We start from the raw sequence: 144,179 nt of genomic DNA, 5'->3' as shown, positions 1-144,179 counted from the left end.
AGTCAAAGTGGAAGTCCTGACTTCCCCTTCCCTCAACACAAAGGAGGTAGCTGCAATTGAGAATGTGCAAGAAACGTGGATGACACCGATCATAAAGTTCCTCAGAGACGGAACATTGCCCGAGGGAGACTGGGCAGCTAGGAAAATAAGGGTAAAGGCCTTGCAATATAAAGGTTCAAAATCTGGGATATGCAATTCTTCAAGAAGAAAATTATAATTATTCTCGGGAAATCTTTAAAGATTTGGTTAATAATGTTGAAACCAAATCATTCTTACTGTTTCCAAGGTTTTTAAGTTACTATTTTGAAAAGAAATTCAGTAAGGATGATTTAGCTTTAATAAACCAAGGTGAAATAACTGTAATAAACTGCCTAACATCTGAAACTTTTTCACGAATGTTAGCACCTTGCAAAACACAAGCAGGGGTACCTGAGCAGAATTTAGCAGCTACCACTGCTCCTCAGGTATCTGCTGTTGAGCCTACTGCTCTAGGTGATCAAAGCAGCAGACCAACTGTTTTGAAACCCACACCTACAAAACCCAAAAAACTTTACAAAAAGAAAAATCAAAAACCCCCCAAACCAATCAAAACGGCAACTCTGGAGGATGAGATACCAGAGTTAATGCCTGTGACAACACAAATGTCACAAGAAACTACTGCTGCTTCTTCCTCACAGCAGTTGGTACAAATATCTCAACCCATAACCATAACTCCTCCTGCTTCTTCACAAAAAGAACAGGTTGTACACAAAGGGCCACCACATTATGATGCTCTGGATACACTCGTTTCCATCATCCATAGCTCAATGCCCGGAGCAAATCCACTTTCTACACCCACCATCACATCCTCAATTCCACCAAAAACACAACTGCTGTTGGATGCAATTAATTTGAACCAGGCATTACTCAGTCCTTCTCAATCACCTGTCAATGAGAATATACCTCAACAAATGACTGATCTTGATGTATCATTCTTTGCTAACCCACCAACACAACCTGAGGAGGTTACACCCATTGAGTTACAAGTAACTCTTTGTGGTAATCCAAGTGAAGCAGCCACTACAACTGTTGAACCCACTGGTTTACAGTTGGACAGTGGTTACATCAATAAGACTTCCTTGGAGGCAATTCCTTTTATAGCACCTCTGCCAACCACCAGTGGATTTATTTATCCTACTGGCAACATCAAAAGGTTGTCAAGTGTTGAAGGAAGAAGACCCCAGTACCAAGAAAAAGGGGCATCAGTGGTTAATGTTTGGAGTAAACTCCCTACTTCAACCACTGATAAAACCACTGTTAGTGGGAAATCAGATGATCCCATTAAATTGGGTGATGATTTAAAGTACCAGAAATTGACGGCTCGTGTTGAAAAACTTGATAACTCTGTGGCTGAGCTCAAAGACATGCTCCAACAGTTGTTACAGGTACAAACGGTACAATCCACTGCTGTTCCACCTCAAGCACCTGCTCTCCAACAGGCACCTGCTACAAATGAGCTCTGGAATCTTTTTCAACCTTTTCTCCATCATCAAGCATAAGTAGCAGATCAGCAACATGAAAAACATGTTCAAGAGTTGAGAAATGCTATGGAGTCTAGGTTCAAAGACACTCAGGCTGATCTAAAGGCTCTCAAAACTCAGATCCTGCACAACTCTGGCACTGCTCCTCCACCAGTATTCTTCATTGATCAACTCCCCGAAGATAATGCCAAAAAGGGGGAGAAAATTCAGGAGTGGAGAAGGAAAGGAATAACAGATGGTCTCTACCTTGCACCAGAAAATTCAAATATGACCAAAAAGATTCCTTTGCCAGATGGGAGTAAGAAAATTGATGTGACCACAAATGCACTTGCAGAAGCACTTGCATATGTGAAAAGGGATAGAGAGGCCAAAAAGAAAGCCAGGGTGGATTATCCGGATCAGGGTACTTCAGGGTCAAGAGATGATGAAAATCTTATTGATGAAAAGAAGAAGCCTACTAGAAAAGTAAGGCTACCCAAATCCATTCCGATCAGATGTTCAAAGTCTGCTAAAAAACCACCACCTAAAACAGCTGTTGTAACTCCTGTTGTATCAGCAGCTGCTGGTACTTCAGTAGTTTCAACATCTGCTCCCACTTCAACACACACCACCTCAACACACACTACATCCACTGCTTTACCACCATCACCACCAAAAACAAAATCACCTCCTGCCAAAAGGCAGAAGACAGCAGCTGTTATAACATCTGCTGTAAAGACAACAGTGGTTGGAACACCAGTTGTTTCAACAGCTGTTAGTCTATCACAAACCACTGCCACTACAACCACCTTTCCATCCAAAACATCATCAGTCCCTCCTCAAATAAAGAGGAGAAGGCTAATTCCTAAAGATGATGTCACTACACCATCCCAAACATCTTCAAAACCTTTAGCTCTTGTCAATATACCAAAACCAGTCCCACTCTCTTCTGTTCCAATGCACAAGCCCTTACCTCCTGCAGATGTTCAATTTCCTCTTGAACTAGAAGCTGTTAGAGAAGAAATAAAATCTTTCTATACTGAGGATGACCCTGCCAAAAGGAGTTTGCCTTCAATCAAATGATATCCCTGGCCCAAAAATATTGAAGAATATTTGAAGATAAAGGCCAAGCAAGCAGAGGATATCTCGAAAAGAAACACACAAGGGAAATCTGACAAAGAAGTATCAAGATACTACCAATATCTGCTCACACAAGTCAGTTCCCTAGAACGTTTTGCAAAGAATGTCAGTCAACAGATTTCAGAAAGAGTAGCTGAAACCTTGAAGAAAGACTACATTGAAAGCATTATGTTTTACAAAAGATACAAAGGAAAGAGACACATGTACAAAGAGTGGACTGTTCCTGAACTTGAAATTGAAGCTGCAAGAATTCAAGACATGATAAAAAGGAAAGTCACTCACACTCCTCCTGATTGGGCAAAGTTCAGAAAAAATGTACCTGATAAGCAAATGGAACTGAAGAGAATGAAAGAAGAACTGGTTGCTGCTGATTTTGGTACAAAAAGACAAATTGCTAGATGGAAAGAAGATGTGGTCAGGTCAACCTACAAAAGGTTAGAGGAATTAAGAAAGAAAGATCCAAAAATTCCTCAAAAACCTGACTATCCTGAAGCAGCGGTTTCAAAAGGACCATCAAAGCTGCAAATCAGGAGAGCCACTGCTCCAACTGGTACTGCCATCTACAAAAGAAGGAGACAAAGCCAGTTAGGTGCTGAAACAGTTCAAGAAATTCTTACTGGAAATGCCGTTGTAAAAGAAGGCTTGTTGAGAACGTTTAAAGAAGAATTTGAACTGGAAAACTCTGCTACCACTGCTCAGCCAGTGATGAACAGGCCAGCCTCACCAAATACTTCTGCAAATAAGCATCTCCCAAGAAACCCACCAGGCTTAAAAATACAAAAGTGGGCAACTGACAAACAGACCTGCATATTGACTTTGCTCAGGTCTGGTGGAGAAGTGGAGAAAATATCAAGGGAACATGCTCTTGGCCTGAGACTTGAAGATTTGCAGGATCTCCTTGATCTTCCACTTAGCAGGGATGATGAAGATACAGATGCCCTTGACTTTGAATTACAATTTAAAGGTCAGATAAGGGAGCTGTTAATGAGGCAATAAAATGTCCACAAATAATGAAGGGTTTTGGCATTATCTGTTCCAGGGGGAGATTGTTGGGATTGAACCCTATCAAAGGAACAGATAATTAAAGCCAAAACTGGATCAGAGCAGTGGATTCTGAATAAGCAGATGCTGATATACAAATCTCTCCCCTTGAAAGTGATTACAACTACTGATGACCTCCTATCTGCTGATCTTGCTAAACTGCTGACCCATAACTGCTGCTCAACTAAAGATCTGATGGAAGACTAAAGTTCTGCTGATTCAATCTACTGCCTTGAGTCAAGCACTGCTGATCCGGACAAGTGCTGCTGGGTTCACAGCAGTAGAAGGTTGCAGCAGCTGTTCTAAAGTCTGTTTTGTAATAGAATGTATTAGCAGTAGTTAACACAAGCAGTGTTTGTATAGATCAGAGGTTAGAGTTTGTTAGGAGGTTAGATGTCACTTTCATGGTGACGTCAGCAAAGATGCTCAGTAGTTTGCAAGTGCCTATAAATAGTTCAGTACTTGGTACTGTTCTATTAGCTCTTTGCATCATTCGTCTTCTTTGCACGAACAAACTACTAAGCTCTGGCTGAGGGGGAGTTTGCATTCTTACATCAATCATTGTAATCGTAGTTGAAATAAATTTAATCTTTCGGTTCTTTGTGTAAAGATGTTTGATGAAAGTATTACTCTCGTTTGATTGTATGCAAAGTTTGTTTTCATTATAATTTCCGCTGCACACTCATCCATCTTCATCTTATTTTCAAACATAAAATACAATAAAAAACAAACTCAGATCCAACAAGGACATTAAGTTGTACTTGATTTAACTTTCGTACTAGTTGATGAAAGAACAAGGTGATGAATAAATCCCGTGTGTGAATTAAACAAAACTTATTTTCCGGAAAAACCATTTTGATTAAAACAAACTTAAGTGTTTTGAAATCATAATGGGAAAATAGTTTATTTGTCAGGGGAAGTTCTGATTGAATATGCCGAAACCCTCACGGCGGAACAAACATGATTAATTTCACAAGAATGAAAAACGGTTTTCAAACTGTAAAAGATCAATGTGTTGTAAATCATGGGGGTATGTTAAATTTTCTGCAAATCAGTGCATGAGAAGCAGAAAATGGATGGCGAGACAAAGCTATCAGTATCAGGTTGTAAATTTTTCTTTAAATGGTTTTGAATTTTAGGGGGAGTAAGAGTTATATTGTTAGAAAATCCAAAAACATTAGAAAATTTGAAAAAGCCAAAAACATGATAAAATTATAAAATTGAGTTTTTGTGTAAAAAGAGGAAATGATAGTACATCAGTAGACAATCACAGTACGCTAAAGAATTGTAATGCTATAATGTGATAAACGGTCTCACTGATGATATGCCAGTAGATTTTTACACGCTTAGTAGATTGTTTTCGAGATATAAACCTAAATTTCAAACTTACTTATTTCGTGGGGAACACTACTTAGATATGTAGGTAACCCCTGAAATCTCGTTTGAAAGGTCCCTCTTTCTGAGATACTAGGTCTTTATACTCAGTGATATCTGGGGTATTATTCCGGGACTTCTGCTGAATGGAAGTTCTGACCTAGTCCCCGAATAATACTTTCCGTATTGCTTGAAACATAGCGCAGCCCTCAGCACAAATGATTAAACAATAAAATTGATAATCATTGCTGTTGTAAAAAAGATCCTCTAAAGGGGACACACCAAAAGTCGAAGCCGTCATCTCTCTGCGTATATGGAAGTATCGACCTGAGCTCTCACGGCCCTCGCATCTAACCGCTTACAGATATCATCTGTGGTATACTCACCTGTAAGACTGAATATTGGGATCTGGATACGGGAGTATATTCTGAGGTAGGACACGCGAATAAGTTTAAGTTCTTAAAACACTAATCTCGTATCTCGAATCAATTGAAGTTTGTGTGAAAATTTAAGTGGATCAGTATACTGACAATCTAAATGAATCATTTAGAACTTAAAGTGTTTAAAGCTCAACGGTACTTGTGCTTTGTCATAAACTGATATGATCCTCTGACACGAACTCAAACAAAAATATTATCTGTAAATATGTTTGTACATATTTCTTTACTGCTTTATATTTTCAGAAAAATACAAAAAGATTTTTGATTCTGTTTTATTTTCGACAACCGATGTCTGAATGCTAAGTTTCAAAATCTAAGTATGCTAATCGTGTTTCTGAAAATAAAACAAGTTCATTAACTTGAAACTTGAACTTTTATTAAAAAAAATATACAATAAAAATTCAAAAACAGTTTGTGATATCTCCAAGGTCATTGATTTGGACTTGGATGATTAACCATGAAGGATTTGGATGATCATATTGTTAAAATCTGTAAAAGAGTCAGTTTTCGTCTTTGGATGCTTCAATACTGCCAAATCTATGAAGGTTTTTGATAGGGGGAGAGAGTCAAGATAATCCTGGATATATTCATATTATTATATCTTAAAATCACGATCTTGATTTAGAAAATTTAAAATAGCCAGATTATGATTTCTGGACAATTTCAAAATGTTTGAAATGTTTTACTTATAAATGTTTGAGAAATTGCAGATACCAGACTACGATCCCGACAGCCGAGTCTAAGGGGGAGTCTGAAGACGAGCTCAACGCAAACGGAAGCGTGTAAGGAGCCAGGTATCGTTCCTGGAAGAGCTTGTAATCGGAAAGCCAGGTGTCGATCCCAAAACACGGAAGTTTGACGAAAGGGGGAGCCTGAAGAGTTTACCGAAATGGGGAGCTAAAGCTGAAGATAGATCCACGGGGATTCTGTTTGAGCAAGAGGGAGTCTGTATTTGCTGAAAACGTGATAAATCTTCAAGAAGACTCAGAAAGAAAAAGAAAGACAAGTCGCTACTAGCTTGACCACGGATTGACTGCGGCAATATCCAAGGGGGAGTCTGTTAGTGCATTAATGTCTATCGCCTCCGTCAATTCAAAACCGTAGCTGAAACTGTTTAATTCTAGGCTTTATGTTGTAATATTAGTTAGAATAGCAAGGTGGCATTTATGTAATTAATGAGAAATCTCATTAAGCCCCTTGGCCTATAAATAGGAGGCTTATGCCTTAGTTTTAGAACTTTTGCAACTTTTGCCATTTGGAGCTTTGGAACTTAGAGATTAGAGAGAGAAGCTAGAGAGAGAAAGTAGAGAGAGAAAGGCAAAAGGTGATTCGTGGTGCTTTGTACGATTTCATATGTTTCTATAGAATCACAGATTGAGTACCTCTCGTGTGTTCGGTCATTCACGTTCACGGATTCCGCACGTCGAACGTGTTATACGCAATTGTTTCGGAGTCAAAACCGGTCCTAACAGACTTTAATTTCAACCAAATGTTATGTTATCGTTTCTTTTGTTGAACAATTGTTTCCTTTTGAGTATTGTATGACGATTCAAATTTCAATGATTAATATACTTCAATTTAGTGCTTTGATATTTTTGAACAATCTACTCCGTCCCACTCTGTCTCAACATTTTTAATGAATGCTTTGTCATCTATGATTATGAGACGTGATATTTATTTATGTTAACTATGTTAGCATTTTGGTATGATGTTCGTTTTCGAGCCGAGGGTCTCTCTGGAAGCAGCCTCTCTATCCCTATGGATAGATGCAAAGTCTGTCTACATCCCATCCTCCCCAGACCCTATAAGTAACTTTGCTATTTGTGGGATTTACAGGGTATGATTGTTGTTGTTTATTTTGTTATCTCATATGCATCCTATATGTTAGTTACTTGTATTTCCTTTTTGTTATTGACTCACTCAACATTGTTTTTGTATGAAGTGACCAGTTATAATCACAACCAGAGAACTAATCAGATGAACTATATATGCATTGATTTCGCGGAATGGTTATAGTAAGGAATCAAGCAATACAAAAGATAGCTCGATAGAAGACAAAACCGATTTCTAATATCAATAAGAAAGGGGATGAGAATACTAAAGAGATGATTGGATGAGGAGAATAACACTGAATTCGCTAAACATTCTTTTTCATTACCCAATTGTTCTTCGTCTCCTTGCTTATATCCAACAATGGTAATTTGCCGTTCTCACTGTGCTATTCAATTTGTTGGGGCACTGGTCCAAGCCGGTTAGTTGGGCCTAGTTCATAACATCGTACACGTTAGGTAATTAAGACTGTTGAGCCAATGTGGGGCTAGTCTACTTGGTAGAGGTGCATGTCTTTTAGATGGAAAGTCTTGGATTCAAACCACCTGAGCTAGAAAAGAAATTTATAATATTCAGTGTAAAGTAAAATATAGTAATATTTGCCGTTAAAAAAACTAGGACTTTTGAAAAGACATGATAACGTAGCATCAATAAATGTACAAGATATTCCTTGAAACAATTCAATATATTTGAAATGAAGTTTGATTCAGATACCTATAAATAATCATAAATGAGATGGTAGGAAGTTTGATTGAGATATCTATAAATAATCATAAATGAGATGGTTGGAGGAGTGGAACTTATAATAGTGACACATAGAATGTTAGGCAGATTTTACCCCAATAGTTTAAAAATAATTATTTTCCTTCTTAACTTTTCTAACTTATCGTCATTTTGATCCCTGTCTTTCCAACTATTCTTTCTATCGGCCACCACCATCTACAACCATCCATCACCACCTGCCAACCACGACTACCTCGACTTTTAACTAAACGTTTTAATTGAGTTATAGTCAGGGAGTAAACTACCGAAATACCCCTACTTTTAATTGAACGTTTTATCTGAGTTAGAGTCAAGGAACAATCTGGCGACAAACTTGAAAGATCAGAGAGAAAAATAATTATTTTTAAATTATTAGAGTAAAACCGTTAAAATAACCAGCAAAAACGAAAGTTAAGTCTATTTAAATTAAGTTTACAACGAGCATTCAAAGAGAAAATCACAAATCTACTACAAAAAAAGGAAAAGAAAAAAGGAATATTCTAGACCCGATAAACCCTCACCACGTAAGCTTCCTCGCGGTGACCATTTTCTTCACGATATTTACTCTTTTCAATCGCTGGCAACCAACCATCATTCGATCGCAACTAAAACAGTCTCAGATCTTCTTCACATACAGCACACAATAACTTTTCATTCAAATCCATAGGTAATTTCGATTTCTGTCTCTAACTAGACTTTATTTATTTCAACTATGTTTCTTACTTAATTGCAGTCGAATTGTATTTGTTTCTCTTCGGATCTAGGGTTTTACTTAAATCTAGAATTAGGTTTTCGGATCCGTATACGACTGCTCGATATGTGTGATTCTTGTTTATATGTTGTTTGTATGCAAAGAGGAAAGCTAGAGGTGGAAAAAATGTGATTAAGTAACAAGGAACTCTTTGCAGCTGAAATTCGTTTTTGTTTCTCTAAATGCGTGCTTAATTGAAACAGTAAATCTATGAAATACATGAATTGCAAAGTTGTTTTGCATTTTAGTGTGTTCATAAAGTACTTCTAAGATCTTCCTCAATTGAAGCAGTTTAGGTTATTATGTTAGCGTATATATGATATTTATTTAGAAGCCTAAACATGTTTCATTTTAAGCTTTTGACTCACACGGAGTTGATTAAAAAGTTAGCAGACTCGTGCTTGGACCAACTAGACAGGGGAAAATATGATAGAAAAGTCCGAACATAATAAAAAAAATCATAACTTAGGCCGTGACAGAAGTTACAGGTCCCATAAGCAGTGGACGGAAATGTGGTTTGTCCCCGCTGTCAGACATTGTTACTGAAGATTTTGCCCAAATTTTAGCCAATTCTAAATCTTTTTTTTTTAGTTTTACGTGCCTATTTAGGCTATGCGTAATGGGCATTATAGGGGCGTGAAAGGGTTTGATAAAGCCCCCACACCATTCCCCATGGGCATGAAAAGGGAGGGTCATTTCTAGAATAATGTCCAATGAGGAAGAAAAACATGGAAAGTAATGAATGGAAGGGCATTAAGGGGCCTTAACCATTACATGGGGCGTTATGATGCTGATGTGGCGAGAAGTGCCCCTAAAGAGGCATTAACCATCATGGATGGTCTTATGTCTTTAATTCCAGTATTCAATTTTTTTGCTTCTGTTCTGTATCAATTTCAATGTTGAGTCTAAATTGTTCATAGTTTTCCTCTTTTTGTTCCTTAACTTTTCAGGATCTCCATCTGCAAACATGTTGATATTTTCAGCATAATCTTGTTAATATCTCAAACAGAGGCTAGGGAATGCTGAAAAATGTGGGTAAAGGACCCGAAGCCCGTTTCTGAAGTCGACTGTGATTCTGCCTCTTTACGACTCACCGTCTTTATTCTAGATGAGACTGGCTGCATCTTGTCCAGCTCATCAGACCCACGTGCCACAACCCAAATGGGTGCTTCTTTGGTGCATGATCTGTGTGAAGATGGTTAAGCTATTTCATTAGGTAAAATCTTTCTACACTAATAAGATCAAGATTAATTTTTTATTAGTTTCGTGTGTTAAGAACTTAAGATACAGTATATGACAAGTATGGATAGTAAACCGAGCGTGTTGATGGAAAGATACGAGTTAGGGCGATTACTAGGCCAAGGAACCTTTGCGAAAGTGTACTACGGTAGAAATACGCATACGGGACAAGGTGTCGCGATTAAAGTAATCGACAAAGAAAAGGTTTTACGCGTCGGGCTTACGAATCAAATCAAGCGGGAGATATCCATTATGAGATTAGTTAAACACCCTAATATTCTCGAGCTTTACGAAGTCATGGCCACGAAAACCAAGATATATTTCGCGTTGGAGTACGCGAAAGGGGGTGAGCTTTTCGACAAAGTGTCGAAAGGGCGGTTGAAAGAACAAATCGCGCGTAAATATTTCCAACAGTTGATCAATGCGGTTGACTTTTGCCATAGCAGAGGGGTGTATCATCGAGATTTGAAACCAGAGAACTTACTTTTGGATGAAAACGATAACTTGAAGGTTTCGGATTTCGGGTTGAGTGCGCTTGCGGAATGTAAACATCAGGACGGGTTACTTCACACCACTTGTGGGACCCCCGCGTATGTGGCGCCTGAAGTGATTCACCGAAAAGGGTATGAAGGGGACAAAGCGGATATCTGGTCGTGTGGGGTGATCTTATACGTTTTATTAACGGGTCATCTTCCGTTTCATGATTCAAATCTGATGGAAATGTATAGAAAGATCGGTAAGGCGCAATTCAAATGTCCGAACTGGTTTCCACCAGAAGTAAAGCGGTTGCTCACAAGAATGTTGGATCCGATCCCGGCGTATCGAATCACCATTGCGAAAATCAAAGAAAACGCATGGTTTAAAAAGGGAACAATTGCCCGAAAACCAAGAAACGAGACTGAAAACACGGGTTCTGAAACTTCTGATAGAGCTTCTGGTTCATCTGATAACAAGCAGGAAGAAATACGGCCTCCAAACTTAAACGCATTTGACATTATTGCCCTTTCTCCAGGGTTTGACTTGACCGCGTTGTTTGAAGAATGTCGTCAAAAGAAAGAAGCAAGATTTACATCATCGAAACCTGCGTCTGTTATCATCTCGAAACTGGAAGAAGTCGCTAAATTTCTGAAGATGAAGATTTGTAAACGCGAAGCGGGATTGTTGAAACTGGAAGGAACAAAGGAGGGTAGAAAAGGAATTTTGTCGATCGATGCTGAGATATTCGAGCTCACTCACTCTTTTCACATGGTGGAGGTGAAGAAATCTAATGGCGATACATTGGAATATCAGAAGGTGTTAAACGAGGGTTTGCGGCCGGGCCTACAAGATATTGTCTGGACATGGCAACCCGAGGAAGAACCGCCGCCTGAGCAAAGAGTAGAACCGGAGCAGCTCGGGCCACTGCCACCTCAGCAGGAACAGTTGCCTTGACCTGCATTTTTAATTATTCAAGTATCTGATTCTGTTACATATTCATATGTTAATTTCATTTTTGCTTGTGTGGTTGTATTATAGGTTTTGTATGAAATACTTTCATTTTACATATTCATTCATATAGAATGATTTCTTACTTTTCAGAAGTACATGTATTAGTTTGAGTTTATGTGCGATGATGACACGTAAACCATTTTTTTTACATGATACCCGATTTTCTAATATTATTTTGGAAACATTTTATATTATAAAATATAATAATTTATCGTTCGTAATATGTTGATATGAGGCCCTTTTAATTATTGTAAAATTTATTCTAGAGTAAATTGCCAAAATCGTTCCTCAGGTTTGGGCTTGTTTGCCAGTTTCATCTAAAACAACTTTTTTTGTATCATATTGTTCTTCACTTTTGTGATTTTTGCTAAAAAAATCCCAAAAGTGAAGGACAATATAGTACAAAAAGGTTGTTTTTGATGAAACTGACAAATATGGCCAAATCTTAGGAACAATTTTGGCAATTTACTCTTTATTCTAATACTTCGGATACATGGAATTTTGGACCAAAACCTGAATCAAAATTCCGGAATAGGACCTGAGCCTAAGTGCAAAAGTTGGAAACGATTGAATTTACTATTAAATCCTATATGTTCCTCATTTAATAATTACTTTACTATTAAATTTAAGGATTAATTTCACATATATCCTTATAAACTTGAAAAATGTCATATATACCCAAACAAAACTAAAAATATCATATATGCTCTTACAAACAGTTAAAATATCAAATATACACAATTTATTAAAAACAATCTAATAAATAACTATTTTACTCTTATTTTTTTTAACTTCTAAGTTTTGATATATGCTCATCTTCTAACTTCATATTTTTATATTACATATTTTAAGCTTAAATTTATTGTTACCCATTTTTATTTTTATTTTTATTTTCTATATATTTCCTAGAGTAAATTACTTTTTCAGTCCCTGTATTTTAATAGTTTTAACCATACGGTTTGAGTACCTAGATTTTCATTTATAATCCATTGAGTCCAAATTTGTAACTCTGTTAGATTTTCTTAGTTAATTTTTATGAAATTACCAAAGTAACCTCACACATGTCCGCACCACATTCTCTCCCAACCCTTGACTCTCTCTCTAACACCACCACTAAACACCATTACCCCCAAACACCACCACCATCAAACATCATCAATCCAACACCATAGATCTGCAATCCATAAGTAAAGAACCATAAAACCCCCTAAAATCACTAAATTACCTGCTAAAAAGATTGCTTAACATTTGAATCAACATCAACTTCAAACTCAATGCAACTTAAAACCTATTTCCATTGCAACTCTTTTTACCCAATCTAACAACGGCAAATAAGATTGTCTTCTTTTTTCTAATCGATTCTTTCTCGGTTTCGATCAAACTAAACGTAAACACAGCTGGATACGGTTGTTTAGATCTGGTGTTTCATGAAACAATGATGGAAAGGTTTGTTTCAGACCCGCTTGTTTGCAGTTATTCAGATCTGGTTTGGAATGGTGGTGATCAGTGACATCACCGTCGACGGTTGTTCAGGTTGTTTATGGGTTAGGGTTTCGGGAGCGGAGATAGATAAAAGGGGTACAAAGGTGGTGGTACACAGGTGCGATGGTGTTGGTGATGTAGAGGTGGTGATGTCGTGGTTGTGATGGTGATGCAGAGATGCGGTGGGGTCTGGGGTGGTGTCATGGTGGTGATGCGGTGGGGTGGTGGTGCCATAAACATGTTCCTGTGGTTTACACTCTTGTATGTTTATATTAGTCCAACTGTAAAACGTCATAAATTTGCTTTCACTTTACAAAATGTGCATGTTTTATGTTATAATCCCCAATATATTTTTAATGTTTCAAAATGCCATTTTATGTATATTAGTTTGTTAAAACTCCATGTTTACCATGTTCTTTTGGTTTACACTCTTGTATGTTTATATTAATACCAACTATAATACGCCATGAATTTGCTTTCACTTTACAAAATGTACATGTTTGATGTTAAAAAATACCTTGTATATTTTAAATGTTTCAAAACGACACGATATATAGATTAGTTTATTAAAAAGCCATGTTTTCCATGTTCTTTTGGTTTACACTCTTGTGTATTTATTAGTACGAACTATAAAATGCCATAAAATTTGCATTCACTTTACCAAATGTGCATCTTTGATGTTAAAAATCCCTTGAATATTTTTAGTGTTTCAAAACGCCATGTTATTGTTTTAGATTACACTGTGCATGTTGTATATTTTTTTTTATATTTCAAATAGTCATAATTATATATCACAATATAGGTTCGTATCATACATGACATGCCAAAAAAGAACATACATTAAAGGCCAAAAAATGTTAGATACATCATATCTCAAAAAAATCCTTTTTAGTGTATGTATACCTACAGCCTATTAATAAATAAACATTCAGAAAGCTCTGTTTGCAAAGAAAGTATTATTGTTTTGGCCCCAAAATAATATAACTAATCTATATCGCTCCAAAAACCATTAATTTAAGTGAAAAACAACCAATATAAAAAAGTATATCGCTATAGCAAACATACACGCCACAAAAAGTGTGTAAACGCCATACAAGTTAAACTAAGATGGCTCAAGTTATTGCATGGAGTTACAATAGATTAGATAACCGTTTCGTTCTAAAGTTCGCAGACATGAGAAGGGTGAAAGTCAAGACTGTCAACGCCATACTTCGCATGGATGAGGTGGATATTCTTGCCCTAGGTGTTCCAATGGCAAACCTGTGTGAAAGATCTGAAACAGTAATAAGAAGGTTGAAGAGAAAAAATCAAGAGGATGATGATGATGATTTTGAGCTACCAACCAGTTGGAGTTTCAATGAGCAATTGAGGATGGTAAGAGCGACTTATAGCAACGGAGATGAAGATTCCTTCACAATGGACGAAGTGCTAAACATAGAGAACATCCGCCTTCTTCAACAACTCTTAACTTTAACACCTTCACCCATTATCACAAATAGAATCATGATTATGTTTAAATCTAGGATGTGTTTTAGGCTGAACCAGTTGATGGCGTTAAACGTTAATGTAGTTAATGATGATGAATATGAGGAAAGTGACGAGCAAAGCGATGTGTACGTCTCTGATATAATCCCATCCAATGAAGAGTTTTGATTTCGTTTTTTTAGTTTTTATTTTCATGATTGAGTAATTTTATAATTTGAATTGTAATGAATGTAAGAACGTCGTGAACACCAATCAATTTATTTGAGATACTTTCTTTATTAGGGGCAAAACTTTATATAAGAAAACTGAACACCATAGATTGAGTTTCTAACTAAACTCCAAAAAGCTTTCAACGCCATAACTTAACGCGGTGCGTGGGATAAAATGAATAAAAACCGGTAAAAAGACAAAAACATCCCCCCCTGAATTGTAGCGCACGCCATGTGCCGCACTAGGATCCGTTCTCACCTTTTTCTCATTAGGGGAGGGTTCATTAGTGAAAACTAAAAAAGTGGGGAACCGGGAACACTTTAAAAATTATACTTAACATGTTAAAAATTAGTTTTTTCTAAATTTTTTTCGACGGTTTTTCTTATAAATACATGTAGAATCATTTTTAATAAAAAGTCAAAAACTAAAAATATAAAAAAATGTTTAAAAACAGTAAAAATATATATCTTATAAAATTAACTTAACATGTTAAAAATTATTTTTTTCAAAAAGATTTTCACCGCTTTCCTTTATAAAAATGGGTAGAAACTATTTGAATAAAAAAATATTTTTTCGTAAATTATTTTTAGTATTTTTTAACTGTATTTTTATATTTTTATTTTTTGATTTTTTATTAAAAATGTTTCTACAAGTATTTATAAGAAGAAGCGCTAAAATTTAAAAAAAATGATTTTTAACATGTTAAGTTAAATTCTTAAGAGTGTTCTCCGGTTCCCCACTTTTTTGTTAGTCCCCAATGAACCTTACACTATATATATATATATATATATATATATATATATATATATATATATAGGGGAGCACTAAAATAGGAACCACCCCTAGTTGTAAGAACCGCGAGAACCACTCTCAACCAATCAGATTGTGCAAACATAAATGGTATATTGGTCATTTACCCCAAATGTCAAATCTGCCCTTTCTCTCTCCATTTATTGCAACCAGATTATAATATCTCTCAGTTTTCTCTCTCTTCAATATATTAACCCCTCATCTCTTGAAAAGTTGCAAAGACCTCATCTGTTTGAAATTCAAACCCCATCTCTCATCATATCTCTCTCTCTTGAACCTCTCCTCCTTGCTCGATGATGACCAGCCGGCCACCACTATGGGTGGCGGCGCTGGACGGTGACGACGCGACGGAGCACCAGCTGCCTAGGAATGGCAATGGGCCGGGTTTGGGACGGGTTTAGGTAATCCCAAACCCAAACCCGGTTAGATAAGCTTGTCCCAAACCCGTCCCAAAACCCGTCGGGTTTCTAGCGGGTAAATACCCATCGGGTATCGGGTATACCCACGGGTTTCGGGTAAACCCGTTAATTTAAAAAGATTACCCGTTGGTATACTCATCTCAAAACCCATTGCGTATCTATTGGGTAACTACTAAGCTGTTACATTTTGTATTGTCATTATAAAAACAGGGTAAAGTTCTTGTACAAATAATCTTAACATACAAATTGAAGGAAAACTCAAAAAGACAAGGTGACATTTTTGTAATTATCAATAACTATCAAAGTTACTCTACAAATATACCTAAAACAACTAACCCCCTCCCCCCCCCCCACCCAAAAACCTAAACCCCCCCCACCCCACTCAAGCTAACATGCTAAAAACTAAACCCTCAAAAAACCTAAAAAAATCTATAAAAAAAAACACACACACACACAAATTATTTTATTTTATTTTATTAACATTTTTTACTAAAAAATCGCTACTTTTAGTAGCAGCAAAAAAATATTATTATTATTTTTTTTTTTGCTAACAAAATGTAGCGATTTTTTAATAAAAAATGTTAATAAAATTGTGTTTTTAGGTATTTTTGGTTGAGTTCACATTTGTATAGTAACTTTGAAAGTTGGTGGTAATTACAAAAATGTCACCTTGTCTTTTTGAGTTTTCCTTCAATTTGTATGTTTAGTATGTTAAGATTATTTGTATTTGATCTTTTGCCTATAAAAATATATATCAAATAACTACAATGAATACGAAATAGAATGCCTATATGTGTAAAAAATGGATGTATCATATATATACATATTTAATAATATAAAAGAAATTATATCGGGTAAACGGGTAGACATTATCGGGTAATTTGGGCCGGGTAAACGGGTATATTACTAATTCCCAAACCCATCCCAAACCCGCAAAAAAAAAAAAATAAATAAAAACTATTCCCAAACCCGATTAACCGACCCCAAACCCGTCCCAAATGTGTCGGGTTTCAGGTTTACCCAGCGGGTTCGGGTTTGATTGCCATCCCTACAGCTGCCGGCGACGAATATAGCCGACAAAGCACGCCCCTCACCCCCTCGTCGCTCTTTGTTCCGACAGAGAAAACAATGAGCCACCACCCCCTGGTGGTGGTACACGGCGGCTAAAATCATAGCGGAAGAGAGGCAGATGAGAGAGATACTTGTTGGAGAGAGAAGAGTTATGAGGAGAGAAAGGTGAACGGAAGAGGAAGACGGTGGTGGTAGGGGCGACGTCGGCGGTCTGAGTCTCGGTCTGCCGGTATTCATCGGACTTGTGAGTTTCAGTTGGGATTCTTGATTTTGTTTGATGGGGTTTCTTGATTTTTGATGGGGTTTCAATATTTTTTGATGGGGTTTCTTGATTTTTCTCTGATGAACTCTGTGGCTTTGTTCTTGTTGATTTTTTATCAATGATTTTTGATTTTTTGGTGATTTTTGTTTTATCAGTGAACTATGTTCTTGTGTTCTTAATTTTCTGTTGATTTTTGATTAGCGGACTATGTGGGTTTGATATGTTGGATGGGGTGGCGATGATGCAAAAAAAAAAAAACCTAGATTTTGATGACGATGGCGCGACAAGGATGGTGGAGGGTAGGTTTTTGAACCTGCAACCCCACTTTGCAGTCTTTTGATTATCGGAAAATCTGAGCCATATCCCGTTTTTTTTTCGAGATACACTTTGTTTTGATGTTGTTTTTTTATTTTTTCCCTAGTCGATAACGATAACAATCTATCGAAGACACCTACCGAGTTTGCGATTTCTGGGTGCGTTTGTTTTGGGTAAAAAAGTTTTTGTAAAAAAAAAAGTTAAACCGTAAATTTTTTAACGTAAATCGTAAAAACGCAAAACGTAAAAATTTTAACGTAAAAAGTATAACGTAAAAACGTAAAAAGTTTAACGTAAAATGTAAAACGTAAAAAGTTTAACGTAAAACGTAAAACGTAAAAAGGTTAACGTAAAACGTAAAAATTTTAACGTAAAACGTAAAAATTTTAACGTAAAACGTAAAAACGCAAAACGTAAAAAAACAAAACGTAAAATTTTAACGTAAAACGTAAAAAGTTTAACGTAAAATGTAAAAAGTTTAACGTAAAACGTAAAAAGGTTAACGTAAAAACGTAAAACGTAAAAATGTAAAACATAAAAAGTTTAACGTAAAACGTAAAAAGTGTAACGTAAAATGTAAAAAGCAAAAAGGTTAACGTAAAAACGTAAAACGTAAAAAGTTTAACGTAAAATGTAAAACGTAAAAAGTTTAACATAAAACGTAAAATGTAAAGTTTTTAACGTAAAACATAAAAAAGTTTAACGTAAAAACGTAAAAAGGTTAACGTAAAATCGTAAAACGTTTAACATAAAACGTAAAATGTAAAAAGTATAAAAAAATCTTTTAAAAGATATGAATTTAAAAATGTTTTTAATAAAAAAATTATGTTTAAAAAAATAAAACTAATATAATAATACAAAAAAGTAATAAAAAACAATAAAGACAAAATAGAGTATTCTACTAAACTACCCTTTTGGATTAAAATATTAAAGACATAATGAGACAAAAAGTATTTAATATTAATTTTAGTTACTTTTAATGTCATCCATCCATCTTGTTGTTCTAATGGCTAGAAATTGGTTCTCTCGGTTCTTACAACTGGAGGTGGTTTTCATTTTAGCGTTCCCCTATATATATATATATATATATATATATATATATATATATATATATATATAGAGAGAGAGAGAGAGAGAGAGAGAGAGAGAAAGTGTAATGTACATTACGGCTTAACGTACATTACGTACGACAACATGCGTAATTTTACAATCTAACGTGCGTGATTTTGTTCTTTTTCAATTAACCTAGGTTTGATCAATTTCGTCCGATTTTTTTTCAATTTTCTTTTCCTTTCACTTCAAATTTGCAATTGTTCTGTCAATTTTATCGATTTGGGTTCAAACTTATCTTTGATTTTGAAAAGTTTCATCAAATTATCGACCATCGAAATCTAATCGTAGAATAGAGGATGAAGGGATATGACGAAACTTTGATTCCGACCGTCTGAAACATGAGGAAGTGTTATACGTTGGAAACGGAATCGAAGAAGGAGCTGGAATGATGATGCTGAACCCAGGTTTGGAGGTTGAAGAAGATAATGAGATAATCACGCATGTGTATTTAAATAATAACGCATGTTGGTTTGTTTGAGATTATAACGTGCGTGATTTTCCGATGAACGTGCTAATTTCGTGACGTACTGGTCGTACGTTAAGCTGTAATGTATATTAACCGCTCTCTCTCTCTCTCTCTATATATATATATATATATAAAGTGTAGAATACAAATCCCCTAATCCTACATTACATACGCGACAGTAGTGGCCGTACACGTGTCCTGATTCGTTTTTCTTTGATAAGGTTAAATCAGACAATGAATTCAATCATCTGAGGGCAAATTCGTCTCTTCATTCAATCAACGAGAAGTTCGTTACACTAATATCCCGGTAATTATCATTCGAATCTGTTAGGATCCGAGGCTCTCATGATTGTGCTTGTTTGTATGAATTGAACATTCAGAGAATATTTAAACAGTGAAAAGTGCAGCGGAAATGGATACAAACTTTGTAAACACAATCAAAGAAGAAAATAGTTTGATAAACACATGCTTTTCATTAAGTTGAATGATTAAACAATACAAAGCAAATGATTACAGCATGTTTACAGAACTAAGCTCCCCCTCAGCCTGATACCCCAAGGTTGGTTGCACAAGATGAAAGGATTGGACTGAAGAAGAAGAATCCACTCAGTCAATCAAATGTAACAGTACAGGGTACCGTTACATTTATAGGCAGTCCAAAGCACTGATGCATCACAGCTGACGTCACCATGATAGTGATATCTAACAAACTAACAAACCCTATCTACTGTTCTATAACTACTGACCATGCAGACACTGATTACTTTCTAAACACTGATGTATAAACACTGATTCTTCATTCCACTGTTGCAGTCGACCACTGATGTTGAGCATCAGTGCTTTCTTCAAAGGGTGATCAGGCCTTGAAGGAGCAGTACTTTGGTTTTTCACCAGTGCTTGGAATTCATCAGTAGATTGAGCTTCAGCCTTTAAACTTCATCAGTGCTTTGGCTTACATTACACAAAGATCATCAAAACTGCTGCTACATCCTTCCACTGCTGTGAACCCAGCAGTACTTGTCATGATCAGCAGTGCTTGACTCAAGGCAGTAGATTGGGCAGCAGGGCTTTAGTTCTTCATCAGTCTTTGACTTGATCAGTAGCTTCCAGGATTAGCAGTTGTTGATAAGGGCAGTACTTGGAGCATATCAGATGTTAGGATCACTTTCAAGGGGAAAGTTTAGTGCAAACTGCTTCTTATGATGAATCCACTGTTCTGAACCAGTTTTGGCTTTACATCATCTGTTCCTTTGGTAGGGTTCAATCCCAACAATCTTCCCCTGGAATAGATGATGCCAAAACACTTCATTATTCAGGATCTTTATTGTCTCATCAAGAGTTCCCTTACTTGACCTTTGAATTGTAATTCAAGGTTCATGGATTTCTTATCACCCTTATCCCTGCACAGTGTAAGCTCAAGGAGATCTTGTAAATCTTCTACACCTAGGCCAAGTGCATTTTCCCTTGATATATGCTTCACCTCACCATTGGATCTGAGCAAAGTCAATACGTGGGTCTTTTGATCAGACATCCACTTTAGTATTTTTGAATCCAATGGGTTTCTTGGGAGAGGTTTATTTGATAGACAAGTTTGGAGATTGTGGCCTGGTAATGACAACTTTGAGCAGTGTCTTGAGATTCTGCTGTTTCTTGTTGTTCTGCTCTAAGTGTCTGAAGAACCATCTTTATGATATATTTCTCTGAAGCTTGGTCTTCTTTTGGTATTTCTGCATCCATCTGCTTTGTTTCCTTCTTTGATAAAGGATGGCAGCAAATGGTGTTTGTGGTGGTGGTGATGTGGCAGTGGTTGATTTAGTGGGGATGGCAGTGGTTGTGGTGTGTGTTGATGTGGTATTGGTGGCAGTTGTTTGGGTGATAAGTGTTAATGGTGGAGGTGTAAGTGATTTTGTGGGAACAGAAGTTGTGGTTGAAGTAGTAACTGGCTTAGTTTTAGAAGCTGTGGTGGTTGATTACCTTGTTTTTCTAACAGGACTCTTCTTTAATGAAGTACCAACCTCTTCTTTTTCTTTTTGCAGAACTATCTTTTTCTCAACCAGAGTTCTGCTCTCATCCCTTACCCTTTTAATATCAGCAGTGGTTTTGAGACCAGCTGAATTGACTTGACTTTGAACGATCCTCATTTGTGTATCTTCATCATCTGCTTGAATTTTCAGGGTTTCATCACCTCCCTTTTCCTTTTCTTTGACAGATGTTTCAGCAGAAGTTACTGAAAGATTTTCCTCAGAGTCATTTTCTCCCCCTTTTTGGCTTCATCAACTCTTTCGAAGATAGGTGCAAGGGTTGAAATAAATTCCATAACTCATTTGCAGCAGGTGCTTGAGTTGGAACTTTGAACTTTCAACAACTGATGCAGTATTTCTTTGATTTCTGCAACAGAGGTATCCGGTTTCTTAATTCTATCCGTCAATTCTAGGTACCTTAAACCATCACCCAATTTAATGGGATCATCTGATTTCCCATTAGCAGTGGTTGTAACAGTGGTTGATTGAGGAAGTGCATCCCTAAAATCATCCACTGTTGCCCCTTTGTCTTGGTACTGGGGACTTCTTTCTTCATAATGAGAAACACTTTTTAGTGAACCAGTGAAGACTGGATACACACGAGTTCCCAGTGAAGAAATTGCCTTCAAGGAAGTCTTATTGATGAAACTACTGTCCAAATGCAAACCAGTGGGTTCAGCATTTGTAGTAGCTGCTTTACTTGAACTACCACCAAGAGTTACTCGTAACTCAAGGGGTGTAACCTCCTCAGATGTTGCTGGGATAGCAAAGGTATAAGCATCAGACTCAGTCACTTATTGGAGTGTACTCTCAGTGATAGGTGGTTGAGAGGAACTGATTTATGTCTGAGTTATATCCAAAGCATGCAACAAGGTCATTATTGATGGTGGTATTTGTGAAATGATGATGGGAGTTGAAAGTGAATTTGCCCCGGGCAGTGGGCTATGGATGATGGAATCAAGTGATTCCAGAGCATCATAATTTGGTGTCCCTGTTCTTACAACCTGTTCTTTTTGAGAAGAAGCAGGAGGAGTTTGAAGCATGGGTTGAGACCTTTCTACCATCTGCTGTGATGAAGTAGCAGCAGTGGTTTCTAGTGACTTTTGTGTTGTCACTGGCAGTTGCTCTGGGATCTCATCTTCCAGAGTTGCCTTTATTGTAGGTTTGGGGGGCTTTTGAATTTTCTTTAGTTTTGGTCTTTTGGCGGATTAGGTGTGGGTTTCACAGCAGTTGTTTTGCTGTTGTGATCACCTTGAGCAGTGGGCTCGGCAGCAGATACCTGAGGAGCAGTGGTTGCTGCTAAATTCTGCTCAGGCACCTCTGCTTGTGTTTTGGAAACAGACTTTGAGGATTTATTGAAAAATTCAATTTTAAACTATTTTTAAGGTTATTTTTGATTTTTCTAAAAACATTTTTATGCTATTTACACATGGAATCACAAGAAAGCTTGCTTTAATCCATGTTTAGCATTCCAATCATAGGGATCAAGTTTTTCAACAGTAGATGAATCCAATTCTTAAGTTTGTACATCTACCAACTGATCTTTAGGATGGACATGTTAAAATGAAATCAAACCTTTTTATAGTAATCCCCCACAAAGTGGTGTCTGATGACAAGTGATGATGGATGAATGAGATACTGGATTTTTGATGATATATTTCAGCTACTTGACATTCCTGCATAAAGGAGTCTTTTGAGCAACTTATATCAAAATCCAATAACATATTTTGATGATACAATCAGTTGGACTTTTCAGCAACCACAATAGCATCATAATATTCTTCAATCAGTGGTTGTTGAAACATCTGCTGCATGTGTACAGTCAAAACACTAAGCTTATTGCCTAGGAATTGATATCCCTCTGATGTAATCTTTTCACACTCTTGGTGTCTGTACTTGTTTGAGTATGATGAATCTTGACAACCATGCTTCTAGCATATGCATTGTTCTTTGAGGACCCACTTTTTGCCAAATAGATTCTCATCCTTTGGCTGTGGCACAAGATTTTCAAACTTGTTGTCACAGAACTGCTGAAGCTCCTCTTAAATGACAGCTACCCAACTTTCTGTCTTTCAGTGCTATAAGGCACATGACTTGTTGATGGAATGGTAGAAGGCCACCAAGAGAACAAGTGTTTCAGGATTGACTTTTTTGAAAGAATCCTTTTTCATTGATGTTGTCAAGAGAATGGAAACATGAATGAATTTTAAAATGGTATTGGTGTTCAAAAGGTGAGGCTGCAGATGTGAGTCATCTGAGCTAACCACTGCTGGTGACTTTGATGATCCAGCAGTGGCTTGAAATGGATGTGAAAGGATTTGAAGGAGGGGTTTGGCACACTGATAATTTTTTTATCCATTTTTTATGAATATTTATCAACAGTGGTTAAAGACAATAATGAGGATCATTAGTATAACAACTGTTTGTGCTGCAGTGTTTTGACTTTTGACAAATAATTTTAGCAACTGCTTGTTCAGATGTAGGAATTGATTTTGTCTCGTGAAAGCACAATATCTTATCTATCATCTGTTGAGCACCAGAAATGCTATTCTTAACAAAATACATTTTAGATGTACATTATCAAGATTAAATTGCCAGCAGTTATCTATAGAAATTTTTGTTCAAGGTTTTGCCAAATGTCCATTATTCCAGACAGTGGTTCAGCATCCCAGATGATGAAGACTATTCTACTAAAGCTGCTCATTTTGTGTCTAATTACTTGAACTAGAACATGAGTATCTTAGTAGTTCAAAATCAATTTGCAATCAATTTTTGATCTGTGACAACCAAACTTGAGCTTAACATGATCTTGATATGTGTGCCATTTCCTTTTGATCAGATTTAAGGATAGTAATTTCACACAAAAATAAGGAAATTGCATCCTGACCAGAGATGAACTTTTACTATAAAAAATGAGTAAAAGTACAAAATATATTTTATAAAAAGTGATATATATCTGGTTTTATAAAGAGAAAAACACCAAAAAAAAAATTAAAGGAAGTTTTGAAAATCATCAAAAGGATCTGACAGCTTATCAAATAAGTTCATGATCATATCATTCTCAAGTTATTTTGACCATTGTTTGGGGTCATTTTCTTGTCAGTTGATTGTAAATTCTTCTTTTAAGGTTAATCACTGGGGATGCCATTGATACCTGAACAATTCCTGTATTGATGAATGCACACAGTTGCATGATTCCATTGTTTTACCCAACTTTAACCTCAAGAGTGTTTTATGCTTATACTCTTTTCTTTTGATTTCAAAAGTTTTGAGATAACCACACTTTGAGATTTGTTCATTTTCTTTTTCCCTTTTTACCCTTCCCATTCACAAGTACAGAAATACTCACTGGGAGATGTTATTTTGAAGAAGTTTAGTCCAGAATCATTTTGAGGTAATGTTTTGAGAGATCTAGCCACATTTGTACATGTTTTATTACCAGATCTCACATTACGTATGATTTGGACTGTTTTGACACCTTATTTTCTTAATGTGTTTTGACAAAGTTGATTTGGTCCTTTTGAGGATTCTCAACCTGCCTTTGAGCACATAAGAAGTTTTGACTAAAGCTTTATTTCCCTCTTTCTATGTCAGCAGAACACTAGTGTTTAAATGAACATAGGTTTTGCTGATCTGAGGTGCATACTTTAGTGTAAAATATGAAAACATCACAAATTTCATAACAACAGTTGAAATCAATTTTGAATGAAGATGAACACACCATAGTTACCAGATAAGTTTCCAGATCTGGGAATTATGAGTGATTTGTGCATGACATCACCAGTCGTATGAGATTTGTGAATTTTATGACATCTTGGTTGTTTTACAGAGCTTTTGAGTCATCATTTTGAACATGATTTCTCGTTACTCTGTTTTTCAACTGAAATACGACCAACCTTAGTATCAATGAATTGTGAGCTGAACTGTTATGTAAAATTGATGATTAGATCGAATTTGACTGTCCAGGCTCTGATACCAATTGTTAGGATCCGAGGCTCTCATGATTGTGCTTGTTTGTATGAATTGAACATTCAGAGAATATTTAAACAGTGAAAAGTGCAGCGGAAATGGATAAAAACTTTGTAAACACAATCAAAGAAGAAAATAGTTTGATAAACACATGCTTTTCATTAAGTTGAATGATTAAACAATACAAAGCAAATGATTACAGCATGTTTACAGAACTAAGCTCCCCCTCAGCCTGATACCCCAAGGTTGGTTGCACAAGATGAAAGGAATGGACTGAAGAAGAAGAATCCACTCAGTCAATCAAATGTAACAGTACAGGGTACCGTTACATTTATAGGCAGTCCAAAGCACTGATGCATCACAGCTGACGTCACCATGGTAGTGACATCTAACAAACTAATATACCCTATCTACTGTTCTATAACTACTGACCATGCAGACACTGATTACTTTCTAAACACTGATGTATAAACACTGATTCTTCATTCCACTGTTGCAGTCGACCACTGATGTTGAGCATCGGTGCTTTCTTCAAAGGGTGATCAGGCCTTGAAGGAGCAGTACTTTGGTTTTTCACCAGTGCTTGGAATTCATCAGTAGATTGAGCTTCAGCCTTTAAACTTCATCAGTGCTTTGGCTTACATTACACAAAGAGAATCAAAATTGCTGCTACATCCTTCCACTGCTATGAACCCAGCAGTACTTGTCATGATCAGCAGTGCTTGACTCAAGGCAGTAGATTGGGCAGCAGGGCTTTAGTTCTTCATCAGTCTTTGACTTGATCAGTAGCTTCCAGGATTAGCAGTTGTTGATAAGGGCAGTACTTGGAGCATATCAGATGTTAGGATCACTTTCAAGGGGAAAATTTAGTGCAAACTGCTTCTTATGATGAATCCACTGTTCTGAACCAGTTTTGGCTTTACATCATTTGTTCCTTTGGTAGGGTTCAATCCCAACAGAATCAGTTTCAAATTTTTCATAATTCTCAATTGCAGTTTTCGTTCTTCTGCGTTAGGGTTTCATTCAATTGTTTTTTTCGATGGATCCACAGAGCAGCACTGGACGAACATATATTGATTTTGAAGAAACTCGACCGATCGGTGATAATGCTCAATTATCTGCATATCAGAGAGTTTCGATTGAGGATGTTTTAAATCCCAACCTGCAAATCCAAATCCAAATGCAAGTACAAGTGCTGTAAACGAAGAGACGAATGGTAATTATGTTAATGCTGATCTTTAAATTGTTCATATACTTGTTTTTGTTTAATCGTAGCAATGATTTTGCATTGTTGTAGCTGTTTTTGAAGTTTGATTGTTGAGTATATTTTGATTTGAAAGCAACATGTATAAGTTCGCATGTTATGAGTTTTTCAATTCGCATGTGATGTTTAATCTGTTACGGATTTTCGCATATTTTGATATAATAAATCGCATGTGTAAATCATATTCATCAGAATCATCATTTCGCATGTTATGGCTCATACAATTCGCACGTGTTGTTTGTCGTACGATGAAATTATGCATTTATTAATATATCGCATGTAGGGAGTATGATAATTCGCATGTGTTTTTTTATTTGATTTATGTGGATGAAAGGATTTACACTCCGGAGGTTGAAGCATCAGCCACACCAGTGGTTGGAATGCAATTTACCTTTATTGAACAAGCATATGCGTTTTACAAATCATATGCTAAGTTATGTGGTTTTTCTACTTGGAAGGGTGGTGAAGTACACAGTGGTGGTATAACCAAAACTAAGTATTTTGTTTGTTCTAAAGAGGGTCATAAGGCAGTGTGTATTGAAGATCGTTATTCGAAGTCAAAAAAGCCATACAAATCAAGGAACAGAGGGGGACCATTAGAACAAGATGCAAAGCTCATCTTATGATTTGCACGGTGGATGGTAGATTATATACAGTAAAGAGAATTGTTGATGGCCATAATCATAAGTTTGTATGTCAACATGATATTCATATGCTGCCAGCTTACAGACAATTGTCAGATGTCCAGGAGGAGATGGTATGGGAACTAGGCACTTTAAACCTTGGTCCTGTCAAAGCTTTCCATATAATGAGGAAACACTATGGTGGTTTCGAGAACGTTGGTGCCACGGTTGATGATTGTAAAAATTTTAGGAATCGAATTAACATCTATATAGGAGAATATGACGCTGACATGGTGATTAATAGGATGACCGATAAAAAACAGTATTTAGCTGATTATTCGTTTGAATATTCTGTTGATGATGACAAACGGTTAACTGGTTTGTTTTGGGCTGATGGGTTATGCAAGTTGAACTTTATGGAGTTTGGGGATGTGATATCATTCGATGCAACTTTCAAAACAAACAGGTAAGTGTTTCAAGACAAACATGTTTTTTATTTATTTTCGCATGTTATATGATTTCCTACACTTGGAATATCGCATGTGTAGACATTGAAGAGTTGGTGTTGAATATATCGCATGTTATACTGTATATTTTCGCATGTGATATCTGTCTATTTCACATGTTTCAATGTGTATTTCGCATGTGTTTGTTCAGGTACAAGATGGTGTTTGTTCCGTTCACTGGCATTGACAACCACTGTCGAAATGTAACCCTTGGAGCTGGGTTGTTGTCATCGGAGAGCATTGAATCCTATAAATGGCTTCTGAATTCATTCGTAAAGTCATTTGGTCGGCAGCCAAAGGTTGTAGTGACGGACCAAGACCCTGCTATGAAACAGGCTATTGAGGAGGTTTTTTCTACCAGCAGACACCGATTGTGCATGTGGCACATAATGAAAAAAAGTGGCAGATAAGGTATAGGATGCTATATTGTCTTTTGTTAGCGTTTTTTTATAATATAGATTTTATAATAGGCTGACATAAAAAGCATTTATCGGTATAGGTTGGATACGAGTTGTGCAATAACGATGAGTTTAAAAGGAGGATGTGCGACATTGTATCGACTGATTCCATTCAGCCTGAAGAGTTCGAGAGACAGTGGAAGTTGGTGATGATTGAGTTCGGACTCACTGAAAACAAATGGAATGATGATATGTTTTCGATGAGAAACATGTGGATTCCGGCTTTTTACCGGCATGAGCCCATGTCTGGTCTCATGCGAACAACTTCGAGATCAGAGAGCGAGAATCATTTTTTTTTCCAGGTGTCAAATTCACAACTCACTCTTGTAGAGTTTATGAACCATTTTGACGGTGCAATGGATGTCCAAAGGTTCAATCATAGAAAGAATGATCGTATTTCAAGATATACTGAGCCTGCTGATTGGACCGAAACTACTTTGGAAAAAGATGCTGCTAAGATATACACCAGGTCTATATTCTTTGATCAGCAAATAGAGATTCATGGAACAATTTTCGAATGTCTGCCGATGGACACCAAAATCGAGGGTCAACAGATCAGGATATTGTTGAAAGACTTTAAAGCCCATGGAGATGGTTTTTTGGAGGTATTATAGCATATATAGTTCAAACATGCGATTTTGAAAACCTATATGCGAATTTAAATTTCAGAACATGATTTTGCAATATGCGATTTTGATGTACGTATGCGATTTTAAATTTATACAATTAAATGATTTTTAGACATGCGAAATTGTTAATTTACACATGCGATTTTAGTTTTTAATATATATTTTTTCTTTTGGTTTTCTTAGGTGTGGTTTAAGAATCTTGAAAATGATGTAACTGCACAGTGTAGCTGTTTGCGTTTTGAGCAGTATGGGCTGCTATGTAAACACATCTATTTTCTTTTCAAGATGTTTGGTGTTAAAGAAATACCAAACAAATATGTTATGAAGAGATGGACAAAGGATGTGGTGCCGAATGAATTAAATGTAAAGTACAATTTAAGGGTGGGTGACAAGGATGTGCAACACAAGGCTAAATGGATTGCTCGTGAAATCATCTACACAGGGGAGTATTTGGTTAGCAATTTGATAACCAAGCAACTTGATCCAAAATTTGACCGATTTTCAAAGTTGATTGGTTATCAATAACCAGTAACTAATGCTCCTCCTACTGTCCGTGTGCCGGCTGGTATAAGAAACAAAGGTCGTGGCTCGTATAAAAAGATTAAATCCAAGAAGGAACAAATGATCAGCCGCAAAGGAAAAAGGTCAAGGACATGTAGTGTATGCAATGAAAAAGGTCATGATATTCGGACTTGCGAGATACTGAAAGGCAAAAAACAAGGCAAACAGCAAAAGAAGAAGATGAAGGGCGTCCAGATTGGAAAAGATCCCAGAGACAACGAGGCCGAAGACGATGAAGAGGGAGATGAGTTTGAAGATTACAGTGGTAGTAGTGATGATGGATCTGAAGATGAAGATCAGTGGGAGGAGGTTTCAGAAGATGATGAGGAAGATTAATTTTTTTTAATGTAAATGTGATTTTATACGAAACACATGCGCTTTTATATTCATTTGTTTATATCATTTTTCATGCGATTTAGTATATACACATGCGATTTTATATGCATCAGTTTATAATTAGTCTTACATGCGATTTCTCTTTTAGTACATGCGATTTTGAGTTATCTTGTTTTTTTTTTGTGGCAAAGATGTCTAAATCATTCATGCGATTTTATATTATAATCAAGCACAAGATGTGTTCAAAACATGTACCCAAAATATAAAATAGTTGTTATTGTCTAACACAGTTACAACCATAAAACGATTAAACGGAAATTTAGTTACTTGAAGCAAAGATTTTGTCATGTTCAGCAGAGCTGAACTCCATCTTCTCCTTCACAGTGTTTAGAGCATCTTTCAGGAAAGAGAAGGCTAAGTCATCAGCTCGAGATTGCTCCTTTATGTGATTCAAAGCTGCGTCTCTGAAGCTTGATGGTGGTTCTTCAAGTAGTCTCTCCCACATCTCTTGATTTTTCTTGATTTCTTCAAGAATTTTTCCCTGCACATCAAGAATCAAATGAGAAGAGCTGACATCGGTGCCTATTTCTGTCAACGTGCGAGTTGACAATAACTCTTTTATTGCAATGTTTTTTATTTTTTCTGAATCTTCAGATGCCATTTTTTGTGGGTGTGGTGTGTGTGTTTTTGTGTTGTGTCTTAATATGGAAGGTAGTTACTTGGGTATTTTATATTAAAATAGTAAATGTATTATGTAGGTAGGGTGGTAAGTTCAGTAGTATTTATTGTAAAATTTATCATTACATGTCAAATTACAGTCACATTGGTAATAAATTAAGTTTTTTATATAAAATAGTTAATTTTGTAGGACCGGTTTTGACTCCGAAACGATTGCGAAACGTACGTATAACGTGCGGAATCCGTACACGAACGCGACCTAACACACGTGACGTAATATAAACGTGATTCTATTGATCAAATCTGAAAACGTACAAGAACCTGAATCACGATGTCACTTTCTCTCTCTAGCTCTAGAAAGCTCCAAATGACAAATGTAGCAAAAGTTCTAATCTAAACATAAAGTCTCCTATTTATAGTCCAAGGCATTTAATGAGATTTCTCATTAATTACAATTATGCCACCTTGCCTTTTGTCTAGTTATCACTAATATAACGACTTGTTTTCTTCTGTTTCTCGCTACGGCTCGGATTGACGAAGGCTATAGACATGAATATACTAACAAATTTTTATTTATTTTAGTTATTAATTCGTAATTTTTTTTTTGCATTTTTTAGGACAAAGTAATTTGAAAGTATTAGCAGCATTTTATTCAAATTCGCATTTGATTCGAAAACGAATTCGCAAACTTTAAGAAATCTCAAAGATAATTAACTTTTTTTTTGAAATCGCGTGTGTAAAAGCATGAATTCGCAAACTATATGAAATTTCAAAGATTATTAACTTTTTATGAAATCGCATGTGTAAAATCATGAATTCGCACATCATAAGACATCTTAAACATATTACCTTTTTTTTTGTAATCGCATGTAATGTTACATGATTTCGCAAACTTTACAAAAAACACAACCTTTCTTTTTGTCTGAAATGTTTTTCGTACGTTTGATATGTATTTTGCATTTTTTATATGATTTTCATCCTGCATCATCTTCTTCGATAGATGGTCTATCGATTTGTTTCAGTTCTGAACTTCCAAATTCAGCAGAAGTTTAATTCGCAGAAGGAGTTGGTGAATAAGAATCGATCGATTTTTGATTACTTTTTGGATTTTCAAATACGATATTGAACAAGAATCTTACGGTATGATTTTGAGGTTTTGTTTGCTGATTATCAGGGGTTTTTAATTTCGTAATGGACGATTTTAACCTTGGCGGTTTCATATATATATTTTAATTTTATTAATTTAATAGTAAAGCACGGGGTTTAATTGAGATATCTGACGGTTGTGGTTATAGCGTACGTAATGTACGATTAGGCATATTGTATGATAACCAGCCTCTCTCTCTCTCTCTCTATATATATATATATATATATATATATATATATATATATATATATATATATATAAAATCTAAAATGAGTCAATATGAAAATTTATAATTTCTAAAACAGTGTATTATTTACTAGTATTTAGTACCTGCATTTTGCGGCGAGACCATTAAACCAAACAAAAAGTAAGCGTAAAAACGTTGAATCACGCACACACGTTGCGATATGTTAACTCACAAAAAATAGCACGACAGGAAAAGAATAACCAAGTCGGTTAAGGACCCGCGAGTTATGACGATTCTGTCAAACTGATAAAAAATAGACGTAAAAACGTTGACCCTCACATGCGTGTTGTAGCTTGTTTACTCGTAAGATTTAGAAAGAAATGTAAAACGACAATTTGTAACAGATAAAAAGTACAGAGATTAAAGCTAAAAGTGGAAAAGTGTTCGGGTTAAAAATGAAAACTTTTTAAGTTAAAAGATGAAAAGTAAAGGGTTTGAAAGTGAAAAAACGACCAGTGATTTTGTGAGTGGAATTATAAGTTTTTATACAGAATTACCTATATATAAAAATCAAATAGAATGAACAGTAACTCAGTAAGTAATGAGCAAATAGTATCAGGTACTAGTACTGGTATCAAATTTACTAATTCGGGTGTATTTTTGGTACCGGTTCGGCACCGGTATTCACCGGTTTTACCCTCAAATATCGGTGTCGTACCAGTACCGACTGGTACCAAACCGTATCATACCAGTTATATTGGGTACCGATACCCACTTTTGGGGATTTCAGTAACGGTATTTTCGGTACCGGTTGGTACCGAGCTCATCAAATGTAGCAACGTAGCAATGCAAGTAATTGCACCGTTTAGATTATTTTTCATACACACAGTAAGTAAATTGTATTCGTTTGAATGAGGTTTTATATACACAACAACTTATGTTGCCTTCTTTTTTGTCTTTTTGTGTAATGAATGAATATGTAGCATGTAAAATTAAATTGGATATTTAGATTATTGATGAGCAAATCGTGTCAAATCCTGTAATCAAACTGGTACCGTATGGGTACCAAATTTACTATACCAAATCATTTTCGGTACCAATTTGGTACCCACCTTTTGGCATTTTCAGAATCGTTACTTTCGGCTCGACACCGGTCTAGCACCATACATGCATTTATTGATTTTACCTTCAAATACCATACCGTATTGTTCAGAGTATTTTCGTTGCCGGTGCCTAATTTCGATGATTTTCCGGATCGGTACTTTCGGTGCTGTTACAGGTACCGAGCTCATCCATATTTTAATGCGTTAGCATCGTAATAATTGAATTGAAAACAACCGAATTTCTAACGTTTAGGACGTGTGACTCCTATTATTATATATTAGGTTATTTAAAATCGTTTTTAGGATGGAATGACTATCTTTACCACGTAATTTTTATTTATGTTTTGATATTCTGAATCCACTTGCCGTTACTGACACACGTTTTACAGTCATTGAGTCTCCGCCGCAACGCACGGGTGAAAAATCAACTAGTTTGTGAATAAAAGTAAAAGGTTGTGAATAAAAGCAAAAGGTTCTCCCCCTCTATACCTACAAATGAACCAACACACTCTAAAACATACATAGATAGAGTGAGAGGTGTTAATGGGAAATCACAGATTTAAATTATCAAATATGATCCCAAATGCATGGTTTTACAAGCTCAAAGACATGAGCAAGACCACCACCAACCACCACAACAAACCACCGTCTGCTTCTTATCACTCTTCTTCAACCACCACAGCGCAACCACCGGATCTTTCCCAATTCCACAATTCACCTAAATTTCCACATTTCCATGACCCAACAAGAAAATCTTCAAAAAGATCAACACCCAACAGAAAAACCATATATAAACCTTCTCCTAAACACACTGAGTCAACTCATATCATTCAAGAGTTCTTGCATTCTCCGGAGACAACCCAATATCCATCCTCCGAGTCAACTCAGTCAAGACTGAGTTCTTCCATCTCCGACTTCATAATCGATGTAAAGGGAACTAAAAAGATCGATTTGTACCCGGAAATAGAGCTTCAACCCCCTCCGATCATAACAAAACCTGCAAACCGAACCTCAAGAAACCGGCGATATATCACTTTCCGGCAGGAAAGCCAAAGAAAGCAACCAAATTCTGAAGGCGGTACGTCGGAAACAAGAACTTGGGATGATTTTCCAACAGTTGTCGGTAATCTGTTGGTAAAGTCCACCGTCGGTAATCTACCGCAAATGAGAATATCCACTCACAAGAATCCAACGGCTGTTTGCGACAGTAATCCGTCTGTAACAACCATTACCGACTTACCAATGAATATGGGACCGTCACTACAGTTGGCTGCAGGTGATCCGTCCGTAACATCCGTCAGTAATCTGTCGCAAATGAGATTACCCACTGACAAAAATCCAACTCATTTTTTCGTCGGTAATCCGTCAGTGACATCCATCATTGACAAATTACCAACGGATATAGCCGTTAATGATACTCCTTTATTTTGTAGTGCATCACCTTCTGGCAAGAAAGCAAAAGAAATTAATCAAATTCCGGCAAGAAAATCAATCTCCGGTGTTAAACTGAGATCGAATTCGCCGAAACTAGGAATGACTAAAAGAATTGGTCACAAATCCTTTCAGAACAAAAACTTGTCTAAGAGTTTTGCAGTTGTGAAATCATCATTTAATCCAACAAAAGATTTCATGCAATCAATGATGGAGATGATAACTGAAAACAAGATGACATCATCTAATGATTTAGAAGAGCTTCTTGCTTGTTATCTTGCTTTGAATTCAGATGAGTATCATGATGTAATTGTTAAAGCATTTGAGCAAATCTGGTTCAGTTTGCCAGATGTTTGACTTTTTGTAGGTCAACAAAGTGGTAAAACTATGTGAAATTTGATGTAAAAAGTTGTCAGATTTTATGTTTTTGAGTGTTGACAGAAGGTCAGAAGTTTGATCACATTCTTAAAAAGTAAAATTCTGACGGATTCGGAACGGGCTGAAGTTGTTTTTGATTGAAAAAGATGACAAGATTTATAACATCACAATTTGTTTTATGTAACAGTCAGCAGATAGGTGTCAATTTAAGGTGGTATGTATATAAATTGTGTTTTTATTTGTTTCCTCTATGTTTAAAACCTGTTTAGATTATGCGTGTAAATGTTAAGATTGATGTGTTTTTGTAAAAAACAATAATCAAACTAATTGTTAACATTAACCTTATGGCACTTTCGTAATTAACTGGAAATTTATAAATACTCAGAAGTTAAAAGTGGGAATTCTGTCTAATTTGTTGACCTTTTCATTGGTAGTTAATTTCATATGTTATCTTTTAACGCATAGATAACCACTATCTTTTTCTCTCTCTTTTTAAACAGGCTTGTTAAAGTGATTCTTATGATTTTTTACTTGAAGTTGATTTTATTTTGAACGAGTCACTGTCTTTTAGATGTACAACAATGTGGTTTCTTAGATGTTGATATTTCTTTTTGATATATGATATATGACAATGTCGTTTCTAAGATCTTAATATTCTAGTTTCTTGAAACATAGAATGTGGAATATTATTTTTATTTAGAGTTAAATGCCATTTTAGTTTATGGTTTGACTCATTTTACTAGTTTAGTCCAAATATTTTATTTTCGTCTATGGCTTCAAAAAGTTTTATCTTTGTCATTTTAATCTACTGGGTTAACTTTATCCTTTTTTCTATTAATGAGAAGGGCAATTCGGTCATTTTATATGTAATTCTGTTAACTAGAAGGGCAATACAGCTATATAAAATGACCGAATTGCCCTTCTCGTTAACAGAAAAAATAGATGAAGTTAACCCAGTGGACTAAAATGACAACGGTGAAACATTTTTAGACCCACATGTGAAAAATGAAACTTTTAGACTAAACTGTCAAAATGACCTAAACTACAAGGACTAAAATGACATTTAACTCTTTTATTTTATATATATATTTTTAATTTGGACGAAGGGTGTAAAAGGGTCCATTATGCTAAGAAGGAATGAGGCAAGATGTAGTGTAAAGCAACTTTTGGCTTTCATTGCTTTGCATAAAGTTAAAGACCCCTTTTTATCTGGTGTTTGCATAATTAAATGAAACTCAACTTTTTTTCTCCACAAGAAATGATTAAAATTTTTTACTAAAATATATTATTAACAAATAGTGTGTTTATATATTCGAAGTTATATTTAACATGTAATCATAAAAAAACAGTTTTTCTTAATAACATTTTTAGGTTTCTATAATTTTAACTAGTAGGGTGCCCGCACGATGCTGCGGGGGTGACATTTTACATTGTGGCACTCGTTTCTAGTAGTTTTTTTATTGTGGTGGATATATGTTATAAGTGTTACACATATGTAAAGTTTTTGTTTTTTTATAAAAATTAATAATCAAAAGACAAAAAATAAAAGATGTTATAATTGTAAAGTATGTTTATTTTATTGGTTAAATTATAAAGTATAATTTTATTTTTTAAAGTTCATAATTTTTTTTTAAATATCCACATAGTACTCATCCAATAAATTTTAAGTTTAAAATTTTCGTTTTTATAGAAATAAAAAAAATAGTATTTGTCTTGTAAGTACGTTTTAGACCTTTAACTTAAATTGTTAAATTTTATTTTTACAGATATAAAAAATTTATATTTTTATAAAATTTCTAGAACTGTTTTTATAAAAAAAAGGATATTAAGTGTTTATATCTTTATTAACTTTATATCATACTAAGTTCAGATTTTTAGTTACTAAGTAATTTTATCTATATGAGTCTACTTTTAACTTATAATCCCTAAAAATATGCAATACAATCTACTATGTATCTAGTCAAGTTGGTAAAGAATTCTTTTGAAACTGACTAATATTATCTATAACAATATAGTTGAACTTATAATTCCTAAAAGTTTGCAACACAATTTAGTATTTATCTTGTAAAGATTGCCAATTTCTAGAGTATTTTATTTATATTACTTGTTACAAAAAAATGTTATAAAAGAATTATTTTTTTATAAAAACAAAATGTTTTGTTTATAAATAGATTAAAAAATTGTTTTACACATGTAAAGTTTTGTTTTTTTAATAAAAAATAATAATCAAATGACAAAAAATAAAAGATAAGTTGTTATAGTTGTAAAGTAAGTTTATTTTTTTGGTTAAATGATAAAGTTTATAATTTTATTCGTTAAAGTTAATAACTTTTTTTGAATATGCACATGGTATTCATCCAATAAACTTTAAGTTTAAAATTTTTGTTTTTATAAAAATAAAAAATAGTAGTTGACTCGTATGTACGTTTTACACCTTTAACTTTAATTGTTAAATTTAGTTTTCATATATATATATGTATATATATATAAATTATATTTTCATAAAATTTTAAAGAGAGTTTTTATAAAAAAAATAGGATATTAAGAGTTCATATTTTTTTTTTTTACTTTACATCATAGTAAGTTCAGTTTTTTAGATTAGCTTTAAAGTTTATTATTTTATTATTTTTAATTAAAAAATATAAATTATTAGATTAATATCCAAGAATATCTGAAACATTTTATAATTTCAGCTTGACTTTATCTATTTATTGCAACTTTAAGATATTAACTTATATAAGTTCAGTTGACTTGTAAATTTAGGATACTAACTTTATTTTGAACTTTATTAATATGGACAATAACTGCATTATATTAACACCAAAAATAAATTTTAAATATAAAATAAACTTTATTCATATGTCTAGATCAAACATAACAACTGAAAATGAAAAAAAAAACATAAAAACACTTGATAGATTTCATATGAGACTGCATGAAATATGTTTCGCTTCTGAATTGACACTCGGGGTATTTTTAATCGGGTTTTCTGGTTTGTGCTTGAATCGGCAGTATCTTATAATTCCTCTTCTTTGTCATTGTCCTCAAAACCGTTTAAATTAATAACCTCACTCCATTTCCATTCGAAGAGTCTCTTGGATATCTTCCTTTGAGTCTCAAACTTCTGATCATTAAAAAGGACAAAAATTGAATACAAAAGTAAAAAAAAAGATTAAATAAACTTTAAAATTACCTCTTCACTAAATTCATGTTGAAGATTAGACTTGTATGGACTAAACATTGCACCATAAGAAATAATATTAACAGTTTTATCACCATCATCCTGCAATAAAACACACATATAATAACATAACGAACATGTTAATATGAACGATATACGCAAAAATAATACTTAAAAACCAGCAAAATCTGAAAAATTGTCATGTTCATCATGCAACTGAATCTGAAAAATCAAATAAGTTAACATTCACATAAAAGTATATAAAAGAAAACAATTATTCACTGCTACGATATAACTGAACTGACATTTGAATTTTCAGTCTCGCATGCTTGGTTTTTCACAACAATTGAATTCAGAACTGGATCCATTTTTTAACTATGTTTAGTAATAGATATAGGGGTGTCCTGCTATGTATTTATAGTAGTAACTATAGAAGTGCATTAGGGTTTTATTTTGGATGTGTTACCCCTTTATTTAGGAAGTTTGTTGTGGTTAGTTTTAAGTTTTCATAAGATATATCTAAGTATAGATATTAGGCAGTTTTAATAAAATAAAATGTGACACATTATATCTTCATTTTATGTTATGTTACTTTTAATTATTTTTGTTTTTGTTTGCATAGACAGAGCCCACCTTTGTAGATTAGGCGTATTAGATATGAATTACTTATACATTAAGCATTATCAACTTGTACCTTTTAATACGTACGTCGATATTGAACAAGACAACTACCAGAATGTCGACAAAAATGTGTAGATCGTCATGCTATCTTTGGATTTTTTTAAACAATATAGTTTATAAGAAATGTCAAGAATACATAAAAAAATATAAGTTTGTCGTGGAGGGGTGAATTATAACTAATTATCTATAATTTTGATAAAAACTCAAGGATTTAAGTGTAATAAGTTTAGGGGCTAAAAAACAAATAGGGTTTATGTCGCAACCCGCGTCCCCTTGTACAAACCCGGGAACGGGCGGCCGCTGTGACAACCCTCACAAATCCAGGTATCCGTACAAATTAATTAATATTTAATTAATGCTTAATTACTGTGCTTAATTACAATTATGACTAAACTGCTTTCTGTTTTCTGATATATACATACTCATGCATCATACTTTATTACTGTCACTTCATTTATTACACACAAAACAATAGTGACAAACTTGATGCACAAAGGCACAGTTAGCACAGTGAGCGGGTAACCCAGTAAACATGCTGACATTGCCAGCACTAGACAAACATTGTTTCTGAGTCCAGTATGAGCCGGGAGTAGATTACTACACTAGTAGGGAGTGTAGGGAGGTGAGGATCATAAAACTGCATCACTAGGTGATAGTTATAGTGACCGGAAGTGCCTAAAACATACTTTAAATGCAGAATTCTGCACTAAACACCAAAATTCAGCTTTGAACAAAGCTAGTAAGGTGCAAAAACTTGGTAAAATAGTCCTAGACATTTTCCAAAGTGTCGGGAATTTATTGTATCACTAAAAACAATATAAAAGATACTTAAAAGCTTTACTTAGCACTTTAACGGATCAATATCCAACCGAACAGCCGGACTTTACCCGGAACATAAAAATATTACCAAAAACATTGTTTCTACTTTTTCGAGCTAGTTAGGGTCCCTGAACACCCTAACACCCTTTATATTAAATAACACACTTAATCTACTAACTAGAACCTTTAGATTTCAACTTAATCTTAACCATATCAACACAACCCAATCATACCCCCCTCATGCGACGGTCACCTTAGGGTGACCCACACCTCCATTTTCTTGATTATTTTATTATTGTTGTTGGTTATCTAGAGAACATAATGTATGTTGGGTAATATGAAGAATAGGATTATAAATAAGACTTAGGGGTAATCACCTTCTCTCATCAACACTTCAACTTCAAACAACTTCCTCTCCCTCTACACCCCTCACGGCCGAACATCACCACCATCATACACCCACCATCAAGCTTGGTTCTTACATAAACAACAACTATCAAATATACAACCAAAGGAGATACTAACCGGCTAGACTCAAGATGAGAGAATATGATGAGTAAGCTTCCGAGAGAGAATATTGAGCTAGAATTCCGAGAGCCTTGATGTTACGGTTGGATCCGAGAGAGGGAAGAGGGTGATGTTGGAGGGTGATGTTGTTAGGGTTTTAGAAAGAGTGTAGTGAGGGTGAAATGAGGGAGAGTGTAAAGGAGAGTGTGTGGGGGTTTTGGGTTTTTATACCCGTTTCAAGGCCGGTACACCCCTAGTGGGTTTGGTTCCGAGTGGTATGGCCCAACTGGCCCAAATGTTCATTGTTCACTCGAGACCAGGAGTGGTCTCGAGTCGGATCCTTGGGGTCTCGGCTCACTTGTAACACACACATATATATATAATATACATACATACAACACGTAACAACAGATAATTCATAGTTTTCATTTAATAATATACGTACACGCAATGTTACATCAAGAAAGTTGCCCGGGAAAACCCGAAGTGTCACATTATCCCCAAGTTTTAAGAACTTTCGTCCCAAAAGTTAAGGCAGCCACTGACAAGCTAGTGTAAATGAGAACGTTTCAACGGGGTGTCACATCATCCCCCCGTTAGTTTGGAATTTCGTCCCGAAATTCGGTTGTAGCTTCAGTGCTGGGGTTTTCGTTTGGGAACAACTGGGGATACTTGTGCTTCATCTGGTCTTCCCGCTCCCAGGTAAACTCTGGGCCACGTCGCGAGTTCCAACGGACTCGTACGAGAGGTATCTGGCTACGTTTGAGGGTTTTGATCTCTCGATCCGTGATCTCAATCGGTTCCTCAGTAAAGTGTAGCTGTTCGTCAATAGTGAGTTCCTTGAAAGGAATTACAAGCGTTTCGTCTGACAAGCACTTCTTCAGATTAGATATGTGAAATACGTTGTGTACCACACTCAGTTCTTCAGGCAGATTCAATCTGTAAGCAACCTTACCGATTCTCTCGGTAATTTCGAATGGTCCGATATATCGCGGATTAAGCTTGCCCCGTTTACCAAAGCGAACCACACCCTTCCAGGGTGAGACTTTAAGTAGAACCCGGTGACCGACCTGGAATTCTAGTGGTTTCCTACGCTTATCAGCGTAACTCTTCTGGCGGTCACGAGCTGCCGCCATGCGCTGTCGGATCTGGGCAATCTTTTCCGTTGTATCTACCACCATCTCTGGGCCCGTGATTTGACTATCACCGACTTCCGCCCAACAAAGAGGTGACCGGCATTTACGACTGTACAATGCCTCAAAAGGTGCTGCCTGAATGCTAGTGTGGTAGCTGTTATTATACGAGAACTCTACTAGCGGTAGATGCTTCTCCCAATTCTTGCCAAAATCGATCACACATGCTCTGAGCATGTCTTCTAGGGTTTGGATGGTGCGTTCGGACTGTCCATCCGTTTGCGGGTGATAAGCGGTGCTCATATCTCTACGTGAGCCAAAGGATTTGTGCATAGCTTGCCACAATTCCGAAGTAAAACGAGCGTCTCGGTCGGAAATAATGGATGTTGGCACTCCGTGCCTTGAAACCACTTCCTTTAAGTAAACCTCCGCCAGGGTAGAAAACTTGTCTGTCTCCTTAATAGCCAAAAAGTGTGCGGACTTAGTCAATCGATCTACTATTACCCAAATAGTGTCATTTCCGCGTTGAGACCTAGGAAATTTGCTCCCATTTCCATTTCGGGATTTCTGGCTGTTGGAGTAGGCCTGCTGGTTTCTGGTACTCTGTCTTGACTCTTGCGCAAGTCAAACATTTGCTGACATATGTTGCTATGTGGGCCTTCATGCCAGGCCACCAATATGTAGTCCTTAAGTCATGGTACATCTTATCCGAGCCAGGATGTACTGAGTAACGGGACTTATGGGCTTCGTCCATCACGAGTTCACGTAAACCTCCATAGAGTGGAACCCAAATGCGCCCTGTTACATAGTAAGCGCCGTCTTCCTTCTATTCTAGTCGCTGTCTTGACCCTCGCAGGGACTCAGCCCTGATGTTTTCCGGTTTCAATGCTTCAACCTGGGCATTTCGGATCTGAGTAGGGAGGTTAGACTGGATGGTAAGTTGTAATGCTCGCACGCGCTTTGGTATAGTGTCCTTTCGGCTGAGGGCGTCTGCCACGACATTAGCTTTGCCCGGATGGTACTTGATGGCGCATTCGTAATCATTCAAGAGTTCGACCCATCGACGTTGTCGCATGTTTAGTTCCTTTTGCCTAAAGATATGCTCGAGACTCCTGTGATCGGTGTAAATAGTGCACTTGGTACCGTACAGGTAATGTCTCCATATCTTAAGAGCAAAGACCACTGCTCCCAGTTCCAAGTCATGCGTGGTGTAGTTTCTTTCATGCGTCTTAAGTTGTCGAGAAGCGTAGGCAATAACTTTCTCGCGTTGCATCAACACGCAACCGAGCCCATGGATAGACGCATCACAGTAAACCACAAAGTCGTCAGTGCCTTCGGGCAGCGAGAGAATAGGAGCACTATAGAGGTTATCCTTTAGCCTTCGAAAGGCCGACTCCTGAGCTTCATTCCACTTGTAAGCAATGCCTTTCTGAGTGAGAGTCGTGAGGGGTTGAGCAATCTTTGAGAATCCCTTGATGAATCTGCGGTAGTATCCTGCCAATCCCAAGAATTGGCGAACTTCGGTTGGAGTCTTGGGCGTAGGCCAATTCTTTATCGAGTCGATCTTAGCAGGGTCGACGTTAATTCCGTCCTTATTGACCACGTGCCCAAGGAAATGGACCTCTCGAAGCCAGAAGTCACACTTCGAGAATTTGGCGTACAATTGCTCATTGCATAAGAGTTCGAGGATAAGGCGTAGGTGTCGTTCATGCTCTTCTTGACTTTTCGAGTAGATCAGGATGTCGTCGATAAACACAATCACGAATTTGTCGAGGTAAGGCTTACACACTCGGTTCATGAGATCCATAAAAACCGCAGGCGCGTTAGTCATTCCGAAAGGCATGACGAGGAACTCGTAATGACCGTAACGAGTTCTGAACGCAGTCTTGGAGATGTCTTCATTACGAACTCTCAACTGATGATAGCCTGATCGCAGGTCAATCTTAGAATAGTAGCTCGATCCTTGCAACTGATCGAATAGGTCGTCAATGCGCGGGAGAGGGTAAAGATTCTTGATGGTAACCTTGTTCAGCTCACGATAGTCGATGCACATTCGGAATGTGCCATCCTTCTTCCTAACAAAGAGTACTGGTGCTCCCCAGGGTGATGAACTAGGACGGATAAATCCTTTATCCAATAGTTCCTGTAATTGCGTAGAGAGTTCCTTCAGTTCTGCAGGGGCTAGTCGATAAGGCGCACGAGCTATAGGTGCTGCTCCAGGAGCTAGCTCGATTTGGAATTCGACCTGACGGTGGGGAGGGAGTCCAGGTAGTTCTTCAGGAAATACCTCGGGGTAGTCACGTACTACAGGAAAATCTTCAATCCTCCTTTCCTTTTCGTGGGTGTCGGTGACAAGTGCTAGGATAGCGGTGTGCCCTTTTTGTAAACACTTCTGGGCTTTTAGAAGCGAGATAACGCCTGTGACTTCTCCGCCTTTGTTACCTTGAACGATGAGGGTTTTGCCAGAACGGCGAGGAATACGAACCGCTTTCTCTTGACAGAGGATCTCAGCGCGATGCTTGGATAACCAATCCATACCGATGACGACGTCGAAGCTTCCAAGTTTGACAGGGAAAAGGTCGATACTAAACGTTTGACCAGACAGTTCTAGTTTGCAGTCGTGGATCACGTGCGAGGCCTCGATGTTCCTACCATTGGCTATCTCGACGACGTGCTTAGAACTTAATAATGCAGGCGGGTGCTTAAGTTTCTTACTAATACGAAGGGATACATAACTAGCATCGGCTCCAGAATCAAATAACACAGAAACATAACGATCATCAAGTAGGAACTTACCCGCCACGACGTTGGGGTCATTCCTTGCTTCTCTAGCTCCAATCACAAAAGCTCTTCCCCTTGCACCATTCCCAACATTGTTGTTTTGTTCATTGTTCCCAGCTCCCTGGTTGTTGTTGCGATTCTGATTCAGTTCAGGGCAATCCTTCCGCATGTGCCCTGTTGCCCCACATTTAAAACATCCGCGGTTGTTTCTCTGCTGCTGTTGCTGTTGAGGTTGTTGCTGATTCTGCCTTGCCGGGAACTGACTTCTACAATCCTTGGCTTCGTGCCCCATCTTGTTGCATCGCTGGCACTGACCTTTGTTACATGCCCCATTGTGGTGCCTGTTACACTTGTTGCACTTAGGGTAGCTTCCCCGGTAGCCACCCTGTTGCTGAGGGCCTTTGTTGTTCTCAGTTTTCCTTTGCTGGGCTGGGGCCTGAGTAGGGTTAGCATCCTTGCCCTGATTTCCATCCCACTTTCGTTTGCCATCACTAGAAGTTCCTTCCGCAGCACTGATCCTTTTGGGCAACTTGCCCTCTTCCACAGCCTGGTTGGTGAGTTTGTGGGCAAGACGAACCACAGGCTGTATGGTAGTGAGGTTGGCCGAGGTCACATGGCTCCTGGTTTCTGGGACTAAGCCCTTGATGTACAATTCGATCCTTCGATACATGGGTCGGGACATGTTTGGGCAAAGTGCAGCATAGTCGTTGGACAGCTTGGTGTAGGTCTCAATCTCTGACCCAACCATCTTGAGACCATAGTACTCGTCTTCGAGTTTGTGGATGTCATCCCTGTGACAATACTCTTCCTTGATCATATCCTTGAAATCTTCCCATGCAGTAGCATTAGCAGTCTCCAAACCAAGCATTTGAATTTGCGCTTTCCACCACGAAAGCGCGCTTCCCTCAAGGGTACCAGTGGCAAACTTCACCCAATTAGCAGGGGGACATTCGCAGACAGCAAAGACAGCTTCCACCTTCTCGATCCAGTGCAGAAGCCCTATGGCACCCTCAGTGCCATTGAAAGGAAGAGGCTTGCAATCCATGAAGGTCTTGAAAGTACAAACACGTGGTTGCACAGGTGCATGCTGACCTGTTGTGAAGAGTGAAGCGAAATGGGTTCAGAGGTGAAAAGACGATGCGGCGGTAGGATCTAAACATCCTAAAACAACGAGCTTACCTCCAGGGTGAGCTGCGAAAGCTGTAGCCACCGTGTTGATCTGGTTAGTGAACTGAGCCTGAGTCATGTTGACGTTTCCTCGTCCGCGTCCACTCATTGTCTTCATAGCCAGAAAACATAGTATGAGTGTGATGTCGTAACATAGCGAGAATGAGATAGAAGAGGGGAGGTGTATCTATCTAATTAGGCAAACTAGTACGTATAGCAGTGCAGAAAGCATAAGACAAACAAGCAAGTAAACATGGGTCCGAGCTATGAGGTCAGATAAGTCGAGCCTTGCACTTGGAGTGTAGTGTCGTCACGAGTCACGGGTTATAGTCTGGTTTTTTTTTTCTCAAAAAGATTTTTCCCCTTTTTAAAACCAAGTTCACTATAACCAATGGCTCTGATACCAATCTGTCACACCCCCAAATTCCACCTACGGAGTACCGTCCGCTTGAGGGCGTGACTGACCAGGATCCAGCCACCAATTATATTGAATAATTGAATTAATAACCATAGTAATACTTACCAACCATACGATTAGCAAATATTATGTTCAGAGCTTAAAGTTTTAAGTTCAAATAGTAGTAAGTAGCGGAAGCATAAGTAAAGCAGTTTTAAACAAGGTTCATAGTTCATGTTCATTTAACGCCCAACACAGGGGTAGACGAACACTACACATCCCCAAGCAGCAAGCTCCTCAGTCACTGGTTACCTGCAAAGCATGCAGTAAGGTGTCAACAATAATGTTGAGCGAGTTCACTAGTTGCCCAGTTTTAATTACCAAAAACTTGTTTCACCAGTTAATTTATCCGTTTATACATGCCATGGGGAGCTACCCCGAAAGTTAGCGACTAAACTGTTTTTCCAATACCGAACACTAGGTAACCGTTTGCGTTTCCGCAGGATGCCCCGATGTCAATGTTCTATCATCATTGACGGATGCCTGAGTACATTAGTTCACGACCGATCCCATACCATGGCACGGTGTGAGGTTGGTAAGACCTAAATAGCGCTATCAACTAATAACCCGTTCGCCTGGCCCCGGCGACTAATCGGTATTATGTAGTAGGGACTTGAGTGATAGAGTTTCGTTTAGTGCCGTTTGTTGCAATCCGTATAAACAGTAATTAACTAAAGGTTCCCAATAACAAGGGAAGAAAAGTAAGTTGTATCCCTCATAGGAGATAGTGTTGTTTTTAGTTCCGTTTCCCAAACCACCGGGAACGCATGCTTTAAGTTGTGAACTCACCTTGGGTTGCTCGGTAGATTAAATACCCGGTCAATCACGTTGGTCACCACGTCCTAGCATGGTTACCAAATATAGGTCAAGTTGGGGTACAAGTAATCACGTATAGCAAACACGTATAGACACACTTAGCATGCATACATTCCAACAGTTGGGTTATTGGGCCTGCCCTAACATTTTCACAAACAAACAGTAACAGAAACACATGCAGCCCAGTCAACAGATAGCCCAACAAGTCGTGGCCCAATAACACGAAGGCAGCCCAGTCGAGACAAGGGTGGTCTCGACTCGAGGATACACGGTCTCGAGTCGCAACCGGGAGATCTCGAAGAATCACGTTTTGGTCTCGAGTGTGCTGTTTGCGAGTCGCAATCTCAGGAGTCTCGAGCCCAGTCTCGAGTCGAGATCATGTCGTTTCGAGTCGAGACTTAGTCGATCTCGAGTCCCTGAAGCCCGTCTCGGTTCATCATGCTTTGGTCTCGAGTCGCAACCAAGGGTTCCGACTCGCAACCATGATTACGTGCATATAAATCTTCTAGAACCTGTCACATGTACTATCCAATAGAAATGCATTTTCATGATATTGTGTACTATCCAACCACAATGCAAAAACATGTTTTCTTGTCTGATTTCCAAACAAAACGGATCAAACATGGAAATTTGAAATATTCATATCATATTCAACATGTTCTTCAAGTATTCATGCCATATTCAAATAGTTCATCATATTAGGGTTTTTATCATAGTTAACAAAACATTTTTGAAGACAATCCATACTAGTATATGATATCTAATCGGTGTATCATTTATGCATAATCCTTGGTTCCTAACAACTAGCATACAATCCTTGGTTCCAAGCACACCCACACTTACACATTGTTGAACATCATAACAATCTTGCATATTATCCATACACTTATGCATCTTCATATTACCTAGCACACTTCTATTCATCAACCTAAATCTTACAAGGCACATTATTCAAGTTGTTCATCATCATGGCAAGGAATTTCCAAAGCATCATGGTTTACATCTCATGTTTACACATTCATAACCAATCAATCACTCATCAAGCAACATGCTTATATAACCATCTTACATAAACAACAACTATCAAATATACAACCAAAGGAGATACTAACCGGCTAGACTCAAGATGAGAGAATATGATGAATAAGCTTCCGAGAGAGAATATTGAGCTAGAATTCCGAGAGCCTTGATGTTACGGTTGGATCCGAGAGAGGGAAGAGGGTGATGTTGGAGGGTGATGTTGTTAGGGTTTTAGAAAGAGTGTAGTGAGGGTGAAATGAGGGAGAGTGTAAAGGAGAGTGTGTGGGGGTTTTGGGTTTTTATACCCGTTTCAAGGCCGGTACACCCCTAGTGGGTTTGGTTCCGAGTGGTATGGCCCAACTGGCCCAAATGTTCATTGTTCACTCGAGACCAGGAGTGGTCTCGAGTCGGATCCTTGGGGTCTCGGCTCACTTGTAACACACACATATATATATAATATACATACATACAACACGTAACAACAGATAATTCATAGTTTTCATTTAATAATATACGTACACGCAATGTTACATCAAGAAAGTTGCCCGGGAAAACCCGAAGTGTCACATAGATCATGTGAGGGGTGGGTACAACACTCGAGGCCATTAATCCTCTTTGTTAGGACCAAGGGACACAAGAGTGATAGATCTATTTGGGTGTAGCGAGCCCACACCCGTGAGGCCGGGGAGGCCTATAGAGGTGACTGTGTCTTACAGCCGGAAGCCCGGTACAAATTTGCTAGGTTTGAGTTTCCCTGCACTTTCTCACACATACTGGTGGCTTTGCAACCCATTGGTGATCTCTTTTTCCTTATTGCTACATACCAGGGACTTTTATGTATACTTTAAAGGTTTATTCATACTCACTTTTACATGAACTCGCTCAACTTTTGTTGATTTTTCAAATTACATGTATTTCAGGAAATTAGGGATCTGGCAAGGTATGCTATGTCGTCAAGCTGCGTAGGAGAAATGATGTCATTCGATTTTAGGGATTGTGACTTTTGCCTGGACGAGTCACAAGTCTTAAACTGTGTTTTTAATTCATGTCTTATGGTTGTGTCGTATGAACAAGATTCTTATTATGTTGTGTTGTAAACTCGTTGCATGTGTCGACTTTTGAAAACAATGTTGTCATATTTTATTTTTAAAACTTGAATTAATGGATAACCATCATGGTTTTACTTTCATATAGCTTTGTTGTGATTAAGCTATGGTATTAAGAAGTCATACCAAATAAAACCCACGCTTCCGCAAAGCCAGGGTGTGACAGCCGCGGCCAGTTTCGGTGGTATCTGGTGTTTGTCTAATTTGGCAGCGGAAATTACATCAGGATCGTAGTTAGGGAATATTTTATCAGAGTAAAATACCACACTTTTACAATATTAAACACATGGGTAAAACTCAAGTTTTAAGTATACATAATTTTCATAGGAATAAATCCTATTTTTATTTAATAAAAACATCTATTTCTTTTAGGTAACTTTATTGCCACTTTTCCAAGCCTTCAGTGTTGTCCAGCTGGCTTCTATTTGGCTTTCATATGTTGTTACCTGAAACGCGTTTAAAAATATTTTGTCAGTGGGAAATACTGGTGAGTGAATCCCAGTTCAATCAAGTTTTAATAAAACCATTGTACAGTATTGAGGGCGGTCTCGCAATTACATTTGTTTCCAAGTCATACCAATTACCACCCACGGTACTGTCAAACCCGACTTGTGGAAAAGTTACTCCTCGCAAGGCAGTAACTAATTTTGTATACAAAACCCCAACATACCGACGATAATTGTATCCTTACAAATACTCAATAACTGTTTAATATATAATTAATCGTGTGAGGTTTTGTAAAAACAGTTTACAAAAAGGAGATTACTCACATTGCTGTCTTAGGTTTTCAGTAAGGATTTCCGGGGAATAATCTATACATTACACAAATGCACACTTGTTAGTATAATAACCCATTTTAACATTAGTAATACCCTCCCCGAGACGGCATTCCAATGACTACGTCGGGCAGAACCCCGACAGCTGTTACGAAACCCTAGATCAATCAGGCAGAGTATCTAATACGTGTCCAGGGGTTATGATACTTACAACAGAGCAGAACCTTGTTATTTAGGGGGTATTATACCCGTGTAAAATATTAAATCTTTAGAATTTTGAGAGAGAAAGAGTTCGTGAGCGATTTTCGACTGAAGGCCGATGCCCTCTACTTATAGGGCCTGGTTTGGTTTTCCTCGCGGCCCGCGTAAGAGTAGGCTAAGGCCTGCGCGGCCCGCGTAGTAGGTCGGGTAGGGTTTAGCTTATCCGGGTCATCGACTAGCTTCTCCACGACGATGACACGTGTCATCACCGGGTATTGCCGCGTTTTTGATCGCTCGCGGCCCGCGTAAGCTTAAGGGGTGGCTTACGCGCCCCGCGGCAACCCCAAAATTTCATTTTTAATTAATTTTATTAAAATTAAGGGTATTAGGGGTCTGTTTTCACGTATGGGGGGGGGTATTTTAGGACATATTGGGATATTTTAAAATATCTTAGGGTATCGAAAATATTTCAAGGGTGTCGGTTTAGGGTTGTTATATCCTGCCCACCTTGTTTTAGAGCTCGTCCTCGAGGTCTACTGGAACAGGTGTGGATATTTCTTTTACATTTCTGATTCAAGTTCCCATGTGTATTTTGGTCCTCTTTTGGAGTCCCACTTCACTTTGACCATAACTAATCTCTTGTGATTGAGATTCTTAACTTTCCTATCTTCAATTTGTAGAGGCCTTTCTACAAATTTGAGTTGTTCATTTATCTCTATATCCTTAAGAGGTACCACTAGTGATTCATCAGCTAAGCATTTCTTGAGATTAGATACACGAAATATATCATGTATTCCTACCATTTCCTTTGGCAGTTGTAGCTGATAGGCTACAAGTCCTATTCTTCTAATAATCTCAAAAGGTCCAACATACCTGGGACTTAGCTTTCTGTAAGGACCACTTTTTCGTCTTTATAAAATAACTTACAAGGGTGATTTAAAGACTTCAAAGTAACAACATTTATATATATACTTTTAACAAAATTTGGGCATGACCCGTCCGTAAAACGGACATACCCCTGTTTTAACCATAAGTAAGACAAATACCATTCTACAATTCGTTCGACATGACACTACTAAAAACCAAGATATCAAGTGTTAAAATGTATGTCTACTAACAAGTTGTACAAAATAGGAATTTTGACCGAAAACATTAGTGCAAACTAGCGGAAGCACTTGGTATGACATATCATGAACACGTGCTCGCTCCAATTCTCCAAGTTGCCTAAATTGAGGATTTACCTACACTCAACAACAAAACTTTAAAAAGTTAGTCATAATACTTGTTTCGCTTACAATACCATCATTTTAGTTACATTCGTTTATGTACTTTCATTTCTCTTACGCATTCGATTACCCAATTAAATGGGTATGGCATGTACTCTCATAATGAGATTCAAGCATACACTTACGACCCGATAACATCGGGTTAATTGCTTTCAACATAATTCCTTCATTCAATCCATATAACGGATCGAACTTCCTACATTCGTTTTTGCATTCATGACCACCCATTCTAAACGGATGGTACCTTATTCATACTCGACTTGTTCAACTCGAACCGGTCGACTAGCATAGCTTATTATAACCTTCGTTAACATAACCAAATCCGCAAGGGATTTGCTATCTACTTACTAACCACCATAATCATTATAACAAGGGTTGTTTTTCATGATTAATAACAAAATTTAAGTAAGGTTTTGTATGCAACGGAACATACCTCGATCTTGCACGCCTTCCGTTTTCTTGGTGCTTGTACCTTCTTCCTTTACGCCTACATCACAACATTCATTCATTCATTTAGTCTATCAATTCATTCTACCATTTTCCATGTTACATACACATTCATCTTTTAAGCATTTCATCAAATACTTGGTAGGCGTCATAATTAAGGTACAGATACAAGTCTATAAAGCATATCTCTACTAGTTCATGATCACACAACAATCACATTTATTCGAATTTACATAACTATTTCGTCCTACATCAATTTCTTTCATCATTCATGTATCACAACAAGCTTACACACCAAACTTTCTAGTTATATGATTTCACTCAATCATCCTACTCTTACATACTTCTTAACAAGTGGGTTTTTGCTATAATCACATCAATCCATCAAAATCGAGCATGATTTCTGCCTTATTTTACTATCTTAGCCCTCAATTACATAAAACCTCTCATAAACTCATGATTGGGTTAAAACCCATTTTTCTAAAATTCACAAAGTCAGGAAATTTAACTTACCACTTCACTAATGTGTGTTTGGATGATCGAATTTTGTATCATGCAATCGATTATCTTTGAAATCCTTTACCAATTTGCTGAATTTAGCAAGAACTAGGGTTCTTCCTTGTTGCCCCTGTGTAGTTCGATCCCAGCGCACACCAGGAAGGTGTTTTTGGGGTTTTTATTTCTTTTAATACCCATAATTTACAATTATTCATGTTTATCCCTCATAGAAACTTATTTCTTTAATTAAACACTTCTCATCCTTTTACTAGCTTTTGTAACATTTTACTAACTAAGTTAATTCTTCTAATTATTTAAACTTAGTTTCATGTTGTCCTATTTTGGGGTGTTACAAGTCTACCCCCCTTAAAAGAGGTTTCGTCCCCGAAACCTGGGCACATAACAAATTTAAACATTTACATACCGAAAAGAAAAGGGTAGTGCTTCCTCATTTCATCTTCTGATTCCCATGTAAGTTCCGACCCCTTCCGGTGTTGCCATTGAACCAACACTTGTCTAATAGCTTTGTTGCGAAGATTCTTCAAACATCTTTAATGGCTACTGGTCTTTCAACATAGTTTAACCCATCGTCCAACTCAATATCATCAAGAGGCACAAACGCCGCTTCATCCGCAAGGCACTTTCTTAATTGCGATACGTGGAAGGTATTGTGAATCCCGTCTAGAGCAGGCGGTAATTCTAATCGATATGCAACCCTTCCAACTCGAGCCAAGATTTTGAATGGTCCAATATACCGAGGGCCTAACTTACCCCGTTTGCGGAAACGGATTATACCCTTCCATGGAGATGCTTTTAGAAGAACGTAGTCTCCGACTTGAAATTCGATAGGACGTCTTCTCTTGTCTGCATAAGCTTTCTGCCGATCCTGGGCTGCTTTTAGTCGAGCTCTAATCAATTCAATCTTTTCATTTGTTACTGCTATTAATTCACTTGGTGCGAGCTCCCTTTGCCCCACTTCACCCCAGCATACGGGAGTTCTACACTTTCTCCCGTACAGTAATTCATAAGGAGCCATTTGAATGCCACTATGGTAACTATTATTATAAGAGAATTCCACTAGTGGTAAATGGTCATCCCAACTTCCCCCAAAGTCTAGGGCACACGCTCTTAACATATCGATAAGTGTTTGGATGGTTCTTTCTAACTGGCCGTCAGTCTGAGGGTGGTAGGCAGTGCTTATGTGTAACTTCGTGCCCACACTCTCATGAAACTTTTGCCAGTAGCGAGAAGTAAATCTAGTGTCCCGGTCCGAGACGATTGACACGGGCACCCCGTGTCGAGATATGATCTCGTTCATATAAATTTCTGCCATTCTCTCGGAAGAGTAAGCTTCTTTGATGGGTAGAAAATGAGCGCTTTCGTAAGTCGGTCCACGATTACCCATATTGTATCATGCCCCTTTTTCGTTCTAGGAAGCTTGGTTACCAAATCCATCGTTAGTTCCTCCCATTTCCATACCGGTATTTCCAAGGGTTGTAATTCTCCGTATGGCTTTTGATGTTCTGCTTTCACTTGGGAGCATGTTAAGCATTTCACGACATACTTAACAATATCGCGTTTCATACCCGGCCACCAATAATTGGCCTTCACGTCCCGATACATCTTTGTAGCCTCGGGATGGACCGAATATCGTGAATTATGAGCTTTTTCAAGTAACGCAGCCTTGACTTCACAGAAACGAGGTATCCAAATTCGGCCGAATCTCGTCTTGAGTCCGGTCGAATTTTCTTCTAGCTTATCAACCACACCTTTTAATCTTTCTTTCTTTAAATCTTCCGCTCCAAGCGACTTTATCTGGGAATCCCGTATCATATCGAGCAAACGTGGTGTAGCTACCATCTTCATGGATCTCACCCGAATCGAAGGTGGAGACTCTAACGTTCGCTTTTCCTGGGTGGTAAAGGATGTCGCAATCATAATCTTTAATCAGTTCTAACCATCTTCGTTGCCTCATATTCAAGTCTTTCTGTTCAAAGAAATATTTGAGGCTTTTATGATCCGAGTAAATTGTACATCTCGTACCATATAGGTAGTGTCTCCAGATCTTTAAGGCGAACACTACCGTTGCCAATTCCAGATCGTGTGTTGGGTAGTTTACCTCATGGGGCTTTAATTGTCGTGAAGCATACGCAATAACCCTTCCCCTTTGCATCAAAACACAACCTAAACCCTGCTGTGAAGCGTCTGAATAAACAACCAGATCTTCAGTCCCATCTGGCAGAGTCAAGACCGGAGGACTCGACTGTTTCTCCTTTAATATTCGAAAGGCTTCCTCCTGTTCTTTACCCCATACAAACTTTTCTTTCTTTCTTGTTAGTTTGGTTAAGGGTAAGGCTATCTTCGAGAAATCTTGTATGAACCTTCGGTAGTACCCCACGAGGCCTAGAAAACTTCTTATTTCAGTTGGATTTTTCGGGGAAACCCATTTCATTACGGCATCAATCTTTGACGGATCCACCAAAACACCTTCCGAATTGATTATATGACCCAGAAACTGCACCTCTCTGAGCCAGAAGGCGCACTTTGAGAATTTTGCATAAATTTTTTCTTTACGGAGAATTTCAAGTACTTCACGCAAGTGTCTTGCATGCTCGGCCTTGCTTCGCGAGTAGACTAGAATATCATCTATGAACACGATCACAGATTTATCTAGCATGGGTCGGCATACCGGGTTCATAAGATCCATGAACGCAGCCGGCACATTCGTCAATCCGAAGGACATGACTAAAAATTCATAATGCCCATATCAGGTTCTGAACGCGGTCTTTGGAATATCTTCTCCCCGTACTCTAACTTGATGGTACCCCGAACGCAGATCTATCTTGGAGAACCAACTCGCCCCTTGCAGTTGATCAAAAAGATCGTCAATTCTAGGTAGAGGGTAGCGGTTCTTTACGGTCAGCTTATTTAATTCTCTGTAGTCGATGCACATGCGCATCGACCCGTCTTTCTTCTTAACAAATAAGACAGGCGCTCCCCAAGGTGACACACTCGGACGTATAAAGCCCTTATCTAGCAAATCTTGTAATTGTGTCATTAGCTCCCGCATCTCGGTGGGAGCCAGTCTATAGGGAGCCTTCGCAACCGGCTTCGCACCCGGATTCAATTCGATGCGAAACTCTATTTTCTCTTTCGGGGGGAAGTCCCGGCAATTCCTTCGGAAATACATCCGGAAATTCATTCACGATCTCCACGTCTTCAAGCTTCGGGAAACCTTGTTGAGCATCTACCACGTAAGCTAGGTATGCCCTACTCCCGTTAAGTGTACACTTAGCGGCTTGAACGAGGGTACAAAGTTTCGCTTCCACCCTTCTCTCGCGTTGTATAGTTAATAGTTTTCCACTTGGGGACTGTACATGTATTGTTTTAGTTTCACAATTAATTTCCGCTTGGTGTCGGGTCATCCAATCCATACCCACTATCATTTTGAATTCCCCCAAAACCATAGGTATGAGGTCGATATCGAATTCTTCATCTTCTATAGTGAATTTGCAATTTCTACAAATCTCATTTAACATATAGGTCTTACTATCGGCTATTTCTACTTCTAAAGGCATTGGCATTTGTTCAATCTTAAATGAAGGTTGTAGTACGATTTCATTGGAAATAAACGACACAGTGGCTCCGGTATCAAACAAAACATGAACCAACATAGAATTTAATAAGAATATACCTGAAACAACATTCGGATGAACCTTAGCCTCCTCGGATGTGATTTGGAACATCCTTCCTTTAGCCCTAGAACCCTCTTGCTTCTTGTCTTCCTTTTTCGACTCTTGCTGAAGTTTTGGGCATTCCGATTTAATGTGCCCCTTTTCGAAACAATTGAAATAAGTCTTCGGGCTATTTGGACATTGATAAGACGAATGTCCTTCCTTACCACATTTGTAGCACCCCTTCTTGCCTAACAAACACTCTCCAGTATGAAGTTTTCCACAAGTCTTGCAAGGAGTAATACCACCCTTCGACTTATCTTTCCTTCCTTGCTCTTGATACGTTCCCTTTTTAGATGGACTCGAACTTGCACCTTTTTCACTTGGTCTCTTTTCACCACGTTCTTCTTGCCTCTTAATATCAATTTCCCTGTCCCTTGCCAGATTGATAAGCTCATCAAGGGTCTCACATTTCGAGGGAGTGATGAACTCCCTAAATTCCGCCTTTAATACCCCGTAAAAGCGATTGATCTTCATTGTTTTAGTATTCACAAAATCCCCACAGAACTTCATCTTATCCATGAAAGTATTTGATATTTCATTTATTGACTCGTTTCTCTGTCGGAGGTGCAAGAAATCCTCCTGAATCTTATCAATAGCCGACTGAGGGCAATGGTATCTCATAAAGGGCTCCTTAAATTCTTGCCAAGTCATCATCTGGAGTCTATCTTCCCCTATTTCCTTGCTATGCGCATCCCACCAATCTTTCGCTTGGAGAGTGAGTTGGCCAGTAGCAAACATCACCTGATCTTCTTTATTGCACCGACTTTGTATAAATAGCGCTTCTATATTTGAAATCCATCTTTGGCATGCGATCGGGTCAATTTTACCATCATACGTTGCGGGATTGCACGCCATGAAGTCTTTATACGTGCACCGTCGTTCTTTGCTTTTGCTTTTAGATCCCTCAATCAATTCTTTCAACTCTTCGATTTTGCTAGTCATCATGGCATCCACAACTCCCAACACTCGACCTTCTACTTCTTGAGCTAATCGTGGAAGATTAGCTTGCATAACTCCTTCCGCCACCTCCGTGACCCTACTGTTAAATGCTTCTTGAGGATCCGTGTCATTATCCTCATTAACGTTTCTTGCATCAGCCATCTACACATTGTCATGTTTAGTTTAATACGAATCATAAGCTTCCAATACAATATGGTTCATTAGTCTGTATTTACTCCATTCACATTTTTACATTTTTCAGCTTTACTCCCCTTTTTAAACTTTCGTCATTCGTTCGTGTCATTCGACACGTTACTTTCGAACTTTTTTATGATCCTGTCTATCTTACCCACTAATCGTGGTCACATATATCTTACTAGGCCTTATATAGACCCTACACGAACATTCGTTAGGCTTTTGAACAACTTAGAAACTCACAATACGAAAACAAGACAAAACAAAAACTTTTCAGCGGATTTGAATTCGGCTAGCCGTCGGCGACGGCTTCACACCCCGTCGGCGACGGGCTCTGTAAACGTGCGTCGCCCACAAAAGTCCGTAGACAGTCAACTAAGCCGTCGGCAAACATGAGGGCGTCGGCGACGGCATCATAGCCCGTCGGCGATGGCCCTTCCTTTGCTGAAACGCTGAAAAACCATTTTGGGGTGTTCCGACTATTTCCCGGGTCCGTTTCCAGCTACACGGGTTCCGGGACTTCTTATTTTACCCTCCTTATCACCCATAGCCTACTTGACTCTTAAAACTTATACCGTAACACGCTATGCATACTCATATTAAACGAATATTTAAAATTTTACCTCATAGGCGATCTCGGAGCGAGCACATTTTTGCACGAGCCATCGGTTTGAGTTCAAGCACTATTACTCTTGCTCGGATCTCTCAAACCTAGGCTCTGATACCAACTTGTAAGGACCGCTTTTTCGTCTTTATAAAATAACTTACAAGGGTGATTTAAAGACTTCAAAGTAACAACATTTGTATATTTACTTTTAACAAAATTTGGGCATGACCCATCCGTAAAACGGACATACCCCTATTTTAACCATAAGTAAGACAAATACCATTCTACAATTCGTTAGACTTGACACTACTAAAAACCAAGACATCAAGTGTTAAAATGTATGTCTACTAACAAGTTGTACAAAATAGGAATTTTGACCCAAAACATTAGTGCAAACTAGCGGAAGCGCTTGGTATGACATATCATGAACACGTGCTCGCTCCAATTCTCCAAGTCGCCTAAATTGAGGATTTACCTACACTCAACAACAAAAATTTAAAAAGTTAGTCATAATACTTGTTTCGCTTACAATACCATCATTTTAGTTACATTCGTTTATGTACTTTCATTTCTGTTACGCATTCGATTACCCAATTAAATGGGTATGGCATATACTCTCATAATGAGATTCAAGCATACACTTACAACCCGGTAACATCGGGTTAATTGCTTTCAACATAATTCCTTCGTTCAATCCGTATAACGGATCGAACTTCCTACATTCTTTTTTGCATTCATGACCACCCATTCTAAACGGATGGTACCTTATTCATACTCGACTTGTTCAACTCGAACCGGTCGACTAGCATAGCTTATTATAAACTTCGTTAACATAACCAAATCCGCAAGGGATTTGCTATCTACTTACTAACCACCATAATCATTATAACAAGGGTTGTTTTTCATGATTAATAACAAAATTTAAGTAAGGTTTTGTATGCAACGGAACATACCTCGATCTTGCACGCCTTCCGTTTTCTTGGTGCTTGTACCTTCTTCCTTTACGCCTACATCACAACATTCATTCATTCATTTAGTCTATCAATTCATTCTACCATTTTCCATGTTACATACACATTATATTTTAAGCATTTCATCAAATACTTGGTAGGCGTCATAATTAAGGTACAAGATACAAGTCTATAAAGCATATCTCTACTAGTTCATGATCACACAACAATCACATTTATTCAAATTTGCATAACTATTTCGTCCTACATCAATTTCTTTCATCATTCAAGTATTACAACAAGCTTACACACCAAACTTTCTAGTTATATGATTTCACTCAATCATCCTACTCTTACATACTTCTTAACAAGTGGGTTTTTGCTATAATCACATCAATCCATCAAAATCGAGCATGATTTCTGCCTTATTTTACTATCTTAGCCCTCAATTACACAAAACCTCTCATAAACTCATGATTGGGTTAAAACCCATTTTTCTAAAATTCACAAAGTCAGGAAATTTAACTTACCACTTCACTAATGTGTGTTTGGATGATCGAATTCTGTATCATGCAATCGATTATCTTTGAAATCCTTTACCAATTTGCTGAATTTAGCAAGAACTAGGGTTCTTCTTTGTTTCCCCTGTGTAGTTCGATCCCAGCGCACACCAGGAAGGTGTTTTTGGGGTTTTTATTTCTTTTAATACCCATAATTTACAAAAATTCATGTTTACCCCTCATAGAAACTTATTTCTTTAATTAAACACTTCTCATCCTTTAACTAGCTTTTGTAACATTTTTACTAACTAAGTGAATTCTTCTAATTATTTAAACTTAGTTTCATGGTGTCCTATTTTGGGGTGTTACACTTTCCCCGTTTGATGAATCTTACCACTCCTTTCCAAGGAGAGACTTTTAACAATACTTTATCTCCTACTTGAAATTCCAATGGCTTGTGTCTGTTATCAGCATAGCTCTTTTGTCGATCACGTGCTGCTTTCAGTCGTTCCTTGACTTGAAGGATCTTGTCGGTTGTTTCCTGCACTATCTCAGGTCTAGATAGTTGCTTTTCCCCAATTTCTGCCCAACAGACTGGGGTTCGGCACTTTCGTCCATAAAGTGCTTCGAAGGGTGCGGCATTGATACTTGTGTGATAACTGTTATTATGAGAAAATTCTATTAAAGGTAAGTGATCGTCCCAATTACCTCCGAAATCAATTACACAAGCTCTAAGCATATCTTCCATTGTCTAAATTGTCCTTTCGCTTTGTCAGTCTGTTTGAGGATGGTAAGTTGTGCTTAGATTCAACTTGGTTCCCATTGCCTTTTGGAAACTTGCCCAAAAATAAGAGGTAAAACGGCTATCCCTATCAGAAACAATTGATAAAGGAATTCCATGTAATGAAACGATTTCATTTACATACAATTTGGCTAATTGTTCCATACTGAAAGTTTTTTTCATTGGTAGGAAATGAGCTGATTTAGTTAGCCTATCTACAATCACCCAGATTGTATCATTACCTTTTATTGTTTTGGGTAATTTGGTAATCCATTGTTATCATTTCCTATTTCCACACTAGCATTTCTAATTGTTGTAACAAACCTGAGGGTTTCTGATGTTCAGCTTTGACTTGTGAACAAGTTAAACACTTAGAAACGTAAGCTGCTATATCTTTTTTCATTCCAATCCACCAGAAATTCTTTCTTAAATTCTGATACATTTTATCACTTCCAGGATGCATCGTATATTTGGACTTATGGGCTTCTTCTAATATACGGTGGCGTTGGTTTCCTAATTTAGGTATCCATATTCTCTTTTTATGGAATCTCCAAATTCCATCTGTTCCTTGTTCTAATTCCTTAATCATTCCTTTTAATTTTTCAGTATCCTCCTTGATTACTGATTCTTGTGCTTTTCTAATTTGATCATTTAAATCTACTTGTAGATTTAATTTAAGAGAACGTACCCATTTTGGCTTTTCGTGATACTTTCGGCTTAAAGCATCAGCGACTACATCGGCTTTTCCTGCGTGATACTGGATATTACAATCATAATCACTAAGTATCTCCATCCAGCGTCTTTGTCTCATATTCAGCTCTTTTTGCCCGAAAACATACCTTAAACTTTTATGATCAGTGAATATGGTAAACTTACTACCATAAAGGTAATGTGTCCAAATCTTAAGGGCAAAAATTATGGCTCCTAATTCCAAATCATGGGTTGAATAATTTTATTCATGATTCTTAAGTTGTCTAGAGGCGTAAGCTATAACCTTTTGACGTTGCATCAACACACATCCATAACCTAACTTAGAAGCGTCACAATAGGCTACGAAGTCTTCAGTTCCTTCTGGTAACGCTAATATGGGTGCATGGCTTAGTCTTTGCTTAAGGATTCTAAAGGCTTCTTCTTGTTTTGGTCCCCATTCAAACTTAACAGATTTACAGGTTAGCTTGGTTAAGGGAATGGCTATTCTAGAAAATCTCGAATAAATATTCTATAATAACCGGCCAATCCTAATAAACTTCTAACCTCGGTTGGTGATTCAGGGGTTTTCCATTTGGTAATCGCCTCGATTTTTGTTGGATCCACATGAATTCCTTCATAGTTAACTAAGTGTCCAAGAAACTGTACCTGCTCTAACCAAAACTCGCATTTTGAAAATTTAGCGTAAAGCTTTTCCTTTCTTAATAGACTTAGAAGTACGTGCAAATACTTTGCATGTTCCTCTTTACTCTTAGAGTAAATTAGAATATCATCTATGAAGACAAATATGAATTTATCCAAATATGGCTTACATATTCGGTTCATCATGTCCATAAATGCAGCTGGGGCATTGGTTAAACCAAATGGCATGACAGTAAATTCATAATGGCCATACCTTGTTCTGAATGTGGTTTTAGGAATGTCATCTTCCTGTACCTTTAATTGATGATATCCTGATCTTAAATCAATTTTAGAGAAAAATTGAGCTCCTTGAAGTTGATCGAACAGATCATCGATTCTCGGTAATGGGTACCGGTTCTTAATCGTGACCTTGTTTAATTCACGGTAGTCAATGCACATACGCATTGATCGTCCTTCTTTTTGACGAATAAAATAGGTGCTCCCCATGGCGATGAGCTTGGCTGTATGAATCCTTTCTCTAATAATTCGTCTAACTGTTTCTTCAGTTCCTGCATTTCGGCGGGTGCCAAACGGTAAGGTACTTTGGCAATTGGTGATGTTCCGGGTAGCAGATGGATTCTGAATTCGACTTCTCTATCTGGTGGTAGCCCTGGAAACTCTTCCGGAAATACATCTGAAAACTGAGACACTACTGGAATGTCTTTTAGTTCTTTTACTTTAGTGTTAGTGATTATGGAAATCAAATACACTATAGATCCTTTTCTTATATAACTTGCAGTTTTCATCACAGAGATTAATTTTGTGGGTCTAGATGGCTTATCTCCTTTAATTGTGATCTTTTCACCTCTTGGTGAATTTACTTGAATTGACTTTTGATCACATAAAATACTGGCTTTATTGGCTATTAACCAGTCCATTCCTAATACAATATCAAATCCTGCCAGATTCATTGGGTAAAGGTTTGCAATAAACTTTTGATTTAAAAATTCTATTCTTGCTCCCTGCAAGATTTCAGAAATCCTAACCGTTTCTCCATTCTCTTTCTCAACTAGACATTCTTGTGAGAGTTTAGTTAATGGTTGATTGAGAAGTTTGCAAAATGAAGTATTAATAAAACTTTGGTTTGCACCAGAGTCAAATAATACTTTAGCAAAACCATCATTAACTAAAAACGTACCGGCTATTATGTCCGGAATCATCTTGGCTTCATCTGCAGTCAGAACAAATGCTCTAGCATTTTTAGTGTTCTTGTTGTTCGCGGCTGGAGCTAGTTTCGGACAGTTCGGCTTGATGTGACCTTTTTCTCCACAGTTGAAGCACAGTCCATTACTGGATTTTCTCCTGCACTCTTCTTCCATGTGTCCTGGTGCCTTGCAGAAATTGCAGTGAGTGGAGCATTTTCCCGAATGCTTCTTCTTACAAGCTTTGCAGTATGGTGCAGAGGTAGAACCTGCATTCCTATGGTCATAATTCCCAGAACGGAATTCTTGAGTAAGCCTTTGAGCTAGGTTTCTCCTCTGGTCTTCTTCTCTAGTACGGATTAATTCATCTGTCAAGGTATTTGCTAGTTCTACAGCTTCTTCTATGGTTTGGGGTCTAGCTGCCTTGACTACATGCCTAATCTCTCCAATTAATCGCCAGATGTATCGGGAGATTAATACTGGTTCAGGTGATGCACGGGTTGGTACTATTCTAGCATATTCAAAGAATGTTGTAGTATAACCCTTACTATCTACCCCGGTCATCCTAAGGTTTAGGAACTTATTTGCTATCTGTTCCTTTTCATTGGGAGGGCAGAATTTCCTTTCTACCATATTTTTAAACTCCTCCCATTCTATGTTGTATACCCTATCACTTCCTCTTGACTGGAGGATAGTGTTCCACCATTCTAAGGCTGAGTTTTTAAACAGATTAGAAGCAAACATTATCTTGTCTTCTTCAACACACTTGCTTATTTTTAAAACTGGCTTAGTCTTTTCTATCCAGCATAGAGCTGCAATGGGTCCTTCATTGCCCGAGAATTCTATTGGTTTGCAGGACCAGAATTCTTTATAAGAACAACCATACGACATGGTCCTTTTTCTTTTGGGAATGGGCACTTGAAGTACGGGTCCATTGTTTACGCTGTGTTCGGGTTCAGTTGGTCGCTTACTGCTATGCTTACTTTTATTATTAGCTTCTTTAACAGTTTGAATAATAAAAGGCATTGCATCTATGATTCCTTGTGCCACTATGTGTTGGATGGAACTATTATCCACTTGATTTCCATTGTTATTGTTGTTAGGATTCTCATTATTCAGATTATCGTTATTCGGGTGGTTATCACTCTGGTTTTCCTGGTTCACTTCGTTGTCCATCTGAATTTTAAACATTTACCACGCATTAATATCACAAATATTATTTGAATATAGCCAATCACATGTCACGCACTTTGGTCAAAAGCGTCGATCATTGCGACTTCACTCTATTCATATAATATGCATCTATTACACACCAGTACTGAAATTAAAATTACAATACCGACTGAAATTTAAAGTTACACTACTAGTAGTAGGCATCCGTAGTTTTTTTTCATACACATACACACATATTTTATTATTATATTATATTATTATTATTATTATTATTATTATTATTATTATTATTATTATTATTATAACCTTCTCCATCATTACTTCTATGGATATGGATTCATCCAGAAATCCATATTGCGCTCGTCGTATTTCCAGACGAGTCGCTCTCCCACCTGTCTCATCCTTTCACTATTCTCTAAAATTTCCTCACCAAATGTCCTAAGTTCTTGTACGTTTGCATAGACGGAGCCCACCTTTGTAGATTAGGTGTATTAGATCATAAGTATGAATTACTTATACATTAAGCATTATCAACTTGTACCTTTTAATACGTACGTCGATATTGAACAAGACAACTACCAGAACGTCGACAAAAATGTGTAGATCGTCATGCTATCTTTGGATTTTTTTAAACAATATAGTTTATAAAAAATGTCAAGAATACGTAAAAAAATTATAAGTTTGTTCTGGAGGGGTGAATCATAACTAATTATCTATAATTTTGTTAAAAACTCATGGATTTAAGTGTAATAAGTTTAGGGGCTAAAAAACAAATAGGGTTTATGTCGCAACCCCCGTCCCCTTGTACAAACCCGGGAACGGGCAGCCGCGGCCAGTTTCGGTGGTATCTGGTGTTTGTCTAATTTGGCAGCGGAAATTACATCAGGATCGTAGTTGGGAAATACTTTAGCAGAGTAAAATACCATACTTTTATAATATTAAACACATGGGCAAAACTCAAGTTTTAAGTACACATAATTTTCATAGGAATAAATCCTATTTTTATTTAATAAAAACATCTATTTCTTTTAGGTAACTTTATTGCCACTTTTCCAAGCTTTCAGTGCTGTCCAACTGGCTTCTATTTGGCTTTCATATGTTGTTACCTGAAACGCGTTTAAAAATATTTTGTCAGTGGGAGATACTGGTGAGTGAATCCCAGTTCAATCAAGTTTTAATAAAACCATTGTACAGTATTGAGGGCGGTCTCGCAATTACATTTGTTTCTAAGTCATACTAATTACCACCCATGTTACTGTCAAGCCCGACTTGTGGAAAAGTTACTCCTCGCAAGGCAGTAACTAATTTTGTATACAAAACCCCAACATACCGACGATAATTGTATCCTTACAAATACTCAATAACTGTTTAATATATAATTAACCGTGTGAGGTTTTGTAAAAACAGTTTACAAAAAGTAGATTACTCACATTGTTGTCTTAGGTTTTCAGTAAGGATTTCCTGGGAATAATCTATACATTACACAAATGCACACGTGTTAGTATAATAACCCATTTTAACATTAGTAATACCCTCCCCGAGACGGCATTCTAAGACTACGTCGGGCAGAACCCCGACAGCCGTTACGGAACCCTAGATCAATCAGGCAGAGTATCTAATACGTATCCAGGGGTTATGATACTTACAACGGAGCAGAACCTCGTTATTTAGGGGGGTATTATACCCGTGTATAATATTAAATCTTCAGAATTTTGAGAGAGAAAGAGTTCGTGAGCGATTTTTGACTGAAGGCCGACGCCCTCTACTTATAGGGCCTGATTTGGCTTTTCTCTCGGCCCGAGTAAGAGTAGGCTAAGGCCTGCGCGGCCCGCGTAGTAGGTCGGGTAGGGTTTAGCTTATCCGGGTCATCGACTAGCTTCGCCACGATGATGACACGTGTCATCATCGGGTATTGTCGCGTTTTTGATCGCTCGCGGCCCGCGTAAGCTTAAGGGGTGGCTTTCGCGCCCCGCGACAGTCCCAAAATTTCATTTTTAATTAATTTTATTAATATTAAGGGTATTAGGGGTCCGTTTTCACGTATGGGGGGGTTGGTATTTTAGGACATATTGGGATATTTTAAAATATCTTAGGGTATCGAAAATATTTCGAGGGTTTCGGTTTAGGGTTGTTATAGTTTAAAAGACCAAACTACCCTCATTTTAGGGGTCTTTCTATAAATAAAGGGGGGCAAAAGTTTTTAATTTTTTGGTATCTTAAAATACATCCCCCCCCTCATGCATTATAATATAGTATAGATAATAGGTTTTAGAAAATATTAATTTTAGAGTAAACTACCATTTTAGTCCCTGAGGTTTGATCACTTTTGCCACTTTAGTCCAAAACTCAAACCTTTTAAATCTGGGTCCTGTGGTTTCATTTTTATTGTCATTTTGGTCCAAAAATGAAATCAGCTCATATTTGGCTAATAAAATCCTGTTATTTTGTCCTTTTCCTCAGGGGCAAAACGGTCAATAAAATTTTATTATAACACATTATTAATTAAATTAATGAAATCAGCTGATATTTGGCCATTTTGCCCGTGAGGAAAAGGACAAAATAACAGGATTTTATTAGCCAAATATGAGCTGATTTCATTTTTGGACCAAAATGACAATAAAAGTGAAACCACAGGGACCCAGATTTTAAAGGTTTGAGTTTTGGACTAAAGTGACAAAAATAACCAAACCTCGGGGATCAAAATGGCAGTTTACTCTTAATTTTGTTAATATTTAGCTAGAGTATTATTTACTTTCTAGATCATCTACCGAAACAAAAGTTTTACTAACAAACTACATGTAACATTCTCCAGTTTTAACAACTTCAATATATATATATATATATATATATATATATATATATATAGAGAGAGAGAGAGAGAGAGAGAGAGAAGTGTATAATACAAAACCCCTAATCTTACTTCACGTACGCGACAACCAGATTAAGCCGCGTGTAGCGTCCATAACGAATTATCCCCGAGATTCCAGCTGAGACTCAGTCCATTTCGTTGATATCCTGCACATGAACATTAGAAAACATCGAGAACAATTGTTAGAAACTATAAATAATGATAAGGATCCTTGATCCTCTGAGTCCCTGCTCTACCCGCCAAGAATAATCTATCGAGGCAAAGCCTCAGGATATGGGATCCACAATAATAATAAGGCAAATTGGAAATAAATAATCCCACCTAACTTAATTTGGCCGATAATAATCCCAAGTCAGTTATTGGCCGATAATAATCCGAATTGGTCAATTTTTTTTTTGTAAAATAGTTCGCCGTTAAAATAACTTAATGGAGTTAAGTTTTTTTTCCGAATTACAAACCGATGTATTAGGGCTTTCGGTCAGAACGAGGATACGAGTCGATTGATGTAAAACTTACCTCGAAATACTGCCCCAACCCACGAAAACGGTGCTTCAATTCTGGTGTTTAAACTTCCAATTAACAAAAATCAAGCCATTTCGAGCACAATTTCGAGGTAAAAAAACATCGGCTTTAAATCAATCGACTCGTATCCTCGTTCTGATCAAAAGCCCAAAAACATCTATTTGTAATTCGGAAAAAAAAACTTAACTCCGTTAAGCTATTTTAACGGCAGACTATTTTACAAAAAAAATTGACCAGTTCGGATTGAGTTAGGTGGGATTATTTATTTCGAATTCGCCTAATAAAAACCTAGCCTCTAACAACGCTCTCATTACCTGGTTTGCGTTTTACTTTATTTTGACCCGTTTTGATGTTTAAGCACCTAAGCTTAAATCATCCATAACTTTTTAGTGGGATTGTTTTCCCACGATTATACCCATTACATGGGCTTAATAACTTTGTGTTCCACTGATGTATTGCAAAATACATCTTTTATTCGTGTATAGTTTGTACAATTTTCCGTTCCATTTAGTTTAGTTTTCGTTAGAATGTGCATACTATTGATAAATTCGAGTTTTGAAGTCTTGGCATATAATATTGCTGAAAATTGAGTGGAAACAAGCCTTAATGCTGAACACCAAGCCCCGTAACAAGTTTAAAAGAGTTAGAAAATATTTTGAAGTTTTTGAGAAGTTCAAGATGGAAAAAAATTCGAAGATGTCTGTCCAAATCGAGCTGTGGCGCTACGCCACGAGGAGACAATATCATGGTGGCGCCCCGCCACCATTTAAATAATAATTTATGGTTTCTGTAGCCGTCGTGCTACGCCACGACTAAGGGAGATACCCGTCGCGCGACGCGACGGGGGTATTTGACGGCAAAAATTCGTTAAGTGCTAGGGTTAACTATAAAACTCAAGAAACTTATCATTAACCCTAATTACGATTGGAGAGCGTCCTTGGGCGATTTTGGAGCATTCGGAGAGCTGATTTGAAGATCTTGAAGCATACGAATCAGTGGTACGAGTTCGGGACGAAGAATCGAAGACTTTCTCGGGTTTTCCATTCCTTTGTTTTGTCAATTTCTTTCTTGAAACTTGTTACAATGAATTCGGGTTTGATTATCTTTGATTTGGTTTCGTTTATTGACATGCTTGGCTAAACATTTATGCCACCTAGACTTAGATGGATGGATTGAATAAAGTTTTTACCTTTTTCGTTATTTGCACGAATATTATGTATTAATTGTGTTTGGTAAGAAGTTTGGTCTATTGATTTGACGTATATGCGTGCTTTAATATGGTTTCTTGTTATCAATTGCTTCGTATGATTCTTATTGACGGTCTTTATCATAATATAGAGTCATGCTAGGGTTTAGATTTTGGTGAGTGTCTATATCACGTAATAAATCTTAACTCTTTAGGGTGAAATTGCGTAAATAACCTTAGAAGTAATTGTTAGTGATTTGCTAGGTTTTAGTGTTCTGCTAGTCCCAATAGCTGGAAGGTGCGGGGCTATTGATTGGTCTTACCCGGCGAATTGCTTTAGACAGTCCTTGGGAAAGGTCGTGCCTTAGTTGCCCCGTCGGTTTATTAGTCCATCAAGTCAAATTGAGAAATCCAAACTACCCTAGATCTATGATTGGAAAAGAGTAGGTCAACATTAGGGTACTTACACAATTATCAGACAACTGGAAAGACGTCTAATAACTGGTAGGATTAACGGCCTAGGTAGCGCCATAACTTTCACCTCGAGAAGGGTTGAAGGGCTTAGTGGTGTCTTAATAGGTTTAGTACTATAAGATCCCGGTTCCATAAATCATGTAGTTAACTTAATCGGTAATCTCTTAAAATCAATCCAGGATTCTAGTCTAGGTGGTCTCGTTATTCATATAAGAAAAGCCCTTGCCTTCTTTCGTATTTAGTCTAGTTTTAGTTTAATAATTAGTTTAAATAGATTTCCTTAGATTTTCCGTAACCCCCCCCAAACAATTAAACATTTTAAGTCGCGTCTGTCAGTGTCTGTTAGAGTCTAGTTTACGAGAGTCTCGTGGTTCGATATCCAGACTTCCTAGGCTTATACTACAGTGATCGGTACACTTGCCGATTGTGTGGTTTTAGGTTGAGTCTAGAATTAAAGCTTTTTAGTGTCTAGCTTTGAGATTCTTATTTAGTTAATTTTTATAGTCTGTTTAGCACACATCAAGTTTTTGGCGCCGTTGCCGGGGACTCTTGGAAATCGCGTTCATTAGCTTTGATAGACTGAATTGACATATACGTGCTACGTGTTTTGTTTGTTTTGAGTCTTTTATTTTGCTTTTATTTTCGTTTGAGTCCTAGTGACTAGTGTTTGCTTTTCTCACATTCAGGTTTTTGCTTGTAGTGGATGCCACATCTGCGCTCGCACGAACCGCCACCGAAGCCGCAAGTCACCGAGTCATCATCATCTCGATTGGGAACAAGGCCCACAGGTTAGTATTTCATCCATGTCTCAGTTTCCCAATTTCGGTTCCACTCCATTACCCACCCCACCTCATTCACCTAAAACCTTACCTAAGGTTTCCCCACCCGATAGCCCTACCTTTAGCACCTCTAGCGCCCAAGAAAACATTGACCTAGAATAAATGGCCAACGCAAGACAAACCGTTCACCAACAAGCCACCCATTACTGTTCCACCCATAGTCAATGAAAACTCGTGGCAGATTCCATCTTATGCCATGCAAGCCATTACCAATAACATCCAGTTCCACGACAGCGAGGACGAGGACGCCCCGGCCCACATAAACCGTTTCTCTCGTATCCTTGCTACTTTTAGCCTTTACGGAGCCCCGAATGATGCTACTTACTTGCAGCTTTTCCCATTTTCATTAGCCGGCCGTGCGGCTACTTGGTTGGACTCTCAGGCAACCGGTACTTTTACCATATGGGCGGGCCTCCGTCAAGCTTTTCTGAACAAGTACTTTCCACCCGTGAAGGCCTCACGCCTTCGTGATCAAATTCACTCTTTCCGCATGGAGCCCGACGAGCCCTATTACCTTGCTTGGGAGCGATTCCAAAATCTAGTCGCTCGATGCTCCCAACATGTTCTTTCCGATTGGGCTCTTTGTGAAAAATTCTATAACGGTCTCACCCAAGAGACTCATGATCGATTTGACACTAATGCAGGGGGTCACATGATGCAAGGGGCTACTTGGGTATTCTCACTGTAGCCGAGTGTTTAGAGCGTTTCGAGGCATTTGACCGATCTCAATCTCAGTCGCGAGCCGATCAGCGGTATCAAAGTGGTAATTCAAATACCACTACTAGTACACCCGCCCGTGGGGTGAACCATGTCACAATGGACCCTGGTTTAGCCGCTGTTTTGGAAAACATGACTAGGGAGCTTAAAGAGATTAAGGCAAAGGAAGATAAGTGTGAGCATTGCCGAGGGGGTCACGATACAAATGCGTGTCCGTTGCTAGTTGGTGAGGAGCAAGTTGATTTTGTGGGAGGGGGTCAAGGTAGAGGTCAACCTATTGGGTTTGGTAATTTTAATTCGGGTTGGAGAAATAGTAATAATTTTGCTAATAATAACAATTTTCGCTCAAATGGACCTCCTGGTTTTCAAATAGCTCAAAATCCAAATAGGGGTCAAGGTTCATTCTTTGGTGGGGGTTCAAATGGGCAGTTCAACAAAGGGTTCAATGGGTAGGTCAAAGAAGGGGGGTCAAATAATCAGGTTCAACCAGGTCAAGGTCCAAGTTATGATCTAGGGGGTAGTCTAGAGAGAATGGAAGCTACGAGGAGCCAATTAATTGTTAAGGACCAAACCACCCAAAAGACACTTAATGAACATGATCTTATTCTTAAGAACCACCAAGCCTCTTTCCAAGACCTTCAAAGGGTCGTAGGTGATATGTCTAGGAAGTTAGAGGAGAGATTACCCGGTTAGTTTGCGGGTAACACCCAACCGAACCCTAGTGCTCATGCAAAAGCCATTACCACTCGTAGTGGCAAAACCGTAGGGAACCCTAGAGTTGAGGAGAGAGTAGTTGAGGAAGAGGATGAGATTGTAGATGAAGAGATAGAGATGGAGGCTCCCGGCAAAGTGCAAACGAGGCTAAGCCTAGCAAGTACCGCACAGCCCGGTGAGTCTCAAGGTGAGAAGATGGTAGAGAAAACACCCGTAGATGTTAGGCCTTCACCTCTAGTAGACCATTCGTCTGTCTTGTTTCCTACCCGTCTTTGCAACCAAAAATACTCAAGGGAATACGGGCAATGCTTAGATATCTTCAAGCAATTGAAGATTAATCTTCCTTTTATCGAGGCACTTCAGTCCATGCCTAAGTATGCTAAATTTTTAAAGGACCTTCTTAGGAACAAAGAGAAGTTAAGGGAGTTGTCTAATGTCCCGTTGAATGGAGGGTGCTCGGCAGTTGTTTTAAATAAGCTTCCCGAAAAGCTTACCGATCCCAGTATTTTTACTATTCCTTGTCTATTCGGTAGTAACACCAACACTAGAGCCTTAGCCGAGTTAGGTGCTAGCATCAATTTGATGCCCTTTTCTCTTTATGAGAAGCTAGACCTAGGAGAGCTTTCACCTACCCGAATGACACTATCCTTAGCCGATCGGTCCGTTAAATACCCTAGGGGCATAGTTGAGAATTTGCTAGTTAATGTAGACAAGTTTGTGTTTCCCGCCGATTTCGTCATTCTCGACATGGAAGCGGATGAGAGAGTTCCCATTATCCTTGGTCGTCCATTCTTACGTACCGCCAAAGCACTCATAGACGTTCATGATGGTAAGATCACCCTTAGGGTCGGTGAGGAGAGTGTCACCTTTGAGATAGAGCGTTCCATGAACCACCCGAGTGGTTCTGATGACTATAGTGGCCCTTGCCATTCTGTTTACTTCTTGAACTCTTTTATCTCATGTGTCGATTATTGTTTAGAGTATTTTAGCGGTGCGGGCCAAGTGGTAGGAGAGAAGGTAGAAGAGGAGTTGATGAGGGTAGATGAAGTTAAAGAGAAGGGGATTCCTTTAGTTCCCGAAGTGTTAGCCGTTAGTGAGGACACCACCCAACCCCCACCCTTAGAGCTTAAGGTACTTCCATCGCATTTAGAGTATGCTTTCTTTGGGGAGGCATCCGAGCTACCTGTCATTATCTTGTCAAAATTGGAAGAGGAAGAGAAGTTGAGATTGTTGGAGGTGTTGAGGGCCAACAAAGAGGCCATTGCATGGAGGTTGTCTGACATCAAGGGCATAAGCCCTTCTTATTGCACCCACCGAATACTCATGGAAGATGATTATAAACCGGTGGTGCAACTACAAAGGCGGCTCAACCCCAACATGTAAGATGTTGTGAAGAAGGAGGTTCTTAAACTCCTAGATGCCGGGATGATATATCCCATTTCCGATTCACCTTGGGTGAGTCCTACTCAGGTTATCCCTAAGAAGGGAGGGATGACCGTTGTCATGAATTCGAAGAATGAGCTTATCCCTTCTCATACGGTCACGGGTTGGCGAGTGTTCATCGACTACCGAAAGTTGAATGATTCCACCCGAAAAGACCACTTCCCATTGCCCTTCATCGATCAAATGTTGGAGCGTCTCGCGCGTCAACAATTCTATTGTTTTCTCGACGGTTTTTCTGGGTACTTCCAGATCCCCATCGCGCCGGAGGATCAGGATAAGACCACTTTTAATGCCCCTATCGCACCTATGCGTACCGACGCATGCCATTTGGGCTATGTAACGCTCCAGCAACCTTTCAGCGGTGCATGGTTGCCATATTTCAGGATATGATTTAGAGTTCCATGGAGGTTTTCATGGATGATTTTTCGGTGTATGGCAACTCCTTTGATGAGTGTTTGAAGAATCTCAACAAGATGTTGAAGCGGTGTGTCGAGACAAAGCTTATGTTGAATTGGGAGAAGTGTCACTTCATGGTGATGGAAGGTATTGTGCTAGGACACAAAATTTCTAGGGATGGTACAGAGGTAGATCGTGCGAAGATAGATACCATTAGTAGGTTACCTCCACCCACAAGTGTTAAGTCGATCCGGAGTTTTCTAGGGCATGCGGGCTTCTATAGACGCTTCATTAGGGATTTCTCTAAAATCACCCGCCCCATGACCCGTTTGCTAGAGAAAGATATTCCATTCGTCTTCGACGAGGAGTGTCTTAAATCCTTCAACGTTTTGAAGGAGCAGCTTGTTAGTGCACCTATTCTTATCTCGCCCGACTGGAGCTTGCCGTTTGAGCTCATGTGCGATGCGAGTGACTATGCCGTTGGAGCGGTATTAGGACAAAGAAAGGACAAGCACTTCCACCCTATGTACTACGCGAGCAAAACGCTAAATGATGCTTAAGAGAACTACACCACTACGGAGAAAGAACTCTTGGCTGTAGTATTTGCTTTCGACAAATTCCGCTCATGCCTCGTTCTATCCAAGACCATAGTTTTCACCGATCATTCTGCGTTGCGTTTTCTTTTCCAAAAGAAAGACGCTAAACCCTGACTCATTCGGTGGATACTGTTGCTTAGTGAATTTGATATTGAGATTAGAGACAAGAGAGGGGCTGAAAACGTAGCGGCCGATCATCTATCGCGTCCAGAGGACCCCCAGAGAGAAGAGATTCATGAGGAGGAGATAGGAGATACGTTCCCTCACGAGTCTATAAAGTTTGTTGAGGCCAAAAAGGAAGGATTGCCTTGGTATTGTGACATAGTGAACTATCTTTCTAGTGGCAATACTGTGAGGGGGATGACCACATAACAACATAGGAAATTCCTTAGTGACTTAAGGAAGTATGAGTGGGATGACCCTTTTCTCTTTAGGATAGGGGAGATAGGATTTTAAGACGTTGTGTGTCGAGAGAAGAGGGTTGGAACATCATAAAACGTGTGCATGAAGGCCTCACGGGAGGACATCATGGTGCATACGCCACCGCTCAAAAGGTGTTTGATTGCGGTTTTTATTGGCCTAGCGTACTTCGAGATACCGTTGAGTTCGTAAAGACATGTGATGCTTGTCAACGAACCGGCAATATTTCCGGCAAAGATGAGATGCCTCAAAACCCTATCCAAGTGTTGGAGGTTTTTGACGTTTGGGGCATCGATTTCATGGGACCCTTTCCCAACTCCAAAAGAAACCGTTACATACTTGTGGCGATTGACTACATGTCTAAGTGGGTTGAGGCTCAAGCTCTTCCTACAAACGAAGCCCGAGTAGTCTTGAAATTCCTTAAAAAGCTCTTTTCCCGTTTCGGTACCCCAAAAGCCTTAATTAGTGACCGTGGTACTCACTTTTGCAATGCATTGATGGAAAAATTGCTTGCACGCTATGGAGTCACTCATCGTTTGTCTACCGCATATCTTCCACAGACGAGTGGTCAAGTGGAGAATGCAAATTGCGGTATCAAACGAATCTTAGAGAAAACAATCGGTAAGAATAGGAAGGATTGATCCAACAAGCTAGACGATGCATTGTGGGCCTTTCGAACCGCCTATAAGACGCCTTTAGGAACCACGCCATTTATGATCGTCTATGGAAAAGCTTGTCACCTTCCCGTAGAGCTAGAGCATAGAGCGCTTTGGGCATTAAAAACCGTTAATCTTGACATGACCGAAGCCGCTAGGAAGCGGTTCTTTCAAATCCATGAGCTTGAAGAGCTTAGGGATGCGGCTTATGCTTGATCGTTGGGAATCAAGGAGAAAACAAAAGTTCTACATGATAGGAAGTTAAGAAAAGTGAAGGAATTTAGCAAAGGTGACAAAGTAGTTCTCTACAACTCAACATTGAAGTTGTTTGCGGGTAAGTTGAAATCGAAGTGGTCGGGACCTTATATGGGTCACTATGTGTTTCCGTATGGAGCGGTGGAGATCATGGATGAGACGGATGGCCATAGTTGGAAGGTGAACGGCCATCGTTTGAAGCACTACATTGGAGGAGCGATAAACAAGAACGAGATGAAGGAAACTCCTCTCGAAATCCCATCCAAAGCCGCCAATTAGTGTTTCGGGATGAAATCCCAAGTGTAGAGTATGTACCGTTTGTAATTTCGTTATTTTTCGTATTTTTTCATAGTTTTTTCATAGTTTTTCGTGTTTGTGTTTTGTGTGTTAGAGTAATTTTGCAGGAATCGTACCATTGAAGAGCTGAATTTGCGAAGAAAACAACGTTCCAGGTAAGTCCCAACACATAGAAAAATTTGGGATGGTTTGGGGAAGGTTTGGTAAGAGTTAGAAAATTTTCTAAGGTACAAAACTCTAAATTTTATGCAACATTCTGTGAAAAAAGTGCCTTCGCGTCGCGCCACCACAAACTCACTTTACTATGGTGCAGCGCGACCCCTAGGGTCAGAAACTCGTTTTGAACTATGCCATGGCGTCGCGCAACAATAAGGATCCTCAACCGTCGCGCTATGCGACCATAAACTTGGATCCTCTTGTTTGACCTGTGTTATGGCGCTACGCCACAACCAATCTACTTTACCGTGGCGGCATGCGACGGTACATCAGGTCGGTTTAAAAGCCCTTTTTCCTCACTGTTCCCCAAAATCAACCTAACCCTTTACTTCTTCACCCCAACCGCCGAAACACACCTCCATCCACCATACTCCATCATTCCTCCACCGTTTTCCACCCTTACACCTCCCTTGTGACCAGATTTCTTCACATAACAAGCCCACCGAACAATTTTATCATCCATCCGCCATATATCTTCGGTTCAGGGCCCTAATACCACAAAATTTTAGAGCCTTTCTTGCAAATTTTCGGTCACTACAGGTACGTTTCCCTGCACTATTCTCTTATTTATGTGGTTTAGTTCTATGTTGGGTCTGTAGTTAAGTTCCTTTTTGTTGAGTCAGTTTTGTCGAGTCGGTCCGTAGGTCCGGTTGGAGTCTTGTTTGTGTTAAGTTTTATGGTCATTTGATTTAGTATAGGAAAGTCAGCCGTGAGGCTATGTCGTTTTGTTTGCGAGTCAAGTCTGCTAGTTGGTTTTTGGTGTAGCAAATATGGGTGCGGGCGGATGAGGTTGGGTTCATTGACTTTGTGTGGTTTATGATTGAGTTATATAAAGTTCAAGACATGTTGATTGTTCCTTTTAAGTGTACGTTGTTTTTATTCCAAAGCAGGTTGCGGCATGGGATTGGTTTGGGCATTTGAGTATTTGCGGGTTGTGGATGGCTCGGGTTGGGGTATGCTTGCGATGTTGGTCATATCTTAGGCTCGGGATTGAAAAAATTGAGTGTGGGGACTTGATTGGGTGAATTTTTTTGAGCTAAACATCAGATTTATTCGTTGGTTTGAGCCGTTTCACTAATGCATACTAAAGTTTTCAACTTTAATGTGGTTTGCACTCAATTTTGGTATTGGTTTGTGGTTTGGTTTCGGGTTGGATATGTTTGTCGGGTTGGTTATGGAACTTGCTTTGCTTGATGATTGAATGGTTTGGGGACATTGACGCGTAAAGTTCCAACCTTGCATTAAAACGGAATTTTTGCACAAGGAAAACCCTCCTTTAATTAGGCGGAATTTTTCAATGTAAAAATATGTTTTCAACTAAAAAGTAACTAAATTTAAGCGAGGTTGGACATCAATGACGGTTTTGTAGGCACTCGATTTAATTGCGGACAATTAAAGTGCCGAAGGGGGGGGGGGGGTAGTGTACATTGAGTCCAAGGTAGGGTCTTGTTAGTTAGTGTTAGTATAGTTTGAGTCGTAGTTAGTTGTGTTTGGGTTTACTTGCACGTACAAGTGATTTAAGCTCGCCCGTACTCAATCTCCATTCGGGTTAGTTTAACTATCACTTAGCAATTGTAAAAGGTAACCCGTTTGTTTCAGAATTATCCGCGAATAAAATGCTATACGTCTATTCTATCTTTTTCGAAAAATTTATAAAAATCCAAAAAAATATAAAAATTTCAAAAAAAAAAATTTTTTTCATAAAAATTAAAAAATGAAAAATACCAAAAATAGTTTGTTATTACTGATGGTTTGCTTGTTTTGTCTTGATCATATCTGTTTTGTAGACATGGCGAGCAGTTCGCGCAGAGGTAGGTCGCGAAAGACAGGTGCGGGTCAGTCTGCACCGCAACACGATCCACCGCAACAAGACCCGGTCCCACAGGAGACCCCGATCATTCAGATAGCTGCCGATGATCCTAAGTTGAGAAAGATCGAGTATCAAACGTCTTATAATTTTATACCGGATAGGAAATGTAGTAGAGCCGATCACCCGATACTGAAATTTGAGCCAAGTACACCAGAATGGAACAAGTATGATAAATTGAAGAATACTGAGATACTTCAGCACAGAGTGATAGACTGGATCTGGTTAGAGGAGATAGGGTCGAGGCAGGAAGTGTTGGACCTTTTGGGTCCAAAGTTGACTGATGCGTTGGAGTGTACACAGCCTCAGTGTGAGGAGTTAGTGCTGGAGTTTCACAGCACATGGGTGCACAAGGAGGGAAAGTTTGATCGGGACACAGCTGTGTCGTTCAGCTTAGGTAGGCAGGTTTTACGAGATGAATATGGCGAGGTTTGCCGTAGTTTCGGGGTTGTATACTGAGGAGGAAGTGAAGCGGCCAGGATTCGTTACTAGTTTGAGGGGTACTTATTCTAGTGCTAGGGATTACAGTGTTGGGAGTACTGAGCTGCGAAATTTTTGGAAAACGATATCTGACCACCCGTTTGCGGTTACGAACTTGATCACTTCGGTTCGTAACCCGATTTACAGGTATGTGTTGAAGATTTTGTCTACTACGCTGGTGGGTCGGAAATCTGGGGAGAATAAGGCAAACTAGATTGAGCTATTCATTCTCGTGTGTCGGGTAGAGAACAGGGAGATGAATTTAGCGACGGTCTTAGCAGATTCGTTTAGTAGAGGACGTCGAGGTGGTCCTCGGGCTGGTTTAGATATGGGCCCCTATATTACTTGGATTGCACGAAATTTGGTGGTGTTTACCAAGTATGTCCCCAATTTTTTACACGAGGGGCCCAAGACGGTGACATTTGGTTTAAAAGAGTTGCAGCAGGCAGGTATAGTGTCTTGGACTGAGCCCTACAGCTGGGAGCCGATCAGGCAGGGCCCGCAGGTGCAGCCGCCGGAGGGACATCTAGCCGAGGATGTAATGATTCAGATTGACCCTACACACCGACAGCGGCCACCACATAGACACGAGCTACCAGCACACCAGTATCCGAGGAGGCAGCCTCCACCTGAGCCTCTCACCTTGCAGTCACTCTCTGGCTATGTGGAGCAGAGATTTGACAGGTTGGAGCATCTGATTGAGGTGATTCAGTTGGGTCAGGAGAGGCAGGATGATGCTCTACATTACATGATGAGCACTCACAGCTTGAGGATCCCATACTTCTTTCAGCCGAGGCAGCAGGATGGCCCGGCTGGTGCTGGTGCGAGGGTTGATCCGGATCCTCCATTCCGTGTATTTGGTGAGAGCAGTGCTGGTGCAGGTGGTCAAGAGGAGGACAGTGACGAGGACTAGTGTGGGGATGGTGAGGATGCAGAAGCAGCAGCTGACTATATCTTTTGTTTGATTTTCCTTTTATGCTGTTTTTTATCCTCATTTGTTGGTCTGTACTGATATTGATACACGTTAAACAGGTTGGTTGGGAAGGATGGGTTGCTATGTGGTTGAAACTGATAATATTTTGATGATATATATTACTATGTTTTGGTAGTTTGTTGATGCTGATTGATAGGTTGATGTTTAGCCGCTTTCGTTCGCGTGTTCGAGGTTAGGAGTTGTTTGCTGAGTGCGTTTCGAATAGGAGGGCTTATGTGGAAACAACTGGCACTTTGACAGTCTCACATATACAGCTAAGTCGTTTCCCTTGTATTCTTTTGTATTTTATTTATTTATTTCGTCTTTAGTTATCATTTTTAGTGTTTAGGTAGTTGTTGAGTCGTATTTCCATTATTGCATTAGGGACAATGCAATCCTTAAGTGTGGGGATGGGATACATGTAAATAACCGAGTCATAATTGAAAAATACAAAAAAAAAAAATTAAAAATTCAAAAAATCCAATAAAATTGAAAAATCAGAAAAATGTCTTTCGAATAAAAGAAGTTTGCATATTAAAACGGAAAATGATAAGAAAGATGAATTTTTGCTTGGGTTCGAATAATAATAATAATATGAGATTAAATAAATCGAGCTTGTGTCTAGTTAGGGATATGTGAATAGGCCCGGGTTTGGTTTTAAGTCCCTTTGAGTTAATACACCTTAATTGTCGGTCTGCTAGTGGGTTTTCGCCTGGGAGATATGGGAAATTGAAACTGCCGATAATAGTATAAGGGACACCGTTATAAGTTAAGACCGCTAGAGTTTGTGATCATAAAAAAATAGTGAAAAAAAGATAGAAAAATGATGAGCTAGAAACTGAATAAAAGTAGCGCATTTCTATGTAGTCTGGGTTGGGGATAGTGACTTTACAACCGGATTACCGCTAGGATGTGTGAAATCGACCTTGCAAAGAAAAGTAAAAAGTACCGAAGCCTAAGTAATCCGAGTTGGGGATAGCGACTCTACAGCCGGAATGCCTCTTGGTTAGGGAAAGCAACGTCTACGCTCATTTGAAAAATAGAAAAAAAAGAAAGAAAAGCGAAAAAAATGGAAAAAGAAAATAAATTTGATTGTAAATTCTCTTGGTTTTGATATAAGGCGGTTAGGAATTGGTATCGTTCCTTTAGTTCTATAAGCTTGAGGTGGGAGTAGGTGGACTGTAGATTCTAGTGTGAGGCCCTAGGTAGATTGACCGCACTTAAATTAAATTCACATGATAAGGGCTTGAGATTGGATTCGGGTTTAAGGGGACAAGTATATTCGCAATCGCGGCTAACGCAAGCTTTGGTTTTAATAAAATATACATATGCTTTTGACCCAAGTGACTATTCATCTATGATTCCGTTGCATAATTCTTTTTCGAGGACGAAAAAAAAGAGTAAGTGTGGGGATATTTGATGTATTGCAAAATACATCTTTTATTCGTATATAGTTTGTACAATTTTTCGTTTCATTTAGTTTAGTTTTCGTTAGAATGTGCATACTATTGATAAATTCGAGTTTTGCAGGTCTTGGCATATAATATTGCTGAAAATTGAGTGGAAACGAGCCTTAATGCTGAAACACCAAGCCCCGGAACAAGTTTAAAAGAGTTAGAAAATATTTTGAAGTTTTTGAGAAGTTCAAGCTGGGAAAAATTCGAAGATGTCTGTCCAAATTGAGCTGTGGCGCTACGCCACGAGGAGACTGACGACTGTCGTAAGGGTTATGCAAAAACCTAATTAAACTACGTAGATAGCGTAAGTAGGGTATCGTATCCACGGGTAATATGTAGTTAGTGTTTAGCTAAATTATTTAATTAACTACTACTAATCTAGAATTGGGGGTTTTGATTTATTTGAAAGAAGCTAAAAAAACTAACTACAAGAAAAGATATCAGATTTATAAAGCGTAACTTCCTCCAAACTTCAGGTTCTAGGTTTCACTAAACTCAGTCTACTCAGTTAATTGGTCATCACATAGACATGATGTTGGAAAGTTGGTTAATTTAATATGGTAATCAAAAATAGGTCTTTGTCATCAGATCTTTTATAATTTGATTAACCATATTTACTAGCGTGAGTCAACCTACTCTATGTCACTCAACAAGTTACTAGGTTTTGTCATCAACCGAACAAGTTGTAAAGCAAGAACTCAAAACACATGCAAATAGTTCAAATAAACCGACACATCAATGTATTCATACAACGTTGTCAAAGTCAAAAATACATCCAAACCTGAGTATAACTGAGAAAAGTAAAAACCTAATACGAACCGTCCGCCTGAAGGAAGCCGCGAAGAACCTAGCCGCTCATAATTGTCTTCACCGCATCAGTTGTCATCCCGAGTTGGTTGGACATCATAGAGTAGCTTCAAAGATGTGTGAATGTAATTGAAATTCGTTCCCCCCGATGTATGAATGACGGCTGAATGAATTCGAATCCTATCCCCCCTAAGTTGCGTCCTTTTTTGTTCTAAATCTTGCAAACCAAACTTCCACTTTTAATTTGGGCCGCCCAACTTCTCTTGCCACTGTGGTCCAACGAAAGACAATAGACAACCCATGTCTCCATTAAATATCCATATAGGAATCTTAATTAATTGAAACCCATATAACTTTTATTTGTTTCAACTTCCACATGATTGGCCAAATTCTATTTATCTTTCATTTAAACTGCCAGATCAAAATAAACACAAATTAAACATCAAATAATAATACATGTTATTCAATTCTACTTTCTTTCAACCCATTTTCATTTGATTATTTTCCAACATGCTCAATTTTGATTTATTTGATCATATCCTTTAAAACCATCAAGTCTAACAACATTTTTTTAGTAAAAGAAAGTAAAGCAATTCGCACCGTTTTAACGCATTTTCACCTTAACCCACCTGACATTTTACAACATAAGTACAATAAAACCTACACAAAATGACTCAATAAAACGCTAAAACGTATACAAAAGTAATACATTTACACCGTGTTGTTACCAACACATCAGAGACAATATCATGGTGGCGCCCCGCCACCATTTAAATAATAATTTCTGGTTTCTGTAGCCGTCGCGCTACGCCACGACTAAGGGAGATACCCGTCGCGCGACGCGACGGGGGTATTTGACGGCAAAAATTCATTAAGTGCTAGGGTTAACTATAAAAACTCAAGAAACTTATCATTAACCCTAATTATGATTGGAGAGCATCCTTGGGCGATTTTGGAGCATTCGGAGAGCTGATTTGAAGATCTTGAAGCATACGAATCAGTGGTACGAGTTCGGGACGAAGAATCGAAGACTTTCTCGGGTTTTCCATTCCTTTGTTTTGTCGATTTCTTTCTTGAAACTTGTTACAATGAATTCGTGTTTGATTATCTTTGATTTGGTTTCGTTTATTGACATGCTTGGCTAAACATTTATGCCACCTAGACTTAGATGAATGGATTGAATAAAGTTTTTACCTTTTTTCGTTATTTGCATGAATATTATGGATTAATTGTGTTTAGTAAGAAGTTTGGTCTATTGATTTGACGTATATGCGTGCTTTAATCTGGTTTCTTGTTATCAATTACTTCGTATGATTCTTAGTGACGGTCTTTATCATAATAGAGTCATGCTAGGGTTTAGATTTTGGTGAGTGTCTATATCACGTAATAAATCTTAACTCTTTAGGGTGAAATTGCGCAAATAAGCTTAGAAGTAATTGTTAGTGATTTGCTAGGTTTTAGTGTTCTGTTAGTCCCAATAGCTGGAAGGTGCGGGGCTATTGATAGGTCTTACCTGGCGAATTGCTTTAGACAGTCCTTGGGAAAGGTCGTGCCTTAGTTGCCCCGTCGGTTATTAGTCTATCAAGTCAAATTGAGAAATCCAAACTACCCTAGATCTATGATTGGAAAAGAGTAGGTCAACATTAGGGTACTTACACAATTATTAGACAACTGGAAAGACGTCTAATAACCGGTAGATTAACGGCCTAGGTAGCACCATAAGTTTCACCTCGAGAAGGGTTGAGGGGCTTAGTGGTGTCTTAATAGGTTTAGTACTATAAGATTCCGGTTCCATAAATCATGCATTTAACTTAATCGGTAATCTCTTAAAATCAATCCAAGATTCTAGTCTAGGTGGTCTCGTTATTCATATAAGAAAAGCCTTTGCCTTCTTTCGTATTTAGTCTAGTTTTAGTTTAATAATTAGTTTAAATAGATTTCCTTAGATTTTCCGTACCCCCCCTAAACAATTAAACATTTTAAGTCGCGTCTGTCAGTGTCTGTTAGAGTCTAGTTTACGTGATACATAGAGTCTCGTGGTTCGATATCCGGACTTCCTAGGGTTATACTACAGTGATCGGTACACTTGTCGATTGTGTGGTTTTAGGTTGAGTCTAGAATTAAAGCTTTTTAGTATCTAGCTTAGAGAGTCTTATTTAGTTAATTTTTATAGTCTGTTTAGCACACATCATCCACGCTCCTAAATACCCGGTTTGCAAGAACACATATTCGACCCGTTTGATGTTCAAGTTCATAAACTTGAATCATTTACATTCTTTTCATGGAATTATTTGTTTTTTTATCTATAATCCATTCACCCAGTTCGTCACTTTGTGCTCCACACTCCCGTTACCGGTTTGCGTTTACACCTAAATTCACCCAATACCTGGGTTCATTAAAAATCAATATTTTACGCTCCCGTTGCCCGGTTTGCGTTTTACTTTGTTTTGACCCGTTTGGTTTGCTCTTGTGAATACCATCAATTTTGAACAAACCGATTTCACTTATAACATATTTACAATAATTCAATAGGATCAACTACATTAACTAATAAAGAAACTAACGAGGCATATAGCCATGTACCTTAGAGCTTTCCTTTAAGTCATGTATCGCTCCCGACTTTATCCTTCCGAAGCTCCACTCGAGTTGCCTAAATAATGCAACCCAATTATAATTAGAACCTATTGTTCACATCCATGGCATGTAAACTTGCCAACAATTCAATTTTTGGTTCTTATCAATGTGTTTCATTCAATATCATTATCCGGATTTTATTTAAGCATTTTGTCATACACTTTGTGGGCAGCAATTTAAAGATTTTCTTTTTGCATAAACCTAATTTCATATCATTATGAACCTACTATCATTAGAATATAAATCTCTTATGCAACCATGTCTATCTAGAGCATTATATCAAGCTAGTAAACATAACAATTTGGCTTCTTTCATGTTAGAAATCAAAAACCCACTTATTAATTCAAACACATAAACCCTAACACTTCAATTGTGTAAACTTTTTTCCCAAGTTTAGCAAACATGGTGATTTTAAACACATATTTGTCATGAATTCTACCATATAATCTATAATCCATTCAAGAATTGAGATTCTTTGTTTTGCTTTATCATTCACATTTCACCAAAACAAAAAATTTAACATACCTTATGATCCTTTAGACTAAATGATCACTAATATTGATTCATGCACGAATTTAGACCCAAATCTCCCTCCAATTTGATGATTTTATGTTAGAGAAAGATTTCACCTTGTTTCTCTTTCTCAGCACACACACTTGTGTGTGTTTTATTTTAATTTTTCTTTTTTAAAACTCTAGATTTCGTGTTGACCATTTTAATCCTTCATCTTTAGTTTTGTTATAAAGGCCACCATTCATTGTTTTATTGACCAATAACATATTACTAACTAGGTTAATTATTCCTAATTATTATATTTCGAATTTTATTCAAGGGCATTTATATACATACGTAAACGTACATATACGTATAATCATATAATTTGATATTTTTGGGGTGTTACATTAAATATGATAAATTGAATTGAAAGTTTGTAGTAGGTTAGGGTTGATGTTTTGACACATACAACTAGCTCGGTTTATAAATGTAGCCTGTCAACCTAACACGTAGCATTGGGCCTTGATTTAAAAAGCATGTATATATGAAAGGCTCAAAACAAATTGAAGTTTTATCATTGATCATGTCATAAGGTAACATTTATAGAGATATGTTTAATACAACGTTGAGCGGATGTTAATCAACACCTCTGCTTCCAATAAAAATAACACAAAAACATAAAGATTATACAAATTCGGATTTATCTTCAGCTTTGTCTAACCACAAAAGCTATTTCAAATAAAACCTCAAAACACAAAGTGAGTAGAGGGCGGTATATGAGTTGTAATGCATATTTTTGAATACGGTAGTAAAAATATGTAATTCGTATGTCGAAATTGCAAAGCAAAATTCAAATGAACCCTAAGGGGCTGTTTGGTTGACAGGAATCCATAGGATTTCATGGGAATTGGGATTTAATTTCCATTTCTTTGTGTGTTTTGTTGGACAAATTAGTTGAAGGGACCGTGTAAGTCTGGCCAAACTGCCAACCAGCATGGACCGCGTTGTAGCTTGTAGTTGTTCTTCCATCGCTCGTTGTGATTCTAAACGAGAGACTTTGACCATTAAGGTATGAGTTGCTTTGCCAATTTTGACCCCAGTTTCGCGACATGGCTTGCCACCCTGTATTGGACCCTTTAATTGATACCGCATGAACCTCCCCTGCACCTCCAACATTGCTGATCAAAACCAAGTTGAAGTAAGAATGACCATGCATGGTGAACCTTATTCCTCCTTTTCTTACACATGGAACCCTGCATGATAAAAACCGGTTCAATTTAACTACATCACAATTTGGTTATGGTTTTATCGGTTTAGACCGAATTTTAGTTATCCTTATAAAGATAAATAAATTATCATTGTAGTTTAGGATAGGGGTGTGATGCTGTTTGTATTCGTGGTTATATAAGCACACGACACGAACCTAAAAATCATTTCATATTCATGAACAAAAATACAACTTGTTTACCCAAAAAATATATTATTGTTATTGTTTTTTTATTTTTTTTTTTGTTTTTGCTTGTAACATTTTAAATTACAAATTTAAAACCATTAATACCAAAAATACAAATATGTTTAAAACAAATACATATAAATTGTAAATTTGATACCCATTTCCTTTTTAGCTTTTTAATTTTGGCACAAAATGCCAAACTAGTTTAAGTTACGACGACCTAACAAAACATATCTTAACCTTATAAACATAAATGGGTCAACCTGCAAAACTCTTCATATTGACCCGATCTCGGCTAGTATATCTAATCGTGTTCATAGTTTTCACTAAACACTCCCATTTAGACTAAATTTAAACCCGCAAATATCATGTTGAGGTCTAAAATACACACATGAGGCTTAGGACTAATAAAGTCAAAATCCTATGTTTTAATAATTAGCAAATGACTAAACCGCCCTTGGTTTACCTTCTAAACGATACTGGCACAATTCCAGCTTTGTATTTAGCAATCTGCAAGAAAGCAGGCTGAGCCATGTCAAAATGTTGGAGTGGTGGGTTGCACCAGCCCCCAGCGTCGTTTGGCAAGTCGAAGTTAGGCGGGCAGAAATTTGTGGCGGTGATAATGACCGATCCGGGTAGGCACCACTGCGGATCGTTCGTGCACATCATCTCATAACAACCCCCGCAACTTAACCCGTTGTTAAAAAGCGCGGTACTAAGTGCCGCAGTGTTTGTCCCGTACCCTTCGCTATACAAGTTTCCATAACCACAAGCTCCACCTACATAAATGCAAACAATTAACTAAATTGTATCTTGATCTGCGATTTTGTAGTACTAAGTAAATGTTCGGGTTTACGGCTTATTAGATTAAAACATCAACGTATATTTATTAGCGGTGTAAATTTATAACACAACGTTACAGCTTGAACCTATCATGAGTTCTTTTAGCTTTGAGTCGAACCCGCTATCACGTTTAGCTTAATGGTCGTGTTCATGTCCACCTGCGGCTCCTAGGTTGTTCCTATTATTTTTAGTTCATTCTAGAGAAACGTGTTTTAGTCCAAAAGTTTGTTTGAGACTGTGTTTGGAAATGAGTTATTAAAAAGCTAACAAGTCAATAAGTTATTTCAGAAAACTAAGATTTTGGGATTTTACAAATAACTTATTAACTTATTGGCTTCAATAAGTTAATAATTTATTTTCAAATTCCATCCCGAACACCCAAGTTAAAACAGAGATCGACATTATATTTATAAATGTAATATAATTTTTTAATATAAAATTGCATTTTTATTTGTAATATTGTAGTGTTAAACTATTGATATTCAAAAAAATAAGAAAAAAGTATGGTTTAACGCGTCGTGTGTGTAAACCCATGAATATTCATGTCGTGTTTGGGTTCATATATATCTAACACGATTTTTATGTTCGTGTCAAATTTTCGGTTTCATGTAGCGTTGGGCACATTAACCCGAAAACACGACCAGTTTGGCACCCCTATTCATATGATACAACTATAGCATATAAGCTTTAGAACATACCCATTGTCCCGGATGCATCACTACCGCCGTAAAACGTGGCGTGGGCGCTCTGCCAGCCGCCGTAGGCGGCGGTTGTGGTGTGGAGGAGGGTGGCAGTGAGCAAGAGAACCATAGATATCTTCATGTTGCAAAGATAAGAAAGACTAAAGAAAGTGAGATGTGTTGTATGGAAAATGAGGTGATGGTTTGTATTTATAAATAAAACAAGACACCCAAGAACCACCGTGGAGAGGCGGAGCCGGCCAGATTCCGGTGGCAAAAGAATAAAGCCAAAATGCACATGCGGTTGTCTTTATATGTTATGCTACAACATGCATTTTTTATTTGTTGTATAATAGTTAAATCTTAGTATTTGCAATGATTAAATCAAGATGTTTGTTTGGTTCTATTGATAATTTTGATAAGGCTCTAACTATCTGCACATCCTGTTTGTTTATCTGCACATTTAGGGTTTACTTACGCTGCGTATAGGTCTATACGCAGCGTATAAGGTTAACCATATACGCTGCGTATAGACCTATACTCAGCGTATATAAACCATGGATTTCAGAGCCTTATCAGCAATCATTGCACAGAAAACAAAGGTTTATATACGCTGCGTAGGGACCTATACGCAGCGTATATAAAGCTCAATTTTTGTATTTTTTTATGTATTCCTTTGTTTATTTATTAAAAAAGAAAATTATTTATAAAAAAAACAATATTATTCGTAAATAATACAAATATAAATTATAAAAATTAAAAATAATACAACTATTATGAATTATAAAAATTAAAAAAGAAAATTATTTATAAAAAAACAATATTATTGGTAAATAATACAAATATAAATTATAAAAATTAAAAATAATACAACTACTAGTAATTAAAAATTAATTATACGGGATCTAAACCACACCTATAGGCGTATACGGGACATATACTATGCTATACGATACAATATCACACTTATAGGCTTATACGAGGTCAATACGTGACCTATACTACACCTATACGATACGATATCACACTTATAGGCTTATACGAGGTCAATACGAGACCTATACCACACCTATACGATACGATATCACACTTATAGGCTTATACGAGGTCAATACGTGACCTATACTACACCTATACGATACGATATCACACTTATAGGCTTATACGAGGTCAATACGAGACCTAAACCACACCTATACGATGCGATATCACACTTATAGGCTTATACGAGGTCAATATGGGACCTAAACCACGCCTATAGGCCTGTACGGGTGTTATATCGTATCGTATCGTATAGTGTAAGTCTCGTATAGGTTCTCAGTAGGTCTTGTAATTCATAATATTTGTATTATTTTTTATTTTTATAATTCATAATATTTGTATTATTTTTAATTTTTATAATTCATAATATTTGTATTATTCTTAATTTTTATAATTCATAATATTTGTATTATTTTTAATATTTATAATTTATATTTGTATTACCAATAATATTGTTTTTTATAAATAATTTTCTTTTTTTTATAAATAAACAAAGAAAACACAAAAAAATACAAAAATGTAGTTTTATATACGCTGCGTATAGATCCCTACGCAGCGTATGAGACAAAAATGACACAACTACCCTTGTATTTGGCTTCGTATAGCCTCAATACAAGGGTATAAAGGACATTTTCAGACCTTTATATACGTTGCGTATAGGTCTATACGCAACGTATATAAACCTTGTGAAAAACTGATGCTTCAAACCTACCAAAATGACCCCAAATTTTCAGATGGTTTATATACGCTGCTTAGAGACCTATACGCAGCGTATATAAACCTTGTTTTCTGTGCAATGATTGGTTATTAGGCACTGAGATCCATGGTTTATATACGCAGCGTATAGGTCAATACGCAGCGTAGAGGGTTAATCCTATACGTTGCGTATTGACCTATACGCTGCGTATATAAACCCTAGTTTTGCTAGGGTTTGGTGTGCCAATAGGCACACCCTTTTGATAATTGATGAAAATAATTTGTTTCACATTTTCATAGTGTTTTTTTAAAGTATAAAATTAATTTACTTCTAAACAATCCTATACTTTCATCTTGTAGGATTTGAACCTTCGTAGAAACATATTATCAGCATACCATGTTCCCAAAATACAAAAGATTTGGGGAAGAAACACTATATGGATACGCATCCTAGTGCAAAATAATAGCATTTTAACAAATAAATATTTTCATATATAATGATTATTTTAATAGTTAAAATTAGAATAAATTCTGTTCAAAAAACATCAGGATAAATTGATTACTACTTATGAAAAACTCCTCTCGTCCATCGTCAAAGCCTCACCTGTTTATGCTTTTTTATACAACATTACTAGGTTAGAACCCCGTATATTACACGGGTTTAATAAACGTAATTTTATATACTAAATAAAAAAACAATATATTTTTATAAACCTTATTTATTACACGTGTTGAGTAAATATAATTTAATACATTAAATAATAAAAAAATTATATCTTTAAGAAACTCATGTATTCTGCGGGTTGAATAAATGTAATTTTATATACTAATTAGACAATAAAAAAGATATATTTAAAAAAAAACATGTGTATTCACGGGTAGAACAAATGTAATTTTATATGATAAATAATAACAAAGTTATATTTAAAAACACTTCGTGTATTATATGGGTTGAATAAATTTAATTTTATGTAGCAAATAATAAAAAAATGTTATATCTTTAAAAACCTAATGTATTACACTGGTTTATGTATTGTTAAAAAAAATCTTTCTAAATCAAAATGGATTTTTTATTATTTTTTAAATTAGGTTAATACTATTTTAAATTTTGGGTTTGATTAATAAGTTGTTTAATATAATTTCTCATATTTAACAATAATAACATTAACAATAGATAATATGCATGTTTATCTACTCTTAAGTGAAACAATGTTTTTTAGTTTAGACAAGACTTTACGATTTGAAGTTTTAATTTAGATAAGACTTTACTATTTGAAGTTAAGTTTATGCCAATGATTTAGAGTTGATAAGATTTATATTAATTTAATTAATATTTAACAATTTAAATTAAATAATAATTATCTACGATTAAGGATGGTCTAGAATAACGACAAGTGTTCGTTTATTGGTTTCTTTTTATTATACTAGCGGTAAGACCCGTATGCAAACACGGGTCGTTTCTTAGAAAACCATACATAACATATATTGACAGAGAGTAAAAAAATAATTACTGCAGACTTACAAAATTGAAATAAATTAATGACCAATAGCTTTGTTCAACAACAATTCCATTATGTTGAGAGCAAACTACTTTACAAAATTACTTTAATGATAGGGTGATTTGGGATTTTATATAATGTTTGTTTTTGTTTTACTTTACAAAATTACATAGAATTCAAGAAAACGAAACAACAAATTAAACAGATGTTGAGTTATTCAAAGTTCTGTTGAATACTAAATGAGATGTTGACCAAAATTCAAACAGATGTTGACCAAAAGTAAATCAGATGTTGACCAATAGTCAAACAGATGTTGACCTTAAACAGATGTTTGGTTTAACGCCACAGATCTGTTTATGTCCAAACATTTGTTTAATTCCAAATATCTGATATAGAAGGCCAAACATATGTTTAAGGCAAAACATCTGTTTCAGCTCAAACATCTGTTTAAGTCCAAACCTCTGATATAAAAGGCCAAACATCTGTTAAAGGCCAAACATCTGTTTAAGGCCAAACATCTGTTTAAGTCTGAACAGATGTTTAACTTAATCAGATCTACTGTCTTCTCACACTGTTTTCCTTTTTAAAACACTATTGAACTTAACATGGGTTTCCATTAACTATTGACCAAAAGTCAAACAGATGTTCAAACCACTATTTGTTATTGTATTTCTTTACAAAATTACATAAAATTCAAGAAAACGAAACAATGACTAAAAGAACTATAATTTAACACATAATCTAATAGGGCAAAGCAATCTATTATCTGACAATTCCCTGGTTTTGACAACATGAAACATAACATCATCATGCCAAATACAGTCATATACATCCATCCATTATTCTGAATTCATAAACCCATAAATGCATAAGAATGTCACATTTGCGGTTAATAAACCAAGTTTCTACTAATTGCAGTTACTATTAGCAAAAAGAAGCATGATATTATCTATATATAAAACATAAAGTGCTAATAACAGTGTTTTATCATGTTAGCTATACATAGCAGCAAAACATCAAGTTAATAATTTAAAAAAAAACATACAATATCACCATCAAAAAATTCATAATTATAATATCTGATATCAGAACATACTTAAATGTCGTTGTTAAACTGAGGTAACTTGATTTAATACGATCTTCTGTTCCGAAGACACGTATGTGAAGTGCAACATATCACCAAACCTCAACTTATTCTCAGTCATAAACTTTCGCCAACCGTCCAACGCATAACGTGGCTTCAAATCATTTAACTCCGACTTAACATCATAAACCTCCACAACTCCAACCATGTTTTGAACTTTCAAAGGATGAAGATCAACAGAAAGACCTGCTCGTCTGGCAACTTCAACAGGAAGACGCTACATGTATTGTGTGGAAAAAAATAATAGTCAGACCAATAAACATAAATCAGTGGTATACCAGCCTATAGTCTCCTTTGCGATCAAAATAAAAGAACTCAGGGTTGAGAAGATGTCCAGAATGTTTTTTTGCAGTCTTTATAATCTTATTTCTACAGATAAGCTTTTTCTGAATGTTGGCGGCTCTCTTCCCCTTGATGAAAAAGTAAACATATACATGTGAATTAAAGAAATGTTGAATATATGCACAAAAAAAAAAAAAAAACAGTTTATATAAGATATACTGATTAAGTGGCGAGTATAGATACCTTAACTTTGTGAGCAGATGAAGAACATACAATATGATCACTTGTGTCGACAGGTAAGGCAGCATTTCCCTTAGTCATATTCTTGACTGTCTCCTTTCTTTCAGAAGTAACTTTACCTTTCTTCTTAATCTGTTGTCATAAAGTAACTTTAATAACCATAGTAATATAACAATCTTTAACATGGTAAACTTACATCTTGTGTTTTATTCAATCGTGAAGACATGCGTCTCTTCGACGTGCATTCGACATTCGTTCGTAACTTCTTCTAAATAATACATTATTGGATAAATGTAACATCAGTAAACAGCATTACTAATAGTTGTAAAACATTAAATTCTTATATGTGTTAAATTAAAAATAAATAATTTTAATACTTTAGTAAGTACCTGAGTAACGGTTCTTCCTTCACCTACAGACACAACTTCTTCATCCTCATAGATGTCCTGGTCAACATTAATGAAAGAATTTGTATAATGCTAAAATAATTAAAACCTTTACTGCTAATACTAAATACATACGTACCTTGAATACATTCTCAACATAATCAGCCTTCGATATCTCAAGCACACTATCATCATCAGATTCAGGTTTCTTCGAAAAGCACATCTCAGACTCATCTCTATAAACTACTATGTCAAAAACAACATCATCAATTCTGCTAAACACAAGCAAATCATCCCCCAGTATTCCAACATCTTTACACATTTCCGTCCATCCTCTAACAAATACAAAGTTCGTATCAACCTTAGACACCTCAACATTCCAATAGGAATCCTTATAACAGATTTGAAATTTGCCACTTGGTGGGCTGTTTTCGTAAAATTGTTTAATGAAGCAGTCTTCGATTACCTGCATAAAATTAAAAATAATGAATACTATATGCGAAGTATGTGACTTATGAGAATAAGCGTTAACAGATTTAAGATGCAAAAGGATTCAAGTTAAGATCAATAGTCATACCGTAAAACCAAATCTTGCATAACGGTTAAACGTGAAATAAGATTCACCACACATGCCATCAACAAAACATGAAAGTTGAAGCCCAAAATCACCTAACGCTCTGAAAACCAACAAAGTATCCCTCGGCAAATTGAGATCTTTAACAACACTGTCCCAACCGTCAGTTATTATTGGCATTGAATTTTCTATTCTGACCCTGACAAACCACTTTTTACCAGACTCATGATAGATTCGCAACTTATTTTTTTGCCAACAATCTCCCCACTTTTGATTAGCAAAGGCTATAGGTACATCCTGTATATAATTTTTAAGTAGTGTAAGAAAATATAAACTATAACAACTGTTAAATATATATCTTAATAAAAATAAATAATGTATATAAAAACATGTCATACCAGTTTCAAAGATTCTGGGTTATCAAGAAACTTGACAAATGTAGTATACATGACAAAACCTGAATCAGTAAAGATGTTAAAACATTGAAATTAAAAAGTTGGCTTCGAAGATGAACATTAACTTTTTGTATTAATAGAGTATCTACTGAAATTAATCATAGAAACAGAGTATGAGTTACAAATTTTCTACAAATAATAACTATTTTAATATGTTCTCAACAAATGATTCAAACACCTAACTAAACCCTTCTTGAATGTATAGCAATAAACTTAAAATCGTATTTGTAGCAAGATAGGATTTGAATTTTTTTTTGAGTTAAAATTGGTTAAACAATATAAAGTATTACAATATGAATTTACATACCAGTTGTCGAAGAAAAAACAACAAAACCTCCAGTGATTCAAGTGTAGAAGACGGGGAATAAGAAAGTTGAAACCCTAGAAAATGACTAGGAAGAAAAGATTTTTGAAAGAAGTCAGATGATAGATGTTTGATGTGTAATATTGCTAAAGAAATAATGACAGTTGTGTTTTCGTTTTCCCATATTTTCAACAAATGAAAAATATTTACACATACACCCCTTATTGAATTTGTTATTTACATTTACAAACTTAATAAAAGATGTCTAAAAGATGTATAACAAAATGTGTTTGGAAACCTCTGTTGGTCGTTGGAAACAGTGTAAGTCAAACAGTCGTTAGATAAACAGAAGTTATGACAACAGATGATAACTTTCAGCAGTTGTTTTATTTTTAGCTAACATTTGTCCACGTCAGAACCTCTGTTATCATAATGCATGACAGTCAGCAGTCAGCACTATAGTAAATGAACAGTCATTAGGAAAAACAGAAATTATGACAACAAACGGTACCATTTAGCAGTGGATGTGTTTTTAGGCAAGCATAAGTTTCAAAAACAGTTGTTTTCAATCAGTGTAACTCAACAGTGGTAAGTCTAACATCTGCTATTAGCTTAACCACTGTTAGGAATGACTGAAATAATTAAAATGAAGATGCGACAACAAAGATTAATACTATTAAAATTTATGTCATTTAGTCAACAGTGGTAAATCAAACAGTCGTTAGCATACACAGTTGTTTCATCATCAGCAGATTCTTCAAAAAACTACTATCAATGATCAAATTCTGAACATTTGTTTTATCTTTGCACTCATCTGTTCACCATCAAACCAACCCCTGATGCTATTAAACTCTGTTGACTTACCAAGCAGATGTTCAGACAGAATTCAACATCAACATAATCTGTTAACCATCAAACCAACTGTAACAACCCGCACTTTCGTGCGTTGTTACTACTCGCTATACTAGTTACGCCTAGCACCAGAGATTCGGATCATAATGTAACAATATCAGGTACATCGCTATATCGAAGTATAATCGAATAATTACGCATATTTTATCGCTATTACAAGCTATTTTTTTTTGTAAATAATAACACTCACGATGATGTTGAGTGAGGACCTATTCTGCCCTCCTCGATAGCCGTGAGGTGTTGAAATGTAAGCAATCAACACTAACAAGGACCTTCGGGTGAGTACCATGCCTCCAGCCATCGTGACGATGATGGCAATACGAGCAAGTAGTGCCCCGATAATCCTTGTGGCACATCACATCGAAGAACGCACTCGAAGGCACGCGTAACTCGATCATCGCACCAAATATTGAATATATAGATACGTATATATGACCCTTTTATGATTAATTATAATAAATAAATGAATAATGATCTAAATATATGGAAATGTGGACCAAAACTATCGCAAACGCACCAAAACTAGAATCGGGAAGCCTCCGGATGGATGGGCCAGCCGAACGGCTGGGCCAACCGATCGGACAGGCCGGCCGAACGGCTGGGCAAGCCGATCGGACAGGCCGGCCGAACGGCTGGGTCGACTGATCGGACAGGCCGTCCGATCCGGACAGGCCGGCCGATAGAACGGGCCGTCCGATCCAGGCCAACTTGCCCTCCTTTCCTTCCTCCTTGCCTATAAATACCCCTCATTCACCTCCAACACACTAGTGATCACTGTTGCTGCTCGACCAGAAGTTCCAACCCCTTTATCTCTCGATTTCTGGCGATTCTTGTAAGTTTTCAACTCAAATCTTGTACTTTCTTGATCTTTATGCATTCCACCACCTTCCTATCTTTCAAATTTCAACTTTTAACCGTGAAATCAACGGATTTGGGGTGTTCTAGAGTGATGTCATCATGAAGTTCTTATGAACTTCAAGTGTTGGCCTCATTCCACCAAGAACAACTCAGATCCAAAGGATTTCCACAAGGATAAACAACCTTTTCACAACGGATCTACGCATAATCATGGATAAAAGAATTGAAGGATGGTTTTCCAACTTTCTTTCAACTCTTTTACTCTCAAAGTATTCAAAAACGGTGGAATCGGAGCTTATACCGACCTTCTACTCATTTTTAGTGTCGAGTTGGTCAAAAATCTGATTCCTAACGATGAAACAACCAATTTCGGGTTAAACAAGGAAAAACCGCCAAGAACGGCCAATTCTGACAGAACAGGGTGATTCCCGGCCGCTAGAACAAGTCGGTTTTGATGGAATTTCAGTTGTTCAACATGTCACATCAACGTCCCGACCAAAACCGCCGAAAAACATGCAAAAATTGTCAAAAACAGCTGGACGGGCCAGCCGATCGAACAGCCCAACCGATCGGACAGACCGATCGGACAGGCCAGCCGATCGGACAGGCTGGCCGATCGGACAGCCCAACCGATCGGACAGGCTAGCCGATCGGATAGCCCATCCGAACGGGCCAGCCTTTGATCCGATTTTCATTCAATTCCGCGTATTCCGTTATCATTTACTGCGCCATCAAACACTTATGTGATGAGTCTATAATAAGGGCATTCTCGGACATAATCCCGCCAATCCAAACCAAATACGCACAGTGAGTATACTTGACCCCTTTTTATCGAATTTTGGGTGTAACATACGTTCCTTATAAATCGAACTCATCAACGAATCATTTAATCAGTCAATTTATCACTTGCGAATAATTGTTTGCATAGATATACGTGATGCTAGTTACATATGTGCTAGGACTTATACTCGTGACGTCCCACCACGACTAGTATAGTACTATTGCGCCTGACGGGGTCTAGTTATGCCATCGAAGAATCGAGCATTGAGGACTTAGCTGGTAGTATCAGTTTTGTGAGTATATATGTCGTGTATTACGTTTATGCATGTGGAAATTCGCAGCACTTTTAATCTATTATACTATTATATATCAAACCTGTATACTCGCCAATACTTTTGTATTGACAATATTTTAACGTATGTTGCAGGTTTAGTTGAAGTCTTCATCAAATCAAGCTAGGAAGTCTAGTAACTCACCTAAAATCTAGGTTGTCGGATTTGAATTGTTCGAGAGGACAAGAAATCTGTGATGACTTACGTGATTGTATTATTTGTTAGTATGGGGTAACGAATGTAATAAATATTATCGCAATATAGTTGTTATGGATTCTCTTGAGCAATCTGATTCGCCTAGTGCCGCGCCCTGATGATTCCGCCATCGGTTGGGGTGTGACACCAACCGTTGATACTATTAAACCTCTGTTGACTTACCAAACAGATGTTCAGACATAATTCAACATCAACATTATTTCTTTGCCATCAAACCAACCCTTCATATTATTAAACTTCTGTTGACTTACCAATAATTAAACTAAATCAAACTAAAAAACTAAATAAGTAAAATTAAAAGGCAACATAGATTCATAAGTTTAAAATTTAATCATTTATTCATGACATTAAAAGTCCAATAATTACATCACATACTGAACAACATTAAAGTTCAAATCTAACAATAACAGCAAGAATTAAGAAACTTTAGCTTCAACTCCATCAATTGCTGAACCTCTCGATGCATGTCCTTCAGCATCGCCATGAACTCCACGTCTCTATCACCGCACTCTATATTACTGACAACACAAAGCTCACGAACGGAAGTTGAAGGCGTGCGTATAAGATCTCTGGAAACCTGCTCTCTAGTGAACAGGCCAACCTGCAATCCATCAAAACATCTCTGCAACTCTTGAAGAGTAGCCCTGTTATCATACACCTGTTCCTCGATTTGCCTGGCAAAACGCTGCTTGAAATCATCCAATTTTGCATCTGTGAATGAGGCCATTTGAATAAACTATATTACTCGACTTTCCTGAAAGTATGATATCTTTGTAGGAAAACGTGATGAAAAACAGGTGAAGTGACTATGAGTTTATATACCGAACTTTGTAATTATGAAAACGTGTAGATTTAATATATATAAACATATTAATGTAAAATTCAAAACAACAGTCTTTTAATGCAAAAACCTTTTCAAAACCCCAACTTTTATGGGAAAACCATAAAATTAAATACCAAGAAACCCAAGGGACAAAATATCGAAATTCAAAGAACAAAAGCAGATTATCAAAATTACAATTAAACTCTTCATTTACCATGTAGACGTGTTTTTAAACTCTATAAAAGACCGATGATTAGTTTTGATTCAAAACATCAACAACTCGTCCTACAAATCACTTTCTGTCTAGTTCCAAATCAGAAAACCTACAAAAAATCTACATGACAAACTTCAGTTTCTACCACTGGTCAGACACCAGCGATCTTAAAACACAATTCTCGATGTGGTCACTCAAAGAACAAAGAACAGAGCAAGAACTAAACAGGAAAGTCGACATAATCAACAACACTAATTACAACAAAACCTGGAACAACATAGCATTGCTCGATTAAGTCCTCCACTCTCCTCCATCAGACTTCCAGAAGAATGTAGAAGAGTTTCTGACACAACTTCTAGAACAGGATCAGAAAATCTGCAACATGCTAACTGACCTGAAATTAAAAAGAGAGCATGAAATCACATGGAGAAAGGCTAGAGTCTACGAAATCTTAGCAAGTGTTAACCCTAGCGTGTAATACTTTATAAATGTTTCATTAAATTCCTATTTTTCTCTGTAGTAGTTCATTTTAATAATATAAACATGCATCTTAACAGTTAATAAAAAATAAGAAACAAACGTAAAATGCAAAGGTCTCTTCTCAACTGTTGTAGCACAACTGACTTTTCACGATAGAAGATACATATCGTCGGTTGAAGTTGCAACTCTCCCATCAAAGAATGTAGCACATGCAACTTTTCACGATGTTGCAACAATTATACTGCAACATCGATATTGAAAGGTTGATGTGTGATGGCCAACATCATTGAAACGACGATGTTGGAACAATGATACCGGAACGATAACATGTAAAAAAAATCATCAAACATTCGAATAAAGAAGTGTAATCGGAGAATAGCGGCTGAATCACGAGAAAGATGCATTTGTGAGAGAGAGAGAGAGAGAGACACGCTTGCAGATATCAGCGAGAGAGATTTGAATGTGGAGCCAGTTAATTATGTCTTATTTATAGAATTAGAAAATATGGTTTGAATTTTGAACGTGGAGCCAGAATTTTGAATTGGGAACAGATGTTTGATTATAAAATGTTGAGAAATCTGTTGATTAGAGAGAGTAATTGATTGAAGAAGATGATATGTTATATATCTGGAGCCATAATTTTGAATTTTGAATTTGGAGCCATAATATTGAATCGTCAGAGGTTTTGAAGTTTGAATTTTGAATCATCAGTGGTTTGATTACAGTGGTTTGATTACATTCGTTTGAATGGGCAGACCTTTGAATGGACAATGGTTTTGATTACACTGACTTGAATGGACAGTGGTTCGTATTATAACGGAGATTTTGAATGGGCAGACCTTTGGAATCTAAATGTGGGCCATCTTTGAATTTTAAAGTCTTTATATACTAGTCTTTATGATGTAATAATGACATAAGAAAAGCCTTCTTGGATATGCTCTCAAGCTGACACATCAGCTTTTCTTGTGTCACTTGAATTTCTCCTTTTATAGAAAGTATAGATAGTATAGATATTTTTGAAAATGGGTATCTAAAGTGTTATATGTATCTAACACTCATTTATAGGTTACATGTGTGTTCGACACTCAAGTCACACTTGCATCATTTAGATTTTTCTTTCAAACTTAACATAAGAAACTAATAATGTGGATTATCAGATTATGTAATAATAAGTGGTCTAATAATATGATGTTTTCACTCCCTATAAAAATGATATGCATTCCAAGATAAAAGTTAGTGATGTTTAGGTGTAAAAATTACTATTAAAAAAGTGATCATAAGTAATTCCCTAATATGTTAAAATAATAATTACGGTCGTTAGAAATGAAATTGGACACGTATTTAGTATTTGGAATAGTTTCATGTGCACATTACTAGTTAAAATAATGGAATTATTAAATAAAATATAACTATGTAGCTATAGATTAATGCTTGATTGAAGTTAAATTGTTCAATAAATAATTAGTGTATCCTTATATAAATTAACTAGTCTAAGTTCCCGTATATTACACGGGTGGCTAAACATAAAAACTAAGTCCTTTAAAACTGTAAAGTAAAAATTATAATATATCAATGGCCATTGAACAACAAAACTGGAAAACAATTTCACGACTTCATAGAAAATATATCAATGATTAACATATTAGACACTGATTAAAGAGAAAGAATCAAAAGGATTATCGGATTACATCATTAGACATTGAAGCAAACATAACTTGTGAGAGTTCTTGTGTTTGAGATCTAGGGATTTCTGAAGCAGATATGAGATCGCTATGTGTATTAGGGTTTCTGAAGTGGGTGCGAGAGAAAGATGGTTTTGATTATAAGCGATAATAATGGAAACGCATTCATGATTTTGTTGAAGAATTTCAACTGATTGAGAATTGATTGGGGTTTCCATATGGAGATTTTAATTAGGCGGTTTCACAAATGAAGGAGAATTGAGAGAATATAACATTGGCGCTCAAATATCAACTATCTGGCTAAAAACCTATGCCACATCATGGTCAATTGGTCAAAGTTATTTTGCTTTAATATAAAAGATAGATTAATATTGTCTATTTTAATTACTAGAAACTCTTGAATATGCTTGTTCTACTGTCGTTAAAAGTCAATACGCTAAACTGATGAAGTTTTCCTTTAATCCACCGTTAATTATGCGTCTATAATTCATTGGTGGCATTTGAGAACGAACGTTACTTAAATTTACCTAAGTTGTTACCAGCCCCGTATACCTTGTTCGAGCTCCAAAAAACATGTACTTAGATCTTAACGAAATTGGGTATTGGGCTTAATAAAGGTCTAAACCTAATGTCAATGGGCTAATAACTAATCTAAAGCATAAAAATAGCTTTGCAAGTGGACCTATGTTGGTGTTTGTATAGGTATACCTAATTAAAAAAAAGAGATTTTTACCTATACATGTCGGGTTATTTCTAAAAATAGTGTGTCCTCCGAAATATCGGGCCCTAGCCACTGGTCCTTCTCGCCCACCCCAGGGCCGGCCCTAGTTGTTACATGCATGATCCTCGGGAGATCACTTCAATCCCTCAAATGTATAATACGTATTCTCTGCTATCTTCATGGCATGTTAGATCATAGGTTGCAATTATGTACATTTCGACTTACAAAATAAGATTGATCATGTACATTTTGTTCGAAAAATGTTACGGCGGACCAATTTCATGTATTTCATGTTCAATGTAGTTTTGATGACATCTTCATGAAGAGTCTATCATCATTCCTGCTTAATGATTTTCACTCTAACTTGAATGTTCAATCTCGTTTCAAACAAACTCTATAATTTCTTGTATATTAATTTACAATCTAAATGTGTCTAGAATTTACTATTCATTGTTGTATGTTTTAGTCACATATAGATGACTCAAGGTTTTTCTCTTTCATATTTGAGTTTTTAACAATATTACTATTTGATTTTTTACATACAAGTTTATGATTTATGTGGTTGTACGCTTTGCTTTGTTGGTCATGCTTTTTGTGTATATTTTTTCCGTTTGGACTCGGTATAAACTAGAACGTGTCTGTGTGGTTTTAAGTTTTTTTTTTCTTTTGCAGTTTAATGGTCCTGTCGCAACGCGTGACTTCTAAGTCGACTTAGTTATTCTTTTCTATCTTTACATTTCGGTCTCATTGCGTGTACATGGTTCAAAGTTTTTAAGTCTACTTTTTGTTCGGTTTGACAATCCCGCCGCAAAGCACGACTCCTAAAAACTAGTTATTATAAAAACGTAAAACCCTTTTTCGTATATTTATATCACTTATATCTGTAATTTACTAGTCATTTCTAAACAAACATTAAATTTCTTGTTTGCCATTTTCTTAAAATATGTCTTATTTTATTTGCATCAAGCAGATTCAACTTGCAAGTTGCAATATACATATTCACTTTTCGTTAGAAGTATGAGTGAGACAAAAAAAAAAAAGATATATATTATGAGCAAATAAAGTAAAAATTAAAATTCCTTAAACATTTTTAGTGAAGAATTTACTTCAGTTTTCATTAAAAGTTAGTTTAATTAGTCTCTCAGAAAATAACTTAAAACCATTGTTGTAGAAATCGCTAGTCGCTAGTCGGTCGGTGGGGTGGAAACGAGCGATCAATCGGGATTAATCGAGATTAATCGAATATAATCAGGATTAATTGTAATTAATCAGAAATTAATCGAAATTAATCAAGGATTAATTGGTGGCTAATCGAGATTTTTATAACCATATTTAAAACCTTGATCTGGGATCAATCAACCAAGCAAAAGGAATCTTTTATATCTTGAAGTAAAACAAAAAGAGTACGTACGAAAACTTGTTTTATATAATGGTTATGAAGCCGCATCTCTCTCTCTTCCACTATATTTTAAAACACTACAAACATAAGTTATGTGCTTGTCACGCTTACTTAAAAATTTGTTATAATGAACACGATCTAACACACACACACATTCATCACGGAACAAGCTTATAAGATGATAACTATAAAGCGGTTGGGGGTTGGGTCGAATCGCAGAATCATTGAAGTTATGCATGAGAGATCAAAGGGTCAAAACTCGGTAGCATTACTGTTCAAAATAAGATGATAAAATATAAAGACCACATAAGCACTTGCATTTTCCTTTGGATATGATGCATAAGTTGATTAGAGTGAAAGGGGTGGGTGTGGGGAGTGATGCGGCAAATGAGTTTGCCTCGTGGTAACACCGCTGCCATCAACCTAGTCACCGCATGGGGGGGAGTGAATTCGGGGTGTGTTCACCGCATGGAGGAAAGAGGAGGAAAGAGGAGGAAAGAGTAGAGAAAGGAGTGTATAGTGTGCCCTACTATATATGTCAAGCGTTAGGGGCTCTCATGATTCACTATTAAAATTGGTTATTTATTATACAATAAAGATATAGTTATATATATACACACACGTATACAGCCATGCTTAAATCAAAATCAAGAATTATGTTAAAAATTGTGATAACTGCTATATATTACTTTAATGTCCTACTCCTTGTTTAACCATATATATATTTATCTCTTACTACCACTGATTTTATTTTATGCAAAATATACAAGGTATCACATGATATATGTGATTTTCATGATCCTGAAAATTCATTTATATACATATATAAATATGACAAGATATGTGAACTAGTAATTATGGATCAAGAAATCAGCCTGCATGTAAGCTAAATCATGATATCGATCGCAATATATATGATATAATTATCAAATTATGATATAAGGGTGTTGGACTATTGTCATACCCCACCCATGTTACATGCCCTGTCTGTCATATGGTTTGTTTGTCCCAACGTTAAATCCTTTAACTATTAGTGGTATACAATTAAGAAAATTATTATATTCTCTTTAACATGTAATAAATTATCAGACATTTGTCGAATCATTATCATGTTGATGCTTACACTCGTTTTCCCCCACAGACAACACTAAATGTGACATAGGGTATGATGATTAAAAACTAGACTAATTATAATATTCACTCTTTATTAGCAACAATTATTTTTCTACGGCCAACAAATCAATCTCGACCACTCTCGAAGCACCCATTGGATAAACGGAGTACTCCGAGAGTAACTCAAGTCGCCCACCACCAATTCCGGGGAAAACCCGATAACCCACCCGTCCGTAGGCATGACGGTAAATTACGAGCAAAACCCGTTTGGCTTAAAAATCGAACTCAAGTTTTCCTGCGTCTTCTATCACTGTCCACCAGTGACTCACTCATTTTTTACACCAAATGAGAATTAAACTTGAATTTTCAAAGAATAATTCAACTCCTCCTACCACGAGGTCATTGGCAATTAGCAACAATTATTATTATTCAATTTACAAGTAAAAAAAAAAAGAAAACAGAAAAGAAAACCTTCCGGAATTTATCTTACTTTTTTGTTATCCGTGTGAAGTTACCATTATTGATTGACAAAACTTAAGCAAGCTTAAATGTGAAGTAATCCAATGGTCCACAATAAATGCCCGTAATAGAGTTTATAACAGGCTATGGAGTGTACTCTAACATTTAGAGTGTTAACAATGACATGACATGTTAACTAATATTGTAAACCACTCCCTCTTTATGTTAAAGTGCATTAAATGAGTTATGTGTTAACATGCTAACCTAATGTTAAGAGATTAAATTACTTACTATTTTCTTTTTTAGACATAAACTCAATGTTAAAGTGCATTAAATGAGTTATGTGTTAACATGTTAAACCATTTCCTTAGACCATGTGTAGTGGTTGGTAATGTGTTATAATGCCCCCACCATGGGGCATTATCCGACACGTGGCGTCCTATTCAGCGATGGGGCATTATAGCAAAAGTGGCGTAGTGGGGCATTATGCCAATAACCCCTTCCAATCTAAAAAAAAAAAACACTTACTAGTTTCTCATTGGTTGGGGCAAAGAGAAAGCTGCTACTCCTTAGGCCATGTGTAGTCATAAAGCCCCCAAAGGGGCGTTATGCGCCATATGGCATGCCACGTCATCCCGGGGCTTTATGGGGCTTGAGGCCGTAGTCATAAAGCCCTACCTCATCATAACCAAAGTGTAAAATGCAGGGACCAAAGTGTAAAATGCAGGGACCAAAGTGTTTTAATGCAGGGACCAAATTGTAAAATGCAGGGACCAAAGTGGAAAATGGAGAACAAATCCCCACCTTCTCGCGCCGCTATACATTTCGCGCTGCCCAAAATTTTTCACACATGGCGCCGGGGGGGGCGGTGTGCAGGGCTCCATACCGGCGCTATGTTGTTGGTCGCGCCCCATTACATGTGGGCTTAGCAAAAGTGGGCGGCATTAAATGAACTTGTCAGACATGTGAGTGGTGATTGGTTGGTCATGGTTGTGTGCAAGCGTTTTAAATAAAACGCCAAAGGTATTTTTTTTTTCAAAAAACACGCCCCATAACGCCTAGTGTAATGGAGGGGGGGCGTTTTGGGGCGTTTTTTTCAATTTTTTTTAAAAATCACGCCCCACTACGGGTGGTCTTAGAGTGAAACAAAGTAAAATGAGGAAAAAAAATTAATGTGTCACTTAAATAGAGTTAAGTTAGGTTAAAGTATACTCAAATGCCTTATGTACCTAGAGTCTTATTTGTCAACTTTTAATGCTGGATTTGCATAAGGTATTACACATTTACACCGGCCCTTAAGTAAACAATATATACTATTGTAATTTTCACTCAATTGTGTTAATGTATTAGTTAGCATCAAATTCTAATTCTAATATTTTTAAAATTTTATCATACGATGCTAAAACATATAAACCGACACCGGTTATGTTGATGTATCATGTATTGACTATTGACTGAGTTGGCGGGCCACATGTAACTTTCAGTTAAAATTTAATAATCATACTACATTTTTTTAATAATATGGTAATATTAACGAAAACACCACCACCTTTTTCTGACCGTTAATAATAATATTACTATTAGTAATATAATATTTTTTTTGTTATGTGAAATGTATCGATTAGAGTAATAAAAATAACATACAACGATAAGGAAAAACTAAACGGAACGTAGCTTGCATCAAGGATGATTCATGCTATCATTTTCAGTTTATAAAAATCACTGGCGAAGCTTGAGATTTCCGACTGGGGGTCGAAAACCTACACACCCAAAAATTTCTATAAAACAAGGGGGGGGGGGTCGAAAACGTATATACCTAAAAATTTCAATACAAAAACTACATGCTCTCTACTATAGAGCGAAAAATTCGGGGGGTCGGCCGCCCCCTCCCGCCCCCACTATCCTACGCCCTTGTAAAAATCAACTCTCGACACACTTATGTTAATCGACAAAGAATAAACATATTAGATTATACGGAGCGGCAGAGCTTGAAAATGGGGAGTTATGCGACATGTGACCATGTCAGCACGTGTCAGAAAAGTGGTCTAGTGCGAAAAAGGGAGGAGTGGGACGAGACGTGAAAGAGTGACGTTATTCGATACGTGGAACACACTTTTATTATTATCATTTTATATTTAAAAATTACAACAAATCTATTTAATTTAAAAAAAAACCATTAATACTAATTAAACAAATAACATTAATAAAAAACATTACATAAATTAAAAAATAAAAAAAACAACATTACACAATTAAAATTAAAAGGTAAACCTAAACATAATTAAGTAAAAATCTAATCATCCACCACGTTGAAACGTGTTTGAAGTCACGGTCGTATGTGTGCCTTAGTTAATGAGGGCGACTTGTATGACGTCGTCTTCCGATAGGTCATCACCGTCATTTTGCACATCGTTGTGCACCGTATCAAATCTTTCACTATCCAAATAAATAGTCCTGAAATGTGAAGAAAGCACATCCACGGTTCGGGTGGTGTCACCCCTATGAATACAAAATTATTGGAAAATAGGTCCCCGAAACGAACCCGTGCGATTATGAGGCGTATAATTGGTAAGCGCTTCGACCTAAGATTCACACAACGCGATATCCTCTTCTTCTGTCCATGGAATCGTTGCCATTTTTTCTAAATTTTTGAAGAGAAGATGCGAAGAAAGTTGAGAGAAAATGAGATGAAATGAGAAGTTATTTTTGAAGAGAATATTTAAAGTAAAAATGGTAGAATTGGTTTGATTATATAGGAGAAGTTATTTTTTTTTTTAATTTAACCGTTGGGTGCAACAGCTAGAACCCACACCCAACCAAGTCATGCAACGTCGCCACAACAATGCCTTCCATGCCGATGGAAAACCCCCCACCCTCCACGCCTTTCGTGGGCTGGTGTACCTGACGTGGAGAGGTCACCACGCCACAAACTCACACTCACTCCGTGTGTTCTTATAGGCGACGATATCAGTGAATGGAAGTGGTTATAAACCGTTCAATTTTTGATATCGTTGCATGTTGATTGGTTTGATATTTACACTATTTGGTTTTGATGATTAGCATTTTTATAGTCCACCTCACGCCAGACGGTTTGGAAGTTGCTGTGTAAATGTTAAACCTTTTTTATTGACATTTTATTTTTTCTTTTTGAAATATGCAGTTATCTACTTATGTATATGATGAAACAATGGGTAACACGGTCGTATCGTTAAGGGTGGTTCAATCTCTTTCTTCACTCGTTGTTTAGCTGATCTCTCAATGATATCCTGCAAAACAACAACACCGTTGACTCGCCACAAGGAAGAGAATAGGGGGTTCTCCTTGTGATCACTCTCCGGTGTGAGAATAAGTATTGCTCTGAGGATAAGTATGTGTTAAAAGTAAGAGAAGGAGAAAATGGATCCTTAAACTTGGAGGTGGAGTCCTCTATTTATAGCCGGAGAATGAAGGAGGAGGAGGTCTGCCAGCTAGCCAGTGCTCGCCAGCTGTCCGACCAGGGGGAATATCCTTTCTGTCCCCTCTGCCATTGTCAGCCCCAGGGGTGACGTGGCACATGGTCATTCGTTCCAGCTGGGCGCAGGGGCGGACCTACGTTACGAGGAACGGGGTCCCCGGACCCCAATCTTTTTTTAAAAAGTAGTAGAAACGGTATATAAAATTGTCTATGGACCCCATAAAATAATTTAGTTGGACCCCATAACAATGAAGGTGAGCCTAGTGCAGTGGTAAAACCCTTTCTTTACACACAAAAGGTCATGGGTTCGATACCTGTTTCTTTGTTTTTTTGTGTTTTTTTTTTGGACCCCATTGTCCAAAAATCCTGGGTCCGCCACTGGCTGGGCGCCTACTTGTACTGACTGTCGGCCTGTCCTCCAAAGATCTTGCAATCGCAGTAGGCATCCATCTATTGGTGACACCTGTTGTCCTTTTTGTCTGCAGGAGCATCTTCCTTGTCACTAGGCGATATCTTCCAGAAGATTCTAGAACCTTCCGGATACACTCGTGTGATGTGGACGCCACGTTAGAAAGGTGGTATGGTTCCCGTGACATGTGTGCACTGACTGTAAGGAGACGTATGCAATAGGATCGATGGATCCTCCCTCCATTCTCATTCCAATATAAAGATACAATTCTCCTCTATTTTGGGAGAGTTACAACTACTTTCCATAATATACGAGATTGCGATATTAACCATATATACAAATATTGACTAATGCTATTACACCCCTGCAGTCGAAGCGGGAGGGGACCGGATGCTGAGACTGGATCTGAAGTCTTCAAAGAGGATCCGAGGGAGGCCTTTTGTAAAGATGTCAGCGACTTGATAACGTGAGGGAACATGTAAGACCCGAACTTGGCCGCGTTGAACTTGTTCGCGAACAAAGTGAATGTCAAGCTCGATGTGTTTTGTACGTTGATGCTGCACCGGGTTTCCCGACAAATAAATAGCACTAATGTTATCGCAGTAGACGAGTGTGGCGAGAGACGGTGGACGACGGAGCCCCAAAAGTAAATTTCGAAGCCAACATATTTCTGACACAATGTTGGCAACGGCCCGGTATTCGGCTTCCGCGCTTGACCGAGAAATAGTTGGTTGCCATTTGGAGGACCACGAAATAAGGTTGTCACCATAGTAGACACAATAGCCACTAGTCGACTGTCGAGTGTCGGGGCAACCAGCCCAGTCGGCGTCTGTGTAGGCTACTAGCGAGTTGGAGGTGGTGGGGCCGATTGTTAAACCAAAGGAGGCTGTACCCTTAATATACCTTATAATCCTTTTCCATGCAAGCCAATGACCTGTTTTTGGGGCATGCATGTGCATGCAAACTTGCTGTACCGCATAGCTTATGTCTGGACGGGTAAACGTTAGATACTGCAAGGCTCCCGCTAAACTCCGATAAAGAGTTGGGTCGGAGAAATCGTCGCCAGATAAGCACTAAGTTTGGCATTGGTATCGACTGGAGTAGCCACTGAATTACATTGAGTCATGTGTGCCCGTTTGATGATATCAAGTGCATACGCATGTTGAGACAAAAACATGGTGTCTCGGAGCCGCGAAACCGATATGCCAAGAAAGAAACTTAACGGGCCAAGATCCTTCATTGCGAACTCACTAGCGAGATTAGCCATCAGATATTGCCGAAGAAGATCAGACGAGGTGACTAGAACTATGTCATCAACATAGAGTAGCAAGAAAGCAACGTCCTGTCCATGATGAAATATAAATAGAGAAGCGTCACACCGACTTTGAATAAATCCGACTGTAAGAACATAGTCGGTGAAACGTTGGTTCCATGCCCGTGGAGCCTGCTTTAACCCATATAACGACTTTTTAAGGCGACAAACATGGTCCGGGAAATCGCGATGTCGAAAACCCATCGGCTGGTGCATATATACTGTTTCATGAAGATTGTCGTGTAAAAAGGCGTTTATGACATCTAACTGGTGAACGGACCATGAGTTGGAGAGGGCCAGGGATAAGACGATGCGTATGGTAGCCGGTTTTACAACCGGGCTAAATGTATCGCCACAGTCAATGCCCACTTGTTGAAGACGACCGTCACATACTAACCGCGCTTTGTATCGCTCCAAAGTACCATCCGATTTGAACTTGTGTTTAAAGAGCCACATACTTCTAATAATATGCATGGCCGGATGTCTCGGAACTAATTCCCAAGTCTTGTTTTTAATAAGAGCGTGAAATTCGGTTTTCATGGCGTCATACCATTCGGGGATGGACAAGGCATCGGTGGGTCGTTTAGGTATGGGGATTATAGTGGATGCGTAAAGGTTGAGTTTGTGGACGGGCTTAGAGATGCCATCCATGGCTCGGGTCCGCATTGTTCGAGCGGGTGGGGTAGGAGGAGAGGGTGGGGAAGGGTGTTGGGACGAAGATGAAGTAGGGCTGAATGGGCTGGCCGGTTCGGGTGGAGTGGACGAGTTCTGGTGGGCCGGAAGTGGGCTGGTTGGGGATTGGAAGGAATGGGCTGTAGGTGGGCTGTTGGTAGAAGGCAAGGGATGGACAATGGTGTTGTTGGAAGTAGGAGGGACAGGCTGTGGAGATTGGGCCGAGGAGCTGTGGGCCGAAGGTGGGGATTGTGGTGATGGCGGGGTGGGTTGTGGAGATTGGGCCGGTGAGGTGTGGGCTGAAGGAGTTGGGCCACTATTGTTCGGCGATGGGTTGGCAGTGGAGGTGCCAACGAGTGGCCATAGTGTAACACCTCGAAAATTCATGTCCAATAATGTATTGACACGTGTCATAAGCTTTGAACGTGTGAAAGATTACGTATGAAGGACTAAAGTTGACAAACAAGGAAAGTATGTGAATATAAGGGTTCAAAATGTCAACAATAGATAAATATATCTTTTAATAACCCTACAAGATGTTTATACCCTTAAACGAATAAATCATGGATCATACGAAGCTAATTGTGAAAGAAAGTGAGGAATTACAAACTGCAGGGGCTAAATGTGTCAACATGTTTAAAGTATACCTCTAAGTGATCTTTTAGCGGACCCGAAGCTTTGTAATGATAAATTATACTCACAAGAGTGCGTGATAAAAATTTCACAAGGTTTCGATTAAGTATGAGAAAGTTATGACAATATTTGTATGCGAGGGGTTAAAAGAGTCAATATTGAAATTTAAGACTTTTTGGTGAACGTATGAATAACCAGGGACTAAACAAAGTTGGTTTATGACTTGTAGTCCTTAAAAGTCAAGTTTGGGGGTTTATAGTGCAAGAAACCACCTTAAAATCAAGTTTGGAAGGACTAGGGACCAAAACTGCAATTAATGAAACTTTGTAACCGGATCAGAAGGGCCATGCGGCCCGAGTGAGACCCATACATATCCTGAAGCGGGCCGCCTGGGACTACTAGATGCAGAAAAACATCACAGGTGTCTGTACAGCCGGTTTAACCGACTTAGAAACGTGGTTTTTCATAACTGGAGCTTGTTTGATGGTTTTAAAGGGTGTAGGGACACTTAGAATGATCCCATAACCTCCCTAGACTTGTTTGGCATGATCAAATTGATCCAAGAAACCTATATAAGGCCATGAGGTTGTGATCTTCAATTGCTCATTCACTTGTAAACTTCACAACTCTCTTCTTGGAGGTTCCTGGAGCTCAAGCATCCTTCCTAGTAACCATTAGTTGTGCTTAGGACTATTGTAAGTATGCTTAACCTCCTTTAATTCAGTTTTGCTTAGTTTATAAGCGTTTAGTCAAACCGTCGTAATTAAGGTTTGACTTCGTCATTAATCTTAATTGTTCCAGTAATTTTTCAATATGAAAGTACCTATGAGTTGGTAATTATGTGGGCATTAAACCCCAAAAAGGTTTCCCTCTGATTTCCACTTTAGTTAGGTCAATTGTCGAGTCAAACTTGGTTACAAAAAGTCAACAGAAAGCTATTTTGTAAATAAGCACATAATTATTAAGTTATAAGCTATGAAACCTGTTTTGACACTCATATAACTTGGTAATTAATATAAGAACATGTCTAAACATGTTCGACTCGACAATTTTCAGTTTAAGCTCGGTTCGGGGCCGAAAGTCGCATAGTTTGACTTATGCTTTGACTTTCAGTTCTGACCCGCTTAAGCATGAATTAGGAATGCCTTAGAGCTTTATTAGGACCAAGTTACCTAAAAGTATAACCCTCTGTGATTATACAACTTGGTTCATTGGTTATCCAATTCATATGCATGATTCCGTTAAATGCTTAAATGTTGACTATTATGCCCTTATTGCCTTAAAATGTAATTTTTGAAAAAGTGAAAGGATAGAAACCTTCACTACTGATTTATAAACTTGTCCCTAAAATTTGACATCAATTTGAGGTCTAGATTAAGAGTTATGCTCATTAGCGTAATTAAGAAGCTTTTAAGTATATAAACCGCATAATTAGCATATAGCCTATCTAAACCCAATTTTTGATATCAAACTTTTTACCCACTGATATTATATAATATTTTGGGATTTTTGAAGATTTTTATTTATTTTTAGGCTGAGCATAACTTAAAGTTCTAAGCTTGGTTCGGGAGTTGCCGGTTTTGCCCTTTTAGGCTATAAAATGAGTTTTACAAATCCTTTTGACCCCAAACCTTTTTCTACTGATCTAATATGATAAATAAAATATTTTAAGCCTTCTGGAATAGCAAAAATATCAGCTTCCCTTTAAGAACCCGGAAATGGCTCCAAATCGTCTTTTTAAGCGTTTTTAACGCGTAGTATGTATTAAAACCATTTTATAAATATAAGGTTTGATGCTTACTGATATCTTTAGTAAATATTTACATTCTAACAGTAAGCAAAGGTCTTAAGCTCAGATTTCCGATTTTGACCTTTTAGGCTTATGTGAAATTACCAAAATGCCCTTAAGATGCATAGTTTGGTTATAAAGGATAGATTTCACATATAAGTTATACCTTACTGATATAACTTAGTAAAATGAGTATTTTTACTGATTACATCAGACCCGAAACTCAGATTACTATTTAACCACTTTTATAACCTTTAAAATGACCAAAATACCCCTACGGGGCATAAATTGGTTTTAAACTCGTTTTGGGCATAATAGAAGACATCCTACTGATGTCACAACATATTTAAGGCATATTAACTTGTGGAACATGTTCATGACTCTTATGGTTACCCGTTACGCATGTTTCGCGTTCGGATCGGCCTATGTGACTAGTTTGCATATATTAGCCGAAACGGGTCAAACCATATTGTTTTTGTCTCAAAATCCAGAATGTGACTATGTTACCCATGTTAAACAAGCATACAAGCTTGTCGGGTCAAAACCACATTCTAAACCGGTCTTCGCTTTATCATGCGTTGAACCGTGTCTTTCTTTTGAAAACTAACCGGTCTAAGTATAAACTTAATTAAAGACCCGTTAGGATTCTAATAGGTTATTAAAACCTTCGTTCCAGATTAGGAGCCCAGTAAAAGCTACGTGCACTTGCTGTATTTGAATTATACTATTGCTCAGGTAAATACCCTTAACTTAATTTCCCTATACGGGCTTGGGATACGGTACTATAAAAGTACCGCTTGGTCGGGTGTATGTAGTCATTTAAATCGTATTGTGATTGATGTATTTACATAACCTATTTGATATGTATTATTTGGTGTATGGCCCTTGGGGGTTAAATGACCATGTCCCGGATATCCTTGGCATCATTCATGAAATGGCCACGACCTAAGCACGGGGTGTAGGCGTAAACCTGACAGTTGCATTATGTAAAAACTGGTATCCCACTATAAGGAATCGACCTTGTGGGCGTTATACCTGTGGCGTGTCAGTTAACTTAAGTCCGGCCCTACAAACCGGCCCTAATGGACGACAAATGAGTAAAACTGTATACAAGATTATTTTGAATAATTGTCCCAAGTTATTAAATATTTTTGGCCGAAGTGCATTTAAATCAATTTTCAAACTCTTTTCAAAATGAGTCAGTTAAGTTGTATTTACCAGTGCAAACTGACGTATTTTTCCAAAAAGGCTAAGTGCAGGTGCTAGACGAAATAGGCTGGCTACTCCAGGCATCATTACTCAAGTCTCGCAAGCTTTAGATGTCAAAGTCTGTTGAACAGTTTTCCTTTTTATTTGATCCGCCTGTGGATCTGTTTCGACTGTGTTGTAATACTTAAACATTACATTTTGTTCAGTTGAAATAAATCTATATCTTTTGCTTCCGCTGTGCATTTTATATGTTGTGATATCAATGACGTCACGATACTCCCCACCGGGCCCACCGGTGACACGTGGAAAATTGGGGTGTGATAGGTTGGTATCAGAGCCAACGCTGAGTGAATTAAACACTAGCCTTTTGTGTTTAATCTCAGTTACACAATTGCACATTCTCGAGTGTAGACAAGAACATAGGACTAATCCTAATTCGTTATATTTTGTCTCCTTTGTTATTTTCTGATTAGCCCTTGCATGGGCAAGTCATTTTGATAGAAGTCCCGTTTAGGGCAACCATGTACTTGTTTAAATTTAATGGGATGATTAGATTCCTATATTATAAGATCTACCATTGTGATAAAATGGCAAAATCTAAAAAGGACAAGACCTAGCTCAGGATAGGGCCGAGATGGTAGTTCCTCAATTTGATTCAGATCCTTGTTAACATCTCAAATTAGGATTGCTCTGCGTTTAATATTAAAAGAATCTTAAAGGTAAAACCTAGCCTAAATGTCATTGCAGACATGGCCAAGATGGTACAACCTATTCGAAAAGATTCAAACCTTGTTAACATCTGAAAGCATGTTAATATGCTTGACAAAGTGTGATCCGATAAAATCATATAATTCATTATTAAAAAGGGTTATTCTGAATTCCTTTATTTATATAATCATCCCTTAAGGATGAAGTGCCCACGGGCTATAATTAGCGTCCTCTGGGACTAAAGACAGTGGTAGCCTGTAACTCCCTGTCAAGAAAGGGTAATGAACTTTGATTCAACCTTAATTCTATAAAATCCTGGTTTAATAATTAAATCTGTCTACGTGACTAGGCCTTTTGTGCTATTATATATAACTTAGGGTTATCCTGGATAATTAACTAAAATGGGTATTATAAACCGTAGTTAATAAATCGTTTAAAACAATGGAACTGTATAAGCTTCTATATGTAAACCTTGCCCTTGTTTTCTTTTATGTAGCAATTAAAGCTACATGGCGAGGTCGGAGGAAGTAAACAGTCATTCCCTGGAAAACGATGATGATAAGGTTAATATAACCAAGGGATAGCTCCGTACACTGATTGATACAGCTGTATCTAAAGCTGTAAAGGAGCAATTCAAGGAGGTTAGTGAGACGTATAGTAGAACCTCTTTGGTACCTCACTCTAAGTCTGTTCCTAAGACTCATTCAGAAGCTCATAGCAAGCCACCCTCGAAGAAGGATGGACCTAAGAAAGAGGATGTCGAACATTCCTCAAATCAACATAGTGTTCCATCCAAGAGAATAGTGTTCGATGATGAGCCACGTACCAAGTCTTGTACTTATAAGTACTTTGTTTCCTGCAAACCCCGGGATTTCACTGGGGAGAAAGGAGCAATTGATTGTATGACTTGGTTAGATGAAATGGAGACTATTGTTGATATCAGCGGTTGTGCTGAAAGGGATATAGTGAAGTATGTATCCCAATCGTTCAAGGGAGAGGCACTGGCATGGTGGAAGTCTCTCATTCAAGCTGCTGGGAAGATCCCACTCTATAATATGTCATGGGAGCAGTTTGTTGTTCTCATTAAGGAGAACTATTGTCCACAACATGAGGTGGAAAGGATTGAATCGGATTTCTTATCATTGGTGATGCAAAATTTAGATTGCCAAGCTTACCTCACAAGTTTCAACACCATGTCTAGACTGGTCCCTTACCTTGTGACACCAGAACCCAAGAGAATTGCTCGCTTCATTGGGGGTCTAGCCCCAGAAATCAAAGCCAGTGTTAAGGCTTCGAGGCCTACTACTTTTAGATCAGTTGCTGATCTATCTCTATCCCTCACCTTAGATGCGGTCAGGCTGAGATCGCTCAAGAACTCAGAGGAGAGTAAGAGGAAGCGTGAGGATGATACCTCACGAAGGTCTGAGAAGAAGCATAAAGGTAATTCGGACCACAAGAAAGAATCTGGGTCCAATAAGGGTAACCAGCGAACTGAGGAAAAGCCAAAGTGCTCAACTTGCCAAAAACTCCACTTTGGAAAATGTAGGATTGAGACCAAGTCTCAATCAGGATCACCTGCATGTGGGTTATGCAAGTCTAAGGAGCATAAGACTATTGATTGCAAAAGAATCAAAGATGCTACCTGCTACGGCTGTAACGAGAAAGGGCACATTAAGACTAACTGCCCTAAATACGCTAAGAAGCCTGAGGAAGCCAAGAAGACCAATGTTAGGGTCTTCCAAATGAACGTGCAGGAAGCCATTCAGGACGACAATGTGATCACAGGTACTTTTCTCGTAAATGATGTATATACTAGAGTACTGTTTGATTCTAGCGCTGATAAGTCGTTCATAGATAACAAGTTTTGTAAGTTGCTGAATATACCTGTTAAAACCTTAAGTGTGAAATATGAGGTGGAGTTAGCCGATGGAACCTTAGAAACCGCGTCAACCATGTTAGATGGATGCGTTATATCTTTTAGGAACCACTCTTTTCCTTTGTCCTTGCTTCCTTTGAAGTTAGCCGGATTTGATATAGTATTGTGCATGGATTGGTTATCGAATAACCAAGCCCAGATCATCTGCAACAAGAAGCAAGTGGTAATTAAGACTCCGTCTGGTGAGTCACTTACCATTCAAGGAGATACCCAACATGGATTGCCTGAGCAAGTGTCGATGCTCAAGGCATCTAGGTGCATGAAGAAGGGTTGTGTCATTTATATGGCACAAGTAACGGTCGACGAGCAAAAGCCCAAGATTGGAGATATTCCAGTCATTTCTGAATACCCTGAAGTTTTCCCTGAGGAACTACCTGGCTTGCCACCGGATAGGCAAGTGGAATTCAGAATTGATATCATCCCCGGAGCAGCACCTGTTGCGAGAGCACCTTATAGGTTGGCACCAACAGAGATGAAGGAATTGAGGACGCAGCTAGATGATTTGCTAGCCAAGGGTTTTATAAGACCTAGTTCGTGTCCATGGGGAGCGCCAATTTTATTCGTCAAGAAGAAGGATGGATCAATGCGTCTATGCATTGATTACCGTGAGCTTAATAAGGTTACTATCAAGAATAGGTACCCTTTGCCCAGGATCGATGATCTATTCGATCAGCTTCAAGGGGCAAGCTATTTCTCCAAGATTGATTTGAGGTCAGGCTACCATCAATTGAAGGTTAAAGATGAAGACGTACACAAGACTGCGTTTAGGACTCACTACGGTCATTATGAGTTCTTAGTGATGCCTTTTGGGCTCACTAATGCACCAGCCGCATTCATGGATCTCATGAATCGTGTATGCAAGCCTTATTTAGACAAATTTGTCATTGTTTTCATCGATGACATCCTCATCTACTCAAAGAATCAAGCTGACCACGAGAAGCATCTCCGTTGTATTTTGAAATTGCTTCAACAAGAAAAGCTCTATGCCAAATTTTCAAAATGTGAATTTTGGCTTCGCGAAGTCCAATTCCTTGGACATGTTGTGAGTGAGCGTGGTATCCAAGTAGATCCCGCTAAAGTTGAAGCTGTCATGAACTGGCAAGAGCCAAAGACGCCCACGGAGATTCGCAGTTTCTTAGGATTGGCCGGGTACTACAGACGATTTATCGAGAACTTCTCAAGAATTGCAGCACCCCTGACCTTGCTGACTCGCAAGAATAGTAAGTTCAATTGGGGGCCTAAGCAGCAAGAATCCTTCGATATTTTGAAGCAGAAGTTGAGCAACGCTCCTGTTTTGACGTTGCCTGATGGAATTGATGAGTTTGTAGTATATTGTGATGCATCACACACCGGGATGGGGTGTGTGCTTATGCAGAAAGGCAAGGTCATTGCCTATGCTTCACGTCAGTTAAAGGTGCACGAAAGGAATTACACCACCCATGACTTGGAACTGGGTGCCGTTGTATTTGCACTAAAGCTTTGGAGGCATTACCTATATGGAACGAAGTGTGTAATCTACTCTGATCACAAGAGCCTTCAACATTTGTTTAATCAGAAGGACTTAAATATGAGGCAGCGACGTTGGATGGAAACTTTAAATGACTATGATTGTGAAATAAGATACCATCCAGGCAAGGCAAATGTGGTTGCTGATGCCTTATGTCAAAAAGAAAGGATAAGGCCTATAAGAATCAATGCCAAGAGCATCGAGATAAAGAATAATTTGAATGAAAGATTGTTAGCAGCACAGAAGGAAGCAGTGCTGGAAGCTAACTATCCTGATGAGAAGCTAGGAGTAACTGAGGAGCAGTTATCCTACGGCAAGGACGGAATCCTAAGGTTGAATGGACGAATATGGGTTCCAATTTATGGAGGACTTCGGGATGTTATCCTCCAGGAAGCTCACAGTTCCAAATATTCCGTTCATCCTGGAGCTGATAAGATGTACCAGGATTTAAAGGCGAATTATTGGTGGATAGGCTTGAAGAAGTCTATAGCTTCCTATGTAGCTAAGTGCTTGACGTGTGCTCAAGTCAAAGCTGAACATCAGAAACCGTCAGGTTTGCTACAACAGCCTGAAATTCCCACTTGGAAATGGGAAATGGTGACGATGGATTTCATCACCAAGTTGCCAAAGACTAATAAAGGAAATGATACTATTTGGGTGATAGTAGATAGACTGACTAAGTCAGCACATTTCCTACCCATTAAGGAAACTTACAGTTCTGACATGTTAGCCCAGTTGTATGTTGATAAGATTGTATCTCTGCATGGAGTACCAGTGGCTATTATCTCTGACAGAGATACCAGATACACGTCACATTTTTGGAAAAGTTTCCAACAGTCTTTGGGCACGCATTTAAATTTCAGTACGGCTTACCATCCTCAGACGGATGGGCAAAGTGAGCGTACCATTCAAACCCTGGAAGACATGCTACGTGCGTGTGTGATTGATTTAGGCGGTAGCTGGGATAAGCACCTGCCATTGGTCGAGTTCTCCTACAATAATAGCTACCATACAAGCATTCAGGCTGCGCCTTTTGAGGCATTATATGGTAGGAAATGGAGAACGCCCATCTGTTGGGCAGAAATAGGAGACACTCAATTATCAGGACCTGAAATAGTTTTCGAGACGACAGACAAGATTGTCCAGATTCGTGATCGCCTGAAAGCTGCCAGGGATAGGCAGAAAAGTTATGCTGATAAGAGGCGAAAACCTCTCAAGTTTGAGGTTGGTGATAAGGTCCTACTTAAAGTATCACCCTGGAAGGGAGTGATGCGATTTGGTAAGAAGGGTAAGCTATGCCCAAGGTATATAGGACCATTCGAGATCATCGAATGTGTAGGATCAGTGGCTTACAAGTTAAACTTACCTGAAGAGCTCAGTGGTATTCACAATGTGTTCCACGTCTGCAATCTGAAGAAATGTCTAGCTGATGAATCACTAGTCATACCACACACAGATGTGCATATAGATGAGAGCTTGAAATTTGTGAAAAAACCTGTATCGATTGAGGATCGGCAGGTAAAGAAGCTTCGAAGAAAGTATGTGCCTATTGTAAAGGTCAAATGGGATGCTCGTAGAGGTCCCGAATACACGTGGGAGTTAGAATCCACAATGCAGGAAAAATACCCTCATTTATTTCAGTAAATCTCGAGGTCGAGATTTCTTTTAAGGGGGTGAGGATGTAACACCTCGAAAATTCATGTCCAATAATGTATTGACACGTGTGAAAGATTACGTATGAAGGACTAAAGTTGACAAACAAGGAAAGTATGTGAATATAAGGGTTCAAAATGTCAACAATAGATAAATATATCTTTTAATAACCCTACAAGATGTTTATACCCTTAAACGAATAAATCATGGATCATACGAAACTAATTGTGAAAGAAAGTGAGGAATTACAAACTGCAGGGGCTAAATGTGTCAACATGTTTAAAGTATACCTCTGAGTGATCTTTTAGCGGACCCGAAGCTTTGTAATGATAAATTATACTCACAAGAGTGTGTGATAAAAATTTCACAAGGTTTCGATTAAGTATGAGAAAGTTATGACAATATTCGTATGCGAGGGGTTAAAAGCGTCAATATTGAAATTTAAGACTTTTAGGTGAACGTATGAATAATCGGGGACTAAACAAAGTTGGTTTATGACTTGGAGTCCTTAAAAGTCAAGTTTGGGGGTTTATAGTGCAAGAAACCACCTTAAAATCAAGTTTGGAAGGACCAGGGACCAAAACTGCAATTAATGAAACTTTGTAACCGGATCAGAAGGGCCATGCGGCCCGCGTGAGACCCTTACATATCCTGAAGCGGGCCGCCTGGGACTACCAGATGCAGAAAAACATCACAGGTGTCTGTACAGCCGGTTTAACCGACTTAGAAACGTGGTTTTTCATACCTGGAGCTTGTTTGATGGTTTTAAAGGGTGTAGGGACACTTGGAATGATCCCATTCCTCCCTAGACTTGTTTGGCATGATCAAATTGATCCAAGAAACCTATATAAGGCCATGAGATTGTGATCTTCAATTGCTCATTCACTTGTAAACTTCACAACTCTCTTCTTGGAGGTTCCTGGAGCTCAAGCATCCTTCCTAGTAACCATTAGTTGTGCTTAGGACTATTGTAAGTATGCTTAACCTCCTTTAATTCAGTTTTGCTTAGTTTATAAGCGTTTAGTCAAACCGTCGTAATTAAGGTTTGACTTCGTCATTAATCTTAATTGTTCCAGTAATTTGTCAATATGAAAGTACCTATGAGTTGGTAATTATGTGGGCATTAAACCCCAAAAAGGTTTCCCTCTGATTTCCACTTTAGTTAGGTCAATTGTCGAGTCAAACTTGGTTACAAAAAGTCAACAGAAAGCTATTTTGTAAATAAACACATAATTATTAAGGTATAAGCTATGAAACCTGTTTTGACACTCATATAACTTGGTAATTAATATAAGAACATGTCTAAACAAGTTCGACTCGACAATTTTCAGTTTAAGCTCGGTTCGGGGCCGAAAGTCGCATAGTTTGACTTATGCTTTGACTTTCAGTTCTGACCCGTTTAAGCATGAATTAGGAATGCCTTAGAGTTTTATTAGGACCAAGTTACGTAAAAGTATAACCCTCTGTGATTATACAACTTGGTTCATTGGTTATCCAATTCATATGCATGATTCCGTTAAATGCTTAAATGTTGACTATTATGCCCTTATTGCCTTAAAATGTAATTTTTGAAAAAGTGAAAGGATAGAAACCTTCACTACTGATTTATAAACTTGTCCCTAAAATTTGACATCAGTTTGAGGTCTAGATTAAGAGTTATGCTCATTAGCGTAATTAAGAAGCTTTTAAGTATATAAACCGCATAATTAGCATATAGCCTATCTAAACCCAATTTTTGATATCAAACTTTTTACCCACTGATATTATATAGTATTTTGGGATTTTTGAAGATTTTTATTTATTTTTAGGCTGAGCATAACTTAAAGTTCTAAGCTTGGTTCGGGAGTTGCCGGTTTTGCCCTTTTAGGCTATAAAATGAGTTTTACAAATCCTTTTGACCCCAAACCTTTTTCTACTGATCTAATATGATAAATAAAATATTTTAAGCCTTCTGGAATAGCAAAAATATCAGCTTCTCTTTAAGAACCCGTAAATGGCTCCAAATCGTCTTTTTAATTGTTTTTAACGCGTAGTATGTATTAAAACCATTTTATAAATATAAGGTTTGATGCTTACTGATATCTTTAGTAAATATTTACATTCTAACAGTAAGCAAAGGTCTTAAGCTCAGATTTCCGATTTTGACCTTTTAGGCTTATGTGAAATTACCAAAATGCCCTTAAGATGCATAGTTTGGTTATAAAGGATAGATTTCACATATAAGTTATACCTTACTGATATAACTTAGTAAAATGAGTATTTTTACTGATTACATCAGACCCGAAACTCAGATTACTATTTAACCACTTTTATAACCTTTAAAATGACCAAAATACCCCTGCGGGGCATAAATTGGTTTTAAACTCGTTTTGGGCATAATAGAAGACATCCTACTGATTTCACAACATATTTAAGGCATATTAACTTGTGGAACATGTTCATGACTCTTATGGTTACCCGTTACGCATGTTTCGCGTTCGGATCGGCCTATGTGACTAGTTTGCATATATTAGCCGAAACGGGTCAAACCATATCGTTTTTGTCTCAAAATCCAGAATGTGACTATGTTACCCATGTTAAACAAGCATACAAGCTTGTCGGGTCAAAACCACATTCTAAACCGGTCTTCGCTTTATCATGCGTTGAACCGTGTCTTTCTTTTGAAAACTAACCGGTCTAAGTATAAACTTAATTAAAGACCCGTTAGGATTCTAATAGGTTATTAAAACCTTCGTTCCAGATTAGGAGCCCTGTAAAAGCTACGTGCACTTGCTGTATTTGAATTATACTATTGCTCAGGTAAATACCCTTAACTTAATTTCCCTATACGGGCTTGGGATACGGTACTATAAAAGTACCGCTTGGTCAGGTGTATGTAGTCATTTAAATCGTATTGTGATTGATGTATTTACATAACTTGTTTGATATGTATTATTTGGTGTATGGCCCTTGGGGGTTAAATGACCATGTCCCGGATATCCTTGGCATCATTCATGAAATGGCCACGACCTAAGCACAGGGTGTAGGCGTACACCTGACAGTTGCATTATGTAAAAACTGGTATCCCACTATAAGGAATCGACCTTGTGGGCATTATACCTGTGGCGTGTCAGTTAACTTAAGTCCGGCCCTAATGGACGACAAATGAGTAAAACTGTATACAAGATTATTTTGAATAATTGTCCCAAGTTATAAAATATTTTTGGCCGAAGTGCATTTAAATCAATTTTCAAACTCTTTTCAAAATGAGTCAGTTAAGTTGTATTTACCAGTGTAAACTGACGTAGTTTTCCAAAAAGGCTAAGTGCAGGTGCTAGACGAAATAGGCTGGCTACTCCAGGCATCATTACTCAAGTCTCGCAAGCTTTAGATGTCAAAGTCTGTTGAACAGTTTTCCTTTTTATTTGATCCGCCTGTGGATCTGTTTCGACTGTGTTGTAATACTTAAACATTACATTTTGTTCAGTTGAAATAAATCTATATCTTTTGCTTCCGCTGTGCATTTTATATGTTGTGATATCAATGACGTCATGATACTCCCCACCGGGCCCACCGGTGACACGTGGAAAATTGGGGTGTGACACATAGGTGTGTCGGAAAAGGATCTAGCAAGAAGTCATAAGATGGAGAAGGGTGGATGGTGTTTTGGAATGGAAAAGTAGTCTCGTCAAACGCGACGTGGCGAGAAATGATAGTTTGGTGGGTTTCTAGGTTAAAGCAAGTATAGCTGCGATGGTTGGATGGGTATCCAAGAAAGACACAAGGGGAAAAGCGTTAGTTTAGTTTATGAATGGTTGTAGAGGGAGTAAGGGGGTAACACAAACAACCGAAAACACGTAGGTGGTGGTAAGTAGGGGTGCGGAAGTAGAGAAGTTCAGTGGGGGTTTTATTGTGTTGTTTGGTAGGAAGGATGTTTAAGAAATATGTGGCGGTGGCCAAGGCATAATGCCAAAAGGTGTTGGGTAAAGACGCATGGGTAAGTAGGGTTCGGATCATATTGTTGATGGTTCTAATTTTTCGTTCGGCCTTCCCGTTTTGAGAAGAGGTGTGGGGACATGATAAACGAAATACCATACCATGTTGATTAAAATATTGTTGAAAGGCCGAATTGACATATTCTTTGCCATTGTCACATTGGAACGTTTTTATCGGTCGTTCAAATTGAGTACCAATAAGTTTATGAAATTGGCAAAAAATAGAAAATACTTGGGACTTTTTGGATATAGGGTAAGTCCATAGAAAATCAGTCAAGTCGTCAATAAATAAGATATAGTAACGGTGACCTTGTGAACTAAGAATTGGTGACGTCCATAAGTCACTATGAATAACATCAAAAGGTTGTAAAACACAAGTTTGAGAAGTAGCAAACGGTAAGCGAATGCTTTTACCAAGCACACAAGATTCACAAATGTCTTTATTATGTTTATCAAAATCAATAAAACTAGATTGTTTCAAATAATGTAAAGACGGATGGCCTGGGTGACCAAGACGTTGGTGCCAAAGTTGGGAAGATATTGCTGCGAAGGTGGAAGGTGTGCTGGTTGTCCCGGATCCAAACGTGAGAGGGTAAAGATCACCGCTGCTGTTGCACCGGAGGATAGGGACCCGGGTCTTGTAATCCTTCACAAGAAAACCAAAGGGGTCAAATTCAACAGAAACAGAGTTGTCGGTGGTAAACCGACGAACAGATATTAAGTTTTTGATCAGTTTAGGTGCGTATAGGACGTCTTTAAGGATAAGTGGGGGGAAAGGTGGGGGGAGGGTTTGTGTGCCTTGTCCAACGAACGGTATGGTTGAGCCATTACCGACCATGATGTTTTGATTCAAGCTATTATTAAAATAAGATTGAAAATTAGTTGACGAGTTAGACATATTACCTGTGGCCCCCGTGTCCATGTACAAAGTAGGGTCCGGTTGATTGAGAGACATGGTATGAAGTGCCTGTTCTATGTCAGTTGGAGCATAGGCATTGTAAGCCTGAGTGGGCCGTGGGCCAAGAAGCCCGTTACCGCCATGATTGGTTGCTGAAGTGGGCCGAGAGGCAGTTGGGTATGGGCAGGGATGTGGCGTCCATAATGGAGGTTGCTGGGTGGTCCAAGAAGGAGTGGAGAAGAGCTGCTGTGAACCGGACCCGGCCCACTGTTGCTGCGGTGCTGAGTTGGGCCAGAATGCTTGTTGAGTGGACCAAGGAGCCGGCTGTTGTGAGTAGTTGGTGTGGCAGCCTCTTCCCCAGGAACCACGTCCCCTTCCACGGCCACAGGAGCGGCCCCGGCCACGATATCGATCCGGTTCCGGCCTGAAATCAGTGTTGTTCACCGGGGGCTGGGATTTGGTCGTGTTTGCGTTTAATGCGGTGCCCGCGGTTTGAGCTATGAGGAGAGCTTGTTCCGCCTTGCGAGTTTCAACGAGCATGATTTTAGACCGAGCTTCATAAAACGAGGGTAAGGGGTCCTGTTGCTGAAGAATGGTGGCAATACCTTCATACTGTTCATTGAGGCCCGCGATTAATTGAAGCACTAAGCGTTCATTATCAACCGGACTTCCATCGTTAGCCAGTTGGTCGGCTAACACCTTCAGTTGTTGGCAATACGCCGAGACGCTAGAGAATCCGTCAAGGCGTGTGTTAGAGAATTTATGCATGAGATGGATGGCCCGAGAACTTTTGTTGTCTTGAAAAAGGCTTTCGAGTGTCTTCCAAGCATCATACGCAGTGGTGTTTGGCTTGAGGATGGTGTGCAAGAGGTCATTCGAGATGGTTGCATAAATCCATTGGAGCACAATGGCATCCAACCGATCCCAAGATTCATCAGTCTCTTTTTCTTTGGCTTTGTCGGTGTCTTTGGTTGTTCCAGAGGATGAGGAGGATGTAGCAGGTTTGGGGGAGAGGTGATCGATGACAAGGTTAGTCCGACACTGAATCTTGAACAGTTCGGACCAAGAAGCATATTGCCCGGATTCCATCTCGAGCACAACCGGAATCAGTCTCTTGATGTTTGTAACGGTTGCAGCAGGGTGGATCTTGGGCTCCATTGAGGGGAAAGGATGCGACAGGGAGATCGGCAGAAGGTGAAGTGAGAGAGGGGAGGGAAGATTAGGGTAGGTCTCTTGATACCATGTAAGGAGACGTATGCAATAGGGTCGATGGATCCTCCCTCCATTCTCATTCCAATATAAAGATACAATTCTCCTCTATTTTGGGAGAGTTACAACTACTTTCGATAATATACGAGATTGCGATATTAACCATATATACAAATATTGACTAATGCTATTACTGACCTCTTTAGTATAAACTATAAAACCAACTAACAATTTGGAAAGTTAAAAAAATCAGTTTAAGCCAAACCATCAGAGCGCTAAGACCATTCAACTGTTTTTCTCCAAATCATAGTTAGTGGTTCAACCCAAATATTTTGCTAAAATCGGACGAACTGGCCCGCCAATACACTAAGCGAATATAATCCCACAATAAGAATTAATCTTGTACAAAGTTACTAACACCCCATAACAAGTGTTTGGAGGAAAACAACATCAAGGTTTCTATTACAAATCTAGAATGGCGCATAATGTTCATAATCAACAAATTCATTTAGAAACCACGCCTTTTTTGACCCGCACCGTTTCGAATCGAACCGTTTCGACGCGAACCGTTTTGGTCCATACCGTTTCGATGCGCATTTCGACCCGCACCGTTTCGAATCGAACCGTTTCGATGCGAACTGTTTTGGCTCATACCGTTTCGATCCGTATTGTTTCTACCCGTACCGTTTAGACCCGAAATGGGGGTTGTGGTGCCGGGGTGATGGAATTCCAATTCATTTGACAACTAAACACAACAAAAAATGGAATTGAGATTACAATTCCAACAATTTCCAATTCCGTTTAAATTCCAAATCCAATTCCTTCAAATTCTAATTCCTATACAAATTCCAATTCCAATTCCAATTCCAAAACATTCCATGAACCAAACGCCCCCTTAGTAAAAAAGGATATGCATGTCTGCAAGGAAATTAGGAACAACTATTCTTCTTATTTTTGGGCTTTTTAATGATTCTTGCGGGTCTTGTAAATGAACTTGGGTCGATGACATTCTCCTCTGCACTTGGGTCGATGTCAAGGCCTCCCAAACAATGACAACGTCCTCGAGGTCTCCATTAAAGTGGGTATGGACCATAAAGATGATTCTAAATCTTGTGATTTTCGCGTTTCTAGATGTCTAGCGATATTTTCGTAACATGGGGTATAACGAATCTCCTGCTTCAAAGACATTGTTGAGATGGTGCTTATTCACTTGTGAAACCATCTTCTTTCTAGCACCTTCGAGTGAAAATTTTAACAATGTAATGAGCCGTTGATGGCCTGATGCTCAATTAGAGTGGCATCGATGGAAGTTGTGGATGATGTGCAATAGGTTAGTCATGAAGTTATGCAACATCTCTTCTGTACATTGCTTTGAATGGTGTCATGTCGATTGATAAATGGAAACTTGTGTCGTACCAATATTCTGCAAGATAAATGTATCGATGCCACGTTTTCGGTTCATCATGAACAAAATCTCTCAAATAAGCTTCCAAACAACAGTTTACCACTTCTATTTCACCATCCGTCTGTGGATGATAAGCAGTTAAGTGAAATAATTTTGTGCCCAACTTCTTGAAAGTTGCTTCCAAAATCGGCTAAGAAAAACTTGATCGCGACTGAAAGTTATAATCCCTACACATCCTAAACTACAAGGGTTTTATGGTAATTAAAGAGAAGAGTGGCGGTTACATGGCGGTTACAAAGTTCAGGGGGCAGTTGTGACAAACCAGAACTTCACAACCACCACCCCAAGGGTTGCGAAACCCCCTGGGAGGCAGCCATTTGATTTCGGCCACAAGGAGAAGACGAAGGAACGCGACTTTTGATCTTAGAGACGCACCTCTTCAAGTTTATTCACAGCCACATATTCAAGAGACGCACCCGTTCGTGAAGAGACACGTCTCTACAATCGCACCCTTTAGAAACTATAAATAGGGATAGATAGTTTCATTTGTAATTCGTTCATTACATTCGATCATTCCATTATACAAATTCTCAGTTTATATATTCAAGTTATACAAGTTTGTTTATCACGTTCTAGAGATCAAGATCCATTTCGGGACAACAATTGGTATTAGAGCATCAGGCTCTAAGCGTGGGAATCGCAAGGCATCGCAGGGAGTTCGCGATCAGGTTTCATTTTCGTTTTAATTCGCAAAAGTTCATTTCAGAATTTTTTTTAGTTTCGGTTCTTGTATAATCGGTTGAACCGAAGGGTTAGGAATCTAGGGTTTGTTTTGATTCCGGGGTTTAGTGAGAATTAGATTGTTTTGGTTGTTTGATTAGTACACAATTCGGGTAATCGTGGGTTGTTGAGATCTATTGAAACCAAGAAAATAAAAGGTTATTAGAAGTGAAGATTGTTCGGCAGGAAGATATGTCAGGAACACCCGGACAAAATCCGATAATAATACAGAAAGAAGGAAATTCTCTTTCCCAGTTTCAGTGTCCGATTCTGAAACCAACAAACTATACGGTTTGGGCTATTCGTATCAAGACGATTCTTGAAGCGAATGGTTTGTGGGAAACGATCGAACCGGCAGAAAATGCAACGGTAGACACCAAGAAAGATAAGTCTGCAATTGCATATCTGTTTCAAGCAATACCGGAAGATGTTGTATTGCAAGTTGCAAGTTGTAAAACAGCAAAGGAAATTTGGGATAATCTAAAGGTTAGACACGTTGGTGTTGATCGGGTACAAAAGGCGCGTATGCACACGCTATTATCAGAATTCGAATTATTGCAAATGAAGGATGACGACACTATTGATTCATTTACCGCAAAGATTAACAGTATCGTTACCCGGGCAACAGAAGTAGGAACGACATTGAGTCAACCGACTCTAGTACGCAAACTTCTAAATGGCGTACCGGATAAGTTTACTCAAATCGTTGCCTCCATGGAACAATACTCCGATCTAGAAACTATGATGCTAGAAGAAGCGGTCGGGAGATTAAAAACGTATGAAGAAAGGTTAAAGTTGAAGAAAAAGGAAAGCCCCGTGAACAATTTAGAAGAACTCTTGTATGCGGGTCATGCACAACATGTTGGAAACCGTGGACGAGGGAGATTCCGTCTATCACGAGGCCGAGAGAGAGGCAATTATCAACATAGGGGTGAAGGAAACACCTCTTACGAGTCAGAAGGAACCGATAAACCACAAAGGGATGATAGCAAGCAAGAGACACCGACTATGAGAGATAAGTCAAAAATCACTTGCTACAGAGGTGAGAAACTTAGGCACTATGCCTACGAATGCCCAACCAAGAAAACCAAGGAAAATGAGACACTCTTGGTTGAAACAGAAGATGATGATGAACCGGCACTTCTGATGTGCCTACACGTTGAAGAGAAGTAGAAACATGGAATTTGGTCGTGTGAAACGATCAAAGGGAAAAAAAACCTTGTGATACGGAGGAAGATAACCTGTGAAAGGTACAACAAAACAATCTAGTGAATGGATCTGGAAAAAGTGAAGAATCCGTGAGGGAAGCAGTCAATGATAAAAGAACTCGTTGTGAGAGACAACCGTGATGACGAGATTAAATCTGTGATAGATCAAGAAGAAGACGCGCGTATCCTGTGACTGGGTCAGAAAAATTGTTGTGTGATACAACCGCAAGAGAAATCTAAGTGAGTTAGATTATCCAAAATCTATGCGAGTCAAATCATGTGATATGATGGTGGGCAAGTTAATCAAGACCGGTGGAGTTCGTGTTGAGACAACTACATAAGAAAAGGTTCGTGTGATACAAATCAAATGCGGTCAAGACAAGTGTGAGGCAAAAATGTTCGTGTGAAGCAAGGTTCGTGAGGAACATGGTTAGTGAGAAGCAAGTTCGCGAGAAGCAAAGTTCGAGAATAAAAGATCCATGTGAAATGTTAGATACCGAGGAGACTCGAGATGATAAAGCTACTCGGAGTTCAAGATCTACAACTTAAGGATGTTCGTGATTAGGGGGGTGAATAAAAGTTATAATCCCTACACATCCTAAACTACAAGGGTTTTATGGTAATTAAAGAGAAGAGTGGCGGTTACATGGCGGTTACAAAGTTCAGGGGGCAGTTGTGACAAACCAGAACTTCACAACCACCACCCCAAGGGTTGCGGAACCCCTTGGGAGGCAGCCATTTAATTTCGGCCACAAGGAGAAGACGAAGGGACGCGACTTTTGATCTTAGAGACGCACCTCTTCAAGTTTATTCACAGCCACATATTCAAGAGACGCACCCGTTCGTGAAGAGACACGTCTCTACAATCGCACCCTTTAGAAACTATAAATAGGGATAAATAGTTTCATTTGTAATTCGTTCATTACATTCGATCATTCCATTATACAAATTCTCAGTTTATATGTTCAAGTTATACAAGTTTGTTTATCACGTTCTAGAGATCAAGATCCATTTCGGGCCAACAGTGACCTGATAAGATTTTCTTTGGCAACCTATGTAGGCGATAAATGTGACGTAGGAAAAACTGGATCGTGACTCAGCTTAAGGTATCGGCCACACGATTTTCCATACCAGGTTTGAACTTTGAAATGCAACTTGAAGTCTTAACCCATAAGCTTTGTAACCCATTTTTGCTAGTCTGATGTTTGAATGGTTTATTTGTTTCAAGCTGTGATGGTTAGTGAACACCCAAAATTTTCATCCGAACAAATATTGTCGCCACTTCTTGATAACTTCTGTTATGGCGTATAGCTCACGGATGTAAGTTGATTGAGCTTGCATACGAGGGCATAGGTTTTTGCTAAAAATAGGGATTTGCTGATCATGTTGTGAGAGGATTGCGCCAATTGCTACATCGGAGGTAGCTGTTGTACATCCATCGTACGCTATATATCACGCTAAATATCACGAGATGAGTCACCATATAAATTGCCGTCGTGCAACATCGTGGGGATTTCGTGGAAACTTCTACCGCTATCTTTTGTTGAATGGAATAAAACGTTAAAAACCTGGAATGGCCTGTGGTTTGTATTAGACATCATAATTGATTCTTTTATTCAGTCGGAACACCCGTCGCAACGCGCGGGCATTCCCACTATATACCTTGTCAAGAAACTAGATTGGGCAAGAAGGTAATTTCCTCTTGCAAAACACTTATTTTGTAAAACGGTTTAGGAGAATGTGTTGCGTGTTGATAATTGAATGGCTGCATCTTATTCTTTAAAGTCAATATTTCATAACCTAACATGAAACGAAACAGTTGATAAAACACCGGAAAACGACCACAATGGTGCAGTTTAGCATTTGATATATTTAGTTACACAAAATAGACGCACCCGCTATAACGCGTTAGCATTCCCACTGGTACTTATTTACTTATTAATGATAATTGAGAAAACAAAACAAATAACCTATCCCGACGACATGTCTTCGAAAGGGTTTGTATAAAAAGAATTTCTTGTTACTTGTTAAAAGAAAATGGAAAAAAAAATTATTGACCTATCCCGACGACGTGTCGTCGGGAATAACAATTCATAATGGCGCTGAAAATTTGGAATTTCCTGCCGAACCTTTCCCCACAATAGGTCGTCAGGAATGGTAAAAAACCAAAAAAAAAATGTATATTCGAGCTTGTACTGATGAATTGTCGGCGGGAAAGAGTCGCTACACCGACGACATGGTGTTGTCAGGATAGGATTGACGTGTCAGATAAAAAAAAACATAAGTAATATCAAATGTATCAGTTGCAGATGAGAGAATTATCGGGATGTTGGAGAGAAGTAGATGACGATGATAGACTGTTGAGCACTGTTTTTAAACATATTTCCTATATCAGTTATTCAATACATGGAGTTAAAAAAGGGTAAATGAACCACGAATTTAATAAGAAAAATGTAACTTGATCAATTCAAGATACATTTAACGACGTTAAAGAATGATTTTCATATATGCTTGTTCCGTAACCGGTAATTGTTCGAATAAACAAATGAAAGTGTTAGCTTCCTGCCAGAATCCCAAAAAGACAATATATAATACTACCTTAAACCACAGCAAAAATTATGTATATACTACCTACCTACCTTAATTTGATTAAGTCATCATGCAACACTGTTGAAATTATTGTTATCTTGTTATCTTTCATTCATTTGGGCCTTATGTTTATTGGGCTTATAACTGAGAATTGTCTATTGGGTTATTCATTGCTGTTGGGCCTGGTTGTTGTTAGGTTGTTATTCTGTTTCAGGTTCTGGAAATATCTCAGGGGGCTAAGTGTTAATTCAAGGGCTGCTTTGGATGGTTGTGCATCTTATGAGGGCCAGAGTGAAATATCCTTAGTTTCGTTGTATTTAAGCAGTCTTGTTGATCATTATTGATCAGTCTTGTACTTGCTTTATCTTGTTTGCTCTGCTAGGGTTTCATCATCTTGTATACGAACAATCTCTCATCTGTATCTGAGAGATTGTTCTGGTAGTTTGTTCTGTTGTTGATCATCATCTGTAGATGATCTTCTTTCTTATTTCTGTATTGTTTGTACATTTGATCTTACTGTTGTAAGATCTGATCTTACTGTTGTAAGATCTTTGGGTATTTGGGGGGCAAATCCTTTTGGGTTGGTTTAATAAGATTTTGTCACCTGGTTTTGTCGCTATTTCTGTTGTTTTGTTTGTGATTGTGTTAAAGTCATATATTTCTACATGGTATCAGAGCCTTTGAGCTCTTGATCCGATCTTGTTTCCGCTGTTTTTCTGATCTGATTTGATTGCTCTTGGTGTGTAGGTCTGCTTCAAGTTGCAGATCTGTGCCTATTGTTGTGAGATCTTCTGGATCTTGGGAGGTTGGTGATATTCAAACCCTAGCTAGGGTTTCTTACATCTTGCTGAAGAACTGTGTTGGTCTCTAAACCCTCAAAGGTTTAGGGCAAACTGACCAGTTTGTTTGTTCTTGATATTGTATAGAAACTTCAGATCTATTTAGATCTGGTGTTTTTTGGATAGCTTGCACCCACTGTGAGATCTTCCTTTCTCCTCTCTTTATTTTTTGTTGTTGGTTGATTAGTTGAAGTCGGGGTAGTGAGGACCGGCATTTGATTGTTTGTTGTTGGTTCTTGGTTTTTTAGTGGTTGGCTCCTGTATTAAGACCTGTCCAGGCACTATAAGTGACGAACCTGGAATCTGGACACTGATACAGCTTCGCCTTAGGGTTTGTTGTGTTCTTATCTTGTTGTGAGTATATTTGTTGTTGTGTTTGTTTTTTGTTATTGGTTGTTGACCATGACTGGTAAAGATGATAATGCTGGGTCTTCTCAGACTTTGATTAGTAAGTTGGATATAGGAGATCCATTGTTTTTGCATCCTAGTGATTCTAGTTCCTTAACTATAGTTGGTATAAAACTAAAGGGAACTGAAAATTATAGAGTGTGGTCTAGTGCTATGAAGTTGGCTCTTGAAGCTAAAAACAAGTTTGGATTTATAGATGGTAAATGTAAAAAGAATTCTGATGATGAAGTTTTAAGTAGTCAGTGGGACAGGTGTAATTCAGTTGTTCTTAGTTGGTTGTTAAACTCTGTTTCTGAGGAACTATACTTAGGGCAAGTGTTCTCTAAGTTAGCCTCAGAAGTTTGGATTGACCTAAAAGAAACTTATGACAAGGTTGATGGCTCTATAGTTTATGATTTGTATAAAAAAATCAATTGTATTACTCAAAATGGGAGTTCTGTTTCTGAATATTATCATAAGTTGAATACAATGTGGAAGCAGTTTGATGCTGTGCTTCAACTGCCCACATGTTCATGTCAAGCTGCAAAAGATTTCAATGATTTTTCTACTTTAATCAAATTAATGCAGTTTCTTATGGGCTTAGATGATGTCTATCAGCCTGTAAGAACTAACTTGTTAACTAGAGAGCCATTGCCTACAGTCAAAGTTGCTTTTTCAATTGTTTCAAGAGAAGAGTCACATAGGAATTCTAGTGTTGGGTCTAAAACTCAGAATGTATCTTTTGCTTCTAAAACAAATCAAACATTTGATCAAAAAAGGAAAGAGGTTAGAGGTCCTAATCCTAATCTAAAATGTAATCATTGTAATAAAATTGGTCACACCATTGACAGATGTTTTGAGTTAGTTGGGTATCCTCCAAGTTTCAAAAAGAAACCTGGAGGTCAGACTGGGAAAAATATTTCTAGTTCTAGGTCAAATGTATCTTCTGTTCCTTCTGGTGCTCAGTTTTCTTCAGAGCAGGTTGCTAAACTGTTAAGTTTGTTGGGTGAAAAGGCTAGCACTGAGTGTCAATCTTCTAATATGGGAGGTGAGTCAAACTGTGTGTTTGGTTCTTTAGATAAATTTGTTTGTTGTTCTAGTCTTATAAATTCTGGTTTTGATAATAACTGGATTTGTGATTCTGGTGCAAATCAACATATGGTCAAAACTGATAAGAATATGTTCAATTGTGTTGATGTGTCTGAGTTTGATTTAACTGTTTTCTCATCCAAATGGAACAAAAGCTAAGGTATCAAAAATTGGTAATTTAGAACTTACTAAAGGTGTCATTTTAACTGATGTGTTCTATGTTCCATCTTATAGTGTAAACTTGTTATCTGTTTATAAGTTGTCTAAAGATAACAAAGTTAATGTTGTTTTTAATGAAGATAATTGTTTACTTCAGGATTCGAAATCAAAGAAAGTGTTGGTGATTGGTAAACAAGATAATGGTCTTTATTTTGTTAGTAAAGGTGATAGTTCTGTTAACTTGTGTTTTAATAGTTTGAATAACAATAATCTGTGGCACAGCAGGTTGGGTCACCCTGCTGATCAGGTCTTGTCAATTTTAAAAGGTGATATAGGGATTACTGAAAATACAAAACATAATCCTTGTGAAGTGTGTCATAGGGCTAAACAAGTTAGAGTGCCTTTTCCTTTGAGTGAGCATAAAACCAAACAGTTAGGTGATGTAATTCATCTGGATGTTTGGGGACCTTATAAAATAACTAGTAAAGATGGATTTAAATACTTCTTAACTGTTGTTGATGATTATACACGTGCTGTTTGGTGTTACTTACTAAAAAGCAAATTGGAAGTATTTGAAAATATTGAAAGGTTTTATGAGTTAGTGTTAACTCAATTTAAGAAAAAAATTAAAGTGTTTAGAAGTGATAATGGAACTGAGTTTGTGAATAATAAAATGGAAACATTTTGTAGTAAAAAAGGAGTCTTGCATCAGACATCCTGCTCTTACACACCACAACAAAATGGTGTTGTGGAGAGAAAACATAGACATCTTTTAAACTTGGCAAGATCTCTGTTGTTCCAAAGTGGCGTGCCACTTAATTTTTGGTCTGAATGTATTTTAACTGCTGTCTATATCATTAACAGGTTACCCTCTTCTATGCTTCTAGGAAAAAGTCCATATGAGTTAATGTTTGGTTTTAAACCCTCTTATTCACATCTTAGGACTTTTGGTTGTTTATGTTTTAGCACTATTTTAAATGATTTAGATAAATTGTCTTTTAATGCTGAAAAATGTGTGCTAATTGGTTATTCTAATGTAAAAAAGGGTTATAAACTTTGGAGTTTAGATAATAAAAAAGAGTTTTATTCTAGAGATGTCAAATTTTATGAAAATGTTTTCCCTTTTAAATCACTTAAACAAAATGGTTTGTCAACTGATACTCTAAATCATTTAAACTTCTTTGATAGTGTTGAAGTGTTAATCAATAGTCCTACAATTCCCAATGATGAAGAGGGGAGACTTGAATCTCATGAGGTTACTGATGATGATCAGCAACCTATCCCCTCTACATCTGCCTCTCCTGTTAATGTTGATGTACAACAGTCATTAGCTGAAGATGAGAGTAGTAGTAGTGAAGGATATGGTAGGGCAGAGGACATTAGTGTCTCAACTGATGAGATTAACCCATCTGAGGGAACAGGTTCTTCTCTTAGAAGATCTAGTAGGAAAGTTGTTGTTCCAAAAAAATTTGAACATTTTGTGTTAAATAGTACATCTAGATATAGTTTGGATAAAGTTGTTAACTATTCTTGTTTGTCTTCTGAAAATCTGTGCTTTATTGCTTCTTTGAATAAAATTGTTGAACCTTCTTGTTATGAGGAAGCTGCCTCTGATCCTAGATGGGTTGAGGCTATGAACAAAGAAATGGAAGCTTTGTTCAGAAACAATACCTGGGTTATAACAGACCTTCCTCAAAACAGAAAGGCCATTGGCTGTAAATGGGTCTTTAGGGTTAAATATAAATCAAATGGTGAAGTTGAAAGGTTCAAAGCTAGACTTGTTGCTAAGGGGTTCAATCAAAGAGAAGGTCTTGATTTTGGAGAGACCTTCTCACCAGTTGTTAAAATGGTTACAGTTAGGTCTATTATAGCTGTTGCTGTTTATTTTGGTTGGCAATTGTTTCAACTTGATGTTGATAATGCATTCTTACATGGTACTATTTCTGAGGATGTGTATATGAAGTTACCTCCTGGTTATTACTCAAAAAATGAGACTAAAGTTTGCAAACTTGTTAAGTCTTTATATGGGCTAAAACAAGCTCCAAGAAAGTGGAATGAGAGGTTAACTAATGTTTTGTTAGGTCTTGGTTTTGTGCAAAGTAAATGTGACCATTCTTTGTTTATTTTTTCAAAAGATGAAATTACTGTTTATTTGTTAGTATATGTGGATGACATTGTGATAACTGGTAATTCTGTTGATAAAATTAGCCAAGTTAAACATATTTTAAATGAAACATTTAAGATTAAAGATTTAGGTGTGCTAAAGTATTTTCTTGGTATTGAAGTTCTTTATGATAAAAATGCCATTTGTCTTAGCCAAAGAAAATATTGTTTAGAACTTTTGAGTGAATTTGGTTATTTGGGATGTAAACCTGTAAGTACACCAATTGAACAAAGTTACTTAGTTTCTTCAAAACTTGATAAAGATCAGAAATTGCTTAAAAATATTTCTAGTTTTCAAAAACTGATTGGAAAGCTTATATACTTGTCTTTAACAAGACCAGATATAAGCTATACAGTTCAGTTTTTGAGTCAATTTATGCACAGTCCAAATGAAATGAATTTACAGTTAGCTTTGAGACTGTTGAGGTACTTGAAACAAAGTCCAGGGAAAGGACTAAGTTTTAAGAAAAGTGATAGTCTTAACTTGCTGGGATTTGCTGATTCTGACTGGGGTAAATGTCTTTCTACTAGAAAGTCTGTTACTGGCTTTTGTATATTTTTAGGGAATTGTCTTGTTTCTTGGAAAAGCAAGAAGCAAAGTACTGTCTCTAGATCTACTACAGAAGCTGAATATCGTGCAATGTGTTCTGCTACTTGTGAGCTTATCTGGCTAAAAAACTTGCTGTTTGAATTAAATGTTCAGTGTAATTTACCAATGCCTTTGAATTGTGATAGTCAGGCTGCTATTTCAATAGCAGCTAATCCTGTATTTCATGAAAGAACCAAGCATTTTGAGCTTGATCTACATTTTTTAAGAGAAAAAGTGGCAGATGGTGTTATTAGCACTGTAAAGGTTGACTCTGAAAGTCAACTTGCTGATCTTTTTACCAAAGGTCTTGGTGTAATTCAACATGAGGAATTTTGCAAAAAACTTACTCTTGTTGATCTGTTTAAACCAAATGAATGAAGGGGGGGTGTTGAAATTATTGTTATCTTGTTATCTTTCATTCATTTGGGCCTTATGTTTATTGGGCTTATAACTGAGAATTGTCTATTGGGTTATTCATTGCTGTTGGGTCTGGTTGTTGTTAGGTTGTTATTCTGTTTCAGGTTCTGGAAATATCTCAGGGGGCTAAGTGTTAATTCAAGGGCTGCTTTGGATGGTTGTGCATCTTATGAGGGCCAGAGTGAAATATCCTTAGTTTCGTTGTATTTAAGCAGTCTTGTTGATCATTATTGATCAGTCTTGTACTTGCTTTATCTTGTTTGCTCTGCTAGGGTTTCATCATCTTGTATACGAACAATCTCTCATCTGTATCTGAGAGATTGTTCTGGTAGTTTGTTCTGTTGTTGATCATCATCTGTAGATGATCTTCTTTCTTATTTCTGTATTGTTTGTACATTTGATCTTACTGTTGTAAGATCTGATCTTACTGTTGTAAGATCTTTGGGTATTTGGGGGGCAAATCCTTTTGGGTTGGTTTAATAAGATTTTGTCACCTGGTTTTGTCGCTATTTCTGTTGTTTTGTTTGTGATTGTGTTAAAGTCATATATTTCTACAAACACGATCAAGCAGAAAACAAAGTTGATGGTCAACTCTAAAGGACAAAACCCGTATCACCATCTCTTCCTTGAACCCATTTGTCTTGACCACATGGTTCCAGTTGGTTTTCAACACATAGCATTCTTTACTCATCTGCCACTTTGCCAGATTCAATGTCGATTTACGCCTTTCGGGATCAAACACCCACACACTTACGTCTTCTTTCTTTCCCATCATTGTTTCCTCATCCGCCGTCAAGAAACCCTTCTTATTCTTGAGTTGTAACACCGGGATCAGCAGCCGCCCCTGGTTCGGGGTCACATCCGAAACCGTGAGCCTCTTCTCGATCACAAACTCAGCCTCCGACCCACCCACACTTTTTATAAAATCCATCACACCCTCCTCGCTTTTCTTCTGTCGCTTACACATTAGGGTTTCCGAATGTGACGCGTTTCTTGAATCTTTTTCCATGTCATCGTGTTTATGAAGAAGTGTTTTTGATCCACCGAACTTGAAAATAATCTTTCGAACTGTTTGAGGTTTGTTGATGACAGCAGATGATTCCCTTTGTTGAATCTCAAGAAGTTTGTGGCGCATGATCTTGATGGTTGTTTGAAGATCATCATCATGATAGTTCATCGCAGCCAAGAAGTTGGCGATGTGTAGTCTGCCCTTTTGTTGTTTCAAGTACTCGGTTTTGGTGAGTTTCGCCATTGACGGAGCTTGTGAAATTAAAATGAAGAAGATTGATCGAGTAGTGGGGTAATTATATTGTTTTTTAAACTTGGAATCCAAGTAAAAGATGAGTTAAATAAATGGGAGGGTTGAGATTATGATGATTTGAGTTGTTTCTGTTTTCATTAATTGATCTCAACGGTTAGAAATCCATTAGTTTAGGGATTTAGTATTAATTTTCAGATTCTGTGTGTGACATTTCCTTCGTAAATTATTGATAAGATATAAGTTCAGTTTAATTTCGAAATTTAATATTTACCCTACTCTATCCAACTTTATTTAAAAGGATAACTTTTTTTAATGCAAATCTCCTCTCATTAACGTATATACCCTTAATTAATGTTTACATCTAAGTTGAAAATAAATATATAAGAATTATTTTTCTCGTTAAAAGAAATTAATATATCCTTATGTTTACTTGCGAGTTGAAGACGGTTATAAAATTTATTTTTCTGAAATGCGTATAAAGACTTCTAAAATTCTTTAGAATATTAAAATTTTAATATCATGTAATTTTGATGAATTTTATCATTTAAAAAAAAATTACACTTTAAAATCAAGAATTCTTTAATATGGGTATAGTTTTGTTAAAAATAACATCTATATATGATAATAAGAAAGTTGAATGAATAGTAATTTAACGTGGTGTTGTTTTCTCATTGGATTTTCTGGGCGATCCCTTTTTGTGCCTTTTGACATTACTATCAGATCCACGTGTGGCTCTTTCCAGCATATTCTTAAAAAACATTAAAAAACAAACATTGAACGCATTAAGAGAGGGAGAGAGAAAGTGAGGCTAGAATAAAGAGAAAAGGGCGATCGGCATCCTTGCCTGGCGCCGATCTGCCATAACTTCCGGCCATCTGCAAGGTTATTGCGGTACGTCTGGCTTGGCTTTCTCCAGGTCGCTTGACATGGAGCAAAAGAGGGCTGAGGCAAACAAGGTAAGTTTTCGACACCGATCTTTGGATTAAGTTATGTATACATCTAAAGCTAATTCCGGTGACTGTAGGTGGTTTCACGGCGGTGGTAGTTGTCATCGTCTTTGACTTGAACCAATTTCGCTGATATTGGCCAGGCCAAGTGTTGTGAGGACTCACCACTTCTTGGTCGATCGAACTTGATTGTGATTGGTAACTCAAACCTCATTTTTAATTTTTGTAAACTATGGATACGAATTGCTAAACTGAATTTGTGATGTTGAATTTTAGATCAATTTTGTTTTTTTTAATTGATCAGTATGCCCCAGTCCACTCCTAAATCCTTTATCTCGATGTACCAGCTCATCGTCCGTTTTCTTGATTGATTCTTCTCAGACTTCGTGCGAATCACAGACCTATACATCAGCTCTCGTAAAATCGTCCAGAGTTGAGGTGAGTTTCTCTTTTGTTCACTTCCTGTGTATACGGTTGTTGGTTCACCAGACAACAGGAATCACAGACCTATACATCATTCTAATTTAATGAGTTATTTGACTTTTCAAATTTTGGTATAGTAAATTTCGTTCCTAATCGCCAACCCATACAATCGGAAACGTGTTTTTTGAATAAATCAAAAATTCCGCGATCAAGACGCTTTTGTTGAAACTGGCGGGAACTATGCATGTTGGTGATTCAGATCGCGGATCACTGGTGATCGATACCGTGATCTGGTACGAATGATCTGGATCGCAGTTCGTGGGCCTGGTGGCATGGCGTTTCTTATGACTATGGTTTGGCTACCACAAGCTTATTTGGAATGGCATTTGTTGGACCCATTGTCACCTCTGGTAAGTAATTCTCTCGAATTTTACTAAGATAACTTCAAAGTAAGTTGCAAGTAATTATCATTTTCTGAGTAGAAGCTTTCTAATGTTAGTGAGTGATGTGCGTGAAGTGTGATATATTTTTGATGTATATTTTTAAGCCCTTTTTACACTTTTAGCCAAGTTTTAAATTTATAAAACACGATATTCACTAACACTAAACACACATATGGGCAAGTGCACCCATCGTGGACGTAGTATAGTGTTGGTAAGATACCGAGGTCGTCCAAGGACACAAGAGCTTTTAGTACCGGTTTATCCTCAACGTCTAATCAAATCAAAAAGGTTAGAAAAGGTTTTTAAACTAGAAAAATAAAAACTAACTAAATGCTGAAAAAATAAAAATAAAATAAAAACAGATAGACAAGATGAATCACTTGGATCCGGCTCGTGTATTAGTATAACCTTTGATTATTTTTGCACTTTTGCACTTGTTTAAGAGATTATCTTAGTTATTGTAGTAGGCCCCTCTTTTGGAGGCGACGTTACCCTCAACCCAGTAGTTTGAGTCAGCAAGGATACAATCCTAAAGGGTTGGATTATTGGAAGATAATGAATTAAGTTATTAATGCAAATTATGGTAGGCCCCGCTTTTGGCGGTGACGTTACTCTCGGCTAAGTAGTCTGAGTCAGCAGGGATACAGTCCTAAATAGCCGGGTTATAGTATTAATAGTAGTTAACTTATGAGGGGGTCAAAGAGTTTGGATCCCCGCCATCCAATACCTATGGGCATTGAAGGAGATCCTACTAAATTTGACCCAGGTCCCTTGCAGGACCTCTAAACGCTGAACAAGGGCAAGACCCTTACCAAACCGTTCCCTTAACCCCCGACCAGGTAGCCAACATACCTCCATATAGACCGTGGAGATATGAATGGTGAAAATCTTTTATTTTATATAGACAGTAAAATAATGCCAAGACACCACGGACAAACGATAAGGAAAGATCACCTTCAACATAAGTGACTAGTTATTAAAGTCATTAATACAAAACCAAATAAAAAGTGCAAAAGATTAAAAATAAAAAGTATTATACTAAACACTTGTCTTCACCAAGTGATGTAAGAGACTGAGGCAAACATGGCCTTGATTGTCAAGAACTCTTACTATCAATCTTGGATCCCGAGACGACTCACACACTCTACGATGGACAATGGATGATGGTGGTGGATGATGGTGTTATGGTGGTGGTGGGTGGTGGATGAAGTGTGAGAGAGGTGGTGTGCCAAGGGATGAGTTGGAATGAAACCAAGCACTCCTATTTATAGGCTGAACAGAAGGCTGGGCACGGCCCCGTGTCCGCTGGACACGCCCCCGTGCCCGTCTGACACTCTCTCTCTTCATTAATTGTAATTCGCAATTACAATTAATGCGCCTGCTGTACTTTCGCCACGCCCCCGTGCTCACTGGACACGGCCCCGTGGTGGGCAATAGAAGCTTCTACAGGTTTGTCTTTTCTGCTGCTTCTTGGGCACGGCCCCGTGCTGGCTGAGCACGGGGCGTGTTCAGTCTTCTGTTTTCTCTTCTTTGCTTGGGAGGATGCCGTTGAGGGTTCGGGCAATCTACTTTTGTTCCTTTTCTTGTATTTATGCTAGAATTAGCTGTCTTTTTGCTTCTTTTGTGTATTTGAGCTCATTTCATCCTGAAAATACAAAAGGAAGACAAAAACACTCTTTTTCCAACATTCGTACTTAAAAAGGGTTAGTTTTATGCCTCATTTGATGTAATTTATATGTTGCATTTTATACACATCAAATACCCCCACACTTGAACTTTTGCTTGTCCTCAAGCAAAACTCTTTAAATATGTGGCTTACACTCCCAGATGGAATGGGTAGAAGAGAAGGTTTTTAGCTTGTCATAGAGTGTCGGGAATCCAAGATTTTTTTGGGTTTTATTTTTATTTATTTACAATCCTATTCGTTATGATTTATTTAGAACGTTTCATATGATAAATTACTTATTAGGGCATAGCATGTCTTTTTTAAAATTTCATTTATATACAAGTTCACATACCTCACGGGGGATCACTCAACACTCGGCCGAAGGTGTATTTTTAGTGAATCACTCGAGAGCGGCATGGAACTTATTCCTACCATAAGCTTGCCAAGCAATCAATCCTCCTCCTTTTTGACTTTATACCTTTGTAGATATCAAGAGGACTTTTTTGGGTGAAGGGTTAGGCTTGGGCTAAAGGTGGGTGGTTGGGTTAGTGGTTAGTAAAAGGGCGAAAAGCGTAAAAAGCGTCGGTTTTCGTAAAACACTTTGTTTTTGGTGACTTTTTTCTTTGAAGTATTTCTCCAAACAAGCTTTTGTTTGCATAGCTTTGTTTGTTTTTTCAACTTCATCAATTTTTTTTTTTTGTCACACGAAAAAGAACGAGTTTACGAAAAACCGAGCTTGTTACTAAAATAAAGGGTGAAAAATAAAAAGGGTTTTTGGTGGGTGAAAAAGGGTAAAGAAATGAAAGGTTTAGGCTCAAAGGGGTTAACTAGGGGGATTTTGGGTAGGTGGTAAAAAAAATGAAAAATAATGGTGTGGAAAGAAAAATGGTTAGTCCTAATGCCTCCATCATTTACTTACTTGGGTTTAAGTTGGTAAGGACCGGGAATGAATCGTCGTGGCAAGTTCTAGAGTTGTAAGAACCAAGCGGCTATTCACACAAGAAACGAAAAATGAGCATTTAGTCTAAGGATGTAAATTTGTATGCTCAATAAAGGCTCAAAACTCACTTTTGTGGGAATGGGGTTTTTTTAATGTGATCAAGTATATATAATCAAATTTTAACTAGACTTGTTATGCCATTTCATAATTTTCTTATGTTGGTTCTTGTTATCACGACGCTCTCGGTTGTAAAACTTGTAAAAATATAACCTTATTAATCTTAGGATTCCTAACTTAAACTTTAGACAAGTAAAAAAAAATGAAAAATTTTGAAAAAAATTTGGGGTGTTTAGCGGTTCCAATAGAGTTTTGTGTAAGGCTTGTTGTTAGGACTTGCAAAATTTCAAGGTGTTAGCTTCCCCCCCACACTTAAATTACACATTGTCCTCAATGTGTCCCAAAAATAAATTTTTAGGTTGATTGGATGTGTAATGTGGTGTTAAAAAGCAAAGATTTATGTTACTGGCAGTCTGGACACGGCCCTGTGTCCGCTGGACACGACCCCGTGGTGAACTGCCAGTAACGAAAACTTACAGAAGGTGAACATGGGGGCGTGTTGGTTAGACACGGCCCCGTGTCTGGCAAACAGTTGCAGGTCAGTAACCAAACAGCAGGTCTGGGAGGTGAACACGGGGGCATGTCGGCTGGACACGTCCCCGTGTGGACAGTCTGTAGTCCTGAAAAACAGGTTTCTTCTCCCGGTTTCTCCATTTTGGGCCTGTAAGTGCTAAGGTTTAGCACTCCAACCCTTGGTTTGTACCTGTTTCATCACTCAATACCACACCAAGCAACATAAACATCCTACATTACCATAGTTAATTGTCTCCAAGCATAAAGTAAAAGAAAAATAAAACGGAAATAAAAAGTAGTCAAGGAAAGTAAATTGTTAAACATTTGGCACGCAGGCCATAAATTATTCGATAGAAAAGGGTACTTAAACCTGTGGGCTCACCATCAACCCGCTCCTTGTTCCTTCAAACCTCCTACTCCATGTCTTCATCGCTATCATCACCTCCACCCCCATGTCCCGCCATATACTCCCGGATGCTACCGATATCATCTTGTATATCGTTGATGTTGCGCTCAATAGCTCCGACCCGGTGGTATGTGTTGTTGGCGAGATTGTAGGTGTTCCTGGTACACATAAGGTTTTCCTGCAAAAGATCATGTAAGCTTTGAAAGTTAGGAAAACCGCCTCCTTATGAGGAGGATTGACCCGGATCGCCATGGGGTTGGTACTGGTATTGGGGAGGTGGTGCATGAAGAACTAGGGCCTCCTGTGGGTTCCATGCATAGCCTTGTGCTCTTTGGAAGCTCACCGTCCCGTCTTCCGCCTCATAAAGTAAGTTCATGGCTCGACAAATGTGGTAGTCAACTCATCCCGACCATGGACTTCTTTCAAAGGACCTTGGGATGTTCGTGAAATGCTTGAAAAGACGGTACACCCATCCGCCAAAGAAGATAGGTGTTGGAGCGCGAGCAAGGCGATTGAGATGCATGTTTCGTAACAGGAGATATGGAACATCGGGAGGCTTCCGGTTGTGGATGCAGTGAAGGACAACCAAATCTTTCAACCCTACAACGCCACTACTGTCGTGACGTTGGTTTAGCGAGTAGGTGAGGAGCCTGTGAATGTAGCGGTATAGCGGGTCCCTCAGTTTGGTACTCTTGGTGCTGCTAGGGTTGTAGATTCCTTCACCGATTTGGGCCCATGCGGCTTGACGTTCATTCTCATCCAAGTCTCGTAATCCCCTGGTGTGTTCATCATTTCCCGATTCTTCTTCACCGTACAGTCCTATTATAGCTCCAAACTATGCCATGGAGATCGAGTACTTTGTCCCGCCACACCGAAATGCGACCCCTTCATTGTCAAACGGGTCACACCTCGAAGTGAAAGCGAAAGTACTATAAAACTCCATGGTGCATTGATGCACCGACCGAAGCCGAGTGTTCAATGCAACTGCTAGTGGTCCTGTCACGATGTTGTTGAATCGGTCTAGCTGGTTCACCATGGTTAACAGGTCCGTACATGCTCGCCTAGGGTATTCCTCGGGTCTTGTTTGAAGTATTTCATATCTCGCCCTAGCATCGAGTTCGCTTGCATTGAACCTTGTGAACTTTGACATCTGAAAGAATACACCAAAAGTTAGTACGAAACAAAGAAATTTTTAAAGAAACTGCAAACAGTGGACTGGACACGGCCCCGTGTTCAGCGGGCACGGCCCCGTGTCCAGGCGTCTGTAACCCAAAAACTTCATTTTTCGTCCCGGTTCCGAAAACCTGAAAATTTTTAGCCAAGTAGTTGCGGTTTCCCCCGAAAATGAAACCCTAAGTGTCGTTTTTCCCAAAATAAACCGTTTACCCTTTCAATTTCGTCTTTTTCGGTTCAAAAACAAGGGTTTGAGGTTTTAGTAGGAAATCGGACGAATCTATCAACAATACATGTTTATTTACTTCCTACTACACTAATCTAAACTACTTCTAACAAATTGCATCAAAAATTTGAAGTTCGATCCGGATGAACATGAAGAACCCTAGATTTTTCCCCAATTTTTGATGTTTTAACTACATGCAAGTAACTAATCTAACTACTAAAGATGATAGAATCATACCTTGATGTTGTTAAACGTGGGAGTGACGTCGAAAATCTGCGGAAAATCGCCTGGAACCAGAGCGTTTTCAGCTAAACGGGGCGTGTGGAATGAGGTAACTGTTATGAAAAGAGGGTTTTATCTCGACAGTTGCCTCGACACGGCCCCGTGTCCAGCGGACACG

At 37.9% G+C, this 144,179-nt stretch overlaps 11 protein-coding genes across 11 annotated transcripts; 8 read left to right on the top strand and 3 right to left on the bottom strand.

The window, feature by feature from the left end:
* The first annotated feature begins 8,539 nt into the window (after positions 1 to 8,539).
* LOC110937010 (CBL-interacting serine/threonine-protein kinase 2) lies at positions 8,540 to 11,686 on the top strand. Its single transcript, XM_022179422.2, has 2 exons — positions 8,540 to 8,753; positions 9,788 to 11,686. The coding sequence occupies exon 2, from the start codon at positions 10,131 to 10,133 to the stop codon at positions 11,505 to 11,507; it is 1,377 nt and encodes a 458-aa protein (XP_022035114.1). The 5' UTR covers positions 8,540 to 8,753; positions 9,788 to 10,130; the 3' UTR covers positions 11,508 to 11,686.
* A 15,573-nt stretch (positions 11,687 to 27,259) lies between these two features.
* Positions 27,260 to 29,564, top strand: LOC110933778 (protein FAR1-RELATED SEQUENCE 5-like). Its single transcript, XM_022176984.1, has 4 exons — positions 27,260 to 27,540; positions 27,732 to 27,927; positions 28,080 to 28,643; positions 29,367 to 29,564. The coding sequence occupies exons 1-4, from the start codon at positions 27,260 to 27,262 to the stop codon at positions 29,562 to 29,564; spliced, it is 1,239 nt and encodes a 412-aa protein (XP_022032676.1).
* A 3,599-nt stretch (positions 29,565 to 33,163) lies between these two features.
* Positions 33,164 to 34,652, top strand: LOC110933777 (transcription repressor OFP3). Its single transcript, XM_022176983.2, has one exon. The coding sequence runs from the start codon at positions 33,223 to 33,225 to the stop codon at positions 34,465 to 34,467; it is 1,245 nt and encodes a 414-aa protein (XP_022032675.2). The 5' UTR covers positions 33,164 to 33,222; the 3' UTR covers positions 34,468 to 34,652.
* A 19,798-nt stretch (positions 34,653 to 54,450) lies between these two features.
* Positions 54,451 to 56,202, bottom strand: LOC110933776. The gene has a single exon (XM_022176982.1). The coding sequence runs from the start codon at positions 56,200 to 56,202 to the stop codon at positions 54,451 to 54,453; it is 1,752 nt and encodes a 583-aa protein (XP_022032674.1).
* Positions 56,203 to 69,483: 13,281 nt separating this feature from the next.
* On the top strand, positions 69,484 to 71,481 carry LOC110933775. The gene is made up of 2 exons (XM_022176981.1): positions 69,484 to 69,833; positions 70,137 to 71,481. The coding sequence occupies exons 1-2, from the start codon at positions 69,484 to 69,486 to the stop codon at positions 71,479 to 71,481; spliced, it is 1,695 nt and encodes a 564-aa protein (XP_022032673.1).
* A 461-nt stretch (positions 71,482 to 71,942) lies between these two features.
* On the top strand, positions 71,943 to 73,594 carry LOC110933774. Its single transcript, XM_022176980.1, has 3 exons — positions 71,943 to 72,463; positions 72,695 to 72,884; positions 72,968 to 73,594. The coding sequence occupies exons 1-3, from the start codon at positions 71,943 to 71,945 to the stop codon at positions 73,592 to 73,594; spliced, it is 1,338 nt and encodes a 445-aa protein (XP_022032672.1).
* Positions 73,595 to 73,666: 72 nt separating this feature from the next.
* Positions 73,667 to 74,143, top strand: LOC110933773. The gene is made up of 2 exons (XM_022176979.1): positions 73,667 to 73,773; positions 73,867 to 74,143. Exons 1-2 carry the CDS (start codon positions 73,667 to 73,669, stop codon positions 74,141 to 74,143), a joined length of 384 nt encoding a protein of 127 aa, XP_022032671.1.
* A 9,524-nt stretch (positions 74,144 to 83,667) lies between these two features.
* On the bottom strand, positions 83,668 to 86,388 carry LOC110937009 (expansin-A4). Its single transcript, XM_022179421.2, has 3 exons — positions 86,085 to 86,388; positions 85,010 to 85,322; positions 83,668 to 84,343 (listed from the first exon to the last, which is right to left on the bottom strand). The coding sequence occupies exons 1-3, from the start codon at positions 86,206 to 86,208 to the stop codon at positions 83,989 to 83,991; spliced, it is 792 nt and encodes a 263-aa protein (XP_022035113.1). The 5' UTR covers positions 86,209 to 86,388; the 3' UTR covers positions 83,668 to 83,988.
* Positions 86,389 to 108,500: 22,112 nt separating this feature from the next.
* Positions 108,501 to 113,418, top strand: LOC110933772 (PE-PGRS family protein PE_PGRS61-like). Its single transcript, XM_022176978.1, has 2 exons — positions 108,501 to 108,869; positions 113,359 to 113,418. Exons 1-2 carry the CDS (start codon positions 108,501 to 108,503, stop codon positions 113,416 to 113,418), a joined length of 429 nt encoding a protein of 142 aa, XP_022032670.1.
* A 12,998-nt stretch (positions 113,419 to 126,416) lies between these two features.
* On the top strand, positions 126,417 to 127,397 carry LOC110933771. The gene has a single exon (XM_022176977.1). The coding sequence runs from the start codon at positions 126,417 to 126,419 to the stop codon at positions 127,395 to 127,397; it is 981 nt and encodes a 326-aa protein (XP_022032669.1).
* An 8,808-nt stretch (positions 127,398 to 136,205) lies between these two features.
* Positions 136,206 to 137,040, bottom strand: LOC110933770 (putative B3 domain-containing protein At3g49610). Its single transcript, XM_022176976.1, has one exon. It carries the CDS (start codon positions 136,914 to 136,916, stop codon positions 136,206 to 136,208), a length of 711 nt encoding a protein of 236 aa, XP_022032668.1. The 5' UTR covers positions 136,917 to 137,040.
* Between the last annotated feature and the right edge of the window lie 7,139 nt (positions 137,041 to 144,179).

The sequence above is a fragment of the Helianthus annuus genome, chromosome 4 (assembly GCF_002127325.2).
Source record: "Helianthus annuus cultivar XRQ/B chromosome 4, HanXRQr2.0-SUNRISE, whole genome shotgun sequence".
NCBI classification, from domain to species: Eukaryota; Viridiplantae; Streptophyta; class Magnoliopsida; order Asterales; family Asteraceae; genus Helianthus; species Helianthus annuus.
This window is presented reverse-complemented; position numbering and strand designations above follow the sequence as displayed.

Coding starts and splice junctions, on each gene's coding strand:
- LOC110933773 (XM_022176979.1), top strand. CDS start 73,667: ATGATCGTCTATGGAAAAGCTTGTCACCTTCCCGTAGAGCTAGAGCAT. Junction 73,774..73,866: donor ACCGAAGCCGCTAGGAAGCG/GTTCTTTCAAAT, acceptor TCTACATGATAG/GAAGTTAAGAAAAGTGAAGG.
- LOC110933778 (XM_022176984.1), top strand. CDS start 27,260: ATGAGGAAACACTATGGTGGTTTCGAGAACGTTGGTGCCACGGTTGAT. Junction 27,541..27,731: donor GCAACTTTCAAAACAAACAG/GTAAGTGTTTCA, acceptor GTGTTTGTTCAG/GTACAAGATGGTGTTTGTTC. Junction 28,644..29,366: donor ATGGAGATGGTTTTTTGGAG/GTATTATAGCAT, acceptor CGGACTTGCGAG/ATACTGAAAGGCAAAAAACA.
- LOC110933772 (XM_022176978.1), top strand. CDS start 108,501: ATGGCTCGGGTCCGCATTGTTCGAGCGGGTGGGGTAGGAGGAGAGGGT. Junction 108,870..113,358: donor GCGATGGGTTGGCAGTGGAG/GTGCCAACGAGT, acceptor TCTTTTATGTAG/CAATTAAAGCTACATGGCGA.
- LOC110933774 (XM_022176980.1), top strand. CDS start 71,943: ATGGAGGTTTTCATGGATGATTTTTCGGTGTATGGCAACTCCTTTGAT. Junction 72,464..72,694: donor GACAAGCACTTCCACCCTAT/GTACTACGCGAG, acceptor TATTGAGATTAG/AGACAAGAGAGGGGCTGAAA. Junction 72,885..72,967: donor ATCTTTCTAGTGGCAATACT/GTGAGGGGGATG, acceptor TTTTCTCTTTAG/GATAGGGGAGATAGGATTTT.
- LOC110937010 (XM_022179422.2), top strand. CDS start 10,131: ATGACAAGTATGGATAGTAAACCGAGCGTGTTGATGGAAAGATACGAG.
- LOC110933771 (XM_022176977.1), top strand. CDS start 126,417: ATGTCAGGAACACCCGGACAAAATCCGATAATAATACAGAAAGAAGGA.
- LOC110933776 (XM_022176982.1), bottom strand. CDS start 56,202: ATGGCTGATGCAAGAAACGTTAATGAGGATAATGACACGGATCCTCAA.
- LOC110933770 (XM_022176976.1), bottom strand. CDS start 136,916: ATGGCGAAACTCACCAAAACCGAGTACTTGAAACAACAAAAGGGCAGA.
- LOC110933775 (XM_022176981.1), top strand. CDS start 69,484: ATGGACCCTGGTTTAGCCGCTGTTTTGGAAAACATGACTAGGGAGCTT. Junction 69,834..70,136: donor TTCAACAAAGGGTTCAATGG/GTAGGTCAAAGA, acceptor TACCACTCGTAG/TGGCAAAACCGTAGGGAACC.
- LOC110937009 (XM_022179421.2), bottom strand. CDS start 86,208: ATGAAGATATCTATGGTTCTCTTGCTCACTGCCACCCTCCTCCACACC. Junction 85,323..86,084: donor TGATGCATCCGGGACAATGG/GTATGTTCTAAA, acceptor GCATTTATGTAG/GTGGAGCTTGTGGTTATGGA. Junction 84,344..85,009: donor GTGCCAGTATCGTTTAGAAG/GTAAACCAAGGG, acceptor TTTATCATGCAG/GGTTCCATGTGTAAGAAAAG.
- LOC110933777 (XM_022176983.2), top strand. CDS start 33,223: ATGGGAAATCACAGATTTAAATTATCAAATATGATCCCAAATGCATGG.